This window comes from Camellia sinensis, unplaced genomic scaffold, assembly GCF_055761805.1.
Source record: "Camellia sinensis isolate YWXY unplaced genomic scaffold, ASM5576180v1 Unanchor1, whole genome shotgun sequence".
Lineage (NCBI taxonomy): Eukaryota > Viridiplantae > Streptophyta > Magnoliopsida > Ericales > Theaceae > Camellia > Camellia sinensis.
Genome location: NW_028128987.1, coordinates 12,707,213 through 12,851,391, shown reverse-complemented (window position 1 = coordinate 12,851,391; position 144,179 = coordinate 12,707,213). Strand labels below are relative to the sequence as shown.

At 37.7% G+C, this 144,179-nt stretch overlaps 1 protein-coding gene and 3 long non-coding RNA genes across 6 annotated transcripts in view; all 4 read right to left on the bottom strand.

The window, feature by feature from the left end:
* LOC114287161 (uncharacterized) overlaps positions 1 to 3,436 on the bottom strand; it is a 4,579-nt gene extending 1,143 nt beyond the window's left edge. The window contains exons 1-2 of the long non-coding RNA XR_014357644.1: positions 3,076 to 3,436; positions 2,185 to 2,253 (exon numbers count right to left, since the gene is read on the bottom strand). This is a non-coding gene — a long non-coding RNA (uncharacterized LOC114287161). The remainder of the gene's footprint in view (positions 1 to 2,184; positions 2,254 to 3,075) is intronic.
* Positions 3,437 to 60,794: 57,358 nt separating this feature from the next.
* On the bottom strand, positions 60,795 to 98,607 carry LOC114283398 (L-ascorbate oxidase). The gene is made up of 5 exons (XM_028226198.2): positions 98,168 to 98,607; positions 97,878 to 97,970; positions 91,686 to 91,898; positions 87,986 to 88,180; positions 60,795 to 61,980 (listed from the first exon to the last, which is right to left on the bottom strand). Exons 1-5 carry the CDS (start codon positions 98,489 to 98,491, stop codon positions 61,012 to 61,014), a joined length of 1,794 nt encoding a protein of 597 aa, XP_028081999.2. The 5' UTR covers positions 98,492 to 98,607; the 3' UTR covers positions 60,795 to 61,011.
* Positions 98,608 to 104,955: 6,348 nt separating this feature from the next.
* Positions 104,956 to 112,818, bottom strand: LOC145814263 (uncharacterized). Of its 2 annotated transcripts, XR_014357605.1 has the most exons (5): positions 111,586 to 112,818; positions 108,886 to 108,957; positions 107,208 to 107,382; positions 106,634 to 106,696; positions 104,956 to 105,302 (listed from the first exon to the last, which is right to left on the bottom strand). It is a non-coding gene; the product is annotated as an uncharacterized LOC145814263 (long non-coding RNA). The 2 variants fall into 2 exon arrangements; XR_014357604.1 differs by lacking the exons at positions 108,886 to 108,957; positions 111,586 to 112,818 and having other exon boundaries at positions 107,208 to 107,521.
* A 640-nt stretch (positions 112,819 to 113,458) lies between these two features.
* LOC145814246 (uncharacterized) lies at positions 113,459 to 114,858 on the bottom strand. 2 transcript variants are annotated; one of them, XR_014357593.1, is made up of 4 exons: positions 114,672 to 114,858; positions 114,420 to 114,575; positions 113,909 to 113,980; positions 113,459 to 113,696 (listed from the first exon to the last, which is right to left on the bottom strand). It is a non-coding gene; the product is annotated as an uncharacterized LOC145814246 (long non-coding RNA). The 2 variants fall into 2 exon arrangements; XR_014357592.1 differs by having other exon boundaries at positions 114,420 to 114,528.
* Between the last annotated feature and the right edge of the window lie 29,321 nt (positions 114,859 to 144,179).

The following is a 144,179-nucleotide window of genomic DNA, read 5'->3' as shown; positions in this document are numbered from 1 at the left end:
TAATGCCTAGAAAATCAAAGACCAAACATGGCATATGCAATCAAAGTCATGATCAAACAAACAGGTCAGAATATATATATCCTCATTCTCGATCGAGAAGTCACCATATTTTGAGATATCAAGCTGAAAACCACCCTCACAAATCCGTAGGTAATAGATTTCTTTATCAAGTACAATTTCAATATCAGCTAATAACTGAGCTGTATGCAACCATTCACATGAAACCATTACGCCCTCAATTAAGATAAAAACCTATAGGATATATATATATATATATATAAACATGTTCTAGAGATGCTCACACCACAACAACAGATATTAATACATCAGAGAAGATTAATAAAGCACACTGCTAAGTAAGTTCAATCTAATTAAGTAAACACCTAGTTTGTTATTAATAATAACATCAATAACTCCCAAGGTTAGTAGCTGACTCTAAAGCAGTACTTTGAAAGCCACCTGCAGCATTGATTCAAGGCATGTCCCAACCACCAACGAAAACCACAGTGCATGGGTGAAGGGAACTACATAGGGCTTGGTTTCTTTTTCTGTGTTTTTTTATTTTTATTTACTTTTAGTTTTTAACCTATGGAGAAAGGAAGGGAGAATCAAATTCCACACCGAGCTCATCATTGAGACTAGAACTTCACAAATCACAACTTTTACACGACTAAAGAACTGTGCCTTCTACCAGGTGTAGTATGAAAACAAAGAAATACCCTCTAGTACAAGATTTGGTAACTATGGTTCAAGGCAGTGGTTAAAAGGCCATCTTAAGGCTGATTGTAATAAGTTTATGTTGTTACGTTGGTTGGTGAAAATACATGAAGTTGTAGGATTTGCTTTGGTGTATAAACTAGGTAAAGCTTTACAGCTTAGTAGCACAAGGCCATGAGTTTGGGGTTGTTCTTCATCAACATAGCAGTCGTAGGACAAATGGAGAGATTGACTAGTCTTGTTCAATTTTTATTGTGGGAAATTAAGGACATTAAGAAGCTTAAAGAAGTGCAGAAAATAAAGAGCCAAGAGTTAAGGGCAGTTCATGAACACAGTAGTCATTGGACAACCGAAGAGAACAATTAGGCTTCTTCAATTGGGTTTGTTGGCTTAAAGAAATTCAGAAATTTAAGAAAATAAACATATATCAATATATAAAACTCACCCAGCAGCAAATTAACCAAAAAAGAGAGAATGAAATAATACTCTAGTAACACCTCAGCTGATATGTATCCCCATAATGTCACCCACATTTCTTCCTTTGAATACTCCAAAAAAGGCCAAAAGCAAAGTTGCATACAAGTATTAGTTATTATGTTCCCATTATTGATGTTGGAAAATACTTATTGAGGTACTTCAGGCAAATACATACAGAATAAACATGTGAAATGACCATTTGGCTAGAGACGACAAAAAATATTATTACTTCTATACAAAAGTACAATTTCTTCTCCATACACAAAAATATCTCTGCAAGTCCACGCAGTGAAGTTATCTCCAAAAAACAAAAAAAAAAAAATATTAGAATTGGACCCAAAAACACACAAAACCATCGGTGCTTATTAATGTATGTCAATGCCATTTCAGAGAGGATATTAGAACATGTGATAAAAATAATAACACACATGTGTACGTTCACAAAATTAGCAAGTTTAAAACATTCCGTCAGTTGTCACAAGTTCTATTTATAATGGGAAAGCTGCCCGTGAGAGTCAGACGGAGGTTCGGGGGATGTTTTGAAGTTTCGCCCCCGAAACGCCTTTTTCCGACTAAGTTTTGGGCGTATTCGACTCTAAATCCCAACCTATAGGTCCGAATAATATTCCGTCAGTTGTCACAAGTCATATTTGGCATGTGAAAACTGTCCGTGCAGGCCTTATGTTTCTTAAAATTTACTAAGGTTCATATGTTTCTTATCCTATTTGTCAAGGGAATTTTCTAAGGTTCATATGTTTCTTATCCTAGTAGTTCAAGAGATTTATTTCTAAAACTACAAGTAGTCCAAAACATACCTAAACGAGACTAGTGGCCGTAAAAGAAATGAAAGTTAGGTAGTTTTTTCTCCCTACACAGTTGTTGAGCCACTACAACAATTGAATATGATGCAATTAGTTTCCACGACAATATTACAAACATCTTAGCTAAGATCTGTTCTGCAGATAGCACAAGGAACAGTCCAGAATATACCCGACAATGGTGATCAAATCCATCCACACATTTATCACAACTTCTGCAGTGTTTGCTGAACTTGCGCACCTGCAGCATGAAATGCATCTAGTGTAAATTAAAAAGGCCAGGATAGACATATTCTTGAAACACAACTAATAAGGCTTTGAGGTGAAGCAGGTGAGAGGGTAAGGCAGTAAATGGATGCTGGCAATGCAGGTTATAGCCTTCAATGTCACAATTGAGTGGAGGCAAAGTTGGTATTGATTAGATGCCATTATTACATTGATCATAAAGCTTGGTAAGGCAGTCTAAGTGAAGAAGTTGGTATTGATTAGATGCCATTAGATGCCATTCTTGAAATACAACTTATTTTTTTAATTTGGAGTTCTCTGGCTGTTGAGTGAAGAAGTATCATTCCAAAGGAGACATCCTAGTGGCCTATGGTCCTCCTATCTCCTTTCCTGACGGACCCAAATTTGAATCCAATTAGTTTCATGTCCTTTACATGTCATCATGATTTTCATAGCTCCTCCTTCCACCCCCCAAAAAATAGTAATAATCATAATAATGAAGTTGTGTGAATATGATATGATAGCAGTAGTTGGCACTATTAACATAATAACACAAAAGAAAGCACAAGATGAATGAGAATTGAACCGTCAAACTATTTCAGGAAAAAGTATGTCATGATTAATTTCTCTTCATTCTTTCTTTTTTTCCCCCCTTAAAAAGGGAAGCATGCTAAAAGGAATTATAAAACTTGTATAAATAGGTCTTGCTTTTCTTGTATAAAATAGATGGAATTCATAAGAACTAATTCCCAGATCAACTATTCATTTTCCAAATGCTATTGAAAAAATAAATGCTAAAAGCGCAAGCTCATAATTCAAATCAAATAAATCCACTTACCACCAGCGAATAAGTGCCAAACAAGGCATACTCCCAGATTTGGCCTCCAAGGAAAGGGGCAAAGAAAGCATAGAATGCAACAACCAACAAGCAAAATACAATAATTGCAACAACCTACCAAAGAAAAAGAACAAATTTTAACAAATAATCATGTGCTAAAATGAAAACGCAAACACTTGTTCGAACTCAAAATCGATAAGATAGCCAACTCCATTAGAGTAAAAATATAACTCAAAATAGACACTTCAATAGATGTCGTTATCATGTCATTAGTGGGAGAGGGGGGAAAAACATGTTTATACATAAACCATGAACCTGAAATCAATGAAAAAGATAAACCGTAATCAAGTGATGTTAAAACCACCATGAGGTTATCTTTGTGACTATGGTAGTGCACAGAAAATAGTTTCTACAATATATCTTAATAAGTACTTAGGGAGATAAACAATTTCCGTTTATCAGTATAATAAGTTACTGCAGAAGCAACTTTTATATCTAATCTAAACATGAAATGAATGCCCAGAGATAAGAATAATTTCCATCTTCAACACAATAGAATTTCACAAAAGCCACGTCATAATTTCTTCATTCTGAGTTGAGTTTAGGCAATCATATTAAAACTCATAGAGAACCCCACATCACAATAACTTCGATTATAAAACAACTTGATCAAAAATAAATGTAAAGAAAAACACACACAAAACAAACAAACAAGCAAATAAAAATCTTATTAGAATCATGTAGTTAATATTAGAGGCAGCAATGGTGGGTTTTGGATCAGTGATGACAAGAGGGAAAAAAAAAAAAAAAAAGGTAAATCTGAATTTCACATGAAGTATTATGTTATCGTGTTTAGGGTTAGTTTAAGTTTTATTCTGTGGAGTCTTTGTTAGCTTTAGAATATTCTAATTGATCAAAATTCCTTAAGCTTATAGAAATATGGGAAGTCTATCACCTGTCAAAATTTTGTAACTAAAAAGGCAAAACAAAAACATCAAGCTCTAGACATCCACAATATTATTAAAAAATATATATTTAAAGGATCTGGGTTTGTTTACTTTAGTCATTAATAAATAAGTATTGTAAAACTAGGGTCACAATGTACTTCGTTCCTACAAATGAAAAGAATTCACCAAGCAGACGAAATTATCCATGTCAAGTATAACCTGTTAACATAAATTTCAGAACATAAACCTTACACTTTGGATCATTTACCATGTGTATTATCAAGAAATCAAGACAAAATGACATACCTGAATCCATTGATGAACGGTTAAACGGAAGCGTGGTTATCAATAAACTCTTTGTTATTGATTATGTTATTGCCTTCTAATCATTTCCCCTTTGGTGCCTTATGTTTCTCCTTGAGAAGATTTAGAAAGAAAAATGGCAGTGTTCTTATTTATCCACTTGGGAAGGAATAGGGACCATAACCTTTTAAAGGTTGTAATTGGTTTTCAAAACTGAAAGGTTGTGGAAGTTCAAAAGGAATGAAAACCAACTTTAACCATTATTGGTTTTAATTTCTATTTATTGGTTTTCAAAACTAAAAGGTTGTGGAAGTTCAAAAGGAATGAAAACCAACTTTAACCAATATGTTTTAATTTCTATTTCTGCCCCTCATAGAAATAGAAATTATACAACTAGTATCTACACATTAGGTCCATAACACATATACCCTTAAGCCTATTAACTAAATTGAATCACTTAAATTGTAGGCTTCTTATAAATGATAACACCACATTTAATTATGTGGTCCCATTGAGATATTATCTAACAATCTCCCACTGGACCACATATGTATCCTGAAAAATGTGCTTAAGTTTAGTGAGCTCAAAAATTTGTTATCATAACTTGAGGGTATCCAAACAATCTTGTCCATTAACTATATTAATATAGGATCAAAGCGGCCTTCGTTACATCAATCGTAACTCGACCCACCAATGGTCACGTATACTAATACAGCTAAATGACATAGATCATCATGGATGCGTAGCATGGAAATTACATGTGATGTGATCCATACATGCCTATTTCCAACTGGTCCTACTTAACTTTATTGAGATCAATACTTCACAATACGTAACAGAGCGTAATAAACTAAATATTTCATTTCTGCAGAAATTAATCTAATTACATAGATAAAACTCAAGGCTGACATAAAGCAGTAATATAAATACAAACTCCCACTAAACCAGAATGTTCTCAAATAGAACACCACCCATCTGAGCAGTGTGCTCATGAAAGACCTTGGGTGGTAGTCCCTTCGTAAGTGGATCCGCCATCATGGAGTTTGTATAGCGATCCCGGGTTTTACCCCTTGTTGTGCAGTGATCCGGACTTAGGTTCCATGGGGTTGATTATTGTATTTATGTCGTTTGCATCCTCTACTCTTTATTTATGAGTCTTGGGTTGTGTTGGGAAGGTTTGGAACAAGTTGGTCGAGCTTAGGAACCAAGTCTAGTTGTCCAGATTTTGGCTTGTCCGCTCGAGCGGGGAAATCACCCATCCAGTTTGTCGCCTGCAGTGTTGGACGCTCGAGCGGGGGATTGGCCGCTCGAGCGGGAGTTCGTGAGTGACGCTCGAGCGGGGAGTTGGACGCTCGAGCGGGGGGACCTGTTTGCCTAAGTTCTGGGAGTGTGCATCCGCCGCTCGAGCGGGGGATTGGCCGCTCGAGCGGGAGTCTGTGAGTGCCGCTCGAGCGGGGCGACTGGTATAAAGTTCCGAGATTCAGCTTTTTGGCTCACTTTTTCACACCCGTTTCTCTCTCTTACTTTTCCAAAAAGCCATTTGAGAGCTTCTCTCTCTAAAACCATAACTTCTCTCTAAGTATTGATCTAGCTAGGGTGTTTTCCTCACCTTTGGTCTTTACAAAAGTTGGGTTGATCGTCGAGGGCTTTACTTTGATCCGAAAATTTCGAGTTTTGGAGCACGTTGGGTTTCGTCATCTTCTTTCCTTGAGCTCCGAATTTGAGGTAGGGATATCCTACTCCTCCTTATGGATTTTGTCTTTAAATTTTAGCATTTTGATATATTGGGTGTTGTTGGGTAATTTTGAGAAAGTTTGGGGCCTTTGTGCAATTTTACAAAAGTTGGGGTTTTAATTATATAAACCTATATGCAAGTTAGGCATAGAGAAATGAGATTAATGTTGGAACAGTGATGGAAATGGAACCTTAGGGCTGTCTTGTGAATTATGGCTATTTGCCCTAAGTGGTTAAATTAATTAATGTATATAATTAATTAGAGAAAATAAGGAATTGAACTGAGAATGTTGAAATTGGGAATGTATGGGACTAAAGGGTGTAGTTGAGTCATTTATTGCTCACCTAGTTGAAATGTTGAAATATTATCCATTTGTGCATTTATTTCCTGTTTAGAATTAATGGCTTTGGACTACCGGTGGAGGGTAGTGTTGATTGTTGTAGACAATGCATGATGATTAGGCAAACTAGAACTAATCAATTGGATGTGTCATAGAGTATGACAGTTGATAGAATACATTAACTTTATGTATTGATTGTTTGGGTATATGATCAATGTGTTTATATGCATTATGTGTAGATGGTTGATAGAATACATTAACTTTATGTATTGATTGATTGCGTGTATGATTCTGTGTTTATATGCATTGCTTGTGTATGGGAGGAGATGGGGGATGTACTCCACGGTTTAGGGGAAGATGGGGGATGTACCTCTAAACCGGTTAATAGTTAAGGGAAGATGGGGGATGGACCCAGGGTTGCAGCTCATATGCTCTCCCATTGGAATGATGACACAGCTCATATGCTTGTCTACTGAAGTGTTGATATAGCTCATATGCTTATCTGTGGTAGTGTGATATAGCTCATATGCTTATCTGTTGAAGTATTGATATAGCTCATATGCTTATCTGTGGTAATGTTGATATAGCTCATATGCTTATCTGTGGTAGTAGTGATATAGCTCATGTGCTTGTCTATTGGGATGTTTGTTTAATTTGATATAGCATTAAAATGTATATCATCATCGTTTGTGAAGTATAGAAGTGGTTTATGTGTTTTTGATACAACACCAAAATGTGTATCCACCTTAAATTTTCGAAAGTGTTCTAGTGGTGAATTATAATCACATCAATGGTTTTGGCCAGAGTACTGAGCCTTGTTTTCAAACTCAATGTTGAATAAGAAATGGAAAGTGAATTGTAATTTAGACTTGATTGTCATGGTGTTGTAATAAGATGTAAATGGATGTGTAAGTGTTGACCATGTATCTGTTGCTAATCTTTTAGTCATTGCTCATAGTTGGTTTAGTGTATTTCTACTGGGCTGTGGCTCACCCTTTATGGGACATCATTTTCAGGTACAGGTAGCGTGCCACCTCCAAGGACATAGCTTGGGAGGATAGAGGCAGACAGATTTCACTTGTTGTTTAGCTTTCTTGATATATTGCCTGTAAATTCAAGCCAAGGGCTTAAGATGTATTGAGTTAGTACTTTTCTTTTTGCAACCAAGTATGTACTTGGAAAGCTGTAAGCCCGTAGGACATTTATTTATGTTGTTAGCATGTAATATTCTTGTAAGAACTACTCTAACGAATAGAAGTGTGGTTGATTTCTCTTATATCTTGCATGTCTAATTGATGGGTTTTATGTTTTTTTTTTAGGGCGTTACAGTTTGTCCCAATGTGCTCTTTGGAAATCTGTCCACTCTCCACTTATGAGAGTTGGAACTTTCCATGGCTTGACGAAAGTTGATTGGATCATCTTTCGACATTCCATTTTCTACCTCATGTTCCTGGAGATATACAATATAATCATCTGAAAATGCAAATCTCCTTTCTCTGGTGGATCGCCTTAATGGCACAGATTCTTGAGGTTGAGGTTGTAGAGTTTGTTCCTTAGGAACAATTACCTCATCTTGAATGGGGGTTTGAACTATATTATCTTGAACAACATTGTCTGGTTGAGGATCCGAAATTACTTCTCGAGCAATGACAGGTATAGGAACCTGTAGACGTCCCCGAACGCCCCGGGAGGATTAAGTCCCGTTCTGTTCATTTGGGGTCACTACAGCTCGGACTCTCAAATTGTCACGGTTCTTAATCTGAACCAAAGAGTCCAAATCCGGCAAATCGTTTTGAGAAACAGATTTTTGAAAGAAGTGCCAAACATGGACTGCTTTGCCAGATACAGAGTCGCCACCTAAATATTTTTTATGGGGGAATTTAGGAAACCCTAACTCGGTGCCAAAGGCCACGTGTCCGTCATCACCAAAGTTGCCTCGGCTCGGGAACTTGGGTACGATTGGGGAAGGTCACTTCGTGAGCACCCCCGCTCGCCCGATCAAAGATCGGCCTCTACTAACCATGATATCTATTTTTGAAAATATTGTGAGTTCTTATTCCGGTTATTAGCCTAGGTTACTAGGTGATGCGCACAGCATACAAGTATAGACTGGATCGCTTGAATTGGAACAAAACATTTCATGTTCGCTTTTCGAAAATGGTTTGCTACCCGCAGGTAGGCTTAAAACATTTGATGATTTATTCCAATTTAAGTAACCCAACCTTCACCCACAGGCATTCAGGCAGTTATATCACGTAAGCATATAGCCTCATGGTAAGCATGCTATTCATGGCAGTCACTCACACGCATGCAAAGATGCTAAAGCATAAAGCTTACCGAGTACTCCAAGCCAAAACAGAAACTCATTAGAAATCATGCATGAATCCTAAGTATACAGAAATGCCTAATGCAACACATGCAAAATGCAAACTATAGCAGGCTCGACTATTCTAAACATGGCATATGAGATGCTACAACTATCATGTATTCAATTTAGATTTGAAAAATACAATGCAGTTAGTATGATGCGCCGAGCCCGGTGCATGCAAAACAGATGAATGAATGCAAACATGCTGTCATACTGTATGCTAATTGAAACATGCCCTAATCTAACCATCGTAAGCTGGTAAATAAAAGGGAGAAAGACGTGGGGTTGGAAGACATACATCACACTCACGCACACTTATTACAACATTGCCCTCGCGCAGAGGGTCCGAATAAATATACAGTCCCAAATAAAAGAATATTACAGTCCAAATAATATACAAATTCCTAATTAATTAATGATTTAACTAAGAAAACTGTAAAACTGGCGTGCAAGCCAGGGACTGCCTTGCTTCTGATGGATGATGTACATTTGGGCTGCTTTGCGCGGAAATCCACCGGGATGCCCCAATTAGCCTCTGTTTAGCAGTTATCCTTGGAAAACGCGCCAAGTCCCGAAAAATTGCTGATTCTTCATTTTGCTGCAACAGAGAGCAGGAAAGGGGCATAGCAATGTATTTTCACAAATATATGCATGCCTCGATCCTCGTGCCACCAATCACGCATACCGAGGCATGATGGCCGAGGAGTCGAATTGCACAACTCAATATAGAATGAATGCACATGAAAGCACAACAAGACCTAACTCCATCATGGATGATCCGGAGTGTCGGTGACTGGGAATTGAGACACGTTCCGTCACTCGGAGTACGAAACGCACCTCGTTTCCCGCGTCCGGGCTAACTCCTATTCCGAACGCGATACAATATGCAACTAAGATACAATCCTAACATACACAATGCTATGGAATGACATGCCTCGAAATGCGTGCGCACGGGCACGCAAACTGAGGAAATGCATGAATGCGATCTAAGATACAACCTAGTATACACTATACTGTGAAAATGAGATGCCTCGAAATGCGTGCACACGGGCACGCAAATCGAGGCAATGACAGAATGCAATGCAAATGACATGAAAATATGATATGGGCTTATACCAACATGAGAGAGCCTCAGCCACACTCACATAGGATGCCGTTGGATGAAAATGAAGTGCCTCAAAATGCGTGCACACGGGCACGCAAACCGAGGCAATGGCATACGCAATGCAATGGCATGAAATGGCATATAGAATGCAACATGGACTTATACTAACATGAGAGAGCCTCAGCCACACTCACATAAGAGGCCGATGGATGAAAATGAAGTGCCTCGAAATGCGTGCATACGGGCACGCAAACCGAGGCAATGGTATACGCAATGCAATGGCATGGAAATGGCATATAGAATGCAACATGGACTTACACTAACATGAGAGAGCCTCAGCCACACTCACATAAGAGGCCGATGGATGAAAATGAAGTGCCTCGAAATGCGTGCACACGGGCACGCAAACCGAGGCAATGGTATACGCAATGCAATGGCATGAAAATGGCATATAGAATGCAACATGGACTTCCACTAACATGAGAGAGCCTCAGCCACACTCACATAAGAGGCCAATGGATGAAAATGAAGTGCCTCGAAATGCGTGCACACGGGCACGCAAACCGAGGCAATGGCATATGCAATGCAAATGACATGAAAATGGTATGCAAGCATGCTAATGGATTTTCAGCAATGAAAAATGGGGTAAAACAGCCCCGAAACAAGGCGAAAGTACACCCGATGCACGGAATAGTCCCGAAACACGAATTTTGGCACCCGAAATGGCCTATAGCTATACCAAACATGCAAAATTGGTACATGGAATGTAAAGACAGAAGAAAGGCAGCCCCAAAATAAGCATTTTACTAGTACAAAACATGGCCAAAAGCAAGCAAAGATAGGGCGAAATTAGCATGCGAAAATGGCCCTAACATGAAATTATGAAGCAACTCACAACTGCTAACTCCAAATGAGTTAGGACCCTTCAACAACATTGAAGAGGGGCCCAAAATATGATGTTTTCCAGAACTGTAAAAACCCCAAAAACAAACACAGGTATGGCTGCACTCCTATGCAAGAAAAAGGGGCAAAAGGTGGCCAAAGAGGCAAGTGGTATATGCAATGCCCAAACTGAAAAATTCCCTTCTACAATATTGAATAGGGACCAAAAATAAGCATATTTCCAGAACTGTAAAAACCCAAAAACAGTATACAAACATGCTAGAAATGCAATGCAAAATGTGGCTCAAAAGAGGCTATAACACAAAGTATACAAAATATTCCACAAACGGCCAAAGACCCTTAATGAAACATGAATAATGGACCAAAATAAGACTATTTTCAGAACTGTAAAATGGCCAAAAACAAAAGCATGATAGGCTAACAAAACATGCAAGAATAGGGACCAAAAGAGAGATAAAACATGAAGTGGCATATGGAGGTTCCAAACCATGAAAGACCCTAAATGAAACATGAAGAATGGACCAAAATAAGACTATTTTCAGGACTGTAAAATGGCCAAAAATGAAAGCATGATAGGCTGCAAAGCATGCAAAAATGGGACCAAAAAAGGAGTATAAAGGCAAGTATAGCATGGAGGTCCCAAACAGTGTTGAGCCCTTCTTCAATGTTGAAGAGGGGCTCAAAATAAGCCTATTATCAGTTTACAACATGCTCCAAAACAAATCACACACAAGCTAAAAATATCATGCAAGAAAATGACTTTTTAGAGGGATAATGAAGCAAGTGCAAGATGGAGGGCTCAAACAGGGTTGAGCCCTTAATGAGACATGAAAATGAGCTCCAAATAAGGCCACTTTCAGTTATGGCCGGAGCTCAAAGCAAAAAGCATAGATGGCTAAGAAATATTGCAAAGAAAAGCTCAAAAAAGGGGAAATGGCAACTCACCCTTGGAGACAAGTCTTTTGTTGCTTCTTGGACCAATTTTGATGACTCTAAGCTGCTGGAATTCTTCCCCTTGCTGCTGAAATGGAGTGGTGGTGGTAGAGCTTGGTGGTGATGAAGAAAACAAGGTGTAGGACTTAAGGATTTTTAGGAAAATGAGGAAGATGGAGGGAGATATGTGTATTGAGGCTTGAAGACAATTTTTTCCAACCCCAAAATATGATATTGCCTGCTGGTTATATGGACCAAAAAGGGGGTGTAAAGGTGGGGGAAAAGGAGGCCAACTTTCCCCCACAAAATATCCCCCGGATATAGATATTTTCTGGGGGATAAAGCTAGATAGCTGTAAAGTGAACAGTGTGAGGATCACGGCCGGCCAAGTATTTTTGCTGCAGGTGGCCGGCCGGCCACATCCCCTAGCCGGCCGGCTAGGGGTCAAAAGGGTCAAGCTGGTTTAGTGGCCGGCCACCACATGATGGTGTCCTCCCATGTGTGTACAATACAACCCTGTGGTTAAAAGTCCAAGAAAGTGGCTCAAGGGTGTTCAACATTAGCTCGGAATGAGGGGTTCAAAAGGGTCAGGTGGAATTACTGGCCGGCCACCAACTTTTAGGGTCCTCCCATGTGTGTACATCACAAATATGTGGTTCAAAGTTCAAGAAAATGGGCCCAAGGTGTTCAACATTAGCCCGGAAGGAGGGGTTCAAAAGGGTCAAGTGGAATTATTGGCCGGCCACCAACTTTTAGGGTCCTCCCATGTGTGTACATCACAAATATGTGGTTCAAAGTTCAAGAAAATGGGCCCAAGGTGTTCAACATTAGCCCAGAAGTGTGAAAAACGGGCGTCGGAGGGCGTCGGAGGATATATAACTGGTTGCTGCAACAATTACTGGCCTCCCACCCTTCTACGGCCTTCCCAGTGATAAAACAGAGGTACCTGCCAAAAATGAACGAAAACCGTTGCAAAACGAATGTTCGGGGGCCAAAACGCGCAGTTCGAGGTCCCAAAAATGGGCTGTTAAGCACCGAAAGTGGCATTCGGCCACGAAGTGGGTTTCTCAGACCCCAGTGTCCCTTGAAAGGGAGAAAAAAGGAAGTATGCCAAAATTTAGAGCAAACAGAGATGGTTAAGCGGTCCCGAACTGAGGCACACGGCCAACGGTCCCGAAAAAACCAGAAACCGGGCTCCGAAATGGGCAAAATGGCCTACGGCCACAAAATGTAGCCCACGGCCACTGAGAGATGGTCTACGGGACCTCTCCCTCCCCTCAGGAAAAGAAACAAAGAAAATCGAGCCTGGTTCGCAAACCGAGGCAAAGCACAAAAGAGGGTTCGGAAGTCCGGAGGCAGGGCTCACGGCCGCGACTCTAAAACTTCTGAACGAGCACATTATGCAACATCACCAAGCGCTCAACTGGTGACGTCTAAGTCTTAAGGTCGGTCAAAAATGGGGTGTCTACAGAACCTGTGATTGGTCAAAAGTAGTAGTAGGAAGTGGGATTACTCCTGCTTCCTCCTCAAAGACAATGTCTCTAACTGGATTTCTCCCCCCAAACTCAACATCCTCAAAAAATGTTGCAATTACCTCATGTTCACATTAAGTTACCAAACAGATAATCTCTAAATAAATTAATTTAATGACAACATCTCAAGATACCTAGCACAACATTAATACCAAGCCTTTGGGTAGTGATATTAACTGTAAGTGGTATTCTTGTTGTAATGATCAAACATTGACAATAAGTTATGTCAAATAAAAAATTTATCTTTTGATGGATTTATTATTCACATTAGGTTTTCTTGACAATTGGCACATGTTTATCACCACAAAATGTGTGTGTAATTCTGCCAAGTCTTAATCATGTCTTTGGACCGATAAATACCCGCATGAGATACACAGACATGAACTTCAAAACATTCCATATAAAACAATCTAGACAAGAGAGATCACTTTTGTGACATCTTGTTTGAATTGACTTATATTGAGAGTGTTAGAAAATTAAATTTCTGTAGACGTTGTATGAAATTACATTAAATTTAAAGATTTCTAAATTTGTGACCCCGTATATGTTATATAATCTGAAGCAATTCCAATTATATATATACATATATAAATAGAATTGACGGGTCCAAAAACAAATAGTTTTTTTTTTTTATGATCAAAATTAAACCGATCAAATCGCAAGATATATCTATATATATATATATATAAATACATGATGTTCATCCATTTGAGAAAAAAAAAAAAAAAAAAACTGCCCACCGAATCATTTTACAATTCCAGAAAACAGATTGCCATTTTCACAGAACAAAACAGGAAAAAACAGAATTTACATCCATAAGAAAATTCAGAATCTGATTCTAGGAAACTAAATAGAATGAATAAAACATATCAATTCTGATAAGACACATGATATGCATGCTCTGATACCAATTGTTAACAAAAATTTCAGAACATAAACCTTACACTTTGGATCATTTACCATGTGTATTATCAAGAAATCAAGACAAAATGACATACCTAAATCCATTGATGAACGGTTAAACGGAAGCGTGATTATCAATAAACTCTTTGTTATTGATTATGTTATTGCCTTCTAATCATTTCCCCTTTGGTGCCTTATGTTTCTCCTTGAGAGGATTTAGAAAGAAAAATGGCAGTGTTCTTATTTATCCACTTGGGAAGGAATAGGGACCATAACCTTTTAAAGGTTGTAATTGGTTTTCAAAACTGAAAGGTTGTGGAAGTTCAAAAGGAATGAAAACCAACTTTAACCATTATTGGTTTTAATTTCTATTTATTGGTTTTCAAAACTGAAAGGTTGTGGAAGTTTAAAAGGAATGAAAACCAACTTTAACCAATATGTTTTAATTTCTATTTCTGCCCCTCATAGAAATAGAAATTATACAACTAGTATCTACACATTAGGTCCATAACACATATACCCTTAAGCCTATTAACTAAATTGAATCACTTAAATTGTAGGCTTCTTATAAATGATAACACCACATTTAATTATGTGGTCCCATTGAGACATTATCTAACATAACCTTCCCTAAATCTAACTATACCAACAAAAAGAACCTCTCAAGCCTATAAAGGGGTTGTTCAACTCCTCGAAAGGTCTTCCTATTACGCTCTCTTCAAATGAGCCACATCAAATGTAATGGAGCTAATCACAAAAGGCCCTCCTCCTCTGCCTCCACACAAACTAAACAAAACAAGACACATGTTTATAAGATTTGTCAAACTGATCAATGAAAACAAAAAAGAAATCAAGATTTTTGGCTTTTCTTTAAGAAAAAAAATAAAGTAACCACACATATATGGAGTAGTTCACAGCATTACTTTCCACTCAAGCAGGATATGAAAGATGCAATAAAAGAATATACAATTCTACACCTTTAAAGAAAAAAAGAAAAAGAAAACCAGACAGTTCAAGTGAGTCTGCAGATAGCTTGATCCAGAAGAGAGATTGAGAATTATCCGGTTGGCTTAGTCTGCAAGTACAACATAGAAAACAATACGTCAACCATCAAAGAGTAATTTTAACTTGGACGAGAGAGGTCAGATTACAAGGGTTGGACCAACCAACCAAAGCTGAGTTGATGGACATTCTTTGAATGGGGTGATGGACAGATAGCTGGATGTGGACTCAGTATTTGTGGTGAGCACAGAAACAATAACGAGTGAATGAGGTGATGGACATTCTTTGAACTAGTCTCTAATTAATAGATTGCAGTATAATAAAGAGAACTAGGTGCTCCGGGCAAGTTGATTTTGTTCAATTTCTTTGGTTTCTATGAGACCGGAGGCAATTGGTTCAAAGTGATGTCTAATAGCAGCTCCTGTGTATTGAGAACAATATTCCTACACATTTTGTTCTCCTCCACAAACTTATAAGAGTATCATTCATACATTTTTCCACCAATAAAGCTCTGATATTATTTGCAGCAAAAAACATTAGCAATTTATTTGATTTCTTTTCTATTAACCATGATGTATTCAAACTAATACATGGAGTCTGTTAGTTAAATCTAAATGGATATATACAACTGTGACCAAAGGATTATTGACAACCATTAAACTACTCTATTCACAATTAATTTAAAGGAATGGAGAATTGAAGAATTGGAGAAGTACCTCAAATACCCATTGCAACTGAAGAACCAAAATGAATCTCAATGGGCCTATGTGGCCAAACACCACCCTTACAGAACAGCTCAAATCGCATCATAACTTCTGCACAAGTACATAATATTAATTTCATATTTTAACAAAATCAAGTTTTGCCCAATATTGACATGTTAGTATTCAACATAAAATGTTATTTGTCAAGGACCAATCTGGCCAAGTTGTCTTCTAGTATTCTAATCAAACCTCAATCTGCATATCTATACATCCATATGACAGACTCCAGACCTTAGGGTCTGGATGCAACAAGCAGATAAGGCAATGTGACCAACTCTTTAGTTAGTATATAGATAATTAGTGAGCCTAGCATGATATCTTAATTTTAGGATTATAATAAACTCAAACCAGTAAACCCTCCAGCAGAGCGAAGAATTTTTGGATTCTATAATTACTCAAGGATTCAACCCGTGTTCTTCCATGAAACACAAAAATACACGTACTTCATTCTAAATAATCCAGTGGCTTCAATATCAGTTAATATCTCTCACAAGAATACACGTATTTCATTCTTTTTATAATTTATGCCGTCACTGCGCCAAGACACAGCATTTGTCACAGCCATAGGTGGCCTCTGTGTCACTTCCATCCTATAAGCATCGGTCTTAATAAATTCACTTAGAATCTTTGCTTCAGTGTATTGAGGGTAGCCAAAGTCCATCATCTCATCAAGTAGTTCGTACTACCAAATGAAAAAGCATCAGTAAAGCTTCTTCCAAACAATTATTAGTATCACAATCAAAACAAAAGACCTTGATAGAAAAAAGAATTGATAAATTAACTTACCACTACAACAAAGTTATGTCTAAGTGGTTCCTCTTTTAACTCTTCAAAATAATGCTTAAAGACCTGCCAACCAAAACATGTATAATTAAATTTGCAAAACTGATTCATCAAAGAAGTTAATGATTTTTTGTCCTCTCAAAGCATCTACAGGCAGACAGCACCAAAACAGACTTGGTCAACATTTGTCCTCTCGCTTTTATCTAAAAAATGCTACTAAAAAATAATTAACAAACCAACCCCTTCATATCAACCCCAATCAATTGATACAAAAATATCCAAACCATTTAGCCAATTACCCACAGTGATGCATTGGCAGAGTTACCAGCATAAAAATTCCCATTAATCCAAAACAAATGAACACAGATGAGATAATCTTAAAAAAAAATTGAGCTTTCGAAGCAAATTCAGTAGCAAAGGAACATCAACTACAGTTTCTATCACTGGCATAGCAATTCAAATCAATCATAAACATTCATGCACACAGTTACATGTAAGTACAGAGAGAGAGAGAGAGCGAGAGAGAGAGAGAGAGAGAGAGAGAGAGAGAGAGAGAGAGAGGAGACCTTGGGGCAGCATTTGCCGCAGTTGGAGCAACAGATGAACTTGACATGGCCACGGGCGTGCTTGTTGCGGCCGCCATTCCTTCACTTGAAAGCCTGCACAAAAACAGAGATACATACATATATAGATTCAGAGTTTTGATTGATTGATTGATCGATGATAATTGGTAGTAAAATTGAGAAATCAGTATCTCTAATCAGCGATCTGTCTTACCATCTTGATCGGTAGCCTCTGGTTCACTGCCCAAACCCTTGCTTCAAGGTTCTGCCTCGACGGCTCTCTAGGGTTTTTTTTTGTTTTGTTTCTGAGGGTAGGGGAACATTGTGGGTAATGATCACTTGTGTGTGATACTGTTGCCTACAGATAAACGCGCGGGTCCGAATTAATGAAGTGGCGCGCGAGTTGAAATTTCAACCTTTACTGACTAATTTTCTACTTAGTCGGGAAAGGAATGAATTATCACTCAACAGCGACGAAAGTTTTGGTCGCTAAAAGTCATATTTCACGACTAAGTATATATTACAGGTTAATTTTTTTTTTTAGCCTAAATTGTATACTAACAGCGACTAAATTATTTTTAGTCAGGAAATGAATGCATGATCAGCCTTTACCGACTAAACTTTTTGTAGCCAAAAGTGTAATTTACCAAAAAGACCATTAGCGACTAGATGTCAATTAGTCGCCAATTAGTTTTATAAAATCTCTCCAAATTTTGAAATTAATCCCTCCAAATTTTTTAGTTTTGGTGACTAAAGAGACAAAGTGGTCGCTAAAAGTGCATTTTTTTGTAGTGGATCGATAAATCGAAAGGGAGCTCAATAAATAAAGAAGACAGATAATTCAAAACTCTTTTCAAAACTTAATTCAAATAAATTTTTTAAATATTTAAATATTTTAAAAATATTTTAATTTTGTGAGAGATAGATAAAGAAGAGAGATATAGAGAGAGAGAGAGAGAGAGAGAGAGAGACAGAGATAGAGTGATGAGCGAGAGAGAGAGATAGACAAAGTGGTTGCTAAAAGTGTATTTCTTATAGTGGATCGATAAATCGAGAAGGAGCTCGATAAATAGAGAAGATGGGAGTAAGAGAGTGAGCAAGACGAACATAGTAAGAGAGAAATAGACAAATAGACAAGTAGACAGAGAGAGATAGAGAAGAGCGATGAGTGAGAGAGAGACAGGGAGAGAGAGATAGACAGAAAAAGAGATAGAGAGAGAAAGAGAGAGAGAGAGATGAAGAGATAGAAAAAGAGAGAGAAACAAAAGATGAGCGAGAGATAGACAAAAAGAGAGAGAAATAGAGCGAAAAGAGATGAGCGAGAGAGAGACACAGAAAAAGAGAGAGACAGAAAGAGAAAAGAAATGAGCGAGAGATATAGAGAGAGATAGAAAGATAAAAGAGAGAGAGAGAAAAAAGAAATGAGAGAGATAGAGATAAGAGAGATGAGCGAGAGAGACAGAGAGAGAAAACAGATGAGAGAGATAGAGAGAAGAGAGATAGGCGAGAGACACAGAGAGAAAATGAGAGAGACAAACAGGCAGACATAGAAAGAAGAGTGATAAGTGAAAGAGATAAAGAGAAGAGAGAGAGATAGAGACAGAGAGACAGGAAGATTAAAAAAATGAATGAAAAGAGAAATGTTATATCAAAAGAGTAAGATGACATTGTTTTTTTTTAATTTCTTTTGCGACAGAAAAATACTGTTGAATTTATTCAAACCATTTTGTGACTGTATATATATGAAGCTATCTCAAAACCACAATCACTATGCTAGGTTAGAGTTTTCCAAAAACTCTTTTAAGAAAATTATACTTCTTGTTTTTTATGTTATATTGTTTTTACTGAATTTTTTTAATATTTTAAGTATTTTTTTAAAATTTTTAAACATACCTAACATAAATGCACCTAAAAATTTAAAAATTTGTAAAACAAATCTTTTAAAAATTCACTAAATACCAAAAATACAAAAAAAAATACAATAATTCAATACCGTCGCAAATGCTCTCATTTTTTGAGACGGCAAATAGTGCCGTCGCAAATGCTCTGCTTTTTTGAGACGGCAAATGGTTCCGTCGCAAATACTCTGCTTTTTTGAGACGGCAAGTGTGCCGTCGCAAATAGTTCCATCTCATATACCCACTTTTCTTGTAGTGAGGAATGAGAAGGAGTTGTGTGTGAGAGTGAGATGAGAAACGGAGAAGGGTTAGGGCAAAATTTTGGGGGAAATCCCCAATTTGAGAGGGAATTTCAAATTAAGATAAAATTTTGTGAAAATATTTGCTGCTAATTTTTTTCGAGATGTGAAAAATAGATCAGGCTTGTTAAATTAATATTTTTTAATTTTATTTATTTTTTATACTTTTTACTTTATTGGAGTTTTATGACTCAGTTTGTGAAAAAAAATTACAAAATTTAGAAATATTTAGAAAGTATAAATTTAAAAATAAGTCTTACAAATCAGATTTATTTACTCATAAGTCATAAGTGAATTTTTTTTACACACTTAGCCCTCGTTTTGATAATGAAATTTTTTTTAAACTTTTTAAATATATGTTTTGTGTCTGTAAAATGATTATTTCATTAATACTGGTAATAATACTGAAAAATTTATTAAAATGATAAATAATTGGGATATTTTGTCTTTTATTTGTGAATTTTTATTTATTCTTAATTTATTAGTGTTATTGAAATATGATGATGTAAAAAGTATAAATAGTTTAATTGTACTTTTTAAAAATAATAAATTTATTATTAAAAATTAAATTCATCAGACTGTCCTGTAACTATGCCTTTAAATTTTTGCAATGTAAAACTATCGACAAATAGCCAATAACAAGTTGTCCATTTTAGCATACCTTTCGCGTGAGGGCCCAATTATTAAAAGATGTGTTCAACCATCAAATGAAAGCCGACTACTTCTTCCATCTAAAAATAATAATCTATTTTCAAAATTTAATTTCTTTTTATAATACAATTATTACATTTTAAAAATATTAATTTTTCAAAATTACCTTTTGATAGTATATTTTTTTAGACATATCAATTGTCATAATTGTACTTTTTGTATTATTAATGTATTTAAAAAAGGACAAAATAAGAAATTCATATTATTTTAATAATTAATTTTTTTTAAAAAATTAATATTTTGAGATAATAAAAAAAAATAAGATATTAATATTTTTGGATGGTGGGTGTACAACCTCTTAATAAAAATAAAAATAAAAATAATTAATTTTCTTATTTTCATTCGGCTACCAAAAAATTTAGTAGCCGAAAGTAGGTATACAGCGACTAAAATAAATTTTTTCGCCGAAACTTGACATTTGGCGACCAAAAGTTTGGTCGGGAAAGATTAAAAATTAATTTTTTAATTTTCATTCAGCTACCAAACAATTTAGTAGCCGAAAGTAGGTATACAGCGACTAAAATAAATTTTGTCGCCGAAACTTGACATTTGGCGACCAAAAGTTTGGTCGGGAAAGATTAAAAATTAATTTTTTTATTTTCATTCGGCTACCAAACAATTTAGTAGCCGAAAGTAGGTATACAGTGACTAAAAGAAATTTTGTCGCCGAAACTTGACATTTGGCGACCAAACGTTTGGTCGGGAAAGATTAAAAATTAATTTTTTTATTGTCATTTGGCTACCAACTAATTTAGTAGCTAAAGGTACCTCTACGGCTACTAAATTTTTATTTAGTTGCCAATTGTCATATGTTTAGCTACTAAAAATTGTTTTAGTCGCCAATTGTAATATCTTTAGCTACTAAATTTTTTTTAGTAGCCAATAATCAACATTCCCCTACTAAAAAAAATTAGTAGCTAAAAAGTTGACTTTTGCCGACTAATATTATTTTTGGTAGCCAATTCCGTGACTTTTGGCGACTAAATTAGTTTTGGTAGCTAAAAATGGTCGGCAAAAATGCTTTTTCTTGTAGTGTATCCATCTCTCACTACTCTATTGTCATTTGCAACTTCAATCTGAACAATTTTTTGTTGTGTATGCTTAAACGTCCCTTCTTTGTTCAACTCATTTAAAACTTTGCCACTTAACCAATTTGGGGTTTTTTTTTTTTTTTTTTTTGGTTGGTGAAGACAATATCCAAGTATATGTAATTATTCGTTCTATAAAGACATTAAAGCCCGATATGTTTAACATGTGAGAGGCCACTCAACAAACCTGTCCATAAACCTACACATTGGCCTACCAAAATTTAAAATATATACATGCAATAATGGAATTTCTCACGTCATATGTTTCAATTTTTTAGAAATTGACTTTTTTTGTTTTTCATTTTTTTTTTAATTTTTAGTGAATAATTTTAAATTTTTGAGTAATTTTTTTTATATACTTTTTTAGATGCACCTTACTTAGATATATTTAAAAAGTAAAATATTTGTAAAAAAATCAACAAATATATAAAAATATAAAAATGTTTTTTGGGTATTTAGTGATTTTTTTAAAGATTTTTTCACAAACATTATACTTTTTAAGGGTATTTATGTTAGGTGTATCTAAAAATTTTAAAAATTACTAAAAATATCAAAAAAATTTAGTACAAGCAAAAAAAATATGAAAAACAAAAAATTTCAATTTTCTGAAAAGTGAATTTTGACAAATAAAACCAAACAAGCTATTTTGGGAAATTCTATATCATATGCATCCCCAGTTATGTCATTTTTTTTCTTTAGTTATAATCAATTTTCTTATTTGATTATGACATTATTTAATTAAGACTCATGAGTTATTTAGTTATGTCTTATGTTATGTTTAATTATGATAATTTTTGTTAATTACGATTCAAAAAATTGAAATTATGTTTTTTTTTTTTTCCAGTGTTTCCCTTTAATTATAAAATATATTATGTGCCAATAAATTTTATTCAATCTTATAGTATGCTTTTATCTAAAACCTCCAAATTTAGACCATCAGCCCATTGGCCTGGGCAGCTTGCTAGATAGGGCCTGTGCATACATTTTAGGCCCAAGGCCAGAGCAACAAAGTGGAGGGAAAAACAATAGACAAAAAAAAAAAAAAAATGACTCTATTGCGTAACTCGAATTTGAGGTTGGCCCGAATGGCTTGAATTGGCCGGTCGTCCGTCCGGCCAACCGGCCGGTCGTTCGCTCAGTGAAAAGGTTGACAGCCGTAATCGATAAGGTAACAACTGAGGTAAACAAGTGTTTCACCTAATCGTCCAAATAGTCGTCCGGCCGGTCGACCGTGAACAGTGATTCGAGCCATTTGGGGTAGCTCAATTCGAGCTACCAAACATTTTCTTAAAAAAAAATGACGAACTTCTGATGATATTTGTCCCCTTGGTCTTCTCTCCCCTAAAACAACTTGTCACATTCGTAGGGATTGCCCAACTACCTAAACCCATTGGAACTCTATTGGTGTTCCTTCAACCTTTGCTAACTCCTTTGATCTGAACCTGGCTGAGTGGATTAGAACCAACTGTTTTGTTAAAGAGAGCCATTCTTCCTTGGTGGGGTGGGCTATTCTTTTTTCTATTGTTTGTTGGCCCATTTGGAAAGCCTGGAACTCTGTCTGTTTCTCTCCCACTAATCCCTCCCCTTTCAAGACTAATCTTGTAATTGCTACTGCCCTTGAATGGCAGCATTTATCTTGTACAGTTAGAAGTGATAAAACCAGAATTACCTAGGATATCTGTTGGCTTCCTCCTTCACTTGTGAACTATAAATTGAATACAGATTGGGCAGCCAAAAATAACATAGGTCTGCTTCTGGTGGTGCATCATCAAAGATAGTGGAGGCCAATGGATTGCTGGTTTTTGTAGATATATTGATTGAACTGCTTCTAGTCTAGAAACTGAGTAATGGGCTCTATTTGATGGACTGAACTTAGCTCTCGATAGAGGACTCATGAGAGTAGAAGTGGAAACTGATGCCCTCCTTGTAAAACAACTGATATTGGGACTAAACAAACAATAAGCATTGCCTGTGTAATCTGGTCTATGATTGCAGGTTCCTGACGGCCCAACTGGAGGTGCAGTCGGTTAATCACATCTAGCGCGAGGCAAATAGATGTGCGGATTTATTAGCAAATCAAGTCTCTGGTCATATTCACCCAAAAAAAGTCTCTGGTCATGGTTTACGAATTCGGATCTTCGGTCGCACTCCCCTGTCGCACTCTCCTGTCGCTCTCCAAAACGACGTCGTTTTGGAGGGTTTTTTTTTTTTTTTTCTTTTCTTTTTCTTCTTTCTCTTCGGTCTGTGTCTGTGTTTGCTTTTTGAAGAAAACCAGAGGAGAGGAGAGGAGAGGAGAGGGAAGGGGAAGAAGAGAGAGAGGAAGGGAGAAGAAGAGGGGAGAAGAAGGAAGAGGACGGAACCCACCACCATCACCACCACAGAGGACGGAACCCACCACCATCACCACCGCAGAGGACGGACCCATCGAACTTCCACCGGCAACTCTCAACTTCCTCCTCCTCTCTCTCATCTTCTCTCTCTCCTCTCTGATCTTACCCCTTTTTTTTTTTTTACACAACTTGGATTTTGGGTTTGAAATTTGTTCTTGGGTTTGAAATTTTGGGAAGCTCCTCTCTGATCTTCCCCCTTTTTTTTTTTTACACAGCTTGGATTTTGGGTTTGAAATTTGTTTGTTGAAATCAGATTTTTGTTGAAATTTGAAATTTGGGTTTGAAATTTTTTTTACCAATTTCAAATTAGATTTTTTTTTTTTCTGGGTTTGTTGATGATGTTTGTTGAAATCTGATCCCCTTTTTTTTGTTTACACAGCTTGGATTTTGGGTTTGAAATTTGTTTGTTGAAATTAGATTTTTGTTGAAATTTGAAATTTGGGTTTGAAATTTTTTTTACCAATTTCAAATCAGATTTTTTTTCTGGGTTTGTTGATGATGATGTTTGTTGAAATCTGATTTTTTTTTACAGATTTGAAATCTGAAATCTGATTTGAAATTGGTTTAAGAAATTGATGAATTGGGTTTTTTTGAATTTGGATTTTGATGAATTGGTTTTTGTTCCAGATTGCTTTAACTCTTCATCTCCCTTCCTCTCTCTCTTCTTCCCCTCCCCTCCCCTCTCCTCTCCTCTGGTTTTCTTCAAAAACCAAACACAGACACAGACCGAAGAGAAAGAAGAAAAAGAAAGAAAGAAAAAAAAAAAATCCCTCCAAAACGATCGTTTTGGAGGGCGACAGGAGAGTGCGACAGAGGAGTGCGACCGAAGATCCGAATTCCATGGTTTACATATGTTTGCCAACTGTCCTCAATGTATTTTTGAGTGAAATAAATTAGTATAATTTTTGAGTTTTTATAAATAAAAAAATGTCATATAATAAAAAAGTAATGTGACCTAAAAAAAAAAAAAAAAAAAGTCTGTAATAAGAAACCTATACACAATCGCCCAATTGGAAAGTAATGATTGGCCCTATTGGAAAGTAATGAGGTGCCCAAATTATGTCATAATTGTTCATCATATTTATGGAAAGAGTATTATTCTTCAAATCTAAAAATTAGATTAATTTTTAAAATCTAATGAATTGTTACTCTATGAAAATATGTAAGCCAAATCTCTCTCTTATTTATTCTCTAATCATTAATTAACTATTTTTTTAACACATCATTGAGTTTAGAAACTGGATTTAAAAAATGGACTTATTTTATCAACTTTTTTAATGGAAAATGGTTGTTTTACATGCTCAATAAAATTTACAAAAAATTATAATTCAATGGTAATTTTACAAAATAAATATATATTTATGAAAAAATTTAAAATTTTAACTATTAACGTTAATGAAGTTTACCACTTATCTATTATTATTATTATTATTATTATTATTATTATTGTTATTATTATTATTTTATTTTTGTAAAACATACACTAAATTGATATTTTCTCATACAACTAAACTACCTTCCCATCAAAAAATAAAAAATAAAACTACCCTATTTTTTTAAACAATGAAAAGCTTAAAAAAGATATTTTGAAAGTCTTCTGAGTGCTTATCTTTCAAAATATTTTTGAACTAGTATTAAAAATAGAGTGCTTATCCTTATTATTTATTTATTTTTTCTCTTTCCTGTGCAGGACTTGGCACTCTAATAGTCTTATATTTTTACAATATTATAAATTCATGTTTGTTTAGGTAGACATGTATTTAATATTAGACTAACAGTCTAATAAAATTATTAATTTAATATTTGGTTAAAAAATTGAAACACGGACTAACAATTCTCATATAGGGAGTGTGATATAAATTGGGAGACTAAATTAAAGTCTGGACTAATTTATCAAATGACCCTAATAGAGGTATTATGGTCAATATATTAGATGTCTCATGTCCTATCCATTCCAATCTCTTTAAACAAATCTCGGATTGGATAATATTTTATTAATCCCCCTTTTATAATCCTAACTCAATCCAAACATAAGATATGATACATAATCCAAATGATTCATAATCCTAAGACTATTACTTATGGGAATACTAATCCAATCTAATCCAGTCCGTCAAAACAAACACAGTCTAAGAGTATTAAAGGTAGTCCACTCAACAAGGGTATTTTGCCTAATAATTGTGTAACATTTCTTATGGTGTGAAATTTTAAATTCAACTCTTATATAGAAGAGTTTGATATCCTATGTGATTGTAATTTATTTTTCATCATTATAAGGGCTATGTAGTTAGAGATCGTTGAATTTGAATTTAGTGAGCTTAGTGGGCTTGGTATTTGGTTTTATTAGGTTTTTGTTGACTTTTTAACTATTATGAAATAAAAATTTGTTTGATAATATAAATATATCTCATATTTATAATTATTTTGTTATCTATTAAAAAAATAATAAAATAAAAAAAGTTGGTCCACTCGCATTGATGTACATAAAGAGTTAGATTTGAGATTTTAAATAATCTATCAAATTTTCTATCAAACCTCTCATATGAGTGTGGGATCCATTTGTATGAGTCCTACACCTATATGAAAGGTTTGATAAATTATTTGAGATTCATAACATTTTCCTATACATAAATTAAAGTTGACGATTTTGAAAATATTATATGGTGTATTATTTGGATTTGTATCCTCTGTCCATATTTTCCGTCTAAGGGGGTGTTTGGGAAGCCAAGGTTTGATTTTTTTTTTTGGCTAAAATTTATATAAAAAAAATTTAAAATAGGTTAAAATAGTCAATAAAACAAAATATAACATCAAATCCATAATTGTTTTACTTTTCTCTCATAAACATCACATCTAACTAAAAAAATTCAAATCTCTAATAAATATTTAAAATAGTCAACTTCCCAAATGAGACCTAAATATCGTGCGGAGTTTTAATGGCAAGGTGACACGTGGTTAGGAATGAATTAAGGTTATTTTTGTTTGGACAGATTAAATAAGGGGGATTGTAATGTAACGGATTGATAGTTCTGGAATACATAGTCTTTGGAATATTTTGCTAGAAATGATGTATATCCTATATTTGTTTTCTCATAAAATTAGATGTATGAAAATGACTATTTTAGTAAATTTCATGTTCAATTTGAAAATTATGAAATATATTGTTTAAATTGTTTACAATGACAATACTTAAATTTGAAGTATAATTTATTTTATTTAATTTAAAGTATATTTGATTTGATTTAATTTTTATTTGAAATATATTTTATTTCATTTTACAAAAATATTTTTAATTTTTTTAAATACAACAATAGAAATACATTTGCATTTATGATTTTGCTATAAATAAATAAAAAAAAAAAGTAAGAGAAGGCTATTATATATCTTGAGATTAATTATATACGTTTAAAATAATTCAACAGATTTAAAAAAAATATTGAAAATATGAAATAAATAAATTTTATATATACTTGAGGATTAATTTCATCATTAACTAATTTAGAGATTGGTTCAGCCTGCTTATTTCTATTCTACACCCCCACGAGATTAAAAAGTATTTTAAAAAGATAATTAAAAACCATTTCTTAACTTTTTTTAACTTTTTTATGAGAGAGGGAAGTGGATTAAAAGTTGACTTTTAACCCACTTCCTAAAATAGCCCTAAGTTATTCCGCACATGGAGATTATTAATCCCATTAGACTAATAATTCAACCTTCATTTTTCTAACCAAATATTAAATTATTTTCTTTATTCAGCATAATCCAATCTCATACGCTAATTTCACTAAACAGACACCCGGCTTAGATGAAGCCAACCATTATTTTCACCAAACGGTGCCGTTTTTGCGATGCACAACAGCTCCTTTTCCTTTCTTTCGTGGTCTCCAATTCCAAGGTGGGTCTGACTCATCACGTGACGTGATGAATGAAAAGAATAAAAATAAAATAAAACAATAATTTAAAAAAATATATAACAGAATTTCTTACTTTTTTTATTAATATTATTAACATACATACATACACAAAAATAATTAAATTATATTTTATTTAAGTTTTATTTTTTGACTATGACAATAAACCGTATACATCTTATCACAAATGAAACAAAATCACAATATTTCATAGCAAATACCATAGTAACTGTTAATTTTTTTCATGGATTTAGATTACCGTCAGTCCAAATCTAAAAATATTATCTGAGCCCGTGAAGCATACTACAAATCTTATTTTAATAATTTTAATAATTTATTTTATAAGACCCTTCATGTACACCATTTATAATATATAAAAACAAAATTAGATGAAAAATTATGTAATATGGAATTCTCGAAAGGAAAATATTTGGTAGCCCGAATTTGCTTGCCCCGAATGGCCCGAATGCCCAAAACGACGTCGTTTTGGGCATTTCGTTTTTTTTTTCTTTTTTTCTTTTTTTCCACCATTGTCGACCTCTGCAATGCAGAGGAAGAGGGAGAGAAAGAGAGGGAGAGGGAGAGAAAGAGAGAGAGAGGTCGCGTCGCCTGCGCCGTGCGCCTCCGCCGATCGCGTCTGTCTCGCCTCAGTTCCTCCTCCTCCATTTTTTAGGCCCCCTCTAGTCCTTCCTCCCCCTCCCCCTCCCCCTCCCCCTCCTTCCCTTCTTCGTCTTCCTCCTGCTGAAAAGAAAAAAAAAAAAAAAAATTAGGGACATTCAGGGCGTCCCGTTTTCGGGCCCCCAATCACTACTGTTCTTGAAATAACTACAAAGACAATACCATACTCTTTTTTTTGAACGGACAATACCGTACTCTTTGAATACCCACTTTAAACAAAAATATAAAATGTAATTAATAATTTTAATCTCACACAATAAGAAAAATTAATTTATATACATAAATTAATATTAATAGATGACTTGTGCGATAATATTTTTAAAAATATTAATTGAATTATTTGTATTTATTTATTTATAATTATTTAAAAAATATTTGTAATGTAGGTAATGTAGAAAAGTATTTTAAAATATAGGGTTTATTACACTTTCTACTCCTAAACTTTTGTCAAATTGTTTATTTAGTTTATGAACTATCGATTGAATCTATTTAGTCCCTAAACTATACAAGGCAAAATCCATTTAGTCCCTAAACTATCGATTGTATCTATTAAGTCCCTAAAATAAATAAATCAAGTTTATTTAGTTCCTAAAAGGATTACAAAAATAAAATATATGTTCATACATATTATAAATTAGTAAAAGACCCTCCCCAATTAAGATTTTGTTACAGAAAATCTTTTAAATCTTTATTTTGTCTTTAAAAGTTATTTTATTTCGTTGTGTGTTTAAATTAATATTAGAGGTTGATTTTTCAATATTGCCAACAAATTATATGAATATTAGATATACTTGAAGAAATATAATTACATAATTTAAAAAATAACACTTTTCTACCAATAATAATAGAATAAAATAATATATTAATTAAGTAATAAAAAGAATTTAGCGAAAAATTTAAAAATAATCAATTAGAAATTTTAAACGAAATCTGACATATAATACTAGATAAAAGTAAGCACATATCTATTGTAGAAGATAAGTAATAAAATACTATAGATAATTAACTTTATCCATATAAAGAAAATTCAATATATGGATTGACGCTCACTTTTCAAAGACAAAATAAAAATTTAAATTTTTTTTAAAAATAAAATTTTAACTTGATAAAATCTTTTCCTAATTTATAAAATATTTTATTGGGGGTATTACCTGCCAGTGGGGACAAAAGATGTGAATCACAAATTATGGAGAAATCTTTAAAAATTACAAAGACATGAAAAATTAATAATCATTTATCATTTTACCCTTTACTCTCAAATCCCTCTCCTTCTCTCTCTCTCTCTCTCTCTCTCTCTCTCTCTCTTCAGAGAGCACATCACATCCCCATCTCACCTTTTAAAAAACAAAATAAATTTTATTTTATTCTATTTTAATAAAATACATAAAAAATTTAATATATAAATTTGATTTTTATAAAATTAATATTATTCAAAAAATATCAACCAAATATTTAAAATGAGACTAATATTTAACAAAGGGTGAATTGTGACACATTTAACCCTCAATTTTGAATCTTGTTCTAAATCAAGACAATTGAAGATATCATTAGATTTTTCAAGGGTAAAATCGTCAATTTGATAAAGTATAAACTAATTTGACAAAAATAATTGTCAAAAAATATTTTTGAAATTTTAAAAATTATTTCTACCCACTAAAAATAAAATTATGTAAAATTGATAAATCTTGTATACATTTATTTTTTTTACCAAATTGATTTTTATTATGTATTTGGATGATAATCATGTAAAATTAATTTTTAAAAATTAATCATGTAATTTTTATTAATTTTTATCAATTTTACATAATTTTATCATTGGTGGATGAAAATAATTTTTAAAAAATTAAAAATATTTTTTTGACATTTATTTTTGTCAAATTAGTTTATATTTTATTAAATTGACGATTTTGCCTTTGAAATTAAACAATGATATCTTCAATGGTCCTTATTTGGAACAAAATTCAAAATTCAGGATCAAATGTATCACAATTAAAAAGTTAGGAACTAAAGTGACACGAGTCACAAACTATAGGGACTGTTAGTGTAATTTGTCCTTTAACATATTTAATAAAAATTTAAATTATAATTCAAAAAATATATACAAAACTTACATAATTAAAATGATTTGTATTATTTGAAATTAATGTAAATAATAATTATTTAGAATTACTTTTTGAACAAAAAAATATTATTTTTATTTACTAAAAAACATAAAGACTAATAAAAATTAAAATATTAAGGCACCGTTTGGGAAGTAGGTTTCCAAGCTTTTTTGGCTATTTTAGTCACAAAAAACAAAATAGGCTATTTTAGTCACAACAAACAAAACATCACATCCAACTCATAATCATTACACTCTTCTCTCACAAAAAAAGTCAAAAAGTCAAAAAGCCCTTCCTAAACCAAACTTTTTAGTCCAGGCTAAAATAACTAAAAAAGTCAAAAAGCTAACGCACTTCCCAAACGGAGGCTAACTCAAACTGTACAAAATAATAATAATAATAATAATAATAATAATAATAATAATAATAATCAAACCATATAAATGTTAACTCAGATTGTACAAATAAAAAATAATAATAAACCATACAAATAATAATATTATTATTTTATTTTGGTAAATATTGTATAACTTTTAAACTATGAATATTTTTTATTAAAATAATACTATTAAAAATATATTGACAATATGTTTAAAATGAGATTAATATTAAATATATTTAGTAAATTTAACATAGTAATTTAAAATAATTTAAAAATTACATTGTTTTAAATTATGTAAATGATTAAAATGAAATGTCCGATTAAAAATGATACGACCAAAAATTGAGCCCGTTTTGGAATTTGAAAATTTTAGTTTACTTTTTAAATATTGAGGGAAAATGTGCAAAGAGAGAAATAATGTTAGAGACCCAAAGTTTGGATTATTAAATTTATCCACAATGATCTGACAAAAAATGTAAGCCCTACATAAGTAATTTTATGATAAATCAAAAATTAACATTGTAGATCAAATTGTGGGAGATTATTTGTGAGTCTTAAATATTTTTCTATAAACTATTTAAAGTACTTACATAAAAACAAATTTTCAATTTTTAAGACTTTAAACAGTAATGATCACTGCTTGGTTATGTTTTCAAAAAAATATTAATTTTTAAACTATAAATAAGTTTGATGATAAGAAAGATATTTTTAAATCTTAAAATTATATATTCTTTTAAATTTAAAAATATCTTTTTTAAATTTCAATTATCAAAAGTAATTTTTTTGTACTAACAATTAGACTTATTTATTTTGATAATTTATTTAATTATATTTTAATTTATTTGAAAGAGAAAAATAGAATTCAAAATTTATTTTGATGATTTATTTAATTATATTTTAACTTATTTGAAAAAGAATAATGGAATCCAAAATTTATTTTGATAATTTATTTAATTATATTGTAATAGAGTGCAAAATTTATTTTGATGATTTATTTAATTATGTTTTAATTTATTTGAAAGAGAAAAATAGAATCAAAATTTATTTTGTCTCATTATTTCTCACCTAAACTTTTATCATAAATATTGTTTGAATGTATTTAATATTTGCTTAAATCAGGAATTCATTTCAACTCAAAAATAATGCCCAAACCAGAGGTTCAAACAGTCCAAAACAAAGGTTCAAACAGTCTAGCACAGCAGAATACCAAAAGGTTCAAACAGCCCAGCACAACAGCAGGCCAAAAGGTTCAAATGAAAGATATTCAAATTAGTAATGATAAAATGGAAGACATTCAATATAAGGATATCTCACCCTTCTTCACATTCTCTTATCCTTCAGCTTATTAATATAGTTTTGTAATTTTTTATCATTACAAGGATGAAAAACATCACATGATCAAGTTTTCATAATAATTAACAGAAAATTAATTACCTCCCCCCATGCAAAGGTTCTCCAAGAACACTTGGGTATGTGATTGATGAATATCTCATGTTGGTCACCGCTTCACCTGATACATTAGTAGTGGCCTGAGATAAAAGCCTCTGATTTCCAAATGTAGGGCAGTGAAGATGTTGATCTAACATCTGCATGTGCATAGCCATCATATCTTGCCACCTATGGATCTCCAAAATAAGTGTAAACAATGCTTCATCATCTGGTATGTTTTCTATAAACTGCAAGCCACTTCGCAACAGTTCATAAAAAGGCACATGGCATTTATCATCCTCAACCAATAGCCAGATCACATCTAAACAAATGTGTAACCATTCAATTAGGGCTTTATCAGGTTTCCAGCATTTTGCACCATCAAATTCATTGCTCCCCCTGTTGTCTTTGGTCCCAATTAACCAGCCAAAGACTGAAAAGTAGAGGAATTAGGTATTATGTTTGAAGATGGCAATATCCCAGACTGTGATAAACTTGTAGAAGAGACAGCAGGCATGGAGTGGCTGTTGACTACAGTAACAGACAGACATGCAAGTTTAATTCTTAAAAAGACATGGGATGATCCATAATAATGATGATGATGACGACGACGACTACGAAGATGATAATAATGACGGAGAAGCAGAATCAAACGAATTAACTTACAAGACATATCCAATCCTTCCATCTGGCAAAAGCATCGGCATCATTGGCATGCCACCAGGAGGAGGTCCCCTTCCGTAGATCGGTGGCTGCAAAACAGTGGCATCAATATCAGCAAGCACAACTGAAGAAAAAAAGCTAGAACAAGCAGGTTTAAAAGGATTAGACTCATATGCTAAGCCTTTCTTTGTTGTTCTTATAAATATGCAGACATATATGTATTTGAGAGTAGGAGACAGCTGAGCATTTGTCTTCACACTGCCATACATAGCCACAGATATAGGCTTTGTTTGGTTCATCTGTCTATTAAGTGCTAGACTATTCTATTGCTGCACAAGAAAAGAAAAAAAATGTACACCTTGTTTGGTCCCCCATTGGAATTTTTTAAAAAAGAGTAAATTACACTGTTGTCCCTTGAGCTAAATTATTTTCTCATATATTTTGGCTTTTTTAGCACTACCTGATGACATATTTTTCTGGAGACAAATGGTTGAAAGAATAAAAAGAACCAGTTGAGGGGGTTATGAACTCACCTCAGTCTCATTGTGATAATCTGAATAGTTCATTTTGTAGAGTTTACCAAGTAGATTGTTCATTCAAAAAATTAAGTTGATATCGAATTATAGCCTCAGGCCTCGGAGTGTGAGACTTGGCGCATGCGGTAATTTCTTTACGTTGGATGGAAAGGACATTGATTGAGTTGATGATCAATGCTCTGGGTTATATTTGGTAAGCAGGAATTGGCTGAGTTAGGAATGATATACTACTTAGTCTATAGGTTGAGACTTGGGGAGCTTTCTAAGGATCAATAAATTCTTACCAAAGGTTGCTGGTAGTGGAATAAATTATGTCCGCTATTTTAAAGCTACTTGATACTGATTTGATTGCATCCTCTTTTTCTACATTCTAAACCATTTTTTATTTATTCTTTCCATTGTAATGTGTGTGGAATTGATTGGCTTGTAGGTTCCATGTGTTACATGTCTGGGTCCATACAAATGGAGAATGTTTACGTCCCTGAAAATGAAGCAGGTATGTGGCAATGGCCATTTGGCAAGAGTATGACTAGCATAGTTCTTCTCAATACCGGTTCAAGTGATAGATTTGTCGGAATTGTTGCTCCTTCATTAGCCAGAATTCTCCTGGTTTGTATCATGCCAAATTTTGGGTTATTATTTATTTTTTTTATTTTTTTTAGGTTCTAACTCTTGGTATTTGATCATGACAGTGAATTCATCTCAGATGTCACAAACTGGTTTCTTTTTATGTTATTTGATTTGAATTATCTTATTTTTACTTATCAAATAATTGAACTTTATTTTGTAGATTGATTTAGCAATGTTTGGTGGTGAACTATTGTGCCAAGTACAGTTAATTTATTGTCTATTTTTCTCTTGTTATGCTAAGAAATTATTTGAAATTCTTTTTTCCCCTGTGTTACTGTTGTCGCTTTGGATATTTTTATTTTCTGTCAATTCTTTAACTCAATTCTATTGAGATTTCTTCATGTATTTCCCTTAAATCTTAGTTGCAAATTTAAATTTTCATTTATGACTATTAATAATTATAAATAAAAAAAAATTCTTTCTTGAATGTAGGTTGTTGAAGATGGAGATTATGTTCTTGCTCAAGTGCTAATTGGAAATGAGAAGAGGCTTGTTCACATGCATTTGCATATTGTCAATGGTGATGCTATAGTTGCATTAAATACATCGTTTCAATTGTGATTGACTTGATTTTATTTATTTTGTACTTGGTTTAACTTTAGGTATTGTTAACTTAAATTTTGGATTGTAAGAACACATGGGCTATTGTTGTTATCATAATAAGAATTTATTTTTTATTTTTTATATATATTTGGATGTCAATGAAATAAAGTGTGGATATTATTTAATAATTTTTTATTGGAAAGTAATTTATTGTTTGTGATGGTAATTTTTGCTATCCCAAATATGAAATTATTATTATTATTTTTTTTTTATAAAACAATTAGATGTTTTGCCGACACAATCAAGTTGTCACCAAAAGTATCATTTTTACCAATGCAAATTTGAGTCGGCAAAGGTGACTCATAATCATCTTATTTGAACTACTTTCGCCGACGCAATGATAAATTGACGATGATAGTAAAAGGCTTTTGCCCACAAAGATGTTTGTCGCTAAAGACATACTTTTGGCGATGCAATGAATTTTTCGTCGGTAAAAACTTTTCCCGACACACTTTTGGCGACGGGTTACTAACGAAGCTCTATGGGTCGGCAAAACTCTTTGTCGACGATTTTTGCCTTTTGGCGACAAATTTTGTTGTGTTGCCAAAACTATTTTTTGTTGTAGTGTATGAGCACGTCCATTAAGCTAGACAATGATGAAAAAGGTAAGTCCATTGATCAAACAAAATATCGAGGTATGATCGGCTCACTTCTTTATTTAATTGCAAGTAGACCCGATATTATGTTTAGTGTTTGTATGTATGCTAGATATCAATCAAATTCTAAGGAATCACATCTCAATGCTGTTAAAAGAATTTTTAGACATCTTGTTGGCACTCAAAATTTTGGACTGTTTTATCCTAGAGGTGTTGCATTTGATTTAATTAGTTACTCAGATGCCGACTTTGCCGGATGCAAACTTGATAGAAAAAGCATCAGTGGCACTTGTCACTTTCTTGGTAACTCATTAGTATCTTGGTTTAGCAAAAAGTAAAATTCTATTACTTTATCAATGGCCGAAACTGAATATATAGCTTCTGGAAGTTGTTGTGTCCAAATACTTTGGATGAAATAACAATTACAGGACTTTGATTTGCATTATGATCATATCCCTATTAAATGTGATAATACTAGTGCTATCAATTTAAGCAAAAATCCGGTTCAACACTCACGAACAAAATATATTGAAATTCGATATCATTTTTTAAGAGATCATGTTCAAAAAGGAGATATTGTACTTGAATTTGTAAACACCGACAAGCAATTGGCAGATATTTTCACAAAATCCCTAAACGAGGATCGTTTTAATTTTATTCGTGGCGAGCTTGGAATGTCAATTTCTACTTAAAAAGTTTTGTTATGACTGTGAAACTTGAATTTTTGTTAAAATGATATATGTGTATTATTACATTGATATAGAAACATTTATATCAGTTGAATGCTCTCAAGTCCTTTATACATTTATTCTCCTAAATAGTTTGCTATTCTTAACTGTGTAATTTTTTTTGAGTTCTGCATCTTGAGGTAAAATTAACTTTGCATACATTGATTTTTTTTTAAACCCTCATGGTATTTTTTTTTTTTTTGCATTACCATTCCAGCCACACCAACGTCCCATTAAGTATAATTCCTGCTAGTATTATTTTATTTTAATTGGTATCAGGCTTAATATCTTATATATTTATTTATTTATTTATTGTTTTACTAATAGGCTTCATTTCCTTTATTATTATTTTTCTTCTTTTCTTTTCATTATTTTTTATTTTATTTTTTTTGTTGTTAATTTGGCTTGAGGCTTAATTTTGATTTATTTTTTTCTGCACTTTCCTTTCATCTTCAAATGATTACATTAAATATAAAAACAAACACAAATCAAAATATACATATTTTCATAAAATAAAAAAAATAAAATAAAAATCCCTTCATTTTTCTGGCCGTTGGTCGACCTCACTTACTCGCCTCTTCCACCGTTCTCTTTTTCTTTTTATCACCTTGGGCGACGTTTGAAGTACCTATCTATGTGCTTTCGTCGTGAGCGAGCACTCCCCGTCGACTATCAAAAGCCAAGAATGATGTTGCTCCAAATTGGGCCATGGAGGTGGTCTTCTGTTTAAGCTCTTTATTTTCGGTCTTCAGTGCGCCTATCTCTACTCGCGCATCCTTGTACATGCGATGGAGCAAAGAGAGTTGGGCGTTGACCTGATGGAGTTCACTCGTCCTGTTCTGCAGTCGGTGAGCTAATTTTGTGACTGCCGTCTCCATACAGGATGTCAGTGTGAAATGATTGGTTTCAATTTCTGATTGAGCTGTCATTATTTGCTCAATCGACATCATAGGAAGGTTGGAAAGCATAGGAGCCGGGGCACTCGGCCCAGCACCGCTTACAGGATCATTCAGGTCCAGAAAGAGAGTAATAAGGGGACGGGACGAGGCCATGTAGTAGGAGAGAGAGATGTAATCGAAAGGAGGGTCGTTTTTGGCAGCCTTTCTGCTCTGCTCAGTCTCTCTGTTCTATCTCTCTCACGCAGAAAATGAAAGGGATGGAAGTGAATGAGGAAGAAGAAGGCGAAGAGAGTGATTAAGAAAAAGGCGGAGGAGAAAACCACAAGAGGGAGAGAGTGTCGAGGCAGCTGATTGACCCGTCTCGCTTTTGTCGTTCGGCTGACGCAAAAGCGACGACATGTGTCCAACGCGATTTCCGACGGAAAAGAGAGAAGCGCGCGAATCGTATCTATATTTATATATTATGTATATATATGTTTTGAGTTGTATAGATGTCATTTATCACTATCATTTTTCTCATTCTCCTCCAGATTCTGACCCATAATTTCCTTTTGATAATGTCACAGGGGGAGAAATTATATGATGTTATGTATTATGGAATTATTTTGTTATGATGTTATGTATTAGGTATTATTTTCAAATTATGGTATTATTTGAAAACTAATCTGATGATTATGTATTTATAATTTGATATATTAGTCTCATATTATGTCTCTAATTAAAGCTTATTTATTACACATGTGCTAACCTATGTATTTGGAAATGAATTCAGAAATGAATTCAGCGAGCATGAATTGAGAGGAAGCTTTTTTTACTCCAAAATCAAATCAAAACATCATTGTGTGCCATCATCAAAAAGGAGGAGATTGTTAGACTTATTTATTTTGATGATTTATTTAATTATGTTTTAATTTATTTGAAAGAGAAAAATAAAATCCAAAATTTATTTTGATGATTTATTTAATTATGTTTTAATTTATTTCAAAGAGAAAAATAGAATCAAAATTCATTTTGTCCCATTATTTCTCACCTAAACTTTTATCATAAATACTGTTTGAATGTATTTAATATTTGCTTAAATTAGGAATTCATTTCAACCCAAAAATAATGCCCAAACCCGAGATTCAAACAGCCCAAAACAAAGGTTCAAACAGTCCAGCAAAACAGCAGGCCAAAAGGTTCAAACAGCCCAGCACAGCAGCAGACCAAAAGGTTCAAACAGCCCAGCACATCAGTAGGCCAAAAGGTTCAAGTGGAAGATATTCAAATGAGTAATGATGGAGTGGAAGATATTCAAATGAATACAACGGCTATAAACGGCTATAAATTCAAATGAATACAATGGCTATAAGTTTCATTATATATACCAAAGCCTCTAATGTAAATAAGTTACAAAAAAAAAAACCAGAAAATATTCTTTGATCTATAATCACTCACATTTATTCTCTGAAAAATTCCCTAAGAAGTGTTCTTCAATTTTTGTTTACATCCTCTTTCAGAAATTATACACTAAGACTTATAGCTTTAAACCCATCTTTCCTGTGTGACGTTTACAGAAAAATCAGAGCTTCATTTTTATATCTATCTTTGAGAGATAATTCTTATAACTTTCTGTAAAAGCAAAAACACATTCTTTTCAACCTTGTAAGAGTATAGTACACTCAGTGTTCTTGACTTAGAAAGTCTGTGTAAAATCTGTGGAGGAATGCTCCATTTGTAAAGAGGTTGCTAGCACCCCCGTGAAGTTAGAGCATAGTGAAAAATCTCAAGTAAAGTTTAAGGAGTGGACATAGGACGAGTTAAAACCGAACCACTATAAATTTGTTTGTCTTTCTCCCCTATATCTCTTTATTTTATTTAAATTGCTGTAGTTATATTTCACATTTTCGTTGTGCTAAAATCATTAACTAACATAGTTGTTAGAACACTTATTTTAATTATTTTTATTTCATTAACTATATTTATCTATTGTGCTGGTCATAATTTTTATTAGGGTATTATTAATTGCTAATTGTAAAAACCTAATTACTTGTTAGGCATACTTATGAATTAGCGCTAATCATGGGTCGGGATTGTTATAATTTTGTCCCAAAACGACATCATTTTGGGGCATAAGAACCACCGCAGGAAAGCCCTATAGAGGATTTGGACTCGAGTGATGTGTATTGTGGAGATAGAGAAAGGGTGGAGGCAAGTGACGTGGCAGGGGATTTGGCTGTGTGAGTGTGTGATGTGAGATGTGAAAGATTTAAAAGTTACCTCAAGTTTGTTTGGCAGATTAGGTTGGATGGAATTGTTAGTAAATAGATGATTGGTGAAAAAGTGTTTAATGTGAGAATTGTTAATGAGGAAATTAAATAAAATTGTATTTGTTTTGATGATAGTAGGAGAGATAATTAGTAATGAAATTGTTAAATTATTTTTATATAAAATAAAAATAAAATATTTCTATATTAAAAAGGTTGCACTTGGGTTAAAAAAAAAATAAAAAATGTGCAGCATGATCCTCTCACTATTTTTTCAATCTTAGCTCATCTAAGAGAAACCTAATCCGGTTAAGGTATGTGAATGATATTCTAGGTGGAGTAGCAATCCCCTCAACAAGGAAGATACCAAACAAGCTATAGTGAAACCCACCTCATTACTACTCCAAAACATGATCTAAGGTTAAAATGGTAAATGATTGTCAATTTTTCATGCCTTCCTAATTTTCAAAGATTTCCCACTAATTTATGGTTTACATCTTCTCCCCCACTAGTAGGTAAAGCCCCCTATTTTATTTTTATGATTATTTTAGAGACTAAATAAGTTTGAATTAAATACTTTAGAGATTCAATGGATTCAATCGATAATTTAGCGACTAAACAAATTTTGATTTATATATTTTCGGAATCTTAAAAATACAATTGATAGTTTAGGGAATGTACGGGGAGCAAATATTCGGTAATGCCCGTACTCCTTTCGTCCAAGCTCCTTGTCTGTCCGATCGACCTGCGAACACAACGGCAGTGAGCTACCCGGCGGTGTGTGGCCGGAAAACCCCTCCGACGATCAAGTTAGCTCACACTCAGGGATAGAGAGAGAGAGTTGAGTGTTTTTTATTTATCTTACCAAAAAATGTTTTTTTTTTAGCATGGGGGGCGCAAACACGCTTATATACTTTCTACGCCCAAATTTGCTCCCATTAGTCTCTTGACATGTAATGCTACTCTCTCATCTGTCAGCACAAATCCTGCAATCACCACCTAACCAAACCGTCAGGCTATATTAGCGGAGCCCAGCAGACCAGCAGAACCACCTCGGCTTTTCACAATCGCGCTGCGCAGCGTACCCGAGTGCTCCACTCGCCGAGCTCCAAAACGACCGAGCTCGGTTGCATTCTGGCAAAGCCAAGTTCAAGATAGGTTTAGCCGGTAAACCGAAAGCCTTCCTGCCGCGCTAAACGCGTGAACCATGGAATCCTGAATGGCAGGCAATCATCTCGGCCGAGCAACTTAAATAGCTCGGTTTCTACATAGACAAGCCCAAGCTACCACGGCCCGAACATGTTCGGCCCCTCATTTTGCCGGGCCTTTACTATGGCCCATTCCAGCTCATAAATCTCCCTCTCAATTGCCTCTTAATTCCGTCCGCACAAGCGTGACTGGGATTACATGGTCCAACCAGGGTAGACTCTCCCTCGGTCCCTAGTTTGCAAGATGTTAACCGTGCTAATCTCCATGCTTGGTTTATGGGCTTGCTCGGTCGACGCCTCAACCTGTCATCTTGTCTCTTCAGAACTGACGTCACCGCCATTATGAACACGCGTCGTGCATTTATTGGCCTCAGGTAGCCAACCCAGACGTCCCTTCATATTCAAATTTAGGCGCCCTTTCACTCCTATAAGTACGTCATTTCCCCTTCACTTTCTCTTCTTACTGCCTCTCTTCCATTCCTGACGTCTTAGAGCTATAGTGCTTGACCTCCATTCTTGTTCTTCTTCTTCATTCGTGCTTGAAGAAATAGCCTCTGCCTCTAAACTGGTAAGTTCTTCGAATCCGCTTTGTTGCTTTTTTTCATTTGGTATTTCACATTCTAGGGCATAAAATCCGTAGGTTTTAGGATATATCCCCCCAAAAACCCTCTCTTGCCCCTGTTCTTTTCGCTGTTCTTCAATTCCAGTAATGAACACACGAAGATCTAGAGGGGACCGGGCTCCAGGTCTTCTTTTGATCCCAAAAAACATCTAAACCGAGCAAATTGAAAGTTTGCAAAAACCCCTGTAGAAACCGAGGTAGGCAGAGGACTTGACCGTTCGACCGGGCTAACGTCTGGTCCGTTTGAGCGGCCGAGCTCCTAGGTTTACCTTCGTGACTGAAGTAGTCTGGCACTCTACTGTAATAACCCTCACCACTGCTTACCGATAAACATTGATTACCGTCAAATTGAACTGATTATGACCGATAATTGAACTGATTAAAGTACTGAACTGACTGACTGAAAATTGGAGCTGAACTGACTGAGTATGTATGTTAATTTGTATTCTATCTGTCTGATTGATTATTCATCTGTTCATGTTTTATGTTTAAACTGCTAATTGAAGGCCTTATCGGCGGCCGAACCGGGAATTGATTGATGTTTCTTGACCCTCATAATTAATGTGATTTTTGGTGTATTTATCTGAAATTTGATTTAGTATGACTAAATTAGATTAAATATTGATCAATTGCTTAAGTTGGCCTTAATTACCAAACTAACCCTTAGTGGTCCACTCAATATAACATATTTGAGCCTTACACTTGATCACATAACACATTTGCTCAGCCATTCTCCTTGCTATAGTCGATAGAGAGAGAGTGTGAGAGAACTGAGTAGTTCTTGAGAGTTTGCCTTTGAGAGATTGAAGAATTGAAGTGTAGATTGCTAAAGTGAACTCCTAGTCTTCTAATTCTAGACCTAAGGTAGAGTAATTACCCTCTTGTTTATGAATTGAGCTTGTTCTTACATGATTCATGTCAAATTTAGTGGTTTGAGTCATGAAATAACCTTATATGTTGATTTGAGTTAGAATTCATGCATGCATGTTAGTATTGTTGGATTTTGAGTTGAGTTCATGGCAAATTGTCACATGCATGTCCATGTTTTGAGTGTAGGCCATGTTTTCATCATGTTTGTGAATCAATTGGCTCATTAGAGCATGTTTTGAAGCTTGAAAGTTATTTGAAGATCATGCATGTCATGTTTGAGGATTGTTCTTGAAAAATGGTTTGAAATTGGGTTTGAATTAAACACCCTTGGGCTTTGATTTCTCAATTGAGCTTTGAATCATGTTATTCCGTGTGTTTACAAGTGTTTTTCCAGAAATTAGCCCAAAAGGATCGAAAATCATGCTTTTGAACTTGAGTTTGAGCTTGGAAGTGCAATCTGGGTTTTTTCCAGATTTTGCACTCCCGCTCGAGCGGGGGAAAGTGACGCTCGAGCGTGGAATCCGAGCATCCAGCATCTTGTACTGTTTTATAGTCCGCTCGAGCGGATGCATGTGTCTCAAGCTCGAGCGGGCGTCGAGCGTCCGTCGAGCGGAGATTTCACCCATCCAGTACTTTTGCAGTACGCTCGAGCGGGTACCTTTGTCTGCATGTCCGCTCGAGCGGAGTGACCTATGCTCGAGCGTGAGCCTTGTTTTCTGAAAAATCTGAAAATGCTTTTAAAAGTACATCTTTGCATCCTCATCCCATTCTAGGCATTCTTAGGCCTAGTTTAAGACATCTTATTGAGGATATAGATGTAGAACACACCGAGGCAAGTTAGGGGTTAAGTTATTATCTTTTCCAGCTGTGTAGCTTAGTGTGTTCAACCTGTTAACTGTGTAGGGTTGGCGACTGGGGAGGCACGCTCTAGCATACTGTAGCCCGAACTCCGTGAGTAACATCTGTGTAAAGATATGTTCAAAATGATTATCTTCTGAACAATTGAACTGTACTACTTTCTGAACTGATTACTGTTAACTGATTGAATGTATGTCCTATATTCTGAACTGTATTGTGGCATCCTTAGCACCCACTGTTTACTGTTACTGTAACAGAAATCTCTGTCGGTTCCCTTGTTGGAACCACTACTGTTTACTGACTGATGGCCATCATTATTGTTCGGTCTTTTAAGACCTACTGTTTACTGTACCGTTATGCTAATGGGTGTACCACATATGACTGTACTGACTGAACGACTGAAATACTGTTTAAATGAACTGTTTTCATACTGTAAGGACATTCATTCTTAACCTCTTTACGCATTATGTTATTCACTGGGCTTTAGCTCACTGTTCATATATATATGTAGGTGTACAGGCACCAGACCGCGGCTAAGAGCGTCAGGGTTACTCCAGTTTTGTCAAGCCAACTACCGTGCCTCACTGCGAGGTTCCAAGCCTATCATGCTAAGGCTTAGGGGTGTTTTAGGACTCCCCCTTCTGTACTGTCATGCTGTTTTGTAATAACCGAATGGATTGTATAGACTGAATGTTTACTGTACTGTTCCATAGGGATTGGGTCCCTATTCTGAATGATTGTATATTTTGTGTATACCTTTCCACTGAATGTATATATGTATGAAAAGTCTTTTTGCATACAGACTGTCACAGCTCATTGGGCATTGTTTATTTACTGTTTTGGCTTCTGCCAGGCCCTGTACTCTGCTTTACTGTACTACTGTAAAGCAGGCCTTCGGTAATCTCGGATTACTGGCCGGTTACGGTGCTAAACCCATAGGGCCGGGTTTGGGTTGTGACATCTACCTAATCGAGCTAAAGTCAAGCTCGTTTTGCGCGACCGCGCTCCCGCTTACACTTACCCTCCTTTTCTTGCAGAGTCCAAGGGGACTACACACCAATACCGAGGCTCTCAAAGACCGAGCAACTATCAAACAAGAGACCGTACCAAACCACCTCAGTCGCGCTAAGACCAGCCGGCTACACATGGGGCGCTACTGCTTCCTGGTCGATACGCCAGTTGCTTTAGCCGCGTTCCGAGAAGAGTACGGTATCCCAGATGATGTACATCTAGAGCTCGGTGCTGAGAAAACAACCCCTTAGGGCAGACTAGACCAGTGCCCCTTCACCGTGCTCTCCATCATAGAAGGTGGTCTCCGCTTCCCGGTTAACCCCTTAATGTGCGAGTTCTTGTGACGCACCAGGCTTGCACCAACCCAAGTCTCAACCAACACTTATCGCATAATAAACGGAGTTACCAAGCTAAACAATCGGCTAGGAACCAAATTAGGCCTGGCCGAGATACTCCGCCAGTATACCCTCGGGCATAAAGGCGATGGCCTTGCCTATTATTTAAAGATCAGACCAGGTAAAGAGAAGATAGTGACTGGCACCCCGGACAAGGACTTACATGACGACGACTTCTTCTGGGTGTTCGGTAACTACGAAACAGCCGGCGTGCCGGACTTGTTTATCAGTAAGAATTTTGACGAAACATGTAAGTCGCGCTAACTGCTCGGTTAGATTACTTAACTATTTTGTACTAATGCGCTTTGTCCCTTTCCTCTTTGCAGTGATCGAAGCTTTGCAAGCCAACTACCATTACCCCAATGAAGCAGCAATCAGAATCGTGCTTCACTACCGCAACCGGGATTGCCACGATCTCCTCGGTTACGTACCAACCTACAGATACTCTGCTCCACGTCGGAGTAAGGTCACAAACTTTCTCCGTGCTCCATCTCCACCTCCCGATCCCACTTTACCGGACGTGCCTCTTATCCGGTTGACTGAGGCAGAAAAGATGGCAAAAAGAAACCGTATCAAAAACCTCATCACTACTACCTCCACCGAGCTACCGAGCATGCCAACCCGAACAGCCGTTGTTGGTCAATCAAGCGGGACCGTGGTCGCACTGGCGTCTCCTGCCGCCGGGCAGGCAAGCAAAGAAAGCAGCCGAGCTGGGAAAAGGCCACATATTGATCCCTCTGCTGAGCCAGTTGCGGAGTTGAACACCGAGCAACCAGCGGTGACAATTGACCCAACACCGCCATGGAAGCCACAGCTCAAGCACCGGGATAAGGAGATCCCGGCGACTGCCTCGATCAAAGGTGACAAGGAGCATCTACTCGCCTTTAACCTAACCAAAGCCTTGCTGCTACTGAGCGACGTGGTCAGCAGCGACCATGTACCAAACACTCGGCTGGTGAAGTCCTCGGTCAAGTCCATGACCCGGGTGAGAACTTTGCATACTCTGTTTAAATTTTTCCAAGTGTTTGCTCGGTTTCCACTCTCTGATAAAGTTTTCTTCTTGCAGGCCATCCAGAAACAACACTTGGTGATAGAAAGGATCCACTGACTCCGGCAGAAGGCAACCGACACTTCCAGCCAAGTTGAACACCTTCAAGCCGAGCTTGGACGATCCAAGGCTTCGCTGGAGATAGCAAATTCTGACAACTTCAGGTTGCTCGGGCAGCTTGGTGTCGTCGAGCAAGAAAGGGACGCTCTCCGGACCGAGCTGGAGGCGTTGAAGCAGTCAAGGAAGGAGGAACTGGAGGACGCCAACAATGCCGGTTTCAAGGAGGCCGAGGAGAGCTACACAAAGCAAGTCCATGCCACCCAAGACATCTTCTTCAAGGCGGGCTAGAAGGCTGCTTGTGAACAGCTCGGCCAAGGATCTGGGACCGACGTGTTTGACTCTCCCCCAACTGTCTTCCTGCCGACGTACCTTGTGCTATATGCCAACGACGTCTTCAGCGGGTTGCAGGCTGAGGTCAAGGAAGAAGAAGCGGAGGACGACGAGGAAAATGCTGAGGTTGACAACCGCCCAAAGCAGGCCAGCCAGGAGTAGACTGGTGTCCAGGAGACCACAACCACGGTCGACCTGGAGGCAACCGCGACAGGGGATGAATTCACAGACCTTTCCCCCTTAGTTTAGTTTTCTTTGTCTTCTTTCTTTTTCGCTTGAAAATGTAACCGGGCTACTGTCCCACTTTTTGTAATGTTATTCCTTATCAATGAAAAGTTGTATTTTCGTTAAGTGTTTGCATTGTGTTTAACCTAAGCAACTTTAGTTGGGAAAATCACCTCGGCTAAGCAAATCGTTAACTCGCCCTAGAACAAATTATCAACTTATTCAACCGGAGTAAAACATCTCGGTTGAAATCACATAGCTGACTAAATCATCAACATGGTTAACCGGAAAAAGACATCTCGGTTTTGATCACAGAGTTGAGTAAATTATCTACTCATTCAACCGGAATAAACCATCTCGGTTGAACTCTCAAAGTTAAGTAAATTATCAACTTGTATAACCGGAACAAGACATATCGGTTTAAATCACAGAGTAGAGTAAATCATCAACACATTCAACCGGAGTAAAACATCTCGGTTGAAATCACAAAGTTGAGTAAATCATCAACTCATTCAACCGGAGTAAAACATCTCGGTTGAAATCTCAAAGTTAAGTAAATCATCAACTTGTTTAACCGGAATAAGACATCTCGGTTTAAGTCACAAAGTTGAGAAAATCATCAACTCATTTAACCGGAATAAAACATCTCGGTTGAAATCTCAAAATAAGTAACGGAAACAATCGGATGCCAAGGCAAAGATAAGACACTTCTATTATATTGACAAAAAGAATATTACATTCTGAAGTATGAGGCAAACAATTCCTTTGCACAAAAAGAACACAAACTATGAAAACAAAAAATAGTACAATTTGAGGTTGGCCGCATTCCATAGCCGGGGTATTCCTCTTCCCTCCAAATCTTCCAAGTGGTATGCCCTCTTGCCCGCCAGACCGGTTATCTTGGAAGGCCCTTCCCAGATTGCCCCTAGTTTGCCTTCACCTGGCACCAGGGTGTTGCCCATGACCATTCTTAAAACCCAATCCACAACTTTGAATGGTCTGGGGTGCACCGTTTTGTTGTATTTTCTTGAAAGCTCTTGTTGGTACGCGGCTACATGGATGAGAGCCTTTTTTCGGCGCTCTTCCGCTAGGTTCAATTCTAAGGCGATGGCTTCAGAGTTCAGCTCGGGTTCGAAACTTTCACTGCGGATGGTGGGCATGCCGATTTCCAATGAGATGAACGCCTCCATGCCGTACGCCAGGGCAAATGGAGTTTCCCCGGTTGATCACCTCGAGGTTGTTCGGTATGCCCAAAGGACACTGGGAAGTTCCTCGGGCCATTTTCCCTTGGCCTTCACGAGTCTTTTCTTCAACCCATCAAGAATGGTCTTGTTGGATGCTTCGGCTTGGCCGTTGGACTGCGGGTAGGCCGGGGTAGAGTTGTAGAATTCAATCTTCAAGTCCTCACAAAATCCTCTAAATAAGCGGCCGTGAAATTGGGTGTCGTTATTAGAAATCAAAATCTTGGGGACCCCAAACCGCGTTACCACACTCTGCTAGACAAACCGTTTGACGTCTTTTTCTTTGATGGTTGCCAAGGGCTCAGCTTCAACCCACTTGGTGAAGTAATCCGTAGCCGCGATAAAGAACTTTCGGTTGCCTGGTGCCGTTGGGAATGGTCCCACTATATCCAGCCCCCACATCGTAAAAGGCCAGGGGCTTGTAAGGGGAAGAAGTTCTCTGGCCGGCTGGTGAATTTGGTGGGCTAACTTTTGGCATTTCTCACATTTGCGAACATATTTCTGAGCGTCTGCCTGCATGCACGACCACCAATACCCTTGCGAGATAGCGAGATAGGCTAAAGATCTGCCCCCGATGTGACTCCCACATATGCCTTCGTGAATTTCGCACAAGAAAGCTTCTACGCTGTTTGGGTGTACACACTTGAGATAGGGACCGGTGAAAGACTTCTTGTATAAAGCGCCAAATGGAGAAAGCCAAAACCGCTCTGACTTCACCGGGACTTTATGCGCTTTCTTTTTATCAGCCGAAAGGGTCCGCTCTTATAGGAAGAGGATAATCGGGTCCATCCAAGAAGGGCCAAGCTCGGTGCAAAGTACTTCTGTCTGCTCGGGTTCCTCTATACTTGGTCGTGGAAGATACTCAATCAGGAGAGGACTAGGAGATGTTCGGTCGACCATGGAAGCAAGACCAGCTAACTTATCTGCACGGCCGTTGTCTTCCCAGCCAATTTGTTGGACCCTGTTTGCCTGGAATCGCTTGATGTGTTCCCTTACTAGAGCTTGGTACTTTGCCATTCTATCATCTTTAGCTTCGTAAACCCCAGACACCTGGTTGACAACGAGTTGGGAATCGCTGTAAACCATTAGCTCGGATGCGTGCACCTAAAGGGCGCTCTTGAGCCCGGCCAACAGCGCCTCATATTCAGCCTCGTTGTTTGATGCAGGGAACCCGAGGGTGATGGAGTGTTCGATGGTCAGACCATCTGGTGAAATCAGAACTATGCCCAGCCCGGCACCGTCACGGTTCGAGGCTCCATCTACAAAGAGTTTCCATATTTCGCCCACAAAGAGCTTCCAACACTCTGAGGGGTCCTAGGAGGCTTGAAGGTTGATGAGATCGTGGTCGCTTGGCTGCTCAAATTCTAGTTCGCTACCGTTTGGCTCTATTTTATCTCCCTTTTGCGATGCAGCTCCAGACCCAACAGGTTAAACTGCCATACTCAAGTCCGAAGTCGCATCGCCGGGCTGAAGTACTATGCCAACTGGAGGTTCAATGGCAGGGCGCGCAAGTTTCGCGTCGCCAACATCGCCCTGCTGTGCAATTTCTGGCGAGCCTACATTCACCTCCTCGGCTGCCGCAGCAAGATCCACCGGGCATACTAGATGAATTCCTGGTGAGAATTCAGCAACAAAATCAGCCAATGTCTGTGCTTTTATGGCAGTTCGGGGTTGGAACTTGATGTCGAATTGTCCCAACTCGACCGCCCACTTGAGGATTCGACCAGAGAAATCCGCCCGCTCAAACAAGGCTTTAGTGGGAACTCAGTAAAAACAATAATTGTGTGAGCATGAAAATAGTGTGGGAATTTCCTGAAGGCCATCATCAGTGCCAAGGAAAGTTTTTCCAGTGGCAAGTATCTCGACTCTGCCGGTAGCAAGGTTTTGCTTATGTAGAAGATGGGGAGATGCTTGATTCCTTCCGATCTGTCACGACCCCAAACCGCCCCTAGTAGTTTGGTGCCGTGATGGCCAGTAATCCGAGATTACCGAAGGCCAACTTTCAAAATTCACACACAATCAGAGTATAAATATAGGGGGCTAACATGTGCGGAAGCAATAATTTAAAATACAAGTGGTCCATAAGAGCAGTGCATAAGTCAAATGGAATGAAATACATATTTACATAGTTTTAAAACTCGAATACAAATAAAATGAAGTACAAAAATACATATTACATCTTGGTAAACGGCTTCTCAAGCTGACATGAACAAGGTACATGAAATACAAGTCAAAAAACAAAATCTTCAAGATTGCCGACATAACATGCATCCAAAACATCTTGCAAAACACACATCACGGCGTAGCCGACTTCTTGCTTGTTACCTACATATATACATAGGGAGGGTGAGCTTGGATACTCAGTGAATGGTACCAGTAATAAAGGGGTTAAATGAATGATACCCGAGATCTTTTCAAATCAATACATAGTATATCCTTGTCAAAACCATACATAACATAGCTTAGCTTGGCTTGAAATAAAACATCATTCGAATCTTGGTCTTTCAAAACTTACTTATTTGCTTAACATACGTCAACTTAAAACATGGGGTGATGACATCCCGGCAAAACAAGAGCATAACCTCGGCATCGAGCACACCCGTTCATAGTCCGTCGGTGGCCGATATCTTAAAAAGGGTGCTACTTAGGCTTAACGTCCCCTAGCACGAAAGGATGGTGCTACCTAGGCTTAAAGTCCCCTAGCACGGAAGAACTATGCTACTTAGGCTTAAAGTCCCCTAGCACGGAAGGACTATGTTACATAGGCTTAACGTCCCCTAACACGAAAGGACGGTGTTACTTAAGCTTAACGTCCCCTAACACGAAAGGACGGTTCCAAGAATGTCATCCAAAACACAGCTTATACTTGATACATAAAATAGGGATATCATTCATGCTTAACAAATACTTTTATCAAAACAAGGCAAAGCTTTATCAAAACCTTATAACATAGCTTTATTAAAAATACCACTCACATAGTTCTTGGGACGTCGGGGTCAAGGCAAAGGTCCAAGTCCTACAAACACATGGCAAAATCTACTGAACATACATCTCGAAACAAGTCTTACATACATGCAAATGATCTCGGAAAACATGCTAGTAGTCAAAACACTGTTTTACATGTCAGGAAGACATGCTAGGTACCAACCAGGTCTTCGCCGAGGTCCCACACCTACTGGCCGAGGTGTGGCTACCTAGGCTTCGGCGTGCGGTTGCATACCGAGGTGCGCACAAGACAAACTAAGGTGTAAGCGGTCATACAAGGTAGGCCAAGGTAAGATACGATGCTTGGCCTAAGTGTGAGGTCTAGGTGAGAGTGATCTCGGCGACTACACTTAGGGAAGTGAGGTCTGGAGATCTGGGTTTCCACCCGTGAAGAACAGGAAGGACATGAACATGAAGATCATGAAGAACATGAATGCTAAAATCATAACTCCTTTGTTACAAAAAATCTGGGATTTCATGCTATGAGTTCGAAAACATGGACCTGGGCACCCATACTTGAAAACCATGTGAAAACAAACACAAAAACATGGATCTTGGCATGAACTTTCGGATCAAAACATGACTTTTCTTGAAGAACACATGAATGCTATTTTCTCTTTCTAAAACCGAACTTCAAAGCAATGCATGGCTTACAAATCATATTCGATCATGCAATGCAATAACATAAACATAAAGAACAACATGAGCAGATCAAGAATCTAACCTTAGAACACGGATCTAACGGTTCGATTTCTAGAGATCAAGCTTGGAAATCTACTCCTCTCTCAAGAACTCATCTTCCTCTCCTAGAGCTTCTCTCTCCTCTTCAAAACAAAGATATAGAAAATGATGGGTTTCTCCCTCTGCCGGCTGACTTAACACACAGCTCGGACACATGGCAACGACTGGTTAGCTCTCTTCAAAAAGGTGATAGATTGACAAGACAAGACTATGACAAAGTGTATCTAACAAGCCACTCGGTAAGGCACTCCGGCAAGTAATGACATCGGCTAACAACATGACTTCGGCTACTAAGGTGACGATGACCTTGGCTAGGAAGGACAACACTTGACTAAGCTGTGTCACACCTTGGCCTAGATGTGCCACACCTCGGTCTAGGTCATACCACTCCAGGACAAGGTCACTTGGGTGCAAAGGTAACATCTCGGCCTAGATAATACACATCTCGGCCTTGGTGATGAACACATCGGCCTAGATAATGACATCTCGGCCAATATGTCAAGGCGAAGGTTGAGGTCAAACAAAGTGGTTCCAAGATACTACTAGACTGAAGATGACCTCGGCTTGGAATGATCTAGGCCTAACATGACCTAGGCTTGGCATGACTTAGGCTTAACATAGCAGGGAAGGGACAAAGCATGCAAGCAACACTTAGACATAACACATAAACACAAAGCAAGACAAGATTCATGAATGCAAAGCTATGCAAATGAACATGAACATGACCATAACATGAGTATGGGTTGTTACAGCAACTTAACATGGCAAAACATATAAATGCATACAAGCATGATTAGGACATGAATGTGGGTTGTTACACGATCGGACAAGCACCACACTAACTGCATACTGAGAAACGGCCAGATAAAGGTAAAGTTCTTCGCCGGGCTTTGGTGTGACCAATAACGGTGCTAAAGACAGATACTTTTTGAGCTCGCCCAAAGCCTGGTCACATTCGTCGTCCCACACAAACTTAGATTTCAAAGCTCGAAAGAAATGGTGGCAGCGATCTGATGACCGGCTTATGAATCAGTTAAGTGCGGCGGCCATTCCGGCCAGATGCTGCACGTCCTTAGCCGAACTGGGCTGCTTTAATTCTTGTACGGCTCGGATTTGTGTGAAGTTGGCCTCGATGCCTTGGTTTGTGACTAGGAAATCAAAAAAATTTCCGGATCCCACGCCAAAAACACGCTTAGACCCATTCAGGCGTAGCTTATGCTGTTTGAGAATGGGGAATATCTCGGCCAAGTCAGACAGGTGGTCTGCTTGATGCCAGCTTTTGACCACCATGTCATCAATATAAGCTTCTATTGTCCAGCCCAGCAAGGAAGCGAACATTTTGGTCACCATCCTTTGGAAAGTTGCCCCGTGTAGACACTCCATTTTTGACCGACTTTAAGACTCAGACGTCACCGATTGAGCGCTTGGTGATGTTGCATATTGTGCTCGTTCGGAGGTTTCAGAGTCTCGACTGCGAGCCTTGCCTCCGAACTTCCGGACTCTTTCATGCTTTGTCTCGGTTTGCGAACCAGGCTCTGTTTTCTCTGTTTTCTCTTCCCAAAGGGAGGAAGAGGTCTCGTAGATCATCTCTCAATGGCCGTAGGCTACGTTTCGTGGTCGTAGGCCATTTTGCCCGTTTGGAGTCTGGTTTCTAATTTTTTAGAGCCGTTGGCCGTGTGCCTCGGTTCGGGACTGCTTAACCACCTCCGTTTACTCTGATTTTTGGCATGCATCTTATTTGCTCCCTTTTGAGGGACACTGTGGCTCGAAAAACCAACTTCGTGGTCGAACACCACTTTTGGTGCCTAACAGTCAGTTTTCGGGGCCTCGGGCTGTGCGTTTCAGCCCCCGAACCTCCATTTTGCATCGGTTTGGGTTCATTTTTGGCAGGGACCTCTGTTTCATTGTTGGGAAGGTCGTAGAAGGGTGGGAGGCCAGTAATTGTTCTGACAACCAGTTTTATTCCTCCATCGCCCTCCGTCGCCCGTTTTTCTCACTTGAAAGCCAATGTTGACCACCCTAAGGCCACTTTTTCTTGTCCCAAACCACATATTTGTGTTGTACACACCTGGGAGGCCACCAATATCACATGACCGGCCAGTAATTCTCTGTGAACTTTTTGAACCCCTCCTAAAAGTGGCATTTTCTCTCTCCTAGTTCACTTTCTCCAGTTTTTGACTACATGGTTGTGTTGTGCACACATGGGAGGCCACCAATCTAGGGTGGCCGGCCACTAATCTTGATTAACCCTTTTGACCCTTGGCCGGCCGGCCATGGGGAGAGCCGGCCGGCCACCTGCAACTTCAATAACCGGCCGGCCATGATCCCCTCTTCTGGTACATTACAGATATACATTCTGTTTCCCCCCAGATTTTGTATCCAAGGGGCTGCACTTTTGGGGGAAAACTTGAATTCTTTCCCCCCACATTTTCCCCCCATTTTCTCTCCCTCTTTTTCCTATATAACAGTAGCTCCAGCTCCCATCTGAGGGTTACAAAAATTTGCCCTAAGCCTCTTGCATTGATCCTCCCTCTCCTCCTCTTCCAAGCACCAAAACCTCTCAAGTCCTACACCATTTACCCTACACCCCTTAGCACAAGGCCTCCACCCTCCATTCCAGCAGCTTCAAGGTCATTTCCAGAGGTCAAGAGCCACCAAACTTGGTCCAAAAGGCTGTCAAAGATTAGTCTTCAAGGGTAAGTCTCTTTCTCCTCTTCTTGGCTCTATTTTTGCATACAATCTAAGTTATACTCTCTTGCATATTTGGGCTCCGACCCTAACTGAAAATAGCATTTTTTTGAGCTCATTTTCATGTTTGTTTAAGGGTCTTTCTCTGTTTGAGGCCTCCTTTTATCACTTGCTTCTTTAACTCTCTTTTAGGCCTTATTTTTGCATAGTATTTTTGGCATGTTTGTGAGTTGTTTCGGACTTTTCCATAAACTTTAAAATAGCTTGTTTTGAGCCCTTCTTCAACATTGTTGAAAGGCTCTCCTCTGTTTGAGGCCTCCTGCTATCACTTGCTTCTCTATCTCTCTTTTAGGCCAATTTTTGCATAGTACTTTAGGCCTATCCGTGAGCTGTTTTGAATCTTTCCATAAACTGTAAAACCTCTTATTTTGAGCCCCTATTCAATATTGTTAAAGGGCTCTCCTCTGTTTGAGAACAGCAGCTGCCACTTGTCTCTTTATCCCTATTTTAGGCATTTTCTTGCACAATGTTTTAGGCCTGTTTGTGTTTGTTTTTGTGTCTTGTTGTAAACTGTAAAGTACCATGTTTTGAGCCCCTCTTCAACTTTGTTGAAGGGATCTTGGCCATTTAGGGCCAGCTTCTGCTACTTGCTTCATTACCTCTCTTACGGGGCCATTTTTGCATGCTAGCTTAGTCCTATTTGTGTCCATTGTTTGGCCTTGCTTAAAACTGTAAATATGTTTGTTTTGGGACTGCCTTGAATCTGTATTCATGCTTCATGATCAAATAGTGCATGTTTTGTATAGCTATAGGTCATTGCGCATGCCTAGTTTTGAGTTTCAGGGTTCGCCTCTTGCATCGGGTGCCATATTGCCATGTTTCGGGGCTGTTTTGCATCACATTTCAGCACTGAAATTTGCATGTTTGCATACCATGTTTGATGCCTTGCCTTGTCTTGTTAGAGTGGCATTTGTGCCTAAGGATCGGTCCTCGGTTTGCGTGCATGCGTGCACGCATCTCAAGTGTCTCATTTTCATACCATGGCCTCCTATGTGAGCGTGGCTGAGGTCCACTCATGTTGGTGTAAGTCCATTGTGCATTGAGTATGTCATTTCATTTTATAGCATTGTGTATGCTAGGTTGTATGTTAGCGCATTGTGTATGCCATGTTACCTCGTGCATCGTGTATGCCATTTCATAGCATTGTGCATGCTAGGTTGTATATTAGTTGCATTCATGCATGTCATGCATATTGCATTGTGTTTAGGATAGCAGTTAGCCCGAGCATGGGAAACGATGTACGTTTCGTACTCCGAGTGACGGAACGTGCCTCAATTCCCAATCACCGACACTCCGGATTATCCATGATGGAGTTTAGGTTTTGTTGTGTTTATATGTGCATTCATTTCATATTGAGTAGTGCAATTCGACTCCTCGGCCATCATGCATCAATAAGCGTGATTGGTGGCACGAGGATCGAGGACTACACTCCCTGAAGGGTAGTCACGCATACATACGTGAAAATACTTTGCCATACCCCTTTCTTACTCTCTGTTACAGCAAATCAAGAGTCAACAACCTTTCGGAGTTTGGCACGCATCCCAAGAACCCAAGAACAATTACAAATAGAAGCAAACCGGGGCATCGCAAGGGATTCTCCGCACAAGGCAACCCGAGCATGCATCATTCATCATCCGAAGCAGCGTCGAGGCAGTCCCTAGCTTGCATGCTAGTTTACAGCTTACCTAGTTTAATTTGTTAATTAATTAGGATTTTGTAATTATTTGGACTGTAATTATTTGGGACTGTATATTATTTATTCGGACCCTCTGCGCGAGGGTAATGTTGTAATAAGTGTGCGTGTGTGTGATGTATATCTTCCAACCCCACGTCTTTCTCTCTTTTATTTACCCGCTTATGATGGTTAGATTAGGGCATGTTTCAATTAGCATAGAGTATGATAGCATGTTTGCATTCATTCATCTGTTTTGCATGCACCGGGCTCGGCTCATCATACTAACTGCATTGTGTTTTCAATTCCAAGTTGAATACATGTTAGCTGTAGCATTTCATATGCCATGTTTAGAATAGCCGAGCCTGCTATAGTTGCATTTTTGCATGTGTTGCATTAGGCATTTCTGTATAATTAGGATCATGCATGGATTTCTAATTAGCTTCTATTTTGGCTTGGAGTACTCGGTAAGTTTTATGATTTAGCATCCTTGCATGCGTATGAGTGACTGCCATGATAGCATGCTTACCATGAGGCTAATTGCTTATGTGATATATTTGCCTGAATGCCTATGGGTGAATGTTGGGTTATTTGAATTGGAACAATTCATCAAATGTGTGTTTCAAGCCCACTAGATAGTGACAAAATCATGTTTTTTCTAAGCCCACCCGAGGGTGGCAAATCCACGTCTTAGCCTACTTGCGAGTAGCACCATCAAAGCATTTTCAAACAAACAAACATGAAATGTTTTGTTCCAATTCAGGCGATCCAGTCTATACTTGTATGCTGTGCGCATCACATAGTAAATCTAGGCTAATAACCGGAATAAGAACACACAATGTTTTCAAAACTTGATATCATGGTTAGTAGAGGCCGATCTTTGATCGGGCGAGCGGGGGTGCTCACGAAGTGACCTTCCCCAATCGTACCCAAGTTCCCGAGCCGAGGCAACTTTGGTGATGACGGACACGTGGCCTTAGGCAACGAGTCTGGGTTTCCTAAATTTCCCAAAATAAAATATTTAGGTGACGACTCTGTATCTGGCAAAGCAGTCCATGTTTGGCACTTCTTTCAAAATCTGTTTTCTCAAAACGATTTGTCGGATTTGGACTCTTTGGTTCAGATTTAGAACCGTGACAATTTGAGAGTCCTGAGCTGTAGTGAATCCCAAATGAACAGAACGGGACTCATCCCTCCCGGGGTGTTCGGGGACGTCTACACCCCGACGTTCTTCAAACCAAAAGGCATGACTCGGTAGCAAAAAGTTCCCTTGGAGTAGTGAAAGAAGTGATCTCACGATAGGGGCCATGCATGGCAATATGATGATAACCGCGGTAGGCATCCAAGAAACTGAGCCTGTTATGTCCAGCCGTTAGATCCACCAATTGGTCTATTCTGGGCAGGAGAAAGCTGTCTTTAGGGCAAGCTCGGTTGACGGTCTTGTAATTGACGCAAACTCGCCACTTCTCATTCTTCTTGGGTACAACGACCGTGTTGGAAATCCACCGAGGGTAGTGCACTTCCTGAATAGCCCGTGCTTCAAGCAAGTTCTTCACCTCCTCTGCGACTACCTCGGCGTAATGCAGCGCCGATCTCCTTGCTCTCTGAATGACGGGCCTTGCACTGGGGAAAACATTTAGGTGATGACAAATAAAGCTCGGATCAATGCCGGGCATGTCGTAGGGCGACTATGCGAAGACCTCGATATTTGCCATCAAGAATTCTACCATCTCGATCATTTCTTGGGCGGTAAGGCTTGATCCGAGCAAAAAGTACTTGCTCGATCTTTCTGTGTCAATCCGCACTTCTACCAACTCCTTAATAGCTTTGTCCTCGACCTTGGCGCCCACGTCTTCAAGGACTCCCCGGTCTTCCGGTCCTTCAATCATTTGGACGAAGCCTTTGCCAGCTCGGCTCCCGTTCACTGCCACGAAGCATTGCTTCGACATGACTTGATTGCCCCAAACTTTTCCAATTTCCCCCATAGCCGAGGGGAATCTCATAACCTGATGGTAGGTCGACGCTACGGCCTGCTTCGCATGAAGCCATCCCCTACCGAGGATCAAGTTGTACGTAAACGCACTTGTAGTACCCAAAACTCCACCTGCTTGACCACAGATCCTGCTTTGACCGGCAAAATTATTTTCCCTAAAGGCCACTCCAGTTGCGAATTGAAACCAACTAGTGGCGAAGTTGCCGGAGCCAAGTTTGTATCTTGCAGTTTGAACGCGTCGTAGTATATGATCTCAACCGAGCTTCCCTGGTCAATCAAGATGCGCTTGACATCGAACTCTTTGACGCGGAGGGTAACCACTAAGGCGTCGTTGTGCGGCGTTTGAATGCGATCTAGGTCCCTTGTGGAGAAACTGATCACATCTTTCTCCTCGGTCTTCCCCCTCTTGATCGCGGCTGGACTGACAAAACTTCCTTCATCTGTTCCGCCTTCTTGATCATACTACGGAGCTCGCATACGCACGCCGGCTCCACTATGTCGTGGATCACATTAACAACTCCTTGAGGGGGCATCTCCAAGTTATCCGGTCCATGCAGATCAACCGAGCCAGGATGTGCGGCCTTAACACCCCCATCAATGTAAACGTCCAAGTGCCCGACTGCGACTAGCTCCTCCAAGTGTTGCTTCAAAGGTAAACAGTCCTCTGTCCGGTGTCCATGCTCCCGGTGAAATGTGCAGCGGTACCGCGGATTGCAGCCCTTTTGCGCATCGTCTAACTTAGCAGGAAACCGGACGTAATCCTCATTACGGATTTCACTAAGTATGCGATAGATTGGAATCTTAAAAACCGTAATGATGCCTGCCCGAGCTTTCAACCTTCTGTTTGCATCAGCTACATCACCGTGGGGGTATTCATCTCGGTCATTCCGACGACCCTTTCCCCGATTTCGACGATTTCCCCCTCGGTCAGATTCCTCGACGCGATCATTTGGACGGTTGGTCTCCTAGTCGACCGCGTGTACCTTACCAACCGACCTCTTGTCTGTTGCTACCAGAGTTGTCTTCGCGGTGGATGCTGCCGCATCATTTTCTACTCGGATGTGCTCGTTGATGCGCTACATTAATTGGCCCATGGATGTCGGCTGGATCATGGTGAGCGAGTCCCGCAACCTATGTCCGACCGGGAGACCGCCCTTATATTGAGTGATTGCCAGGTTGATCAGGCAATCCAAAATCTCATTGAAGGTTTCCCAGTATCTGGAGTTGTATGCCTTGAGTGTGTCGCTCGGCTCCATTTTAACACTGAGAAGGTGATCAACTTATTTCGGTGTTTTGGTATTGGTTTTGAAACGCACCACAAAGGCTTCCGCCAACTGCCGCCATCGTTCGATGCTTCCCTCAGGCAGCCTCTCGTACTATTTCAAGCCCAGTTCGCCCAAACTCGATGGGAAGATAAGGCACATAAGAGCATCATTCCGCCTATGTCCGGCCATGACCTGTCGAAAGTGGCTTACATGCATGTATGGATCGGTCTTTCCGTCGTACAGCGTAAACTTGGGCTGGTGAAACCCCGCGAGAAGCGGTGTTGTTTTTATCTCCAGGGAGAAGGGAGTCGTGCTCAGCCTCGCCAAATCTGTGTCTAGAAGGAGAGGCACAACTGGGCGGGGTGGTGGCATTATGACCTCTTCACTGGCATGACCCCCATAAGATAGCCGCTGGAACGCCGGCACACTTTGAGTCTCCTGCCGGCGAGCCCACTCCTTCAAGACTCCCCGCAAGTCCTCTGAGCGAGCGGAATAGGAATATCTCGACGTCGTCGCCAGACGTGAGGGTTGATAGGTACTATCTTGCGCGCTAGACTTCTCTACAGGCGCGTCGGATTCTCCAACCCTGTAGCTTCTGGTGATAGAAAGGAAGGGAGTGTGTCGCTGGCTCTGACTGCCTGAACGGCGTGGTTGGGTGCGCTCACTGTGGTCTCCTACTCCAGCAACACCCTTCCCACAGTTGGCGCCAATTGTACGGAGAGCAAATATTCGGTAATGTCCGTACTCCTTTCGTCCAAGCTCCTCGTCTGTCCGATTGACCTACGAACACAACGGTGGTGAGCTACCCGGCGGTGTGTGGCCGGAAAACCCCTCTGACGGTCAAGTTAGCACACACTCAGGGATAGAGAGAGAGAGTTGAGTGTTTTTTATTTATCTTACCAAAAAATGTTTTTTTTTTTAGCATGGGGGGCGCAGACACGTTTATATACTTTCTGCGCCCAAATCTGCTCCCATTAGTCTGTTGACACGTGGTGCTGCTCTCCCATCTGTCCGCACAAATCCTGCAATAACCACCTAACCAAACCGTCAGGCTATATTAGCGGAGCCCGGCAGACCGAAAGAACCACTTCGGCCTTTCACAATCGCGCTGCGCAGCGTACCTGAGTGCTCCACTCGCCGAGCTCCAAAACGACCGAGCTCGGTTGCATTCCGACAAAGCCGAGTTCAAGATAGGTCGAGTCGGTAAACCGAAGGCCTTCCTGCCGCGCTAAACGCGTGAACCGTGGAATCCAGAATGGCAGGCAATCATCTCGGCCGAGCAACTCATGTAGCTCGGTTTCTACATAGACAAGCCCAAGCTACCATGGCCCGAACATGTTCGGCCCCTCATTTTGCCCGGCCTTTACCATGGCCCATTCCAGCTCATAAATCTCCCTCTTAGGGAATAAATAGACAATTTAACTATAGTTTAGGGTATAAAGTGTAATAAAACCTAAAATTTATTGTGTTACAAAAGTATATAAGAAATTTATGATTTACAAAGTCGCCTTTTTAGTTGGTTTTTTCGAGTTGAGACTTTTTTAACTTGAGACTAAAAAGTTCGTTTGCAATTTTTTTTTTGAATTTTTTGACTTTTGTAAAAGAAAAAATAAAATAATTATAATTTAGATGTGACATTTTTTGTCTTATTGACTTATTTAGTCTATTTTATTTTTTGTGATTTTTTAGTCTCAACTGGGATAGAATAACCAAACGAAGCCAAACTTAAAAGGTACATTATAAAAAAAAAAATTATGATTTTTTTATTTATGAAATTTAAGAATATTTGTAGTATATGTAATGTCACATTGTGAGAAAATTGATGAATGATAAATTTATAATGTGTATTTCTAAAGTGAAAGTTATGAATTATTGTAAAATTATCTATTGATTCCATCATTGTCAATTCTTTTCTTTTTCCAAAAGTTAGACTAGTTGATATCAATTATCTCAGTTGATCGCCTCGCCTCATCATATGATCATTTTCAGTATCGATCGCGTTCATCATAGACAATTTTTCATATTTGGTAATAAGGTGAAATTTATTAAACAATAAAAAAAAATTCATATTTAGTAGCACGGTAAAATTTATTAAACAATAAAAATTGTTACAGATCACGAAAATATTTCATGAAAACCATCTTGAAGCTATGACCAAACAACCAACTAAACTACTGAAAAAGTTTAGAATCGACTGGCCAATTGATCAACAACTTCGAGATGATTTTCACAAATTTTTTTTTTTTATTTCTATACATTATTGTTAAACAAATAGAGTGCAGACACGTCTTGTGTCAACAATTCATCAGTTTATTAGTCAATTATCTTGTTTGTCAATAATTCAATTATAACATATCACATAATAAATAAAATAAGATAAAAATATAATTTATTAAAATGTTATTATCAAGTTTAACACTCCGCAAAGCCACATGGTCACATGCTTATCAAAAAGGTTTCAAAACAGAGACAAATAAATTTGACACGACAATAAGAAAAATTAAATAGAGAAAAACAAAGTAATGTTTGTCCCCATTTTATAATAGTAGACAGATAAATAGATAGATATAATTTCATAAACAAAAAACCCTTCATCGATCACTAAATTTTACTTTGTCCTCGTCTTCACCACATTGAACATCAACAAACAATACTTACTACTCTTAATAGTGCAATAACAAGTTACAACTTAGTCTCAATCATTCTTGTTGTTCAAGAACATCTTCCCTGTCAACCCACAAGTTAAGACCTCGTTTGGTATCTTCCCAAGCCGTCGGACACCTTCAGCAAACACAACCCCCATACCCATATGCAAATGAGGCTCTATATGACAATGAAAAGCCCACACTCCTGGATTATTCGCCACAAACCTCAGAGCGGTCCATCCGAATGGAAACACCACCGCGGTGTTCCTGTAAGGCGGGTTTTTCAAATTAAAGCTTTTTTCGTCATTCTCATTCGAAAACTTTCCCTCTCCGTATCCCAAAACCCAAAAATCATGGCCGTGTAAGTGCCACGGGTGGATTTCACTCGTGTTCACCGCCAATGCGTTGGCATTTTGAAGGATTATATCTACTGTGGTGTTGAAACTGAGCATGTAGACTCCACTCCCGTACGTTGAGTTTGGGTTTTGGGCTTGTTTCATGACATTATAGTTGCTTGGGAAGTTTGCCGGGGGGGTTTTATGATCGAAAGCGTTGTTTAGATTGTATTTTATCGAACCCAAGTAAGGCGTGGCAGGTAGGACTAAAGAGATGTTGTTGATGGCCCATTTGGTGTAACCATCGATGTAGTTTTGGGTGTTGAGGAGGATGATACGGCGGTGATGGGTGGTCGGAGGTGGATTAGGGTTTCCCATTAGGGCTAGGACTTTTTTGGTGAATAATTTGCTGTGGGTGTAGTTGTTCCATAGAGGAGCGACTGGTGGCGGTGATGGTGGAGGTTTTGAGGCAGACGTTGTGTTGTGATAGTTAAGTATTGTTAGTGCTTGAGTGGTGTTGGGTTTTCGACCTCTTACACTTACTGAAACCCAGTAGTTGTTGGAAGGGTTTTGATCGGTAGTGAATAGAACAGAGTAGCTCTCACCGGAGTAAATGTCCATATCATCCACCGCGAATGGTTGTAGGTAGTTTCCATCAGCTTCAACCAACACCATCTTGTGATTCTGCATAGAGACAAGAGAAAAGAAAAAATGTCAATCGCTCTTCATTTTCTATGGTGTTTCTCATGGATAACTTCACACATTCAGTTGAAAAGAAAGAGTAGTTTTGTTATTGTTGAATTGAAATTATCTACATGAATGTTATGGCATTACATTTAGCAAGTGATCTAGCTCAGGATCTTAATTTTGTGCACCAATAAAATTGAATTCTGTGATCTTCATATTATTTTTAAAAAATGGAAATATTAATTAATGACAGCTCACGTGGATGAAAATCACCAAGAATTTGTTTTTTTTCTAAGTTTTCTAAAGTGGTGTATTGTGTGGTTGAGATTTAATGCTGAAAAATTGATACGACTTGTCATTAAATCTCAACCACACAATGCACCACTCTAGGAAACTTTAAGAAAAAAAAACTCTAAAGGATCCTTGCTCGATGAAAACAGCTTCTTTGCCATGCACACTGTGCAGTTTGCCACTATGGCCCTACCTTGATAATTTGAATTATTCATTTTATAAAATTGATTGAATGGATTATTTATATTAAAAATCACATAAATCGAATGTAAAACTATTGATATTCAATTAATTTAATTTTTTATATGAATAATCTATTTGACGAGTTGTACAAAATAATTATTGAAATAAGCCTGAAATGGGCCTTAATGACCAAATTGCACACTAGGTTCCAAATTTCTAATTATTGTAAGTAATTATAATTAATCAAGTCAGTAAAAATAAGACTGAAACTCGTAGTTGGAATCCAACTTTTTTTATTTTTATTTTTTGTTAAATTGAAAGAAATCCACCCTTTGAAAAGGGATATAAAGTTATATTTTTTTTTGAACGATAAAAGAAATTTTTATTAATGAGAATATACAAAGTATAAGAAGAACATCAATAAAAAAAGGTTTAGAGTTAACACAAGTCACAAGCGTCAATTGGTGAGAAATGGATAGAAATGGATATAAAGTCATCCTTCAAACTCAATAGTGACTAGTTGGTTGACCAATTACTAATCAAAATAATAATAACACGGTGATCGCCAACCAACCCCTATTTAGAGAGTTGGAGGGGACCTTTTTATTTATTTTATTTTGAATCTGTAACTCACCTTTTTCTTTTTTTTTTACAAACTGCTTGAATTTGTAGCTTACGTTATATTTAGCTCAAGGCCAGCTATAAATATATATTAACGATTTGCACACATGAGGTGTGTGTAATTTAAAAAAAATAATAATAATATTATAAAAAAATAACCAAAAAAAATGCACATATAATATATGTTGTTCAAGTGATAAGAGACCATGAGTTTGAAACCGGTCCTCCTCTTTATATAATATTTACAAAAAAAACTCCAAATCTATGAATATTTTGAGAAAATCCAAAATATAAGACACACCCAATATATGAGATACATTTGTGTCAATAGCACCACCAGTTCTTCACTCTATAATAATATATATATATATATATAAATATGTATGGTAGATATAGACAAATATACATAAACAAAATTAAATTTATTTTAAAAAAAAATTATTCAATATTTTTAAGACATCACGAAACACGGGTAATATACCAACCACCATCTACTTTTTTATTTTTTATTTTTAAATTTTTTTTTTAATCTTAAAAAAATGATGCTCTGAGATATCATCACTGTATCCGTGAACCTAAACCCCGAGATAACCGGTTGTCAGCTTGATTTAACCAAATCCATAGGAAAGGACCCACCACCGAGGCACCAGAAAAGCTCAATCATACGCCACAGATGAACCTAGAATTTAATTGGAGTACAGAACGAGGTCTCCGCAGAGAGCCACTAGAATTACCCAATATTTCAGTCAAACTTGAGTCATACTTGTGGAGAAAGATACCTTCTTCACTAGGCCACCACCCTAGTGGTAACCACCATCTACTTTGCTCTCTTTTTTTTCATCTCAAATAATAAAATCATGAATGTCAACTAGGGATTTCAATTTGAACCCGGTCCGACGGGGACCCGCCCCCGACCCCGATTAGAATGGTTTTTTCCCGAAAAATACTCTCGACGGACCGGGAATGGTATTCAAAAATGAATCCCCGATAATTTTTGAGCCCGGGATGGTGATACATTCCCCAGCCCCGGCCCCGACCCCGGCTCATCCCCGTTTTTTCGAACTAAAATTGCTATTATACCCCTTTATATATATATATATATATAAACCAAATCCTCACACACAAACCTCACACTATCTCCTCTCTCTTTCTCTCCGTCACCGATTTTGACATCACTCACCGCCTCTTTCATCGCAACACTATCTCTATCCGTCCTCCGCTACAGGTCTGATGGATGATTTGGATTTCGCTTTGACCTAGACGACGTCATACGGCTTGAGCCGGCCAGTGTGCCAATTGACGTTCTTCAAATCTTCATATCACCATCAATGGTGTGCTTTACATCAAGATCATCAATCCGATCATCAATCTGATCCAACCTGGTGTAATCAAACACACTCTCTCTCTCTCTCTCTCTCTCTCTCTCTCTCTCTCTCTCTCTCTCTCTCTCTCTCTCTCTCTCTCTCTCTCAGATCTAATCTAATATGTGAGAACAACTTAGATCTATTTTTTTTTTTTTTTGTTAAGGTTTTCTTAGATCTAATATATATATATATATATATATATGTATGTATGTGTGTGTGTGTGATGAACAATTTCAGATGCCTGTTGTTAATAAACAATTTCAGATCTTTTTTTTTTTTTTTAAAGTTGTTGATGATTGTTGTTGCTGTTGTTGTTGTTGATGATGATGATGATGATGATGATAAAACATACTAAAAACAAATTAAGTTTTTTTATTATTCTTGTGTTGAACAAATTACAAAAAAAAAAATTTTAAAAAATAGATTGGTGATTTTTCGGGATCGAAGAAATCCAATCCCCCTTAGGAAGCGGGTGCGGGTGCGGGATGATGGCATCCCCACTGGGGATTGGGAGCGAAACGAAAATTTTTTTACCTTCAAGAAACGAAACAAGAAAGTGTAATCTCCGACGCCACTGTAATCCGTTGCCATTCCTAAGGTCAACCTTTTCATCAATCACATGCAAAGAAGCAGGCAGCACTGACAATGCCACGGGGTATCACAAATTCAACGAAGCAGGCAGCACTGACAACGCCACGGGGTCATGAAATAATTTCATCATATGACATGACTCAAGTCAAAACATGATCTATCACATGCTAGCAAAAGAAACAGAGTTGGTTATTTTGAGGGTTGTGGAGAATGATTGGTGGTACGTTTTTTATATAATTATTTAGATTTAATTTTTAGAGTCAAATTATAAGATTTTTTTTTTTTTTTTTTGTAATTTCCTAGTCTCGGCATGGGTGGAGGATTTGTCGAGATATGTATAAACAATTCGAACAACTCTTGTTGTTGGTGACTTTTCATGTTTATATTATTTCATTCAAGAAGTTAATTGGTATTTCATTCAAGAAGTTAATTGGTATTAAAATTGATAGGGAAAGTCAAATCTATAATTTTATACTAGATAATTAAAAAACATAAGCGAATATGATGTATTATAATTGATGAGTAACATCACCACGTAGTGTCTCATTAACACCAAATAATTTTTCTCACTTATTAGTGTGTGAGCTGTGTGTGCTAGTCAGTACCCTCTATGGGGCACCAATCCATGCACAACGGTGTACTGCCTTGGACGTGGTGGGGGTCGCTGTTGTGCGGTCTACTCGGCTTTTGTCTCATTTTTTTTTTGATAATTAATATTATTTATAATGTAAGATTCGTTAGAAAAAATTATTTATATTTTAATTAACCAAAAAAATCACATTATTGATGAGCACAAAAAAAAAATCTTGCATAACTAAGATACAACAACTCTAGTCAAGGCCATTGAATTTGAATGACTTTGTTTAGAGGGTGTTTGGTTTGCCCAGGTCTCATTTGATTTACGTTTGTGTTTTTTCATTTTTACTTCACTCTTAGCCATTGACTCCACATTTGATTAGTTTATTTTATGTTTCAACTTTGGTTGAGATATAACTTTCAAGTTATGATGTTTTTATATTGGCCTTTTGTGTCTTCTTAATATAATTTGTTTGTACATTTTGTATTGATATTTTACATCAATAAATTTTTATTCTGCAGATCAAAAAAAAAAAAAAAAAACTAATAATAAAAAATGAAAAGGCAAAAGAAGACCACTTTATTGATGAGAACCAAAGAAATCTTCCGTAACTAAGGCACAACATCAATAAAAAATGAAAAGGTAGGTGTGTGGATGATTTTCCGACCACACTATCAACTTAATATTCAGCGGGAAAACACTGACAGAATAGATGACACCTGGCTGACCTGCAACAGAAAGAGAAGATTTCGGCGGTGGTTCGTCCACCCGGGGGCACTCCAACGATCAAGTTAGTATATCTCTCAAATATAATCAATGGTGTTAATCTCACTATTTAGAATACAAATTGCGTACCTTAGACCCACAGGGGTGCCTCTCTTTTATAGCTAACTCAATCCTTGTCCCAACAGGAGCCTAGCTCAAATAGACTTAGGATTACTATTAATCTTGGACTCCCAGGAGGATTGGGATAAACTCCCTAAGAGTCTTATCCTTTCCCAACTGTAGTCTTCCCCCTTTCTAGGACTTTTATGCCTTATCCGCTTATCTCAGATTCCGATATCTTCGGAGGTAACCTCGACCTCGCCGAGATCACCTTGCCGTCATGACCAGGGCACGTGGCACCTCGGCTGACACGTCGGCGTCACCTTAGCCACGTGTTGGTACTCAGAAAATATATCCCCACAACTGCCCCCTAGGTTCTATTACCTCGGCATTTTGAAGTGATGGAACCTATATCATTCCTTCCTGCCAGTACATCAGCTTAGCCGAGATCATCATCATAGGCCGATATGTCTTTTAGAGATCAAGAATTCCAAGAGTTTCTTCACGCGTATGAGCTGTTATACATAACAACTCAACCGTTTTAGGCCACGTGCCTTCCCCTTACTGGATCGTACTTGTTACGCGTTCGTAAGTCGTCTCGTGCCTACATGCGTCGTCTAACGTATTAGCTGTTCCAGGTGCATTAATTGCCCTGCTTTTGCCACCGTTTCAATTTTTTGACAAAACTTGTTTCCCCCTTTCGTTTTTCTCACCTTACATTGTCTTTATTCAGAACTCTTTCTCTCTCTAGCTTCCTCTAATCCTCCATTTTTCCAAGCTCTGCAACTTGCTCCATCTATTTCTTCCGTCGAAGTTCTTGCCAATTTGTTCCGCTACCGCCGTTCTTCTGACTTCGGCGATCTCAAGCATCGGCTTCTTTTCTTTGCTAAGTCACCATTCCTCCTGGTTTTCAGTTCTTGTTGTGTTTTATGAAATTTTGCTTCATCATTAGTTGTCATTGTTGTTTTACTTGAATATTTGATTCACGGATCGTGTATCTGAGCATGTTTATTTCATATTTTTGCTCTTGGTCCTTGTCTTGAACACTCGCACTGTTCACGTACCTGTTGGTTTCTGCCACTGTACTTTGCCTGATACATTTGTGCAAACTTTTTGTCTTGATTTCTTGATGACTTCATCATCATTCTTGTTTCTGAAACGGATCCCTGTTTTTCTATTTTCCAGATTCGTCCCTTCAATCTTCATCTCCATAGTTTTAGGTTTGGGACATGTTTGTAAAACCCACAAATTGCTAGAAAAAACTGGAACGAACTCCTTCGAGATCCATACAAACCCTTACCATAGTACACTTTTAGGTTTTTAGCCGAGGTCATTTAAACCCTCAAAAATACTTCTTCCTGAAATCCGATACCTCTATTTAAGCCGACGTCATGGGTATGTGGGAACATAGGGTAAACACCCCGAAAAAATTAGAGTACTTTAGGCAGGAGTTCGAAATCCCGACTGATGTTCATCTGAGGTTGGCTGGAGAGGATGACTCTATCATCCTCGATGAAAACCTCATGTCTTTCCCAGTGGTTGCATTTATTGAGTGTGGACTTAGGTTTCCACTTGACCCATTTTTCCGTCAAATCTTTCATTTCTATAAGTTGAACCCAATGCAACTTGCCATCAACTCTTATCGAGTTATTAACGGTACCATAGCTTTAGCCAAACAAAAGAGTGCTAGGATTACTCTTGCCGATTTCTAGTACTGTTATACCATGTGTCGCCCGAAATCAAAAAAAGGCCACATCTATTACCTCAAACCGAGGTCCACTGAATACAAAATCATTGCCGACCTCCCTGACTCCCACAAGGGAGCAGGGGATGATTACTTCATCGTCTCGGGAAACTGGGAGTTTCAGCCAAACGATGACCTTCATCTTTATCCCCTTAGTCGAACAGTTTTCGGGGAAGGAGCTAGTAAGGGCCATCTTTCACAAATTTTCTTACTTTCTTGTATAAAGTTTTCAACATTCTGTTATAATGTTTATGTTGTTTTCTTCTTTGCAGTTCTTCCTCAGCCACTAAAGGGCTTCCATCAGTCTTTCTTTCCCAGCAAAGACTTAAAGAAACTACTGAATTTACTAGTTCACAAGCGAAAGACCCCTCTGCTTCTCAACTTTATCCCCACTTACAAGTCAGCTCTCCCCGACATCCCAAAAAAGAAGAAGAAAAGCCTTTCTCCACCTTCTACCACAACTTCACAAGTTGCGTCCACATCTCGGACAGACCAAGGATCAACCTCTGATCCAGCTGAGTAACCTTCAACCTCGGCTCCATACCTGATTCCGATATCCCAGCGCCGTCGCCGACGTCAAACAATTTTTCCCACCGAGATGGGCCACCAAAAGGCAGTTGCTAAGGATTTTTTGGCAATTATCCCTGATTCAGTTGATACCCAATCTACGCCAACTTAACCTCCAAAGCCAAAGCAAAAAAGGGTGAAGAAGGCTCAACCAAAGGCAAAGGTGACTCAGGTTAACACTGAGGATACATTGCCAATTTCAAAATTGGCTCCAAGTGAGAAAACCACCTCCATCCCCGAGAAGAGATCTGCTGAAACACATCCTGCCGAATCTGCCAGATCAAAGAGGCCGAGGTCATCTACTGCAACCACCTCGGAGTCCTCAAAGCACGAGGCCCCCTGGGCACCCCAAATCACTATGGAAGATAAGCCCGTTATGGCCAGCGATAACGCCGATGACATCAATGTCGGCGTTGCCCTCAGCACCGCTTTGCTTCTTCCCGGCGATCTCGATCGAAGCGTCGAGTTGAGTGAGTATGAGAACAATGCTCTGATGCTTCAGCGTTCTGTTCAAGTAAGTGCCTCTATTTGGTTCTTTTTCTTTCTTTTTAGTACTTAGAAAATTTCCTAATACCTTTTGTTTTGTTCACTTTCAGGCCATCCAGCATGCTCATTCCTTCTCAATTCAATCTTTCGAGAACCGTGAGAAGCTGGCCGAGAAGAAGAGGGAGGTCTCCACTCTTCAGAAGACTAATAAGAACTTGCAATCAAAGATGAAGACCCTTGAAGATCAAGCTAAGAATGCTATCAAGGCTCAGCAAGACGCCGAAGAAAAAGCAGGTGCTGCTGAGGCGATAAACAAAGTTCTTCAAGCCCAGCTGAAAGAGGCCGAGGACAAGATGGTCGAGGCCCAAAAGGAGCTTCAAGACGCTCTGGTCACCAAAGAGGCCGAAGTCAAGGCCGCCGATGAGAAGGGCTATAACGAAGGGGTGGCCGATGTCACGGCGGACTACGAGAAACAAGTGAAGCAGGCATGCAACAAGGGTTTCACCCTTGGTTAGATGTCTCTTCTAAAAAAGCTTGATGTCCCTGAGGACTCACCCCTCAGGAACGCCGATGCCATTCCTCTTCCATTCCCACCAACTCCAAACCAATCCGCCGACGACGACTTTGAGTCCGAGGATGAGGAGGTTTTGGTAAGGAAGTTCAAAGACGTTGCTGGGGTCAAGTCTCCTCCTCAAAATGAGCAAGTCCTGGACTTGACTCAAGATGAGAGGATGAGGAAGTTGCCAAGGATGCTGCTCCAGAGAAAGCGTCATCGGACATGCCCCCTGCCGATAAGAGCCTAGATGAAACCCTTCAGGAAATTGATGCTGAACTTGCGGCTGAGAAGGTTGCCGAGATGTCTTCTCAGTAGTCCTCCGAGGTCCAAACCCAGCCTGTTGTTGAAGACTCTTAATTTTGATGTTATTTTCTTACATCTTTTGTACTTTTGCTTTTCTTCTTTTGGGAACAATTGTAAGCTTTTGGCCAACGTGCCTTTTTTGAATATTAATACAACTTTCCTTCTCTGAATGCTTGTATCTTTGTCTTTTCTTTACTTCTTTTGCATGATTCTATACTTAGAATATTTTTTGTATCTTTAATATGTACTTCAATCTTTGTGTAACCTTCTTGGGGTGACACACCTCGGTCATACAAACTTGGTTTAATTTTAACTTGTAAACTTTTCTCAAGTTTCAACAAGTATCATCATCTCGGTTTAACTCTAACTTGTAAACTTTTCTCAAGTTTCAACAAGTATCATCATCTCGATTTAACTCTAACTAACAAGTATCATCATCTCGGTTTAACTCTAACTTGTAAACTTTTCTCAAGCTTCAACAAGTGTTAAACATCATATCGGTTTAACTTCAACTTGTAAACTTTTCTCAAGTTTCAACAAGTGTTAAACATCATATTGGTTTAACTTCAACTTGTAAACTTTTCTCAGGTTTCAACAAGTGTTAAACATCATATCGTCTCTCAGCCCCCCAATGTGAACCTCAGTTCCACTTGGGTTCTCATTATCCATGTATTCAAGAAATATCGGAAAGTATCTAAGAAATGTAGAAGAATTCTGTTGAAATTTTATTCATTATGTCGGCAAGAAACAAGGAAAATCTAATGATAAAAGAATTTTATATTACAAGTGTTCCAAGGCCTTGGCAATTCTTTGCCCTCATTATCTTCAAGCCGATATGCCCCATTGCCGAATACCGAAGTGATTCTGTAAGGTCCTTCCCAGTTTGGGCCAAGCTTGCTCTCCTTGGGATCCTTCTTGTTGCCGACGACTTTTCTCAAGACTAGGTCGCCAACTTGGAACTCCGTTGGGTTAACTTTTTTATTGTAAGCTCTAGTAAGTTGCTGCCGGTATGCTGCCAGCTGAATTGCAGCTCTTTCTCTTCTTTCTTCTAGTAGGTCCAGATCTCGGGCTAAGAGTACATCATTAGTCCCGTTCTCTACTCCCTGGGTTCTGATCCCAAGGATGTCGACCTCCAGCAGAATGACAGCTTCTGTGCCATAGGCCATGGCAAAGGGAGATTCCCCCGTTGATCTTCTCGGCATAGTTCGATATGCCCAGAGCACACTTGGTAGTTCATCCACCCACTTTTCCTTCGCTGCCTGCAGCCTCTTCTTTATCCCATCCAAGATAACTTTGTTGGATGCTTCTGCATGTCCATTGCTCTGAGGAAAACTTGGGGTTGAAAAGTAGTTCTTGATCTTGAACTTTCCGCGAAGCTCTTGATTAGCTTGCTGTCAAATTGTGTTCCATTGTCAGCAACTATTGCCCTCAGAATTCCAAATCTGGTGATAATGTTCCTCCGTAAGAAGTTCTTCACGTCTACATCTTGGATCTTGGCTAGGGGCTCAGCTTCTATCTATTTGGTGAAGTAATCTGTTACTACCAGTAGGTACTTCCTTTGTCCAGTTGCTTGGGGCAGTTGCCCAACGAGGTCCATGCCCTACTGGGCAAACAGCCAAGGACTGGATACTGGGTTTAGGTCTGCTGCTGGCTGGTGTATCAGTGGTGTAAACCTTTGGCACTTTTCACACTTCTTGACATAGGCTTCTGCGTCCTTTTGCATGTAGGGCCATCAATACCCCTGGGTAATGGCCCTATGGGCTAGTGATCTGCCCCCGGTATGACTTCCATAGATTCCTTCATGTATTTCATATAAAAAATCTTCAACTTGTAAAGGATGTACACATCTCAAAAGGGGTCCAGTGAAGGATCTTCTATAGAGATGTCCTTCCGCTGTCAAAATGAATCTTGCCGACTTCAATCTGATCTTGTGTGCCTCCTTGTGGTCGTCTGGCAGCTTTCCTTCTTTCAGGAATGTAATAATTGCATCCTTCCAGCTTGGTCCCCTGTCCACACACATCGCTTCGTGCTCTGTGGTCAGTGGTTCGATGCTCGGGCCCGACAAGTAATCAACCATTATGGTCCTTGCTTTTCCAAGTGGTACCGCACTAGCTAAGTTGGCCAACGCATCGGCGTGGCTGTTATTATCTCGGCTTACCTGAAGAAGTCGGCAGTTCTGAAACAAGGCTGACAACCTGATGACCTCCTTTATGTAGGCCGACATTCGTTCATCTCGGGCAGCAAACTCGCCCGTTGTCTGGTTAACTATTAGTTGTGAATCATAAAAAACTATTACCTCATCTACTTGTACTGCTGCTGCCAGCTTCAGCCCTATAATGAGTGCTTCGTATTCTACTTCATTGTTTGAGGCCTTGAACTCCAAACGAATCGATTGTTCTATTATCTGCCCATCTAGAGATATCAAAACTACTCCTACCCCCGCTCCCTGTCGGTTGGAACTCCCATCAACGAACAGTCGAAAGGAGTCACCGATGTAAATGCTGTAGGGTCTGAGTTTTTCTTCTTTCTTTTGTTCTTTCACCTTTACCTGGGCTTCTCCTTACTTGTTTGGACATCATTCATCTTGGCTCAACGGAGCCCGATGTACGATGGATTCTGGCGTAAACTCGACCATGAAGTCAGCCAGAACTTGGCCTTTGATTGCTGCTCTGGGTCTGTACTCCAGGTCATACTAGCCCAGGGCAACTGCCCATCTGGCTATTCTTCCTGTCAAGTCTCCTTGTTGTAGCAAGGACTTCAAGAGGTATTCAGTTAGCACCACAATTTTAAGGGCCTGGAAGTAATGGTTCAGCTTCTTTGAAGCCATTACCAAAGCCAATGCCAATTTCTTTAAGGGTAGATACCTTGTTTCTGCATCAGCCAAGGTTTTGCTTACATAGTAAACAGCCCTTTGCTCTCCTTTTTCTTCTCGGATTACCACTGCGCTCACTGCGTGTTCTGAAACAGCTAAGTACAGGAACAGTTTCTCCACAGGTTCTGGATTTGAAAGAACTGGAGCTGTGGTCAAGTACTTCTTCAGGTCGGCCAAAGCGGCTTCACACTCCTCGGTCCATAGGAAGTCCGTGACTTTCTTCACTAAGTTAAAGAAAGGTTTGCATTTGTCTAAACTTCTACTGATGAACCTATTCAGGGTTGCGGCCCTTCCAGTTAACATTTGCACCTGTTTTGCTGACGTCGGGCTCTTCAAATCCATGATGGCCTTGATCTGATCAGGGTTGGCCTCTTTGCCCCTTCTAGTCACCAGGTATCCCAAAAACTTACCAGATCCTACTCCAAATACACACTTTGCTGCATTGAGTTGGAGCCGATATGTCTTAAGGATGTCAAAGACTGCTTTTAGGTCAGCCAGATGACCTTCAGGTTCCTTGGTCTTTATGACCATGTCGTCAATGTACACTTCTACTGTTCCGTCAATCAGGTATTTGAACATCTTGGTTACCAATCTTTGGTAAGTTGTTCCTGTGTTTTTCAACCCGAAAGGCATCACTTTGTAGCAGTACAGTCCTTTGGGGGTGATAAACGCAGTCTTCTCTTTATATGGGGGGTACATGGCTATCTGATGGTACCCCATGTATGCATCCAGGAAGCTCATCCTCCCATGCCCCGAAGTGGCGTCTACCAGCTGGTCAATCTTGGGTAGAGGAAAGCTGTCTTTGGGACAGACTTTGTTTAAACTAGTAAAGTCTACACAGACCCTCCATTTACCATTCTTCTTCTTCACCACTACTGTGTTCGATAGCCATGTCAAGTAATTTACCTCTCGAATGGCCCTGGCCTCGAGAAATTTGGCTGCTTCTTCTTCCACTGCTTCGACGTGTACCAACGTCGGTCTTCTTACTCGTTGAATTACAGGTTTGGCCGACCTGTCAACGTTCAGCTTATGGCAAGTGACCTCGGGGTTAATGCCTGGCATTTCGTAAGGTGTCCACGCGAACACCTCAATGTTTGTTCTCAAAAAAGCTTCTAATTCTTTTTCCTCTTCTTCGGCTAAGCCCGAGCCGAGAAGAAAGAAGCGTTCTTCATCCCTTTCCTGGACGAGGATTTTCTTCAGTGCTTCTTCACTCCTCTCGGCTGGCTCCTTGCCAACATCTTCTAGGACCTCCACGTCCTCGTCTTCGATCTCTGCCTTTTCTGGTTCTTGAATGCTGCAGGTGGATTTCATTGCTACCATGGAGCAATTTTTTACCTGCAACTGATCTCCGTTGACCTCTTCAATCCCATGCTCTGTTGGGAACCGCAATAGTTGATGCAGTGTTGAGGGAACAGCCCCCATTGCATGCAACCATGGCCTTCCTAAGATGATGTTGTAAGGAGAGGGTGTGTCGATTACGGTGAACTCTGTTGTTATCTTCCTAGTGTCTGCCGCACCTCTAAGCTGGTTGTTCCCAGTGGCCATGTCGGCGTTCCATTGAACCCGATCTTTGGGCTATTGGATTGCTCCATATCGTCTGGGTGAAGGCCGAGCTCCTTGTAACATCGAACGTACATGATGTCGCAAGAGCTGCCTTGGTCAATCAGGATGCGTTTTACTTGGCACTCCCCAACCTGGAGGGATACTACCAAGGCGTCATTATGCGGATGCTGCACCATCTCAAGGTTGGCTTCTGAAAAGGACACTACTGGTCCTTAGCACTCCTCTGTCCGATGTCTCTTCTTCCCGACTTGGTAGACATGTTGCAGGTGCTTCACCTTCAGCGAGCCATTTCCTTTCTCTTGCTTTATCTCCTTAGTCCCCGACGTGTCCTCTTCGGCTCTGGCATCCTTCTCGATTCTCACCATGAGCTCTTCCATACTTTTTGACAATGTCTTTGCCAAAGACTTTCGTAGTGGACAGTTGTCTTTCAGGCTGTTCTTGAAAGATACGACCGCCACCTCTTGATTGTATTCGGGTATTCGGCTGAACACCTCATAGTATCTTTTTGCATAGGCCCTAAGGCCTTCATCCTTGTTGATCTTCAGAGCCATCAATGCATCCACCCTTAATGGCTGCAACTTGTTTGTCACGAACCTGGCCACAAACATCTCGGCCAGGCCTTCCCAAGTTTTCACACTTCCCTTTGGTAGTTTATGGAACCAATCTGATGCAATCTCCCCGAAGGATGAGGGGAACACTTTGCAGAGCAACGGCTCATTCCCACTTTACAATGCCATTAAGTTCAAATATAATCCAACGTGGAAGTTGGGGTCTGACTTACCATCGTATATTTGGAACCTCGGCATACTGAATCTCTTCGGCGCCTCAAACCTGTCCAATTCCACCGAGAATGTTGTCATCGGCTTATCTGGGGAGGTTACCTCGGCGTTGACGTTCTGTTGCTTCCTCTTGAGGTAATCTCTTAAGTCCTCCTTTGTCCGCCCAGGAGCTCGGCTATCTCCTGCTCTCAGTCTTTTTGGTGCACTACTTTCAGCTTCGTGGTGAGTCCTTTTCGACCCTTCTTCATGAGTTGTGTCGAAGCATAGTGCCTGCCCCTGAACATGCCGATGTCCTTTGGGATCTGCCTCCTTCGTGCAATGCGTCCTCCGTGATTCTTCTCTTCTTGACTCTCTTCGTCCGACTTCCCTAGAAGGTCGGTGAGAGTATCTTTCGCTCCCGTTGTGCTGAGGGGCTACGGGGATCGTTTTCTACCCTCCCTTCTGGGCATTGGCCGCTAGAATCGGCGTGTCATCCAGCGGGAACGGTGCCTGCATGACGTTATTTTGCATCATGAAATTAACGACCGACTGCAGGTCTGCCAATTTGTTTGCCATCTCTTTTACCTCTTCGTCCCTCCGCAGGCACCTATCCTTCCATACTTGGAAGTCGTCCTTGTTATAGTATCCACTTCGATCTGGTTTCTTTGGTGCGTCGCCAGTCTAGCCGACGTCTTTTACTCCGTGATTCTGGTCACGAGTTTCTGTGTTACATTCGTCTCCTGTGATATCAAGGTCGATAAGTCTCCCACTCCCAGCAGGAGTGTCGTCCCTAATCTTTTCCTTCTGTCCGTTACTGGCCATCTATTCTCATTTCTTTCCCACAAACGGCGCCAAATTATGTGGGTGATTTTCCGACCACACTGCCAACTTAGTATTCAGCGGGAGAACACTGGCAGAATAGATGACACCTGGCTGACTTGCAACAGAAAGAGAAGATTTCGGTGGTGGTTCGTCCACCCGAGGGCACTCCGACGATCAAGTCAGTATATCTCTCAAAGATAATCAATAGTGTTAATCTCACTATTCAGAATACAAATTGCGTACCTTAGACCCACAGGGGTGCCTTTCTTTTATAGCTAACTCAATCCTTGTCGCAACAGGAGCCTAGCTCTAATGGACTTAGGATTACTATTAATCTTGGACTCCCAGTAGGATTGGGATAAACTCCCTAAGAGTCTTATCATTTCCCAACTGAAGTCTTCCCCCTTTCTAGGACTCTTGTGCCTTATCCGCTTATCTCGGATTCCGATATCTTCGGAGGTAACATCGGCCTCGCCGAGATCACCTCGGCGTCATGACCAGGACACATGGCACATCGGCTGACACGTCGGCATCACCTTAACCACGTATTAGTACTCAAAAAATATGTCCCCACAGCAAATGTAAAACGCATCAAACTAACCTGTCTCATTCGAAGATGACACAAAAATGAAAACCCAATCATTTTTTTAAGAAAATCAAATTGATTGAACCCACATGATCGTATCCTAATTGTCTTTTAAAAAATAAATAATTTGTTATCAAAATCATATTATGATTTTAAATATTTAATTAACTTAATTTTTTTAATAAATTACTTATTCAAAAAAATTTACAATAAAAACAATTCAAATCATCAATCCCCGACACTAAACCCATCATCCACTGGGCCCTAATTCCTTCACAACACTTCACTAAAGCCACCATGTCCGTGTGACTTTTTTACCCATGCTCCAGCTTGTCAACTACTCATAATTATATATACGGGAAAAAAAAAATTAATAACACAAAAATCACTCATATAATTATATCTATATATATATACTTAAATTTTTGTAAGTTTCACCTCTGAATTAATGGCTAATCTCAAAATGAAATTTATTTTTACTTATTTATTTTATTATTTAATATGTCAATTTAATTATCAGATTGTATTGAGATACATAATATTAATGATGGAATCCATTATACTTATGTTGACAAGTTAAATGATTATTAGTCCATAGCCTTGGGACCTAGTAGCATAGAAACAACTGGTGTTAGCAAGAAAAATTTTAGGGGTTCAATTATAGTCAAGAGTTAATTTAATAACTAATAATTAATTTTCATTAATTAAAAAATAATAATAATAAGGTTTATTTTAAAATTCATTATATTTGTCAAAACGTTATCATAAAAAATGCTAATTTCTCTTTCTATTGTTTTATACATCTTTTTTATAAAAAAAATTAAAAAAAATTAATTTCCAAAACAACCGTATGATATAAAAATATGATATGAGTAAAAAAAAAGATTTTTGAATCGGTAGCGTGCCATCACAAATAGTATATTTGTCAACGGAAAAAGTTTTTGCGACGGCGCTGCGACAGCAACTCAAGGGACGAAAATGGTCAGGTCGCAAAAGGTTTTGAGTGGGCAAGATGCCGACACAAAAAGTTTCAATTTTTTGAGACGGTAAGTTTTGTTGGAAAAAATGGTTTTTTGGTGACTTTAATTAAATATTAAAGTGGGTCCCAACCATCTATTGTGTTGGGTCCAAGTGGGTCTAAATACTTTGCAATGAGATCTTTACACCACAAATAGTATAGCCAAAATCATTGAAAATTGAATGAAAAATTGCCCCATGAAGTTAGCTTTATAAAAGAGTTAATGGGATTTGTAACTTCTGTCTTTGTTGTAGAGTTTAATAGTGCATTAATAGGGTTTATAACTCCTGTCTTTATTGCAAAGGTTAATGATGCATTAGTAACCAGCCATAAAGGCTGGAGGTTTCTCCTCTCTCCCTTATACATGTATAAATTGAGACCCTCCTGTCAAGTCTCCAACACATAAATTGTTTCTTTCATTCTTTAGTCAGTTTGCCAGAAAGTTCCTATTGTGAGAGAGTGCTGCCACTGTTTTTGTTCGCTAAGCTAGACAGAGAGTGCTTCTGCCGTAGCTGGTTTTTGACCGTCGTATCCTGGGAGACAGACGCCGGAATTCCTTAAGCACTCGACCCGTGAGGCGACGAAATCTGTTTTAAGGAAACTGCTACCATGCAGGCTTCGATTTGGTTTCTTTATCATTTTATTGTTTGTGTATTTATGTTAAAATTTAGTTGCAATTATCAGCATATGTTCTTGGTATATAATTTTGATTTCTTCATAAATCTATTTAATTAATTTCGCAATTTGAACAACAAGCTTAAAATAGATTTCGATATATATATATTTTTTTTCTATGAAATTGATCGAATAGATTTATATAGACACTTGTATAATATTACTAAGAACTGTTGCGGAATTGCTCCCTATTTCAATGATTGTAAATTATGCAATGTGATTCTCTAATTACTTAGTTTAATTAAAATACTCTATCATAATTTGTATACTTAATTGTATTAATCGGATCTTATTTTATGAGTATGGTTCATCATTCCCCTTCTATGGTTTGCATGAATTTTAAGGTTATAAAATATAATTTATGGATTTTGCAATTTTGACATGCTAATTCTATTTTAGGTTTTAATTTGTTACATGCTTATTATTTTCTAGACTAGATTATGATTTAATCTTTAGAATTTTTTGCATGTTAATTGTTAAATGGTTATATACTTGAAGTGCTTGGTTATTAGTTTATTACATATAAACAATTCAAATTATTTACATAAACTGCATGCTACTTATTTGGTTTCATCCTATTTGACTAATGTTGCATATGTATATTTTGATTTTGCATGCTTCTAGCTTTACTATCTAATTTGCATGTGAAATTGCTTCTAGTTTTCTAGAGTTATGCACATAAGTTATCTCCATATTTATTATTTAATAATTCTTATATAATTTTTAAGATTTGTAATGTGTGGTTTTATTTCCATGAATAGTGTATGATTTAATTAGATGAATTAAAGCTTGAATTAAGTGTAGTTCTTTGGAGTTATAAAATTTGTGTAACTTGCCTATATTTATTTACATGGTTATTGTGAATTAAATTCTTATATAATTTATGGCAATTAATTTTTAATTTAATGTAGAAGTTATAAGGTTTTGTAACTTGTACAGTATCTTAATTCCTTAGTTATTTTGCTATTCTATGATTTGCTAGAAGGTTAAATAATATTTGATTGTATGTACAATTGCTTTAGATTAGTTGCTTTATATTATGTTGTCGTTTGCTACTAACTCTCTTTGTAGGCATACCTAAGCGTGGAAAGGCTTTTGGACTAAAGAGAATCCTTATGGATTGGCTATTTTATTTAAATGTTTAAAGCATGTTTACTTGAGATATAGTTAGTTTGTTTACCAATTTGTAGTAGCAAGTTTTATTTACTTATATCGTTATAGCAATTATTTTACATTGCTTGTAAAAGTTTTGGACCTTGGTTTGTTTTAACCTAGTTCATCCCTAAGAAAATTTAATTCTTAAAATTGTTTATCACGGACTAGGAGCCAACATGCTCTTAAAAGTTTTGTCAAAAGATTAACTGGGTTTTAAGTGGGACTGATGTGACCTATCCAGTATTCCTAGGAACTTTCTTGACCATGTTCGATTCTAGGTTTTTGTGGTGAGACTAATTTTGAATTAACTTTTCATCTAAGGCATTTTCTAAGGGTTAAGTTTAATTTCTGGAACACAGAAGTGATATTCTGGTGTAATTTTCAAAAATGACAACTATCACTGATGCTGCTGCTACTGCTAATGTTGGTGGCGATCTGAACCCCGGGGCAACTGGGTTGTCAACCCCTACTGTTGTGACCTCTGTGGTCAACCCTAGCGTTACTTCAGCTGTTCCGGGAGGACCGCTTAGTCACCATGAGCGCCCAGAAAAGTTTACTGGGGAAAACTTTAAGAGATGGCAGCAGAAGATACTGTTTTACTTGACCACGCTAAACCTTGCAAAGGTTCTGAGCGAGGATCCTCTAGCCGTGGCAGAGAATGAGCCTGATAGGCAGAAAGTCATGGCGCTTGACACATGGAAGCAGACAGACTATCTTTGCCGGAACTATGTGTTTCATAACTTGGCAGACTCACTCTATAGTGTGTTTTGTTCCAAGAGCTCAGCAAAAGAGTTATGGGAATCTCTGGACAAAAAGTACAAGACTAAGGATGCCGGGGCAAAGAAATTTGTGGTTGGCCGGTTCCTTGATTTTAAAATGATAGATTCAAAAACTGTGATGAGCCAAGTCCAAGAGTTTCAAGTGATCTTGCATGAAATTCATGCTGAGGGGATGCCTTTGAACAAGTCATTCCAAGTTGCTGTGATCATTGAGAAACTTCCCAATGGTTGGAAGGATTTCAAGAAGTACTTGAAGCACAGGCGCAAGGAAATGTCAGTTGAAGAGTTGGTTGTCCGACTCCGGATTGAGGAGGATAATAGAAAGAAATGAGGAAGTACCTCCTCAGTAAAAGCCAATGTCATTGAGCATGGAAAATCTTCTGAGATAAGAAAGAAGCCCCCTGTAAACAAGGGCTAAGTTGGGGCCTAGAGGTGGTGTTGCAAAGAAGCCGGCTTACAAGCCACCGAAACCAAGTTATCGGTTCTTTGGGAAGTGTTATAACTGTGGTAGCGAGGGGCATCAGGCTAGTGACTGCCGCAAAGACTAAACATCATGCTCATATGGCAGATTTATAAGAGCACTCTAATGAGGAGGATGATATGCACTTGTCTGCCGTTGTCTCTGAGGTAAATCTGGCGGGTTCAAACCCAAGAGAATGGTGAATTGATACTGGGGCTACACGCCACATCTGCTCCGAGAAGAAGCTATTTGCAACTTTCGAGCCGGTTACAAACGGTGAGAAGTTGTTTATGGGAAACTCTGCTACCTTGATTGTTGAGGGGAAAGGAAAGGTGGTCCTGAAGTTGACGTTAGGAAAGGAGCTAACCTTGAACGAAGTCCTGTATGTTCCGGACATTCGTAAGAATCTTGTCTCAGGGTCTCTTCTCAGCAAACATGGTTTTCGCATTGTTTTTGAGTCCGACAAGGTCGTTTTGACCAAGAACGAAGTGTATGTGGGTAAGGGTTATATGTTGGGGGGTATGTTCAAACTCAATGTAATAACTGTTATCCCAAAGATGAATAAAGATGCAACTTCTTCTGCTTACATGCTTGAGTCTTCCAATTTGTGGCATGGTAGACTAGGACATGTGAAATTTGAATCTTCACGTAGATTAATCAAGTTAGATCACATATCATGTTTTAAGATTAATCCAAAACACAAGTGTGAGACTTGTGTTGAAGCGAAGTTGACAAAATCTTCGTTTCATTCTGTTAAAAGAAGTTTAGAGCCATTGGACTTAGTGCATAGTGATGTGTGTGACTTAAAGTTTATACAATCACGTGGTGGCAATAAATACTTCATCACTTTGGTTGATGATTGCACTAAGTATTACTATGTCTATTTGCTCAAAAGCAAAGATGAGGCTATTGACAAGTTTATTCTTTATAAAAATGAAGTTGAAAATCAATTAGGCCGCAAGATTAAGGCTTTATGAAGTGATCGTGGTGGTGAGTATGAATCACCGTTTATTGAGATTTGTGCTCAATCTGGGATTATCTACCAAACCACGGCGCCTTATTCTCCTCAATCAAATGGGGTTGCTGAACGGAAGAATATGACGCTAAAGGAAATGATGAATGCAATGTTGATAAGTTCTGGATTGCCACAGAACATGTGGGGGGAAACAATTCTCTCTGCAAATTATATTCTGAATAAAGTACCCTAGAAGAAAGTGGACAAGACGCCATATGAGTTATGGAAAAATGTTAAGCCTTCGTATAAATTCTTACAAATATGGGGGTGTCTTGCAAAAGTGGCAATTCCTACACCCAAACGGGTTAGGATAGGCCCGAAATCTGTGGATTGTATATTCATTAGTTATGCACATAATAGTAGTGCATATCGGTTTCTTGTACATAAGTCTGAAATTCCAGACATACACAGGAATACCATCATGGAGTCAAGGAATGCATGTTTCTTTGAAGACATTTTTCCTTGCCAAACACATGAAGGGGTTCCAAGGTCTTTGGAGCAATTTGATGAGCTTGCTAGTGATGATGATCATGTTGATGATCAAGGTGATGATCAAATTGAGGTTTTAGATGAGCCTAGAAAGAGTAAAAGGGCTAGGATATCCAAATCTTTTGGTCTAGACTTCTTGACTTATATGGTTGAGAACGAACCTCAAACTTTTCACGAAGCTGTGACTTCTCCTGAGAGTCCTTTATGGAAAGAAGCAATCAAAAGTGAGATTGACTCCATCTTACAGAACCACACCTAGGAGTTGGTAGATTTACCTCCAGGTTGCGAGCCTTTAGGCTGCAAATGGATTTTTAAAAAAAAGATGAAGGCCGATGGGTCAATTGACAAGTATAAGGTGAGGCTCGTTATCAAAAGGTACAAGCAACGAGAAGGCCTGGATTACTTTGATACGTACTCACCTGTAACTAGGATAACATCCATTCGCATGGTGATTGCGATAGCAGCATTGCGTAATCTAGAAATACACCAGATGGATGTAAAGACAGCTTTCTTAAATGGGAATTTGAATAAAGAAATCTACATGGAGCAACCTGAAGGGTTTTCAGCTCCAGGAAAAAGCAAGAAAGTCTATAAACTTGTCAAATCTTTGTATGGTTTGAAGCAAGCGCCTAAACAATGGCATGAGAAGTTTGACAACGTAATGTTGTTAAATGGGTTTAGAATCAACGAATGTGACAAGTGTATTTATGTCAAAGACGCTGACAGAGGTTATGTCATTTTGTATCTATATGTTGATGATATGCTCATTATAAGTAGTAACGATGAAATGATCAAAACTGCCAAAAAGTTGTTAAACTCTAAGTTTAACATGAAGGATATGGGCATTGCAAATGTTATTCAGGGAATTAAGATTACCAGAATCTCTAGCGGAATTGTACTATCTCAGTCTCATTATGTTGATAAGATACTTGAGAAGTTTAGTGGATCAGATACGAGTGTGTCATCGACACCTGTAGACTTAAGTCTACATTTTACCAAGAATAATAAAGAAAGTGTCTCTCAGTTAGAATATTCTCGGGTAATTGAAAGTTTAATGTATCTGATGAGTTGTACTAGGCCAGATATAGCTTACTCAGTTAGCAGGCTTAGTAAATACACAAGTAATCCCGATGCTTCTCATTGGAAGGGCATTGTGCGGGTGTTAAGGTATTTACGCTACACTCGGGATTATGGGCTGCATTATACTCGATATCCAGCAGTGCTTGAAGGCTATAGTGATGCAAATTGGATATCAGATATAAAGGACTCAAAGTCCACTAGTGGATATGTGTTCACTCTTGGTGGGGTAACCGTGTCTTGGAAATCTTCCAAGCAAACGTGTACATCTAGATCAATGATAGAATCAGAGTTTATTGCTTTAGATAAGGCAACAGAAGAAGCTGAATGGCTACGCCATTTCTTTGAAGATATTTCACGTTGGTCTAAACCTGTGCTAGCTATTTGTATTCATTGTGATAGTCAATCTGCAATTGGTAGGACACAGAGTATTATGTATAATGAAAAGTCTAGACATATCCGTCGTAGACATAATTCCATACGACAACTACTCTCGAATGGAGTTGTCTCTATAGACTATGTAAAGTCTAAGGACAACATTACAGATCCGCTAACCAAAGGGTTAAATCGAGTGTTAGTCGAAACGTCGTCAAAAGGAATGGGGTTAAGGCCTTTAGAAGTTACCGGAATGGAAATCCAACCTAATTAATTGACTGGAGATCCCAAGATCTAGGTTCAATGGGACAACCTAATTACGTGTAACGGTGGTATGTCACTGAGGAGGTTAAACCTCCAGCCATTCCTTCTATCAATGATACCTGCAAGTGTAGAGGTTAAGCTGAGCTTTTAATGACTCTAGTGTGTTAAGCTGTTGAGCTGAGTATCGCAGGATACTCAAGTAGAGTCACCTATGTGAGTTTGAAGTGGGGCCGCTTCTAGAAGAATTGGGCAGGCCAAAATTCTTTGAAACCACTCGCTGAACCAGGCTAGTGCCTAGGGCCACACAGGGCACACCAGTGAGAACAGAATGGTGGTAGAAGTAATTCCCGTGTGAGATCTATTGTCTCAGTTTACATAAACGGCAGAGCAGTTCAAGATGTCTTATTCACTGATCAGCCAGTAAACTCGATAGGTTTTCAATGGGAGAGGTTCAAGGCCAAAAGCTACCTTCTCTGATGTCAGGGTTAGTTCATTGCACCCTCTCTTCGAGTCATTATTGTTGAACGATGTCCATTTGTTGAGTCTTTCGGTCAATTTTTATTCATGTGAGGAATTGTTGGAAAAAATAGTTTTTTTGTGACTTTAATTAAATATTAAAGTGGGTCCCAACCATCTATTGTGTTGGGTCCAAGTGGGTCTAAATACTTTGCAATGAGATCTTTACACCACAAATAGTATAGCCAAAACTATTGAAAATTGAATGAAAAATTGCCCCATGAAGTTAGCTTCATGAAAGAGTTAATGGAGTTTGTAACTTTTGCCTTTATTGCAGAGTTTAATAGTGCATTAATAGGGTTTGTAACTCCTGCCTTTATTGCAAAAGTTAATGATGCATTAGTAACCAGCCATAAAGGCTGGAGGCTTCTTCTCTCTCCCCTATACATGTATAAATTGAGACCCTCCTGTCAAGTCTCCAACACAGAAATTGTTTCTTCCATTCTTTAGTCAGTTTGCCAAAAAGTTCCTATTGTGAGAGAGTGCTGCCACTGTTTTTGTTCGCTAGGCTAGATAGAGAATGCTTCTGCCGCAGCTGGTTTTTGACCGTCGTATCCCGGGAGACAGACGCCGGGATTCCTCAAGCACTCAACCCGTGAGGCAGCGAAATCTGTTTTAAGGAAACTGCTACCATGCAGGCTTCGGTTTGGTTTCTTTATCATTTTATTGTTTGTGTATTTCTGTTGAAATTTAGTTGTAATTATCAGCATATGTTCTTGGTATATAATTTTAATTTCTTCATAAATCTATTTAATTAATTTCACAATTTGAACAACAAGTTTCTGACGTAGAAAGTGGTTAAATGTTTTAAAAAATCTAATCCATAATTTCCTCATTGAGGCTCCCAAGATTCAAACTGGTTTCATCTGGGTAACTTGAACCCAACATACCACACTTAGCCCACTGCACCACAATATTTCTTCTGATTCTAAATGAGATATATATTATTTATAGTCTATGCACTCAATATTAATATAAAAGTATATGTATGAACAAATATGTTTATTAAATATAATCAAGTGTATATATATATATATATATATCTTGAGTATAAAAAATATTTTTGTTGCCACGACATTAGTTGTCGATACAAAAAGGTCTAATTTTTTGCATCGGGACGGGTTTGTCGACTCAAAAGGTCTATCTTTTGCATCAATAAATTCAACCGACTCAAGTAATGCTACAAAATATTAATTTTTGTGTCAGTCAACGCTAAAGTTTCGTATGTGCATCAGTAACTCCGGGCCGTCACAAAAAAACTAACTTTTGCAACAACAAAATCGGCCAACTCAAAAAAATCGACTCAAAAGGCCCTTTAATTAGTAGTGGTAATTTTATTGCCCACCTAAAGTTTAGACGGTGACTACACTAATGCCAACTCAAAAAAATGGATTCAAAAGACCTTTTAATTAGTAGTGGTAAGATTATTGCCCACCTTAAGTTTGGACAGGGACTACACTAATCAATGGCTGAGATGTCATGTGCGAGGGATATATTCCATTAGTTAACTTTATGAAAACAAAACAGAATAATTGCAAAGTTTCTTACACCATAGTATCTTCTCCCTTCTTTTGTTTTTGCTCTTTATGAAATTATTAAGATGTCTTTGTGATGCTTTCTTTATGCTATGCAATTTCACAACTTCATTATCAATACTCATGTTAGCTTTTCCACACCCAACTTACATACAAATATATATGCACATATATAATACATAAAAATATCAAGTAACTCTCACTTAATCTCTAGAAGGCTATGATAGTAGTGTTGTTGTCCATTATTAGGACCCTTCTTTTTTTGTATTCTATGCTTTTGTTGTGAGGCAATTTGTCCAATATCAAAAAGTAGAGAATAGAAGCTTCGAGGCAATGAAGTGGAGCAGTGTGGCCCAATGACATTGAGATGGAGATTTTTTGGGAAAAATTATTAATCAGTACATATAGTTAAAAATGATTATAAACACATAAAAAGTATTTTTTTTTTAATAAAAAACATAAAACTTAGACCTCAAAAAAATTCTCACATTTTAATAAATATTTATCTCACTTTTTACTAAATAATATATATATATATATTGGGAAAAAATTACCACTAGTGATAATTTGAAAAAAAATATTAATATTTGTAAATTTTATTATTTATTTATAATTATTTTTTAAATTTCACACTAAAATGATTTTTTTTTCTTCTCATCCACCAGCCATTAGGGTCCTGGTGACTAGTCATAATGGCTAGTACTGGTGGGTCAGCATGTACTGTAACTATATTTTATATTTTTTTAGAAAAATATTTGGTAACTCAAATTTTTGTAGCTCAAATGGCTCAAATCTGTCAAAACGACGTCGTTTTACACTCAAAATCTGTCAAAACTACGTCGTTTTGACAGATTTGAGCCATTTGAACCACAAAAATTTGAGCTACCTAACATTGTCGATTTTTTTAATACAAAATGAAAACGGTCACAAACTCAAAATTCCATTTGGGTTTGGAATTATGTCCACTTGCAAAAGATTATTCTCACATATGAATAGATGCATCTGAATACAGTCTAACATCTCGTTTGGTAACTTTTAATTTTAATTAAAAAATTAAAAAGTTATTATATTATTTTTTTTTATTTTTTTACATATTTTTTTTATAAAAATTAAAAATTGTTAAAATAATCTATTCCTAAACAAGGTCGGAAAAAATGATTGTGAGAGCAGACAACTCATTCCAATGTGAGTGTGAAGTGTCCATGAAGGAAGAAAGAAATTTCTGATATTATTCATAAGTACTCTAATATTATTACCAAATTCTAATTTCAAAATATATTTAAAAAATTAATGTGAGATTCAAATTCATTTTAAATTATCACAAATCTAATTTATATATGTTTTTATATTTTTAAATTTTCATAAGAAATCGGTATACCTATTAGTTTTATTTGAAGCATCCAATAAGACTAATTTCAACACATATCTACATAATTATACACTTGTATAGAATAAGTCTAATAGTTGTGCAGCACCATTTTATGGTATAAGGTTGCAGATTACACTCTTATGAAGAGAAATTTCTTTGTCGATATTTTTCTTCCTCGTTATGAAAGTTGTACATAATTTGTTTCTTTTTAAATTCTGGCTAACGATAGTAGTTGAACTTTGTAAATGTTGGCTTTTTAAGTATATTGTTAGACTTTAATTGTCTAATCGGATGTAATGATTATCATATTTGTAATTACTTTTTATTAATTAATTAAAAAAATATATATGTATAGGATATGCAATTATTTCTTAAAATGTATGCATTATTGAATTGCTAACCATCAATTAATACCCGATTCTTTTATAAGCGAGTCAACTTATGTTGAATTTATTATTACTTGGATACCATGTTAAATTACTAGCTTGGAAATATAATTTTATCTATTATGTATAATGTGTGTGTAAATATAAGAGTGTATGTGCACAACATGGTAATTTTGTTACCGAAATTTGCAAGTTGAGAGATGCGAGTGAGGTGGAGCTGGTAACCCTGAGCCTGTAGATTTTGTTTGGACGCACTCGGAGGATCTGGGGTGCGCACTGTTCGTTACCCCTAAACATGTACTGACTGGATGAAGAATTGCTATAATGCGCAGCTAGAGAACAATTGTACTGTCCTCTACCATTCATCAGCAAAGTCTGAATCAAACGAGGAGAAAGTCACTTTACAGTAAAACAGTCACTCAACCAAAAATAAAATGTCACGTGACAGTACTTTCAAAGATAAAGTAAATTGTATTCACACTGCTTGGTTTTGGTTGGAAGAATTTTTTTTTAGAATTTTTTTTTTGTATTTTTTTTTAATATTTAGACATATTTAACATAAATATACTTAAAAAATATAAATTTTGTAAAAAAAATCTTTAAAAAATTTACTAAATATCAAAAATACAAAAAAAAAAATCAGTATATTTTTCATATTTTTGCATATTTATTAATTTTTTAAAATATTTTTCTCACAAATATTGTACTTTTTAGATACATCTAAGTAAGGTACATTTAAAAAAGTAAAAAAAAAATTAAAATTTAAAAAATATTTACTAAAAATAAAAAAAAATACGAAAAATAAAAGACTTAATTTTTAGAAAATTGAAACCAAATACATTAATTAATCTTCTTAAATTTTTTTAAAATATATAATAATTTTAACAAAATTATATTCACTTTTCTTTTAATAAAATTAAAGAGAGATAAATTAATATAAACTAGTGGCACAATAATTCAAATAAGTAAGAATATAAATAAATAATAAAAAAAATTGATATCATAATATTTATGTTGCCTAAGTGGTAAGAGTGTTTTAATGAAATCCAAAGCCTTGAATTCAAACTTTCTCTATCTCTATCGGTAACTTTTTATTTTAGGCTAAAAAAAACTGTCATATGGCATGACGTGAAGGTTTAGGCACCAAGTCTAATCGTCACTTCTCTATGTCTATCTATAACTTTTTATTTTAGATTAGAAAAAACTTACACGTGGCATGACGTGAAGGGTTGAACACCAAGTCTAATCTTCATTTAATAATAGTATAGATAGACGATAGATAGATATAAAGATAGATAGTTAGTGTAAAGACATGAGAGTATATATATATATATAAGATAAAATATATATTTTAATATAAAAAGAATAATAATAACAATATTTTTTCCGTCCATATGACTAAAGAATTACTAATGAAAAATTACTAAATTTTATGGGAATTAAAATTTTAAAATAAGTCTGATATAATGATGTAACCTTGTGGGACTTATGTATTTTTTTCAAATTTTAAGAGAAGGCAGTGTAATTTACCAATAAAAAGTAAAATAAACTATTCTTTAAAAATTTGTTAAAAAGTTAGATTATAGGTTAAAAATAAGTCAATAAAAATTTCATATTAAACAAAGTTAATCCAGTTGGTATATTCATGATGTTTAGACATTTTATTAATTTTTAAAGTGGTTAAGGATTTTATTTTTTTTATTTTTTTTGGAGAAATAAATGTGCAAAGTGATTTATTTTTTATTCATCAAAATGAGCTCTTTTTTTTTAGTCAATAAACTAATTTGTTACCCGTTCCCAATTGAAACTAGGATGTTGATTAATAATTAAATAATGTTAAAAATGATAAACTTTCATAAATATATGAATGATAATTGTCTGTTGTCAAAATATAAAACAGAAGATATATTTTGGAAAATTAGTTAAAAATTGATTTTTTGACTTTTTAAAAATATATATATATATATATAAATATAGAGACGTAATGTGATCCGAAATAGGTTAAAAATCAATTTTTAACTTTTAACCAAATTTCTAAGTTTACAAAATTGTCATTGCTCATCGAAGTGGTCAAAAAGATTATTAGAAAAAAAAAAACACGAAAAACAAATTCAAAAGGCTTCTAAGACAAGACAATAACAAAATGATAACCACTTCTTAAAAAAGATGGTTACCAATGTTGATATATTTGTAAAAAAATATATGTACTGTACTAAAATTTTAAATTCTTTTTTGACATTACAGGTTCTTAATCAACGTTAAGTGAGTGAATGACTGGTAGACAATATATTAAATTAGATTTAGATATTCTTTATTACATTTTAATATATAAAATTGTAACATATTATTAAAATTTAAAATCAATTATTCTTTAATTATTATGACAATTTAAATTTCAAAATCTCTTTGATTTTTTTTTTAAAAATTTAAAACTAAACTATGTCGGTGTAAATTTTTTCATAATTATTAATATGAAATGACATTTCATTTTATCGATGTAATAGAAAGGATGCATATCCATTGATTTGGTCGGCTAGAATTTGACTGTCCAATTAAAGTTTACTTTTTCTTTGTGATATATATTTGTGGTTTATTTATGTTGAATATCCAAAGATTATGCTTATGTGCTTTGATGTACATGATTGGATAATATTATAGTACACATTCTTAAAATATGTAATTTATAATATTTATAAATTTAATTATTTAAATGTCATAACTCAATTTTATAAGAATTGTAACTAAAAAAAAAATAATCATAACCAAACATCATATAAAGTATGACTAAGAAACTCTTATTTATAACTTAAATATTATTATAACTAATATGACAATCAATCATAACTAAAACAAGAATATATGTTGCACTCCACATAGAATTTCCCTACATGATTGGGCTTATCAGTTTTTATAATAATAAAATAGATAAATAAAAGTAATATATATATATATATATATATATATGTGTGTATAAGATTTTTGTTTTTGAAAAATTTTAAGAAATTAGTTTAGTATTTTCATATGATTCTCATTTTTTCGGATCAAAAAAATATGATTCTCATTTTTTGGCATGAAAATAAATTTTTTTAATGTTTGTTTTGGTCGAACTATAACTCTTGTAAGTTTTTGAAAAATATTTACAAATAAATTATGAAAATTCAACCAAACAAATTTTTTTTTGGCAGTGTGATCAAATCAAATTAGTTGAATATAATGCACGTTGAAAATGATATTTCAAAAAGAACATGGCTACAAATATTGGAATTTGGAAAGTATTGCTAAAAATATTGAAATAATTTAATTTTTTATAGGTGAAAAGTCAATCATAGAGAAGTAAAAAATAAAAATAAAAAATCTGAGGAGTTAATCCTTATAACAAAATAAATTTTAAATTTTTTATTTTATCAATTTAGATCTTAAATTTTTTATTTGTTTTCAATTTAAACTATTTGACTATTTTGGTTAGATAAAATCGATAAAAAAAAAATAGATATTAGTCATTAAGCTCAATGAAAATTATATTTTATATCTACATTAAGTTTAATAATCAAGTTACTTTTTTTCGTCGATTTTACTTAACAAAAATAGACAAATAATTTATATTAAAAATAAATTAAAATATTAGAATTTAAATTGATAAAATTAAAAAATTTAAACTTTATTTTATTAAAAAGCTCAAACTCTAAGATTGTTTTGTAATTATCCTAAAAATTAATCAATTAAATTATCAAAATAGAATTCACGAGGAACTCATGGCCTGAACTAAACAGTGTAGCCATCTTAGAGAATTGAAGATGAGACAAGCCAATGGTTGCATATAAGTTTTTAAAATTATTTAATTAATTAAAAATGCATTAACTAATAAATTAGTTAATGTTACCTGGGGTTCACCAATCCAACGAAATGGCTTGGAAGAGAGGCCGAGCTCTTGTTCATGAACGCTTTCGTGCCACCAATCACTCAATAGTATGTTAAACTCTCCATCGTAATGGAATGGCTCTTTCTCTCCCTTTGCCACGTCAACTATCAATGACCCATATAACCCTGCTGATCTTTGCATCCCATAGTGTCCATGGTAAAAATATGTTCCCGCCTACATACGAACACACATATTCTCCCCATTCAATTAAAATCTCCAAAATCATGTATGTTTTTTTAGTACTAATAATATTTATATATATATATATATATATAAACTCGGGTTGAAGTTTAATTTTAAAACTTTTGGACCGATAGTCTATAATCTCTAATATTCCTATATATTTGTTCATATGTCATTTATTTATTCATTTTCAATGTCAATCACCGACAACTTTTTCTAATTTTAAGAATAAAGAGAGAAGCTGCAAATAAAATATATATATACATATAAAGTTAAAATTGTTATAAATATCATTTTTGCCATAAGTACAAAAAAAAAAAAACCCTTCTCTTTTTGACCTCAAAAGAAAATTTGACATTGTTCTAATGTCCCATTAGCTTCCCTCTTTGAATTTATCACCCAAAAAAATTTTTATATAAAATTTCTATATCAACAAAACATTATTAAAATAATACTTAGGCCAAGTTTGGGGACTTTAAAAAAAGTCAAAAAGTCAGAAAGTTACTCAAAAAGTTAAAAAGTTAACACTATTCACCAAAAGTCAACAATTACGGCTGCACAACTCCCAATTCAAATTTCTTCCTACAAATCAATTTTTACAATTTTTTACTACACATTTTTCAATAAAAAGTCAAAAAGTTAACCCAAACATCCATATTTTCAACCTCAATTTTTTAGTCTAAAAAGACAAAAAATACACTTTTTTAGTCTTCCCAAACTTGGCCTTATTTAGGAATATGAGATTGTCACATTATTTATATATACATATGTATATATATTTTGTAAAATATATATATACTCACTAATACTTTTACTAATTTAGCATTACTTTTCTTTTTTAAGATAGAAGTCATCTCAATCACTCTTTTCTTGTGTGTTTGGTTACTAATTTAGCATTACTTTTCTTTTTTAAGATAGAAGTCATCTCAATCACTCTTTTCTTGTGTGTTTGGTTAAGATGTCAAAAAAGTTGATTTCTTGTTGACTTTCACGAAAGATAAAATCAAGAAAAATGGAAAAGATGAGAAATCATGCGCAATAAAACATCATATAAAGTTAAGGGGGTAACTTAACTTTAAAATTATACATTGAATCCTTACAATTATAAAAGTTACATCACCTTTTACCTCACCAGAAAAGGTAAATTTGTGAAGTTTATATATATATATATATATATATATAATTATAGTCCTAAATATATGATTTTAGATAGGGAGATAAAGAAATATTAAACAATGCAATTAAACCGATAAAAATTAATTTTAAAACTCATTTTCTCACAAAACATTGAAATTCACATTCATCAAAAATGGAAAAAACAATAAACGTGATATGCATAATCATTTGTATCTTGGAGTACATTATTTGTATTGAGGGACAGATCCATGATTCAGACATAGAGGGATAAACATATATATTAATAAGGACTACAATTAGTGGCGGAGCTAGAAAATTAAATTAAAGGGGGCATTTATTAATTACAATAATTTTTACAAAAATATTTCACCTAAGTTTTTACGATTGATTTCAAGAAACATCAAAAAAAAAAAAATTAGTGTGTTTGGTTTTAGTTTTCTAAATTCAGTTTTTTGAAAATTGAATTTTTTTATATTTCGTATTTTTTTGTTTTTAGTGAATATTTTTTTGAATTTTAAGTAATTTTTTTACTTTTTTATATACACCTTACTTAGATGTATCTAAATAGTAAAATATTTGTAAAAAAATATTTTAAATAATTAATAAATACACGAAAATACAAAAAATATACTAAATTTTTGTTTTTTTGTTTTTTTGTATTTTTTGGTATTTAATGTGTTTTTTAAATATTTTTTTCACAAATATTATACTTTTTAAGTGTATTTATATTATGTGTGTTTAAAAATTAAAAAAATTGCTTAAAATATTAAAAAAATTCATTCAAAACATTAAAATACAAAAAATAAAAAAGTAAATTTTCGGAAAAACTATTTTCTGAAAACTGGAAACAAACAAGCTGAATGTTATTTGTAACTAGTGTATCAAGGACAATACAAAAAAAATATGGATATAAGCCTTAAAATAAATTATATAATGATAAATTATTTTTTGATACAAAATTTGATTAAAAATTCAATATAATGGTAATACCACATCATCATTGGTATGTGATATCACCCACTAATGGTAAATAAACTCGTAAAGAGTGAACTTCACATGTCAAATGTAACTAACAATCTAATAAATTTCATATCTTTATAGTGAGATTACTTATATTTGCATATCTCTAATAATGGCATCGCCTTTACATTCAAAAATTTTATAGCTAATATGGTTTATTTATAATAGTCTCTTCATTTTCAATCAAAACAATCATTATTGTTTTCATAATTTTTAAAATGTCATTGACATTTCACTCTAATAATATTTTTGTAATTTTTTATTTAAAATATTTTCTTTATGTTTGTAAAAAAAAAATTTCCAAAATTCAAGGGGGGCACGTGACCCCCTTGGTCACATGCTCCCTTCGCCACTGACTACAATAATAATTTATACAAATATAAAAAGTGAAAAAATAACACAAAAATATATATGACTAAGTATGTTTTCTTGTATCCATGTTAAGTTATGAAAATAACAACCGTAAAATAATCTATTCACTAAACTGAGATATCTTGAGTTGTGCTCGACAATCTTTTTGTTATCATGACATCTATGATAAAATCAAATTAAAATCCCAAACTATGTCTTTCTCAACAAATTTTATCAAGTCAATTGGTATGAGAAAAAAAAATTTCCCTGTTAAATTGTCCAAAACTTTTAATTTCATATTTCAACACTCATGTTCCATAGATAGAGTGGAGTGGCCACTTAAATTTTTCCAAACTTTAGAGGGGTGACTACTTAAAAGTTTTTAAATAAAAAAAAATTAAAAAAAAAAACATAATAGGGCGAGTCCATACAATTTGGAGATAATTATTAACTAATACTATTATATAGTAAAGAAGATTTTTGATATCCTAAGGGGCCATTGCCCCCTCATGCCCCCTGGTCCATCCTCGTATGTATTAAAAAAAACATATATGTGTGTACGTAGCAAAAAGTAAAAATTGTATAGGACCTACTCTCTACTCATTAGGTTTCAAAAATAAGAAAAAAGAAAATTAGAGAAAGAAAAAAGCAAAAGTTAGCCATGACATTTCATTTTCTCCAAAATAAGTACTAGGGTGTATATATCTGTCCTACCTAGAAAATTTGTTAATGTGCTTAGCAATAATACAAAATTGTATGTAGTACCTAGTTATCAGGTTTCAAAAATAGGAAAAAGAAAAAAAAAAAAAAAAAAAGTTAACCATGACGCTTCATTTTCTCCAAAATCAGTAGTTGGGCCCAAAATGCAGCTTATAAAAAGCAGCTTTTATTTACTTTTATTTTATTTTATTTTATATTTTTTTATCGATTAATTTAGCTTGTCAGCCAAACGCTTCACTTCACCCCAAAAAAATCGAAAAGAAGATGCCCAAGGATGCTAAAGAAACTACAACCAAACGGCTAAGTTGGATGTTTTGGGGTTGCAGTTTTGCTTGGAGTAAGCACATATTCCATCCCACAAAGTGTCATATCGTGTTTGTGTCGTGTTACTGTTGGATACGATGTGCTATCTTTTTAAAAGTTTTTATACTTTTTACAGAGGTGTTAGAGACCTTGAGCACCACCAGCACGCCACACTTTTTGTGAGAGAGAGGGAGGAGAGAGAGAGGAAAAATATAAATAAATGGGTGATTACAAATCAATTAATTGTGAGTTGTGGGATCATAAATTGTGGAGATCTTAAGTATTATTCTACTTTTTATAACAATAATGTTTGAGACTATTAAAAGTGGTGTTTTAAAAACATCACTAATGATGTGATAATGAACGAGACTTACTGCTTGTGTTTTTTTTTTTTTTTTTTTTAAATGCTTACCAACTCATTATTGATGCTTTAGAACACTACTTTTAATAGGATGTATCATTACCCTTTTATAATGTATGTTGTGCAAGTTAAAACATACTAACCATTACAAAATATGTGTTTATATATACTAAAAGAGTATACACATTATCATAGAGAGTGCAATTAAAACGGAGTCACAGGTGAGTGTAGCGAAAGACCGTGTTCTGCGTAGTGGGCAACATTTTTTTGATTTACACAATACCTATCTAGTAAATGTAATATATGAAGAAAAAAAAAAATATTCAGTCTGTTTGGTTTGAGTTTTTTGGATTAAATTTTTTAAAAATTGAGTTTTTTGGTTTTCGTATTCTTTTGTTTTTAGTGAATATTTTTTAAATTTTAAATATTTTTTTTTTACTTTTTTAGATATATCTTAGTTAGATATATCTAAAAAATAAAAATTTTGTGAAAAAATATTTTAAAAATTTAATAAATACATAAAAATACAAAAAATGTACTAAATTCTTGTATTTTTTTATATTTTTGGTATTTAGTGAATTTTTAAAAGATTTTATTTACATTTTTTTTATTTTTTAGGTGTATTTGTGTTAGGTGTGTCTAAAAAGTAAAAAAATTACTTAAAATATTAAAAAAAATTCAGTAAAAAAAAACACGAAAAATAAAAAAATAGAATTTTTTGAAAAGCGTTTTCTGAAAAATGAAAACAAGCAATGATTTTTTTTAGAAATAAAAAATGCATGACAGTTTTAAATAAGTGAGTTTTTTTTTTCCTTTTTTTTTTAAACGGCTAAAATAAAATTTATTGATGAATAAAATAGTACAATCAATACAACAATAGTGTTACTCTAATTTAAAAGTTAGACTTATTTTTCAAACTCAATATATAATGTGGAAGTTTATTAAAATATTTAAAGCAACTCTATCTCTTATATCTTTTTTAACCATCAGTCAATCACCTTTTTTATATATCATTAAATCTAAAAATTGAACTTTTATATTTTTTTCAACAGTAAAACTCATCAATGAAAAAAAGACTTAGGCTTCGTTTGGGAAGTGGGTTGGCTTTTTGACTTTTTGATTTTTTTGACTATTTTAGTCTGGGCTAAAAAGCTTAGTTTGGAAATGACTTTTTGATTTTTTGATTTTTTTGATTTTTTTTTTTTGTGAGAGAAGAGTGTAATGATTATGGGTTAGATGTGATATTTTATTTGTTGTGACTAAAATAACATATTTTATCTTTTGTTATTAAAATAACCAAAAAAACTCTCAAACCATCTTCCGAAACGGTGCCTAAGGATAACCAACAAGGTTAGCACTAAGCAAAACCAAGCCCAAATAAAATCAAGTAGCCAAGGACGATGGCTCCAAAAAGGAGCAAATCACCAACCTCAAGCACGGACAACATCAACTACTAAAATAGGAGAAATATTAGGGATAAAAAAAACTTTTACTAAAATTTTTACTTAATACTAACATGAGTATGGAATTCATACCACCCACACTCATATAAATATTTAATAGAATTTTTAAAGTTTAATATTTTTGATGAAATAGATGATAAACGAAGAAAATTTTAAACTAGCCAAGAAATTTTTTAAACCAACTCCAATCATACGTAATTTTCTCTTATATGCATAATTTTTTTTTTACCACACGGAAAGATATTAGTAAGTACTATATATAGTTAGATTATCACAATAAGTTGACACTACTTTATTAATTCAAATTGGAAGTCACCCCTCACGTTATTAATTAAGTGTCCCTCGTGATCATTTAAAAGTTAAAGATGAGATCCTCACTTCAAAGATATATGTATTCATATGGGGAAATTATTTAATACTCTTGTAACATTACTAGGTGATATTTCAAAATACTAATTATTGGCCTGAACTATAAGACTCCTCACTTTTGTATTAAGAGTTATAAGAGATAATTGATGGTATCTAACATGTAAATGAAAAAGGGCAATACTCCAAAAATATTAAATAATTTCCCATTAATATGAGAGTGAGAGAGAGAAGAGAGAGTTTAGTTACCCTCTCAACTTTGAATCTATAGACAAAGGTTTCTCCTGGGTTAATAACACATTGTGAAATGGATGCAGTTCCATCAGCCCATGGTGTTCCTTGCTGCAAAAACACACACACAAACATTACCAATTAAGAAGAAAGAACAAACGACTCCATAACAATGTGAATGAAATCAAAATTACAACATACAAAAAGATAGATACAGAGAGTGTCTTAGTATCATTTGTACATCAATTTTCATCAATAAAATTTCTTTTTTACCGAAGAGAGAGAGAGAGAGAGAGAGAGAGAGCAACCTGTCTGATACCATGCCAGTGAATGACAACTCCTTCAGTAGTAAGCTTGTTTTTAAGTTCAACATTAACAATGTCTCCCGCTCGAGCGCGGATAGTTGGCCCCGGAAACTGCCCATTGATCCCCAACACCACACCCTCGACACAGTCGGGAGACCAGTACATGTACTCAACTTCCCATTTGAAATGCCTGGTTTTGGATCCCAGAGACGACTCGACCAAAACCGACAAACAACAACAAATCAGAAGGGCAACCCTACAAGCCCTTGAACATGGGTCAGCAGAAGAGGAAGGTACTAAGATTCTGTTAAAAAATGAACCACCCATTGTTTAGATTTTCAGAAGATGGTCTCTCTTCTCTCCTCCAATAAGAAGATGAAAGAAGCTATAGTGTGTGAAAAGACATGACTGGGTGGAATGTAAAGATGCCACTGTTTTGCATCACCACTAAATCCAGTTTATATAGAAAATCTAGCAGGCTCCCTGTTTTTCTTTTTCTTTTTTTTTTTCCCTTCTTTTTTTTTTTTGTTTTTTTGTTTTTTTGTTTTTTTTATATAAAGTAATGTTATTCATAATCTCATTTTTTTGTCTAATTTTTTCACTACTAACAGTAAGATCTATATTCATAAATGTATATGAAATTCACTGACTCATATCTTCTAATGAGAAAAATGAGATAAAAATGTGATTATATGTAACTTTTTTTTTAATCTTTTCTCTGTCCTTTTTTGTGTATATTCTGTGTTGTGGGTGGCGTAACTATTATGTATGGGAGAAAAGTTAGAGATCATGAAAAAAATTTCATGAAAATGATCATGAAAGAGTTATGATCCTTGGATTACCTTGATTAGTGTGTGGTACTTTATTTTAAGTGTAATTCAAGAGTCACAAAACTTTCATGATTATTTTCATGAAAGATTTTTCATGATACCTAACATTGCTGTTATGTATGGTGCCTAATGTATCTATTCGGTAAAAGAAATTGGATTTGGTTCCTCTCTATTCCGGCATGAGATTGGAGAATGTTATTCAATATAGTGGTGGGCCTTGATTCAAATCCATCTCGATCATTCAAATCATTCAATGGACATTTCATCTTATCCCATCAAAAAATCATTTCGATTTGATATCGATAGACATTTAATCATATCACATTAGTAAGTATAAGTTTTAAAATAAATTTATGACAGAAATGTGATCTGATCAAATGACTATCGATATCTGATCAATATGATTTTTTACAGGAATAATATACTCGACGGAGTTCTACATGTTGAACAATATGGATCGTCGAGATTGGCCTAGATCAGGGCCTACCACTACTGAATAGCACCTTACTAGAGTGGAGCCAAGAAAGTAGTGAGAGAGACCAAGTTGAAAGTATATGATGACCTATACACTAAACTAGATAGTAAGGAGGGAGAGAAGAGGGTATACAAACTTGCTAAGATACAGGAGAGGAAAATAAGAGATTTTAATCAAGTAAAGTGCATCAAGAGTGAGGATTCTAAGGTATTGGTGAAGGATGATGAGATTAAGGAAAGATGGAAGAATTATTTTGAGAAACTATTAAATGAGGAACATGAAGGTACGACAATAAGGGAATAAATAGCCAGTAATACGATAAACCAAGATTATAGGTTCTATCGCAGGATTAGGAACTTTGAAGTGGAAATTGCACTTAAGAAGATGAAATCAAATAAGGCTTTAGGACCCGATGATATCCCTATTGAAGCTTGGAAGTGTTTGGATAAAAAGGAGTTGGTTGGTTGACTAGGTTGTTTAGCAAAATTTTGTTAACTAGGAACATACCAAATGAGTGGAGGAAAAGTATTTTAGTTTCAATCTATAAGAATAAAGGTGATGTCCAGAATTGTAACAACTATAGAGGAATCAAGCTAATGTGTCATATAATGAAAGTGTGGGAGAGGGTGATGGAACGCCGATTGCGAGATATAACAGAGGTGTTAGAGAATCAATTTGAGTTTATGCCTAGTAGGTCAACAATGGAAGCGATCTATCTTTTGAGGAGAGTAATAGAAAAGTATAAAGAAAAGAAAAGAGACATTCATATGGTGTTTATCGACCTTGAGAAAGCATATGACAGAGTGCCCCGGGATATAATATGGTGGGTGTTAGAGAAGAAATGAGTGACCAAAGGTTACATTGACGTGATTAGGGACATGTATGAAGGGGTGGTGACCACTATTAGATCACCAGCTGGAAAGACAAATGAATTTCCTATCATTGTAGGGTTACACCAAGGATCTACCTTAAGTCCTTATCTTTTTGCTTTAGTTATGGACGAGTTGATGATAAATATTCAAGATGACGTGCCATGGTGCATGCTTTTTGCAGACGATATTGTGCTAATGGATGAGACTAGAGAAGGAGTTAACACAAAGTTAGAGATTTGGAGAAAGCTCTTGAATCTAGAGGATTCCGAATAAGCAGAACTAAGAAAGAATACATGGAGTGTAAATTTAGTAACAATAACAATGAAAGCAGAGGAGAAGTGAAGATTGAGAACCAAGAATTGTCTAAGAGTGAACATTTTCGTTATCTAGGGTCGATTATCATAACAGCGGGAGAGATTGATGCAGATGTGGCCCATAGGATTAGGGCGGGATGGTGTAAGTGGAGAAATGCGTCTGTGGTATTGTGTGATAAACGAATACCCACTGGACTAAAAGGTAAGTTTTATAGAACGGCTATTAGACCAGCTATGTTATATGGGACGGAGTGTTGGGCAACCAAGAAATAACATGTAGATAAGATGAGTGTGGCTGAGATGAGGACGCTAAGGTAGATGTGTAGTAAGACTAGACAAGACAGGATTAGGAATGAGTGTATTCGGGAATGGGTAGGAGTAGCACCGATAGAAGATAAGTTGAGAGAGAATCATTTGAGATGGTTTGGTCATGTTCAACGGAGACTAACAGAGGCAGTAGTGAAGAGATGCGATGCTGTAACGGTAGATGGAAGTGTTAGGGGACGGGGTAGGCCTAGATTAACGTTGACTAGCGTTTTAAATAGAGATATGAATCTACTTAATTTGACTAATGCAATGGCCTTTGATAGGGCCGCCTGGAGAAGAAGGATTCCTGTAGCCGACCCCATTTGATGGGACTTAAGGCTTGGCTTGGTTTGGTTTGGTTCATTCGTGAATTGGTACTGGAATACTTTAATTCTCTATAGTTCAAATATAACCAGAAAATCTCCCTATAGTTTTGGACTAAAAGTATCACAATTAGTTTTTCTATCTAAACTAATAGATAGTGTTTCATACACCATTTTTTAGAGTAGGTTTAGTTTTTTGAAAAAAAATAAGTGAAATTAATGCAATAAAAAGAAAATTTTATCCAAATTTTCTCCAATCCTAAAATTATAATTAAAATAGAATACAATAAAATAAAGGGTTAATCTAAAATGTAAAATATAATTAAGGGTTTATTTAAAATATAATTAAATAAAAATATAAAATAAATAATAATTAATAATTGATCTAAAATATAATTAAATTAAAATTAGATTAAAAAGTCAAGAATTACAATAAATAATTAAATATTTAGAATTAATTCTTATCTAAAATAATAAAAAGCTAATAATTATAATAAATAATTAAGAATTTATAATTAATTGTAATTTTATTAAATTAATGTTAGATATTATAAATTATGTATATGAGAGAGGAGAAAAAGAAAATAACAAAAAATATATAGGGTTTGAGGGTATTACAATCATTTCACATGTATAGTTAACGGTGTTAACGATTGCACTTTGATTCAAAATCATATGTGACTTGCTGGCCACATTTGAACCATAAACAGGAAAAGTATTCTGATCTCAAACAAGAGGTAAAATAAATTTTATCCAAAAAATTATTGAGAAACTATTCAACATGCACAAAGAGAATGAGACATAGAATATATAGACCTTTTGTCTCAATCAAAAAGTGAATAATTTTTGTCTCACATCCAAGGTCGGCTTAACCTCGATGAGGGGTAAAGTAAAATTTTATTAGAAGAATTTTTATATTTAAACTTAATGTAAAAAATATTTATTAGTTTTATAGTGCAAATTATTATGTAAAATTCATATGTTCCTTCGATTTTCATTATTAAAATTTGGGGGGTTATTTAAAATATTTAGCTATGAAAAAAAATTAAAAGTGTAAAAAGTTATCAAATAAATAGAACTTATAAATTCAAAAGCAAAAACCAAAAAATGTGAAGACTAAACATGTAGAACATATTGTAAATTGGTGGGAGCCGCTTTTAAAATCGTATTTTGTAAAATTACTGTTGGCTTTTTTGACTTTCGAAGGTTATTTTTGTAATTGTGAGCATGCCAGTAAGGATCAATCAGTCCTACAGAATATTAATTGCCAACCAATTATCAAACGATTGTGTTTTAGTTCTTTCAGCCTCAATGAAGAGGACTTCTACTGTGGCTTTGCTTAGGAGAATTAACTGACAATGATCAAATAAAGAACAATTGCAGCATTTCATTAAGTAAAAATAAAAGATTTACAATGATCCAATTCAGCCTCGTAGAGGTTTACAACAACAATCTACTTGAAACTACTCCTACGAACGAAGTGCAGTGCAAGAATTTGAAGTACAGAAATGTAAAGAACAAGAAATGTAAAACTGTAAAGAAAATATAGTAGAATAAAACTGGTTTTATGGATCTGAGTCAGGGACTTTTCTGGGCCTTCTCTGCTATTTATACTTCTCAAAGATAACCATCGAACTGCACTTCTAACCGTCGAACCGCTCCTCTATGATCGCTGATCATGTTGCCTTATAGTTAGGGCTGCAAACGAGCCGAGCCGAGCCGAGCTTTAGTATGTTTGGGCTTGTTTATTAAGATTTTAACGAGCTCGAGCTCGAGCTTGAGCTGAATAAAAAATTAATGAACCGAGCTCGAGCCGAGTTGGCTTAGGCTCGACTCAAGCTCGAACCTGTTCACGAGCCTTAATGAGCCAAAAAAAATTATAAATTCATACCTACATGTGAGACTAAAGTTACAATTAAAACTTTGATTATACAATTATATATACAATATATATAAACATACTAAAAAAAAGTCCATATTTTACTAAAATAATATCTACTATCACTATTATGTAAATGTACTATCTATAGTTAACTATTATTTACATTTATATTTTTTAAATATATAAATAGCATATTTCTCTTATTTTTTATACATATTTTTATATTATTTAATATATAAATAATAAATATTAAACAAGCCAGCTAACGAGCCGAGCTTACGAGCCGAGCTTTAGAATGTTTGGACTTGTTTATTAAAAATTTAACGAGCTCGAGCTCGAACGTAGAAAAAATTTAACGAACCGAGTTCGAACGAGCTCTTACCGAGCCGAGCTCAAGCCTGTTCATGAACGGCTCTGTTCATTTGCAGCCCTACTTATAGTTAGCTCCATTATGCCAATACCTGCAATTAGGCTTCCCTCCTGATTTTGAATTTAAATGTGAGTAACCGTTGAAGCCACATCACTTTGCATCTCTTTGTTGATCCAGTACTACGCAGATCTACAAAAACCAATAATAACTACCACATGTGTGATCATGATTGAAGACTTAAATTGCCTTCTCGTGTTGCCTTCATCTTGCCACGTGTCGAACTGTAATTGGCTTATACAAAATATGTAGCCAACATTACCCCCCGCACTAATATACCCAATACTTTTTGATATTAGTGGATTAAGGCATTTTACCTACGTCTTAAAACGTGCATGGGCTTTTGCATTTCTCATAAATGCAACTGTCATTCATCATTTGCATTAAATTCTCTTCTAACCCTTGAACACTCCCACTATCTCAGTATTCGAAAAGACTGATTCATCTTTTATCACTACAACAATTAACACTTTTAGCAACAAAAAAATTGGTCGCTAAAAGTCTATTTTTGGTCGGCAAAAGTTATTCGCGACCAATTTTTTTGGTCGCTAGTTTGGTCGCCAATTGAGGGTCGGCAAAAGTAATTCGCGACCAAAATTTTCGTTGGTCGGCAAAAGTTTGATTTGCCGACTAAATTTTTGGTCGCTAAATATTTAATTACCGCGACTAATTCATTTTGTCGCTAAAACATTTTGGTCGCGAAAAGTCATATTTTGCCGACCAAATTTCTTAGCCGCCAATTGACACATTTCGCGACCAAAAAGTTTGGTTGCCAATTGTGACATTTCGCGACCAAAAATTTTGGTCGCCAACTGTGACATTGTGCGACCAAAATTAGTTTGGTCGCCAATTGTTACTTTTCGCGACCAAAACTGTTAGTCAGCAAAAGTGAGTTTCCACGACCAACAAAATTTTTGGTCGGCAATAGATGTATTTTTTGCGACCAAAACTCTTGGTTGGCAATTGTCATTTTTTGCGAAAAAAAATAATTTATTTGTCGCGACTAATAAATTGGTCGCCAAAGCAGGAAAACAATACACCTGTAATATTTAGCGAATTCATAATCAAAATAGGACGAATTCATAATCAAAACAGGTCTTATTATAAAATTTCTATATCCAAGTTTCAACACATAACTCAGCAGCAGCAACATTGATTCCAAAAACAATGAACAATTCACAAAACCCTATTCTAAACCCCAAAAAATAAAAAACAATTCATTCCAACAAAAATTTAACATAATTAGCATCAATTTCAAAAAAAAAAGAACATCTAGTGTTAACAAGGTTGAGTATTGTTGAGTATTGTTGTTCTTTTTTAGGATTTATTTCATTTAATCCCTGACCTCAAAATGTGCAAGAATCATGAATATACTAATCAGAACAACAAACCCAATTGCAATTAGAGCAAAAGGAAGCTGCCATTACTGTGAATCCAAATTTGATTCAATTAGAAAATCCAATTCAACCCAAATACAACAGTTCCCAATTTTAAGGAGATTACACAATAATTAATTTTAAAGTCACTTACCAACAGATCCTGAGTTTGGTCAGTTGATATCAACGGTGGAACTTCCTCCTCCTTAGGCTTAGGCTCAGTCTCCTGTTGTGTATCTACCAATGTTTCTTTATCTTCAGCTTCTTCAACTTCTTGTTGTTCACTTTCTTCAAGGCAGCTTGCACAGGTTCTTCACTTGTCTCCTCATACTCCTATATTGTTGTTAACAACCGAATCAACACAAATATTCCACAAATAAACAATGTCAATACCCTGCTCATTCTGACATCAACATTCAACTTACGCAAAATTTACAAATCAACCATACAAACTAGGCCTCATTTTAACACAAATACTTTGGACTAGGAAGGACAAGCAAAAAAAATATTACAAATTGGTCAATAACATATTGTAAACAACTGTGCTTCATGATACCCACATCCATGGTAGCAAACAAAAAATTCCGAACACATGTGCCGGCACTTGAAATATTGGAACATTATATGTTGTGATGTAGTTTTATGTAAAAATAAAGTAAAACTAACAGAATTACATTACATAGTGCTTGAACTAACAATTTGCCAACAAATTCTACCAGTTGATGTCTGAACATTGAAATATCATAGGAAATCAAACCTAAATGCTCCAGTTTATTTTGCAAGTTTATTATTAATTTGGGTCACTCTAATCTAAGATCTTAACAAAACATGAAATAGTTCATATTCATCTAATGCAAGGTGGATATACAAGAGACCAACACATTTTAAAATAATGAAGACCTTGACAAAGCTAACATATAAAAGTCAAGTTGACTACTTTTTGGTCACATAAATCAATGAATTATATAAAAAAAATAAAAAATAAAAATAAAAATCAAACAAAATATTTTCAAGGATCATAGAAATCTAAGTTTGGCTTAGGCAGTTAGGAAACCAATCACATATCAATAAAGAATCACCATGAAGATTGATAAAAAATTATAACTCGGCAACTAACATTAGTAAGATAAAATAAAAAAATAAAAAAGCCCCATTTGCTAGAGCTAAAATGGTTCCAAATTTCAAGACAAATTGATTTCCTTTACTCTTATTTCTCAAAGAATCAATATATGAAAAGACCTAGAAGACACTAAACATTCAAAATAAACTTTCTATTTTCAGATTATGAAAATTGAAAACAAAACCAAGTTGAGTATCAAACCTTCCTTCATTTATGGAATTTTAAGATATACACCAAGTAATAATTTATTCCCATGGTATGTAGGGGGTTGCATTAACATGTTTAGACTTTAGATAGCGCCAGGAAAAGTTTGATGATCTATTCTGACATTTTCACATTGTCATTTAGTTATATATAACAACCCTTAAAAGAATAACAAAAAATAAAGTGAGAAATATAAAATGCACCTAAAAGAGAGGGCCAAAATGAAAGTGATGACTGGAACAAGATTGGTCATGGCAGTAGCAAAGGTTGTTAAGGTTAAAACCATACTACCCATGTCAGATTACCGTAATTGCTTTATTAGAGAATAAATGCAGCTTACCCAAGTAATCCACAAAGAAATGCTTGGCAAGCTGCTACCCATGTCAGCTTTGACATGCTTTCCCTGTAATAAAAAAATTCAAATAACTGTCAAAATGAAATTTTAAATCAATCCATTACCCACCCATATATATATATATATATGAATTGTAGATAATCTCAACACCTATATTTGTCCTCTTATTATATTTTTCTTCCCTAGACCACTGATATTTCCTATTCTTGAGATGAATTGTCAAGGAGCCCAGAGAAATAGGAATATGACTAAACTACTTTCTCACCCAAAAAATTAAACCAAACAAACAATTTTTCAAGAACACATGATATCAAAATTTTCCTGCTTCATCATCATTAAATAAGCCAATGTACAATAGAATTTATTACTCTAAATATTGTCTCGCATATACTGTAATTTAGTTGACAGTATGTAAAGACCAAAAGCTAAGCTCATGAGCTTCCTGATTTACAAAATCATTACTTCACTCAGGCATGCATAAGAAATAAAAGAAGGTTCTAGCCATATCTTTATATACAAGTTTGAAGCAATTAAAGAATGCAAAAGAAACACTATGCACCTGCAAGAATGGCTTTGAAAGTGTTGCAACAAGAAGTTTACTAAGAATCTGCAAGACTTGATTTCTGATATACTATGATTAGAAACCCATCAAAAGTAAAACCATATGCTTGAAAAATAATGATAGCATTTATTATTCTTCTGAACTTCTCGTCTCACATCCATATGACCTATTCCTGTACAGTTGGCATGGAGATATGAATTATATTTACTGATAGCATTTTTGCATAAACTTCAAAGTGATGCTCTTAATAATCCTCGTGCATGCTCTGCTTTTAATGGAATCTCTTCCCCATAAACTACCAAACATTACTAATACATCCCCCCCCCCCTCCCTCTTTAATATCTCTATATGGCAAAAGGTTGACCAATGATAATTTAAGATTGAAATTTTGGGTGATTAATTTAATTATTGTCATCATCATCATTGGTAGGTAAAATTGGCTCTCATTTTCTTGAGAACCTCTACCTACCTTATGTGCTCTATGCAAAGTAGTATCATGCAGTGTTTTTAAAGGCTCAAAGCGCACCAAGGCACTGAAGGTCTCTTGGGGCCTAGGCACAAGGCGCAATGTGAGGCGCGGGCTTTATTGAAGCAAGGCACATAGTCTTACTAAAAAATAGATAAACTAACATAGACTAATGATTTATACTAGTACTAAGACAATTTTTTAAAAAAAATAAAATAAAATAATAATAATAATAATAATAATAATAATAAACAAAGACATATAATTGCAAACAAAAGACATATAATTGCAAAAAATTAAAAAAATAAAAATAAAAAATATAGACAAGCATGGAACAAAAAAAAAAAAAAAAAACAGAGAAGGTGAAGAAAAAGAAGACTGCTGCTATTCTCATTTTTGCATTATTCCATGTAATAGAGAAGAAGAAGAAAAAGAAGAACAAAGAGCAAAGAAGAAGAAGCAGGGGGAAAAAAAGCCAGAGAGCAAAAACGAAGCAGAAGAAGAAGAAGAGAGAGAGAGAGACTCGAAGTTGAAGAAGCAAAAAAAAAAAAAAAAAAAAAAGAGCAACCAGCGAAGAAGAAAAAAAAATATATATATATATATAGCAACTCAAAGAAGCAACTTGAAGAAGGGGAAGGAGAAAAAAAAAATACCTAGCAACCAGCGAAGGAAGAAGAAGAAAACAAAAGGTCGAATCGAATACCCAGCAACCAGCGAAGAAGAAGAGGAGGAGGAGCAGAAGAAGAAGAACAAGAACTTACCTCAATCAAAGTCGATAGAGACAAGCCCAGAGGAAGAGACGACACAGATTTCTTCGATAGATTAGGGATTTGAGTCGACTAATTTGGGTTGAGTTGCTTTGTATGAGTTATAATCCTATGTGGTTGGAACCTTTCGAACACAGATCAAAGCCGTTAGATCAGAATCATAAACAACAACAAAAAAGCCCTCTTAGGCTCGCGCCTTGCGCCTTTCAACGCCTGGCCAAGGCGCGCAACTTATTAAAAGCGCCTCGCTTGGGTCCCTTCAGGCGCACTACTTGCGCCTTGCGCCTTTTACAACACCGTGCAATGTTATGAGTTTTTGTTTTTGCATCTGATTTCTTTAATCAAATCTCAAAGCATAGTGAAAATTCTCATAATTTTTTCAAAATTTCCCACATATGTAAGTATCATGAACATCCATTTGTATCTCTGCCTCAGACTTTACTTGCAAATCATAATACTCCAAAGCTTTACTCCAATTTCCCTCGTGTTCAAAGGTAACGATTTGCGAGGTTAACTGTAAATGTCATCAGAAATAAATAAATTAATTAATAACATGATAATTTAATTTATTTAGTTAAAATATTGTGTATCTATGCATACAGTATGTATTTATCTTTCAGATGGTCAAACCAAATTGCAACAATGCAGCAAAACACTGTAATATTGTATACGAATATCATACTCGGTGAGAGATGATCAAACAGGTTACTCAGCTAACTACTAACATGGTTGGAGGAGAATTCAAGTTAGTCAGTAGATGAACTGCGGAAACACATAGGGCATGTTTGAGTCCAAAAATTATTACACCGAAACTACAGTTCTTCTTTCCAAGCCAGTAGGAAAATAGCTGTCATTATGGGGCAGAGATTTTAGCTCTTCTGAAAGGCTTTGGAGGCCTTTTCTATGATTCCAGTTACGTTGTGGGTTAGGGTGCGCAAAAAACCCACCAAACTTCCCAAACCACTCCACCACCTGTGGTTTGAGAGTGTTGGTGGGTTGAGCTGGGTTGGGTGGGTTCCACACTAATTTTATGTGGGTTGGGTTGGGTTATGTGCAATTCAAAATCTTCAACCCACCAATACTTACATATAAATTAAATACCTCAACTCTAAATAGATATTCTCATTTTTTGACTCTCCACACTCCTCATTGCCCATGCTTCTCTCTGCCACTTCTTGAACACAAATATATTATCAACCAGTTCTTTTATTTTGATTTTGTAGCTCATAAATATAGTATAAGGTTCTATATTACTTTAGAATCTATTCACATAATATGTCAGAATTTACAACTTGCCAACCTGTTCAACACGCCAGTTTTAGGCCTGGTTTGGCATGACCTATATAATCCATCTTTTTATCTTTTTTCCATCACATCACCTCTCTACTTTTCTGCACATCTTTTCGTAAAAAGACAAAAAGTACACTTTTTTAGGACACCCCAAACCAACCCTTAGTCATGTGGCTTGGTGGTGGGTTATGAAATTGTCAACCCGCTGAGGGCAGTTTGGTTGTTGAGATTATTTCTCCCAAACCGCCCAAACTGATCTGCCCACACCCCTAGTGGGTTAGGTGAGATTTTGATCACATGCCTCTCAGAATGACACTCATTTTATGAAAGAAATATTGGACACGGTTTCCACTCTTGATGAGGCTGATACTAGGTTGGCATAGGGAGGTTGAAGTGGCTGCCAACAACTTGTCCAAAAAGGGTGATTCTGTTAAGAGTAAGGGGAACCTTACTATCCATGACGGGACTTGGGGCTATTCTTTCATAGTTTTACTCTTCATTTGATTTTATTCAGTTATTTCTTTGGGAGGGGGAACTATTATGTGCAATTATACAATTTCTTGTTAACAGATATATCATCCTTGTGCATGCTTACTTCCAAAACTTCAACCAAATTTTATTGTGTCTTATTAAAAAAAATAATAATAAATAAACAAATAGAGGGTGTGTTTGGTTTGCTTTTGAGAGAGTGATTTTCAAAAAAAAAAAAAAATTTGAGGAGAGAGTCTAGAAATTTTTTTGATTTGTTTGGTTGTATATTTTGAGAGTAGTTTTGGAATTTGGGAGTTCGGGATGATTTGATATTTTATTGTAATTGAGTAGATGTGTGAGAGAAACAGTGATTGAGAAGGAGAGAGGAAAGAGAAAAAGTGATTGATTGATGTGTAAGAGAGAGAAAAATGATTTTGGAAATTTTTTGAGAAAAATCACAACAAACCAAACAAAATTTTGAAAAAAAATTTCAACAATAACTCTCCCAAAAGCAAACCAAACAAGCCCAGAATCTCTGTACTTATTGGCCTACTCTAAATACTTGGGAGAGGGCTTTGTTGAGTGGTCATCTAAGCTCCTCATGTCAACCCAAACCTCAACTAATCAAAGGTACACATATTGATAAATCTATTCCAACATATTGATAAAAAAATAATTACCCTAACCAGGACAACAAATCTGTGTATTATCATGATGCAGGAAATTTGAATAAGGAAAATAGGAGGACACAGACTTCTGTATGGCCTAAACAAAGATTATGTACAAGCCTGAGTGCAGACCCTAATAAATAACCATCTTCCTCTCCCAAACAAAGTGTTCACCTACATCCAAGTGACAACAGGAGACCATATGCTTTCCTCAGTGTCTAAAGTAGAGAAATGTGAGTATAGAAGTGATCAGAGCATAAGAACCCAAGAAGTAACAGTGACGCAGGGGATTTTGAAATAGAATAAGACCTAGAGATCACAAGAGATGTAAACCAGATAAAATTATTCAAGTTATGAATAAAAAACAAAGAAGCAATGACAAGTGGACGAGTAATAGCCATTCACAAATTATTATAAGAAAGACTGCACGCAAATCTGTAGGAATTAAAATAAGAAAATAGAAAGATAAAAGCTTAGTTTCCATATCTTCTATTCATTACCAGTTAAACAACAAAGTTCATGTCCCTTATAGATTTTTTTGAAGTTGCAGGCCGAGGGATTTACAAACTAAATCAGGATTCAATCTGAATCACAGAATCTGATTACTGCTCCATGCACAAATCATCAACTTGATCAACAATATGAAGTACATTACTAAACTTTACAACATAAAGGGTCGTAACTTCTGTATATTATATAGTTTACTGACTAACCTTGTGTGACTGGATAATCCCATACAGGCTGTCCAGTTCATTGATTTGAGTGACTGCTGAGACTAATATTTCAATGTGGTGTGGAAGCTGGCAACAAAAGAAGGGAATGAGAATGTAATTCAGGTTCAGTTGTTTGTTGAATCAGTTAGCCTCAGTTTGTTCTAGTCTGGTCTGGTGTGATGATGCAAACTCAATTTCCAAATTAAACTACTAATCCAGTCTAGTTGTAGGGTATTGGTGGCTCCAACACTGCTTTGAACCCCCACCCCCACCACACCACACCACTTACAAAAAGCAATAGAGGAGGTTATTTGGTGGTCTCACCACATTGCTACTATGGTTCAAAAAACTAACAAAAATAAAAGTGATAGGGTTCAACTATTTATTTTAAAATAACAAAAATCCCAAGTTAGAGTGCCACATGCCAAATCAATTAATGAGGATTCATCCATTCTGTGCTAAAAAACACAATTTAGGACAGACAAATCAATTAGGTTGGATAACTTGTTATAGTTTCCATGGAGAGCAAAACTAGACGAGCAAGTGACAGAAAGGCAAAGTTGAAGGTACCAGCTCTTAGGTTTTGCTGGCATAGAGGCTGCATTCCTTCCACTACACTCCTAAATGTGAAGTCATACCTTTGTTTACCCAGAATAAGTGACATTCGGAACTTTGATCGCCAGTGTCATTAAGTCTAACCTTTTAAACCTTTGTTAACACTTAAGATGAGAACAAGTGTAGTTTTCATTTTTTTTCCAACTCTTTCTTGTTCTCCATGGATATATATATATATACACACTTCTCCAATTGTGCTCAAGTCAAAAAAAAATTTTACAAAATCAAAACCTCATCATACTTGACCATAGAATAGAGAAACAACAGATATCAAACACTACTCATGAATAGAAACACCAGGAAAAAAAAATTGTAAATGCAAGAATGTGAATTAGATCAAACAAAATCCTTTTCATGGACACATCCAAATGGGTCTGAAATAGTAACAGACAATACCATGCCAAAACAATAAAAATTACACCAATAAACTGTTTGAATCAATGAAAAGTTGAATAATTATCATATAGTCATAAATGAAATGCTTTGCAAAAAACATCACAAGTTGATCAAACCTGCATCAGGAACACATGTAGCTAAGGATGAGAATTTGGGTCAACTGTATCAGGAACCATTAGGTATGTTAACCTCAAAGTGTTTTCACGCAGCTTTTTTGGTCAAATCTATCATCCTAGCACGCAAGAAATTCAGAAAGGCAGCAAAGATGAGATGTTTTGAAGCAAATTCACACAGGATGATGTGAAAATTCTTAAATGAAGAAACCGTATAGACACATTTTAACCTCTTTGGGGTTAATGATCTATTTTCAATGAATTCATATTTAAGTTCTAAACCTGTTTGCTTCCAACAAGAAAGAAATTTGACTGAAAAATTTAAAATTCTGAAATACTGATGACAAATTGAGTAAAATGATATCAGTGAACTAGTTTTCAGAGGTTACTTCATATTAGGAAGATCAACGAGCAATTGTACGGCACCAGAATCCCCACAGGCCTTCCATGTTACAGCTCGAACTTCTCCATCAGATGGTTGCTTCTCTCCATCAGAACTAACAAGCTTCAAAGAAAAAACAAAAAAATTGATTAGGATTCAACAACAAAGAAATTAAATAACTAAAGTAAACGAATTATAAAAGTAACTAATATGAACCCCTTTATCAAAGAAATGTTCACATCCAACCAACTGAATACAAGAAATTACTGAGACACAACTGAATACAAAAAGCAAAAGGCAACATAAACATTCAACCATAGATGAGAATAGGTACTGCTTAAGAAGCCATACACACCTCTTGCAGCTATGATGAAACTTGATAAATTTCATCTTCCTGCTTGGCTATTGTCCTCAAGGTAGTTAAGAAATCTTCAGGGAAAACAAGCTTTTTTACGTGAGAAGGCATCTTGCGCTGCCCACACCAACTATAGTTGCAAAATTGATCAGTGGTGCATTTATCATTGCTTTCTTTTTGTGGTGAGGATGGTGGAAAAAAAACCATGATCCAGCAAGCTTCTAGGTAAAAGACACCTCAGTTCAGCCTTCTGCAAAAACAATCAAGTTTCTTAATGAAGCAAATATTCATATGTACAAACAGATATATACACATAATATGTTGATGCATTAACATACTCATATACAAAACTTGCTTCACTTTACTATAGGAATCAAAATAATCCTCAAAAAGGCATATATTATTGAAAAAATTACAAAATAAAAATACAGAGAATAAGTTAAGATTGTTTAAACAGCTGACCTGTGCTTCAAGAAGCTGCACTTTGGATTCAGAAAAGGGGACACTCTGAATAGCCTGTAAAGGATAATGAACCTGTAGTTCATTTATGTCAATAAGATTTAAATCAACTAATTATAAGTCAAAAATAAAGTAACAGTTTACACAAATAAATAAATAAATAATACATCTGAGATATAAATAAATAAATAAATAAGTCAAAAATCCTTCTGATCTCCGTAGCAAATTAGAACAAACCCATCAAACTTTTCAGTGTTTTAATCAGAAAAAAAGGGGTAGCAAATTAGAACAAACCCATCAAACTTTTCAATGTTTTAATCAGAAAAAAATCAAAAAAAAATGCAAAATTTACAGTACCTTTTGGGAAAAACACAACAGATTTGTTCTTTTGAAGAAGCTTTCTATCAAAACCACCTTCATATTTCTAGTATTATTTTCTATCATTCTTTCTTATGAACTAAACAGAAAATCATATACATATATAGAAGAGTAAGAGCATATATGTATATGTTACCAAGTGAAGTTCCATTAAAGCCATAGAGCTCATTCATTATCGTCGACTTCCCTACCCTAGGCAGTCCGATCACCCCAATCACCGTGAAATCAGTATTATCCGTCAGAAACTATAATCAATCTCAAATTTCTCAGATTTTTACAGAAATATAAAACCCTAGAATTGGAAAGAGAACTATTAGTCTCTGAAGTAACCTAGCTAGTCTCTATACATTCAGATGAGTTGAGAGAGAGAGAGAGAGAGAGAGATTACGGGAAGGATGCGATCGGTGTGGAAGTTCCAGGAATCAGAAATTAGGTTGAGAGAAGCGACAGAGGGGAGAGAGAAAGAGTCGGATGTGTTGGGTTCACTGTGTAGATCGTCGGATGGTAGGGTAAAGAGACAGAGAGAGAGAGAGAAAGAGTCTCTGCGTGTCTGTTGTTGGGTTTGTTTGTTGGGTCTGTCAAGAAATTAGGGCAAAATCTAAAGAAAAGGGGCCTGAGGTAGTGAGGCGTAAGGAAAAATTGAAAAATATATATATATATATATATATATATTTCCCCCCTTCATCTTTCAAATTTTTTCCCAAATTTTTGGCGACTAAACTCTTAAATTAGTCGCAAAAACAGGTTATTTCGCAGACAAATTATTTTAGTCGCCAAATCTCAATCAACGGCGACTAAAATATTAGTCGCTAAAAGTAGTAATTTGGCGACTACTTTTTTTTGGTTGCTGAAAATAAATTTTTCGCGACTAAATTTTTGGTCGCCAAAAAATATGTGACCTTCCGCGACCAAATTTGTAGTTGGTTGGCAAAAGTATACCACTTTCTGCGACCAACATATTTTTTGGTCGCCAAAATATAACCTTCTGCGACCAATAATATTTGGTCGCCAAAAATAATGATCATTCGCGACTAATTAATATTTGGTCGCCAAATGTCATTTTTTTGCGACCAAAATTCTTTTGGTCGGCAAAAGTGGTCGCAAAATGTGTAAATTCTTGTAGTGTATGGCCAAGCCAATCTTCTCTTACATTAATCATGCATACGAAGAGTTATTTGATGACATTGTTCGTCCTCGAAAGAACCTTTATGCATTGATTAGCCGTCTTTATCCACTTCCATTTATACAGGTTATGGAAGCTTTCGCAAATCACCGTTATTCGAACAAAGAACCTACTACTTATGATTCTCTAAAACACAAATTTGCAATCATGGATATCGGAAGCTCTTCTTCTGGAACGAAACTATCCGCGTGGGACGAAGTTGATACTGCTTCTTTTTCTTCTTCTACGGCTTCTGGCTGGGGAACTTGGTCCACTACTGCTCAACCTCAGACAAAGGAACGCATTCATCATCGGTTCCCTGAATTCGATAACCCTCTTGACATTTCTTCTTCCAAACGCAGTTCAGTAGTATATCCATGTGCTTCTATTAATCGTAGACGCAATCTTGAAGACATTCTGCTTACATCATGGTATACTTCTACCTTGCCATCTCGGATGGTTCGAAGTGTCCCACATCCCATTGAAACTCTAGGGATCAGCCCTGCGCTTTTAGCCAAAAAAACAAAACTTTACCCCTCTGATTGGCTAGAATGTGTGACCAGGCCTGAATTTCTGGACTCACCCAAAGAACCTCCGACTGCTCCTCCTCTCCCTTCTAACCCAGATTGGATTAATGAGTTGAAGATCACTCTCTCTGAAGGCCAATCATTTCCCCCTTACAGGGTCCCAGTGCCTCCAACTCCATATCAGCAATTCAGGGCTTAGATATTGCTTGTTGCATTCTCTCATTTATCCTTCGAGGTTCTTCGAAATGATATTCCCCACCAAAACTTTCTATGGGCTTGTGACATTATGTCTCGAAGCCATCTCCTTAACCCTGTGGCCCAAATGGAGCTCTGTACCTTTTTAGACCAACTTCCTCTTCATTTCTATGCTTCCATTGCTAGTGAAGTTCTGGATGAAGCCATTTCTGCTCGAACTCAGGTTCAGTATGAGGCAAAAAACCTCCTTCATGACTATGAGGTCCTCAAGAGCCCGAATTCCGAGTATGGGGAGGATGTTGTGATGAGCGAAGTGCATGGAGAGGAATAAATGGACGTCATAGACAAAACCCTCAAACAGACAGAATTTGAAGTGAAAGCCCAACAACTCACTTCTCAGTTAAGGGCTTACCAATTAGATAAGCCAAACCTAGACAAAATAAAGGATAAAATAGGAAAAGAGTTTTCTTTTATTGAATTTTGTTGGACTAAATTTCATAACCTTGTAACTCTGTCCATTCCGTATTTCTACGAAATCGAGAATGTAATCAAATGAACTTTAGTATCAACAGCATTTATCAATAAAACTGAGCTTTCTGAATTTCATTTTTAGCACTCAAATTATGAACTACATGGTTGATGTGCTTTAACTCCACTTTGACTCAAACTTTTCTAAAGTGTGAAGTCTTTTCTTTTGAAAAAGTAATTTTTGCCTTTCATACCGACCCTAAGGCTGACATAATTCTTCACCCAACGGCTTCGAATTAACCAACCTTACCCTTTGAAACGTTATTCGAGCACATTCAATTTCCCAACATATGGTTAATACAATCAAATGATTTCGAATCAATTAATTTTCTTTCGAACAAACAGTCTATATTTTCCAAAATATGGAAACCTCTGCTAAATATTGCACTGTTTTATTTGGAAAGAGTAATTTCTTCTGTATACTATCAAACCAGCTATTGGTTTCAAAATTTGGAAAAAACAATTTCCAACCATGAGGTATTTCAAACTTTTGCTTCGAAGGATCCTACTCTCATTAAGACACCTAAAACAGGTCTTTAATCTCTTTGAAGTAAACAAATACTTGAGCATTCTTTCATCCTTAGGTGTGGAATGTGCTTCAAAGTCGGCTTCCCAATTTTGAAGCCGTTGTTATTTGACTTTGGCGCCAAAATCTGGTTTCGAAGCCAAATATTTTATTTCGAAGTTGACATCAGCATCTGAGATGTGTTTCCCTCTGAAAGTATCAATATTGAAGAAAACTCTTTGTATCTGTACTTTTAGTACTTCTTTACGAATTACACGATATATTTTCCAAACACAAAGGTTTTAGAACACTTTTATTTCGTGCTCTGAATTCACTCGTTTGCTCAACACACAAACCCTTCCCCTCTATTAACCCTCTTTTCCTTGTTGCTTGCCACCAATGGATTCTTCTTCTCTGAAAGTACCAACTGGTGATCGTATAAGCCCAACAATGGCTTTGAAGAGATGTATTGAGAAAGAGATCACCAAATTTAAAGCTGATGGGTCAAGTGACATAGACGGACGCCTCTTTGTTCCTTGCCATAGCGATAAACAAGAATATGTTTTAGGTCCCATCTGCCGAGAAGCTCCCGCTCAACTTCCAGCTTTATACCCTCGTTTGGGGGACCACTTTCTTCTCTATAAAGGGGGGCTCGACTAGGGAAATTGGAGAATGAACCGACCTCACCGTTGCTAGGCGACATTGAGGGCTGAGTGGGAGGAATGGTATGACAGAGTTGTGCCTGCAAGAGAATGTGACCTGCAAAAGCTCTGTATTCTCGACACCCTTCGTCTTTCCAGGTTTATCATTCCTGAAGATCCTCTTTTTGATTCCTGCTACTCTTTGTTTTTGGAACATGGCTTTTAATTTTTTCAATTTCGGTGAGGCATGATGGCCCCCACCGTTCTTGATATCTGTCATCCCTTAGGGCTTTCACCACTTGGTACTCCTTTTACACCCAGCTACCCACACATTTCTATTAAGTTTTCTCTTCCACCCTTAAATTCCTCATTCAGTGATTTTGTAAAGGCTGAAAATAAAAGGGAAGGCCCCATGAAAGATCGAGAACTTTTTTCTTTTATTTTATACTGGTTGTATAAATTTCTCTTTTGTACATCATCTCAGCGTATCATGCCTGAGTTCACCCCACTTGCGACGGCCCTTGTTTTGAAGAAACGAATACCCTTGGCCCCTTACCTTTTAGGCCATGTCTATAAAGCATGCTCCCAATTTTGTGAAAGACCTCTCGACATCAATCAGGGAGGCCCTCTCTAGGTGCTTCAACTCTGGCTATTTGCATACTTTACTGACCTGCATCCTAAGTGCTTGAAGTTTTTAGTTCAAGACCCTAGTACTTACGGAGAAAAGTATGCTAGAGTTGCTCTTTATCCTACTTCCTTTGCCTACTACCTCACATTTTTTCATCAACTTTCTATTTCCCCAACAGCCAGCTTCTTTTGCCCCTTTGATGCCAACAAAGGACCAACTTGGCTGCAAACAATCTTGGCTGATAAGGAGTGTTCCATCCCATCACACAAAGATATGTGGGCTTCCATTTTGTTGCCGAAGGAACTGTTCATTGGTACTTTAAACCCTAGAGCCTACAAGTGCATGTCTGAGGTATATTGCCCTTCTCAGCTTGCCAGACAATTTGGGTTTACTAAAGGAATTCCCATTCTACTCTGCAGTCTCTCGAATGTCCATCTCACAGCTAGAGATCTAAGAGTACCCAAATCCAAACTAGAGGAGGCAATATTTAAGCTGTTGAAAGACTTGAGTGAGTTCAAATTTACACCCTTCGTCCCCTCTGGTTTAGCTTTAAAGAGATTTCAAAATTGGTGGACAGCAAATATGGAAGTGCATCTAGCTATACATCCTCATGATTTACTGATAGGACTAAGTGTGCCTTCTAAGGCTAAACCAACAGCAGCCGAGAACATTCCCTCTCTTTCCACAGCTGCCAAGACTGTTCTTGCAGTCTCACCCCCTCCTGCTAAAGTTACCAGAGCTGCTTCGAAAAGAGGTATGTATTTTCAAGTTTCTTTTCTTTTAGACTTTTCTGTCCGCTTTCTTTACATTCATACCTCTTGGTGTAGGGTCTTATAGCGATCCCGGTTGTCCCTCTACTGTTCTGTTGTATTCCGGACTCGGTTCCGTGGAGTTGGTAGTTGTATCTATCTTGTTGTCATCCTTTAATTCCATTTGTTTGAATTTTAAGATGTGTTGGGCATGTTTCAAACAGGTGGGTTGAACCTCGGTCTAAAATCTTGTTGCCAGGTTTTTGGTCGTTCCGCTCCAGCGGGCCCTATTGCGCTCGAGCGAATATTGCACACTCCCAGCTTTTTTTGTGTCCCTGCAAAACTTCTGCAGGTGTGATTTTTACGCTCGAGCGGGTTTCTTCACGCTCGAGCGGTAGCGCTCGAGCGGGTAGAACTTTTTTGTGTAAGTTCTGGGAGGGGGAAATCTACGCTCGAGCGGACTGGTTTTCGCGCTCGAGCGGATGTACTTTATTCTTGTGCCTTGGCGCTCGAGCGGGCCTTCTTGCGCTCGAGCGTACCTAGTTTTTTGTTCTTGACGCTCGAGCGTTGTGTTCTCCGCTCGAGCGGGAATGTCGTATATCAGTTGGCAGCTGGGCATTTTAAAATCACTTTTTACATTCTCTCTCTCTCTCTTACTTTCTAAAAAGACATTTTGAGAGCTCTTCTCTCTAGAAACTCCCTTCTCTCTAGGGTTTGATCTAGTTAGAGTGTCTCACTATCCTCCGGCCTTTGTAAAAAGTGTATGGATCGTCGAGGGCCCCATTTTGATCCGTGGATCTTTGAGTTTGGAGCACTTTGATTTTCTTCAACTTCCCCGTTTGAGCTCTAACTTCGAGGTAGGGATATCCTACTCCTTCTCATGAGTTTTGTCTTTGAATTTTAGTATTTTGATGAGTTGGGGGTTATTGGGTAATTTTGAGAAAGTTTGGGCCTTTGTGTAATTTTACAAAAGTTGGGATTTTGTTTATATAAACGTATATGCATGTTTGGCATAGAGAAATGAGATCAATATTGGTCTATTGGTAAAATGGAACCTTGGGGTTGTGATGTTAATTATGAGAAATGCTCTAATTACATTGGTGAATTAATTGGTATAATTAATTTGAAGAAAAGAGAAATTAAGTTGAGAATGTTGGAATTGGAGGTGTATGGGATTAAAGGGTGTAGTTAGATTCGTTCATCACTCACCTAGTTGAAATGTTGATTATATATCCATTTGGTGCATTTATTTTCAGTATAGAAATAACTGCTTTGGGCTATCGGTGGAGGATAGTCTTGATTGTTGTAGACACTGCATGATGATTAGGCAAACTAAAACTAATCGATTGAGTACGCTATTGAATATAGCAAGTGGAATAATACATAAATACTATGTATTGATTGATTGTATATGATCTATGTTTATATACATGTGTTGTGTGGGAGGAGATGGGGGATGTACTCCACGGTTTAGGGGAAGATAGGGGATGGACCTCTAAATCGAATTTTGTGTGACAGTGATACAGCACTACAATGTGTATCAGGCTGCGAATTAGAAGTGTTTTTGTTTTATTAATACAGCACTACAATGTGTATTATTTGAGACTTATGGAAGTGTTTGAATTGATTTGATATAGCACTAAAATGTATATCGTTATCAATTGTAAAGTATAGAAGTGATTCTATGTTATGTTGATACAGTACCGAAATGTGTATCTTTCGCAAAGTGTGGGAATGGTTTATGTGTTATTAATACAGCATTAAAATGTGTATCCCTCATGAATTTTGAAAGTGTTTTAAAGATGAGTCTAAACCTCATTAAGTTATTTGGCTAGGCGTTGAGCCTTGTTTTCAAAAATCAAAATTTGAAAGGACATGGGAAATGAAATGTAACATGGACTTAATGTCATGAAATCGAATGTGATATAAGTGGATGTATCTGTGTTGACCATCTATCAACTGCTAATCTTTTAGTCATTGTTCATGGCTGGTTTAGTGTATTTCTACTGGGCTGTGGCTCACCCTTTATGGGACATCATTTTCAGGTACAGGTAGCATGCCACCTCCAAGGACATAGCTTGGGAGGCTAGAGACAGATAGATTGTTTTGTTTACTTTCTTTTGATGTATTACATGTAAATTCAAGCCAAGGGCTTAATATGTATTAAGTTAGCACTCTTCTTTTTGTAACCAAGTGTTAACTTGAAAAGCTGTAAACCCGTAGGGCATTTGCTTTTGTTGTTAACATGTAATACTTTTGTGAGGAACTACTCTGATGAATAGAAGAATATTTATCTTTTATACCAATGCATGTCTAAGTTGATGGGTTTTGATGTTCTTATTTTGAGGGCGTTACAGGTCTCCACAAGAAGAATCTCCTAAGATAGCTGAAGCTCTAGCTACTCTCAAAGACAAACATCAGTAGAAAAAGAAAAGGAAACTAATACTCACTCCTGAAGAATCTGAATCTCAGATTGAAGAGAGAGAGATTTAGAAAGAGCAGGAGATACCATTATAGAGAAAGAAGATGACTGTCTCTCCTTCTGATTTGGTCGAAGACCCCACTCATGAGGCAGTTGCCAAAGCAATAGAAGAGGAACTCACTCCTGAAGAATCTGAATCCCAGATTAAAGAGAGAGAGATTGAGAAAGAGCAAGAAATACCATTACAGAGAAAAAAGAGAAAGAAGATAACTGTCTCTCCTTCCGATTTGGTCAAAGACCCCACTCATGAGGCAGCTGCCAAAGCAGTAGAGGAGGAGCATTCCAAAGAAATAATTGTTTTTCAAAGAGCTGAGAAAAGGCGACAGCAACAATTACTAAGGGATGAAGCAGCTACCACTGATGCAACCCAAAGAGAAATAATGAGAAGGCAACACACTGCCGAGCATTATTCCCTCTGTAATTCTCCCGTCATTGCCATCACCTCTGAAACCAGTAATTTTCTTTCATGTCTCCACTTTCTTTTCCCAAATTGTTGATATTGAGACTTAACATTGTTTTGCACCTTTTCCTTTGTAGTAACAACTACTGAGCTTATTCTCCCAATAAGGACTCCCTCTATTTCGGTTGAAGTTGATCAATCGCAAATGTGAAGTTTATTCAGATAATACTCCCACTTTTTAGGCCTATATTCTTCATACCCTCCTTGCGGCCAAGTATCTTTGCTCCTCTTTCTTTTGATTTAACTCCATACCTCCCTCATTTGTCATTCGATTTTACTCAATTTGATTCTCTTTCGAGTTTTACTTCTCCTCCCCCTCCTAAGGAAATTTCAACTGCTACTTCATCTTTGATGGTAGCTGATTCCTATAGAGAAGGTACTAGTAGCTCTCCAATCCATCATCCATTATCATTGCCTAGCTTCAGTCCTTCTTCTCTTGACCAATTGGTAGCTAAAACTATAGAGATTGCTAAGGATACTCCACATTCTTCTTCTATTTCTATGCAGTCATTTCTTCCTTCTACTAGGGATCTTTCTGCACATTCCATGTCAATGGATGAGGTGGATATCCTTGAGGCTAGACTTGCTAGTCTTTTTGACATACCTTCCACCTCTCTAATGACTAGCAATGAGATTGAGCCCTTAGTTCTAGCTGATTCTCTGCTAGATATTTTTGAGAGGTCTTTCTCCAGCGGTAAGACTTCCTTGCCTTCGATAGACTTGGACAGCTGTCTAGAACTGCTGACATCTTTTTCGAGGATTCCTTTCGAAGCCTTACAGAGGCCTATAATAAAAAATGGCTTCCTCTAATGTTGCAAGATTGCTGAGCAATCCAGCATAGCTGTCTCTAGTTATTTGTTTCAAACAGCAGCCACCATTGATTTCTACATCAACATTTGTCATGCTGCCAAGGTTGCAGAGGAGAAATTGGTGAGGGATCAGAGCTTTGTTTCCAAAGTACAAACTGAGGTGTCAAAATTGAGGGAATAACATTCTTCTGTCTCCCAATTTCGAGCTCAACTATTGGAGAAGAAAACTCAACTTGAAGATGAGCTATCAGCAGTCAACTAAGCCTTAGATCGAACTGCCACCAAATTGCAGATTACCAATCAATGACTGGCTGATCGAAAGCAGGAGATGGCTACAGCCATCCAGTTGTTCCCATCACTTCAGAATAGAGCATCTATTGTAAAAGAACAACTGAGAAATTGTACTGACTTCTAGGCCAATCTATGGCTACATGTACTCAACTCTTTATGAAATAATTTTTTTTTTTTTATCATTTGAGTGTTCTCATGTTCTTTTATTTAGTACTTATTCTATTCCTTGTGTTTCCCATATGGTTGGATAATAAGGCTTCAAATATCTGCCATTAATTTTCTTGGGATGTACATATCCATTTAAATTTTTTAAATGATATGCTCCCATAGGCAAGACTCTATGAACTTGATACGGTCCTTCCCAGTTAGGTAACCATTTGCCAAACTTGTGGCTTTTAATCCCTATTGGGAGTATTGTCTTCCATACCAAGTCACCTTCATCAAAACTAATGTGCTTGACTTTCTTATTATAGTTTTTGGCTGCTTTCTTCTTTTGGAACAGAATGTTATTTAATGCCAGAATCCTAGCTTCATCTATATTTTCTAATTTCAAGCACATACTCTGATGGCATTGCTCAAGATCTAACTGGTCTTGGCATCTCACCCTCAAGGACTTAACATTAATTTCCACAAGTAGCACTGCATCATGCCCATATACTAAGGCATAAGGAGTGATTCCTGTGCTTGACCTTGGGAAAGTCCTATAAGCCCACAATACATCCAATAATAAGTTATGTCAATCCCTAGGATTGCCTTCCACAACTTTCTGTATTCCTTTTTTTAAAGACTTATTGGATGATTTAGCTTGACCATTGGCTTGTGCATAATAGAGGGTGGAATTAACAAGGCTAATTCCAAACTCTGACACAAAAGATTTTACCATTTTCCCATCAAATACAGTCCCATTATCAATAGTTATAGTCTGTGGGATACCAAATCTATGGATTAATTCCTTAATGAATCCAATGACTTCAGTCTGGTCTACAGCCTTGTATGGCTTAGCTTCAACCCACTTAGTGAAGTAATCAGTGACCACTAAGATGAAACAATGATGCTTCGAAGAGGGTGGGTGTATTTTCCCCATCATATCCATGGTCTATCCTCTAAATGGCCAAGGCTCACAACTGCATGCAGGTCAGTTATGGGCACGTGCCTTATTGTTCCATACTTTTGGCATGCTTGGCAACCTCTTGCATATTCTATGCAGTCTTTAAGGATAGTTGGCCAATAGTAGGAATGCCTTCGAAGCAGCCATCTCATCTTCACACCGGGCTGATGAGCACCACAGATGCCTTCATGAACCTCAGCCATAGCTGTTAATGCTTCCTTTGGGCCTAAACATTCTAATAATAACCCATCTCCCCCCCCCCTTTGTAGAGAGCATTACCACACATTATGTATTACATAGGCTACAATTTAATTTTTCTGTTGGCTTTCGAAGATGGGCCAGCCAGATACTACATTGTTGGATGCCTCCAATCTTGTTCTTGTAAGTCATTATGATTGACTTCCAGGACCACATTCCTTTTATTTAAGGATGGTATTAATTTCTGATATGTTGTTTGACTTATGTCCCTTTGAGTATTATCCCTTCTCTTGAAATTTAAACTTTCTGAACCACATCATTAACTTTATTATCCAAGAATCTTGGGACATGAGTTACATTTGCTATATGAAATTGAGAAAGCAGATGTAATGCAACAACATAGTATGGCAACATGCTTATACTTTGACATTTGAAAATCCCTTTCACTTGGTTAACTACCAATTGAGAATCTCCAAATATGTCAACTGCATGAGCTTGTAATCCAATAAGTATTTCCAGTCCCATTATTAAGGCTTCATATTCAGCTTGATTATTGGAACAAGTAATTTCATCCACTCTGAAATCATGCATGGTTTCTACTCCTTGTAGTGACTTAATTACTACACCAATTCCAATTAGACCATTGGCTTTTGATCCATCGAACCATATTTGCCATGGTTCAACACCAGCCATACTAAGGTCCATTATCTCTTGGCTTTCTGTTTGATATGGATGATCTGCCAAAAAATTAGCTAAAACTTGTCCTTTTACTGCGTTTTGGGGGACATATTCTAGATGAAATTCTGATAAAGCTAGTATCCATTTGCCAATTCTTCCCCTCAACATGGGTCTAGATAACATATATTTAACCAAATCTTTGGTTGCAATTACCAAGATAGTTGTAGGCAAAAGATAGTATCTTAATTTCATTGCAGCAAAATACAATGCAAGGCACGGCTTTTCTACAACTGAGTATTTACATTCACAAGAATTTAGAAACCTACTAAGGTAATTATAGACGCGCCCACGTGGGGGCCTTCGCTACTACAGTTCGGACTCGATTGTGTCACGGTTCTGAGTTTGAACCAAAGAGTCCAAATCTGGCAAATCATTTTGAGAAACAGATTTTTTGAAAAGAAGTCCCAAACATGGACTACTTTGCCAGATACAGAGTCGCCACCTAAATATTTTAAAATGGGAAAATTTAGGAAACCCTGACTCGGTGCCGAAGGCCAAATGTCCGTCATCACCGGAGTTGTCTCGGCTCGGGAGCTAGGGTACGATTGGGGAAGGTCAGCTATGAGCACCCCCTCTCGCCCGGTCCAAAGACCGGCCTCTACTAATCATGATATCCGTTTTTGAAAACTTTATGTGTTCTTATTCCGATTATTAGCCTAGAATTACTATGTTATGCGCACAGCAAACAAGTATAGACTAGATCGCCTAATTTGGAAATAAGCATTGCATATCCGTTTGTTTTGAAAAGCGTTTTGGAATTTGCTACTCGCAAGTAGGCTAAAACACGGATTTTAATGAGTTTTTCCAATTCAAACAATCTACCCTTCACCCACAGGCATTCAAACAATTTATCACGTAAGCACTTATTCGCATGGCAAGCATACTGTCATGGCAACACTCACACGCATGCGGGATGCTAAAGCATAACTACTTACATCGTACTCCGTGCCAAAATAGTAAACTAGTTAGCAAATATGCATGTCCTAGTTCATGTTAAGAATGGATAATGCATCGCATGCAAAAATGCAATCTAGACAGGCTCGGCTAACCTAAACATGGCATGTGAAATGCGATCAACTACCACATATTCAATTTGTGAATTAAAGTACAAATGCAGTTAGCGTGATGTACCGAGCCTGATGCATGCAATACAAATGCGTGAATGCACGCATGCATAGCATAAGGTATGCTAATTTAAAAAAATGCCCTAGTCTACCATCATAAGCAGGTAAATAAAAGGGAAGAAAGACGTGAGGTTGGAAGACATACACACACTCACGCACACTTATTACATCATTGCCCTCACTCGGAGGGGCCAAATAAATATTACAATCCAAATGATAAGCAAATAAATTATTACAGAATTTCTAATTAATTAATAGAAAGAATGCAAAAGAAAGAAGGGGATGGCCGCGGCCTCTGCCTTGGGATGCGCGAATGATGCGTGCTCGAAACCCGGCTCGCCTGAAAAACCCGTACCCTACCATTGCTGCCTCTGTTTATACTGCCCTGTCTCTCTGAAAATTGCCAAAGCCCTAGGACAGGTTCCTTGCATGCCACAGAGTACCACCGGTTGGGGGAAATCCCCACCGGCAGTCCAGGATTTTCATCGGCTGTCTTTGGATTTATCGGCTGTTCAAAGATTGCCGGTCGGCACTTAATTCTGCCGGTCGGTAGAAGCTTCCTGCAGAAGACAGTTTTGACAACAACAGAGAACAGACAGTATACGGTATGGGATTTTCTGGCACATGTGAGCATGATCATGCTTCCCCTCATGCTTTGAACTCAGGAAAGCATGGCCCTCGATCCCCGAGCCATCAATGGTGCATGATAGCCTAAAGGATCAAGTTTACCACTTGATGTAAAGATGCATGCAATCACACAAATGAAGACCAAAGCCTTATCATGTCGAAATCAAAAGCCCCGGTGACCGAGAATCAAGGGACATTACATCACTTGAAGTATGAATGTTCCTTGACCCTCACACTTGGTTTGACACCCCAAACCAAGTAATGCAATGCATGTTATGCAAACATGGTTCAAAATGCAACAATAACATGGAAATGCAAGGCATGCCGAATGTTATGCAACTCGTATGGCAAGTATGCAATGCTAGGTATGCAAGACATAAACATAATGCAAACATGGACCGTTCGAGCAATGGGATCAACACATTATAAGGCTTAATGAAGCAATCAAGCAATGAACATGAGACAAGCATGCAAGAAGGCTTTGAACCATAAAGGGGCAGACCTTGATCCACCCCAAAACAGTGGCCAAAAAGTGTCCAAAAGGTGGACCAATGCTCATGCCAACAAGCAAACCAAAGGCCTAAGGCTAAAGCACAAAATGGGCCACTTCACTTCCAACAACAAGACCAATCATAGCATGATTTAGACAAGTAAGAAACAGAATTTTTACAGGCAAAATAGGACTCCAAATCCTCCTAATATGGCAGCTAAGGTGGCTCCAAAGGGGTGTATGCACCAAGGCTCATGTGTAGGCATAAAAAGGCGCACCTTTAAGGCATGAAAGAGGTCATGTATGCACACATACAAACATGATTCTTGGACTGAAATGTGGTCCTAAATGATGCCCAATCATGAGGATGGTCAAAACTATGCATGCTAGAGGTCAACATACTCAAAGCTTACAAGCCAAAATGCATAGCAACCATAACGAATATGTCAAACATGACCAAATTGATAACCAACAGACTTTAAGCATGGAAAAACAATGCTAAAAACTTCTTAGTGCCGAACCAAAATCATGCTCAAATGATGTGTTACAACATGGCACTCTTTAAGCCAAATGATGGGGTTTCAAAGCAAGTATGTTATTCATGCAAAAGGCCAATAAACCCAACATAGGACAGAGGTATAACATGATCCAAAGCATCCAAAAAAACCTCTGAATAGCAGTCATAAACAACTGAGCATACATGCTACCATATTAAGCCAAAAATGAGGACAAAAGAGGGACCAAGGGAGAGGGGTGTCCCTCCCCTATGCAAGACTTCAAAGTCCCTTCTTCACCACTGAAAATCCACTGGATTTCAATAGTGAGAAGGCCAAGACACAAGAGTGACCAAAGCTTAACAAAGATGGTACAAAAAGAGGCCAAACAAGGCTTAATAAGATGAGTTTGCACTCAAACCACAAAACAACCTTAATGAAAGTTCTAAAGCATGAAAATGTAAGCCTTTTTTATGTTATACACAAAAGCTAAATCAGCAAGAAAGATAGGTAAAAAACTATTGCAAGTTTGGGGAATCTAAAGTAAAGTGCTCACCCTTGAAGATCCTTTGAAGAACAAATGGTCCAGCCCTCTTCTTTTGATCAAAATCAGTCCCAAAAACACAAGAATCAACCCCCCAAGTCCCTCAAACTCAGAGCAAGGTGTAATAGTGTGTGTAATGGTGCAAAAGTAAGGTAAAATCACACTTTTGGGCCAAGTAACACACACAAAGGAGGAGAGAGAGGGAGATATAGAGATAGGATGTATCTATATGTAGAACCTCTGGTTTTTGCTTCCAAGTCTCTAACCTAGAGCCAAGAGGAGAGCCTTCCTCTTATAGAACTCCCTCTTACAAAGCTTATACAACAAGCTTGCTTAGAGGGAGATCCCTCCATACACGTGTATGGAGGGAGGCAGAGTTGGTGCCAGCTATCATAGCTGGTACAAAATATCTACATAAAGTAGATGAACAGTGGTCGGCTGCCCAAAAATGTCATTTTGACAAAATTTAGTGCTGACCGGCAACAAAATGTGCCGACCGGCAACAAAATGTGCCGACCGGCATAAAAGATTGCCGATGGAAGCAAAAACCAGCCGGTGGCATCTAGCCACTGCCGGTGGTGTGTGGGGATGTCTCACAAGGCATTCCCTCCCCTTCCAAGGCAAAACACAAGTGTTTGGTGCGAAACCAGACACTAAACAGTCAAGTTCGGAGATCCTGAGGCAAGGCGCGCAACCGAGACCTCCGGGAACTCCAAACGAACACAAACATGGATAATCACCGAGTGTTCAAACGGTGACGTCCAAGTCTTGAGGACGGTCAAAAATGGGGTGTCTACAGTTGCCCCTCTTTGACAGAACTTGAAAGTCATAATAATGACAGGAGTGAATGTCAAAGCCCAGAGACGACCCATTTTTGACAAGGCCGAAGACTCAGACAAACATACAAGACAAACAAGGTATGCGCCCGAAGGCAGGGGCAAAATGCAAGACAATGCACGAAGCCGAGTATAACTTAAGATCACGCAAAGAAAGCTGTAACGAAGCACACATGCGACAATTTTAAGCTAACAAACACCAAACTACACTACAATGCGGAAAGGATGTAAGAGAATTATGTAATTCTCGATACGTCTCACTCGGAGGATACAATACCTGTCCGGCTCGTCTGGTTGCACCAGCCTCAAATGAACCGTACATACAATATCGTGCCTGCAAAGAAAACAAACTTAACAGGTACAATATTGTTAACAAGATGCATAGTAGTGTACTCGAAATGCGTGACAACGCAAAGCAAGTGGGGAGCATAACAATGCTGTGAAGGTACAGATGTGTAAGTGGAACATGCGGTCTACGTCGGCAATGAAATTGATTATGAGCGTGCGGTCTACGCAGGTAGTGAAATTGACAAGTATGCGGTCTACGCAAGCAAAACATGCGGTCTACGCAGGTAATGAATTTAACAATTATGCGGTCTACGCAAGCAATACATGCGGTCTACGCAGGTAATGAAATTGAACAATAATGCGGTCTACGCAATCAAAACATGCGGTCTACGTAGGTAATGAAATTAATATGCGGTCTACGCAATCAAAACATGCGGTCTACGCAGGTAATGAAATTAATATGCTTGAACATATGTGAGTGAGGACATATCATTCATAATGCATAGATGTAAAACACTATAACTCAGCGCAATCGAAGCGATTTGTGGGAATCCTCAAGACATGAAAAGGATACGGGAAGGAACGTTCTTCGTACGTATCGAGCATCATTGGCAGAGGTCGTGGCCTGAGGTCAACTCGAAGGTCCACGTTTCAAAAGTGCGCTTCCCCGCATGGTCTCAAGTAACGAAGGTGCAAAACCATGTCGTCGACCCGAATCAAAGGCATGGAGGGCGCGTTGTCCGCAAAGGGAGTTTTGCTAGTATCTATTCCGACACTCGGCTACCCTGTCATTCTATGTTTTACTTTCCTTTTTACTAGTAATTTAAGCACATTGCACTGCCTCAGGCAAGTTTTATTCTTTTTCAAAGTTACACATTTTGCAAAGCATGTGACGGAAATGAAACAACCATTTTATTCGAAAGATGTTGTATTTGTAAACTTTCTATGCATCGCATCGCGAGGTATCACACCACAATGTGAACGAAATCGAACTCATTTTGAACACCGAGTATTCGCATCGTAATAATCAGGCAGTGAACCGACTTACAACTCGATAAGCAAATGTACAAAGGCATAATAGGACCAAACAAGCGTGAGTACAACTCGATAAACAAATCAAAAGCTCAAAGAGAGTGAAAATACAACTCGATAAGCAAATGTTCACTAACTTGCTAAGCAGACAGACGTGACTTCGCAAGAATCGATCACCGGGGGAGGGATCGAAGGTGATGGAGTTCCCCAATCCCTAGCATAAACAGCTCAGGGAACCAGGAGGAAGCCCATCGGCCAGGGTCAAAGGCCACCGGCCACAAGGAATGGCCATCGGCCAAAAATTTGTTCGGTCAGCAAAATGTGATGGCCGGTCGGCAGAGTTTTTAGCCGGCCGGCTATGAATGAGGGAATCACTAGAATGTTGACATCTGTCCTCCACCCAACCTTATCTCCTCCAAAAGACCCCAACTTCGTAGTTTTTCACAATTCCACACTGATTTGCTCTGATGGAAGAGTTTCTTGCTCAAAATCTCACAACTTGGATTGCTAGCTTGGATGGCTCGGAAAAGTTGAATTTCCGGGGTTTCGGCATAAATGCACTGTTCACTTTGGGTCGTACCCCGTTGCACCTCCCGTTTCTTCAAGCTGCGGCAAGGTTTTGGAATCCAGTGACACATGTCTTTAGCTTCGCTGGGCAAGAGATATGTCCTACCTTTGAAGATTTCCGAGCCTTAATGGAGTCCGAGCGCGACGAGGAGCTCCTGTCCCACCTTAATTTTGGCCATGCCCAATCCTTAGGGCGAATGTGTGGACTCAGCATGCGTGACGCTCGGTCTTTGATTTGTGACGGGATGCTGGACATTTCGAGTTTGACCGATCGGTTTTCTGATGCTAGTGATCACAATAACCATCACTGGCAAGGCTTCCGGCGACACGCCTTCTGTTTGTGCATGCTATCCCATTTTCTATTTGTCTCAGGCTCTGGAGGGTCTAGTGTCCGGCTGATTGAGGTTGCCCAAGGCTTGAAGGAGGGCAAGAGCTGCATTGCCATGACTCTGGCCGAGACGTTAATGGGCTTAGACGCCTTTTATCGTCATGAGACGACCAGATTAGTAGGGAGTCCACTACTACTACAGGTAATGTTTCCCACCCAATCTCGCATTTATGTATTGCTTACATCACTCGGCTCTCAAGCTCGGTCTTTTCTCAAAAAAAAACCCTATTCTCGCTTTTCTCTCTTCGTACATCTCTGTATTCTTTATTCTCTCATTTTTCATCCCTCCCCAGGTATGGTTGATGGACAAACTGCAGGTTGTGGACTCTTGCCCGACATATTCAGCTCGCGGCTACTTCTTCCGACACCGTCTAGTCAATGCCTTAGATGAGGGATGGTGGTTCGCTTGGATGTGCTGCTTGTCCGCAGACCGTATTGCTTGGCGGTGCCCTTGGCTGAACCTTCCAGCAATGAGTTACAATATGCCCCGGAAGACTGGGATTCAATTGGTTGGTCTCACTCACTGTGTATTCTACTTCCCATTTCGGATTCGACGCCAATTTGGCCATGATCAGACCTGCCCGCCAGAAGGGATAGAGTATCCTGCTGCATTCCCAGCCCGAGGCGCACAGCTTGCTTGGCAGGCCACCGCGTGGAGGATGAGAGAACTCCTGGCCCCCGCTCTTACTTTCAGTTGCACTTTGTCTGACGAGTGCGTGGATTGGCTCAACGAAGAAGCACAGATTGGGCCCAGTTTGGCATCAGAGGCTTCGACCAGCTCTGGGAGGGGGCGCAGGAACACCTGACTTGACTATGCCCCAGATTTATTGCTTTATTAGTACTTTCAAGTTTTCTTTATGAATGTAATAAAAAGCAACTTCGATTGTATGCAAGAGCAGGAGAACTCTGTTTTGAAATCAATGAAATTGAAGGTTGTGGTACTGAAAATTTTCCGCTTTTGGTCCAAAAATGGTCAAAGTTGTAAAAAGATTATTTGAACGAAATCGGCTTTATTAAAACTTCTCAAAAATATTTTCGATATGGATCCTAACTGGACACACCTGAGATCTATCACTGAGATGCACAACCCCAGATCTCTGCAACTGGAAAGTTGCCCCTAGTCTGAAGAGCACCGCAGTGCACAGCAACGGAAAGTTGCCCCTAGTCTGAAAAGCACTGCGTTGGAGATTCCGATGGATACTGATAGACAAAGATGACTGAGATGATCAAATGGACAACGTTGATCGGGGAAGTGTTATGGCTGAACTTCGAGATGAAGCTGCCTACGTATCCCTAAGATGGGAATCAAGCCTTACGTAGTTCAGGCTTAGGTTCACTCGAGTATTTTCACTCTCCTTTTGCGCTCTAACTTTTGCCAAGGCCACCCTTTGCGGGTTTTCAGCCTTGCGAGCTCAGTTTTTATATTTTCTAATTTTTTGTGCTCTGACTTTTGCCTAGGTCGCCCTTTCGGGTTTTCGGCCTAGCGAGCCTCTCAAGGGTAATATTTCTTCAACTTGTCCATGTTGATCGGTTGGGAGAATTCCAAGCCATCTAAGTCCATCAGAACCACAGCTCCACCTAACCAGATAGCTTTGATGATGTAGGGACCGGTCCAATTGGGTCTGAACTTGCCCCTTGGGTCGTGGATGGGAGCTCAGTTGTCCTTGAGCACCAAATCCCCTTCTTTTAGATTTCTGGACTTAACCTTCTTGTTGAAAGCCCAGGCAATTCTCCGTTGATAACTTTGGACGTGGTACAGTGCTTTCAGCCTTCTCTCGTCAAAGAGCATGAGTTCCTCAAACCTGCTCTGCTGCCAATCTGCCTCAGCTATCTGACACTCAGCCAATATCCGTAAAGACGGAACTTCAATTTCGATAGGTAGAACGGCCTCCATTCCATAAACTAATGAATACGGAGTCGCTTCGGTAGAAGTTCTAATTGAAGTCCTATAGCCCCACAGAGCAAACGGCAACTTATCTGGCCAATCTCGGTAGGTTTCCACCATCTTCCGCAGTATGTGCTTGATGTTCTTGTTCACAGCCTCAACTACTCCGTTGGTTTGCGGCCGGTACGTAGATGACTTATGAAAAGCCACGTTATATTTCTCCAACAAGTCAATCACTTCTTTCTTAAAGTGGGATCCATTATCCGAAATAATCTCGTTTGGCACCCCGTAGCGACAGATGATGTTGTTTCTGATGAACTTTGCGACGTGCGACGCTTTCAACACCGCGTATGATTGGGCCTCGACCCACTTTGTGAAATAATCTATCGCTACCAGGATATACTCATGTCCATTCGACCCCTTCGGGGTAACAGCTCCGATCACATCAATTCCCCAAACGGAAAATGGCCACGGGGACGTCATGTTGTACAGCTTGGACGGTGGGATGTTCATACGGTTTACATGGATCTGGTATTTGTGGCATCGCCGAACAAAGCCGATACAATCCTCCTCCATGGTTGACCAGTAGTAACCCTGTCTGAGGATCTTTCTGGCCAGCATTACTCCATTCATGTGCGCACCGCACTCCCCTCCATGGATGGCCTCCATCAGGCGCTTCAACTCTTCAGCTTCTACACAGAGCTTATGCATTCCCAGATGACCCCTTTTGTACAGCTTACCCCCGCAGATGATGAACTGAACAGCCATTCTTCTGATTGCCCTCTTATCCTTGGCATTTGCCCCTAGTGGATACGCCTCCTTTTCCAAGAAGTTCCAAATGTCGTAATACTAGGGGTTGTCGTCTTGAGCCTCATCTATGACGGAAATTGATTCGTATGCTGGCGCAAACTTCTGATCAATAATGACCGGACGCATCCGGACTCCGGACGGGATGTCTATCATGGAAGATAGAGTTGCTAGTGAATCTGCGAACCTGTTGTTTTCTCTTACTAGGTGGGTGAAATTTAGCTTCTCAAATCGAGGAATTAGCAAATCCAAGGTTTGATGGTAAATTATCATCCTTTCCTCTTTAACTTTCCAGTCTCCTTTTGCTTGAGATACAACAAGGTTCGAGTCCCCAATGACGTCCAACCGTCTTGCCCCTAGTTCTAGGGCTGCTTCTAGGCCAGCAATACATGCCTCATACTCTGCTTCATTGTTCGAGACTTTGAACCGGAGCTTGAATGCTAAAGGGATACGGGAATCGTCAGGCGCTATCAGCAACACCCCTATCCCATACCCATACTGGTTTGACGCTCCGTCAAAGTACATCGTCCAAGTTTCATCTTCGATGTGCAGAATGGCTTCATCTGGGAATAGGTACTCAACCGCTTCATCCCCCTCAACCGGGAGGTCGGCAAGGAACTCTGCTACTGCTCTTCCTTTTACTGACTTGCGTGTTACATACTTCAAATCAAATTCAGAGAGCAACAGCAACCAACGAGCTAGCCTACCCGTAAGTGCTGGTTTTTCGAAACGATATTTGATGGGATCCAAGCGTGAAACCAACATTACAGAGTGAGCTAACAGGTAGTGCCGCAGCTTCCTGGTAGCCCATACCAAGGCCAAACAAGCCTTTTCCAGTGGGGTGTAGCGGGTCTTGTAATCCAGCATCTTCTTGCTCAGATAGTAGATGGCCCTTTCCACTTTGTCTTCTGACTCTTGTGCGAGCATGCAGCCCATGGTAGTCTCAGTTCCTGAAAGATACAATATCAACGGTCTCCCCGGCTCTGGCGGTGACAACACGGGCGGGTTCTGTAGATACTCTTTGATCTGTTCAAAAGCTGCTTGACATCGGCCGTCCCATTGGAACTTCTTTCCTTTCTTCAGGAGACTAAAAAGTGGTTCACAAGTCAAGGTTAATTTAGAGATAAACCGTCTTATGAATTGCACTTTACCTAGAAAGTCTCGCACCTCCTTTTCAGTCCTTGGTGGTGGCATTTCTAAGATGGCCTTGATTTTGGAAGGGTCGACCTCGATGCCCCTTTGTGTAATCAGAAACCCTAGCATCTTCCCCGCTGTAACACCAAAAGTACACTTCTGGGGATTCAACCGCAGCCGAAACTCTCTGATCCTTTGAAAGAATTTTTGTAAAGCGGTGTAGTGGCCTTCTCTTTCTTTGGACTTGACAATCATGTCGTCCACATACACCTCGACCTCTTTATGGATCATATCATGCAATGTTGTAGTTGCTGCCCGTTGATAAGTAGCTCCAGCGTTTTTCAACCCAAATGGCATCACTCTATAACAATATGTACCCCACGGGGTAGTGAATGCAGTCTTCTCCGGGTCTTCGGGTGCCATTACTATCTGATTATAGCTTGAAAAGCCATCTATAAACGAAAGCAAGGCGTGTCCTGCCGTGAAATCTACCAATTCATCAATGTGCGGCAAGAGAAAGTCGTCATTCGGACTGATCCTGTTCAAATCTCTGAAGTCTACACAGACCCGAATTCTGCCATCCTTCTTCAGCACCGGAACAATGTTGGCCAACCAAGTCGGGTATTCGGATACTAGCAGGAAGCCTGCATCGATTTGCTTGGTGACCTCTTCCTTGATCTTAATGGCCCAATCCGGGCGGATCCTTCTGAGTTTCTGCTTGACAGGTCGGGCCTCGGGATCAAGAGGGATCCGGTGCTGTACAATCTCAGGATCGATTCCAGGCATATCTTCGTAGGACCACACGAAAACATCTTTGAAATCTTTTAATAAAGCAACTAAGCGCTCGCGTTCCTCAGAAGACAACGTGGACCCGATCTGGACCAGCCACGGGTCCTTCTCAGTACCAACATTCACAGTAGTGATTTCATCCATTAAGGGTTTAACAAGTCTTTCCTGCTCTTGATCAATTAACCGTTGCAAAACCGGAGGAATTTCTTCCTCGTCGTTTTCATCAAAATTTTGAAAATCCTGATTTAAGCAATAAATCAAAGGCACAGAAAAATACTCAGAAACCATATCCACGTCGTTCTCATTAGACACTTCCAAGCCATCTGATTCTTCTGTTACAACAGACTCAAAAGAGAAATAAAATGACGACCTAGACAGGACTGTGGCATCTAGGTTATCACCCCCAGGAATACTGGACTTAGACTCAGTTGAGCTGGAACCTGATTCCGACTCACAAGATTCGGTGGAATCAGATTCCGACTCACTACCTGACCCGGTGCTGCTAGACAAGAATCCTTCTTCATATTGCCAGACGAGAGAGGGTGCGATGGATGCATCCAAAATAGTTGTTGGTAGGCTCGCAGCCGTTTCGTTCCCGATCACACATACTGAGGAGCTATCCCCCAAGAATTTCTGTTCGATCGGAGGATCTGAAAGCAGACATGCCAGCGCTGCCCCCATTTCATTTTCAGCATCCTCAGACTGCACTTCCTCACTTTGCTCAGCCTCAGCCAATGAGTATGTCTGCCCTTCGGCGATGTCATTCTCAGGTAATTGCAGGTCAAAGAAAATCTCGAACCCCGGTATGCGCTTCCGTTCCGCGTTCAGCCACGGCTCTGGGAAGCCACAGAACGGAAAGTCCTCTCCCTCCCGGACGAAGCGTCCGTTTAGGGTACCCTGAATGGGCCGGTGCATTAAGTCAAAGGGCTTCCCCATCTGTTTCGCTCTGGCCCTTCCGGTCATCTCTTTTCCTTTCCTTATCCAGTCCTCTTTGGTGGGTAGATAATCCAATCCAAAGGTATGAGGGTTGTGCGGCACTTCGGCCAATACTGCGACGCCTTTCCGGCCGCTCTTGCCCAATCCCATCCCGGGGATATGTTGGAGCTTGTTCATGAGATAGACTGCCTGAGCACTGACATATACCCCTTCACTAGCAGCCATAATGTCCTGAACAACCCGAGCCTCAACCAAGGTAAAACCCGATATGAACACATCTTCCATACCGTGTTCAATTTCTAGAACAGGCGTGGATACTTCTGGCGGCAGATGAATCGATGAATTTCCGAAGACAATGGCTACTCCCTTCCCATAGGGGTATTTCACCACTTGATGTAGGGTGGAGGAGACTGCCTTTGACTGATACAGCCACGGCCGCCCTAGAAGCAGGTTGAAAGTTGCAGGAACCTCCAAGACATGGAAATCTATCCCATGCTGTCCCGGCCCAACCTTTGTTTGAATCTTAACCGTTCCCATTACTTCCCGGCTTGTGTTGTCATACGCCCGAATCACTTGGGCCGTTGGCACAAAATTTGCGACTTTCAAACCAATCGCATAAGCTGTCCTTGCCGGGCAGACGTTGATGGCGGACCCCGTGTCAACAAGCACCACGGGTATCCATTTATCTCTGCACTCCACAGAGATGTAGAGTGGCTTGTTATGGTTCGCACCCTCGGGTGGCAGTTCTTTGTCAGAAAAACTCAATGCCGGGGAACTTCCTCCCGAAAAGACTAAGCCCACCAGCTGTTCGGGTGTGGTGTCTATGGAAAGCTTGGCTTTGTCCATGGCTGAGAGGACAGCCTGTCTATGTACTCGAGAAGCCATAAGCAGTCCCCAGATGGAGATGTCTGCTTGTATCTTCTTTAATTGTCTCAATACGGCCTCATCTTCGAGTTGCTTTTCCTTTTGCTTCTCTGCTTCCTTATCTTTTCCAGACGCTTCCGGTTGATCTAGGTGTGGAGGCTTGAAGTACCGTCCACTCCTAGTCATGTGATCGACTTCGCCGATATACCAGGTATCATCTGGTTGGTTACCTTCCCAATCCTCGTCCGTGTGGGCAAGACATAGATCGTCGTCTTCCCACCACATACCATCTGCAGCCGACAGGCATCTGTCTGGTTCTGGCATAACTGTCCTGATACTTGCAGTACCTTTTATTCCTATGCTCGCAGCATTCTCCATTTCCGTGCTTGTGGCAATCTCAACCCCCACGTGGGCTTTTGCCTTTCTGATCCTCTCAGAATCTTCGAATCTTTCCTGTTCTGACTGTGTCAATGCAGTAGATTGTTCAATGATCCCTGTACTCAAAATGCTCCATTCCCGAGCGAAACTCTCGACACCGGCGCTCTCCGGCGATGTATTCTGTTCTTCGACCTTCCCGGCTGTTATTGACGCTTCTGCCCCTGCCGGGCCTTGTTCTGACTGAAACCCTCCTACCACATCTGGCTGATCGTCCAACCATCCCGTGGCCTTTGCTGATTCCTCATAATCGAACCAGTTGACGGCTGAGTTTTCTAGATCTTGGATATCGTAAAACTAGAACTCAGCAAGATCCTCTTCCACAGCTGTCAAATCATCCGTTCCTCGTCCTGGACTATCCCCTTGGATTACACACAGCTCTCCTTCTGCTGGAAATTCCACATCCGGTCTATTCTGGCCCATTGGTGAAATGTAGTCACTCGGACTGTAAGAGTTCCCAACATCACTCCCAGATTCCGCAGACTCTGGTTTGACAACCCCCTTTTCCTTTGGAGTCTTCTCTCTCCTGCTCTCGATGGTCACCACCACAGGCTTGGGTTGGGTTATGGAGATGTCCATCATGCCCAAATTGGTGCAATCAGGAAGGAAAACCTCCAGCTTAGGCAGGTAGGAGGGCGTGATGTAGATACTAGGATCGTAGGATGCGACCCCAATGTGGATGAAATTGATTCTTTTGGGTGGTGGAGCTTGGTTATGTGTGGGGAGAGGATTTGTAGTAACATTGGGTTTCTCAGGAGGTAAAATCACCCCATTATCAATGAGATCTTGGATATCATGATGCAATCGAAAGCACAGGTCGGTGTCGTGACCGTGCTGCTGGTGGAACGCACAATACTTGGCTGGATTGTAGGCAGCGGGAAGTCTTTCCGGTAAGGGCCGCGGCTCTAGGGGCTTCAGATGCCCTTTTCTAATCAAAACCCCCAAAGCTTTGGACAGGGGCATATAAAGCGGAGCGAAGGTTCTGGTATTTCTGGGAGGGTATTTGGCTGTTTGTAGGTTGCTTCCGGACGCACCGGAGAATGGTGTGGCTGCCGTAGTTCTTGGGGAAGGGTTGGTGGTGACCATACTCACTTCGGAGGTCCTAGTAGTTGTAGCGCCACTCGGGCCTGTAGTAGTATTTCGATTGAAAGTTCTGCGGGGTTGCTCCCGGTTGTTATCAATCAGGCCTTGTTTTAAGGCATCCTCGATCTGCACCCCCATTTCATGTAGATCAGCAAAGGTAGGGAAGGGGATTACAATCATCTTCTGCATTAGCTTCGGCTGAAGATTGCGCACAATCATCCGAATCTAGTCTTTGTCCGTGGGTCTTAAGGTCATCATCGAAGCCTTAGCCCGCCATCTGGTTACAAATTCTGAGAAACTCTCCTTGGTTTCTTGTCTCGTTGTCTCGAGATCCCGGGTCGTGATCTCGATTTGTGTGTTATACGAGTACTGCAAGATGAAAGCCTCAGCCATCTCGTCCCAACTTCTCTCGACGTCATCTTCCAATTTTGCATACCATGCGGCCGCTACACCCGATAGGGTCCGGCCAAATAAAGGCAGCTTCTGCAATCTAGTGAGGCCCATTGGCCTTAGGACGTCTGAAAATAGTCGCAAGTGTACCATGGGATCCTCAGATCCGTCAAAACGATCGATTTGTGGCATCTTAAATCGATCTGGCAGCGTCACGGCTGCGTCAGTGTATCCGTCTCCAATGTCCGGAATGGACTTCACACCTTGAGATTTCTTGAACAGCTTTTCAAGCTTACGCATTTTTAATGTCACGGGATCTACCTCGGACTCGAAGAGAGAATCCGATTGATTGATAGGAGTGGGTGTCTTGGATTGTTGAGGCAGAATCGGGGGTGGCACCGGCCCCGTTGGGATGTCCGTATCTTCCTGGACATTCCGAGCATTTAGCGTCTCTTCGGGTATCGGAACCCTTAGTGGAGGAGGGACTTGCTGTGAAGCTGATGCCCCAGTTTGCTGCTGCAATCTCCCGATTAACTCCGCTTGTTCATTCATAACTATGGCTTGTTGTTTGGCAAATTCTGCCTGTCGGACAGCATCCTGTTGCATCATTTCCATGCTTTCCTGAAGTTGGCGCACCATCTCCTCTAAGCTAGCCATACTATTCTGCTCTGGTTGAATTACTGGTATGCGTTCCCTCTCTGTGGGTGAAACAGGATCCTGATCCCTACTGAACTCAGGTGGGATAGATAAGGCCCTCTATACTGACAGTTGAACCGATGCCCTCTGCCTAGTTGCCTTCCGTTTAGTAACCGGGGGTAGAGAGTGGTACACCGGTTGTCCTGCTATCAGATCCTCAGATCGATGGAGCCGACGACCTCTGATCCAGAGTGCTTGGGGAATGTCTACCGGGTTGGAAGCAATGATGCTAAACTACCTAGCAAAAAGATAAATAAAGCAGTAAATAAACCAACAACCGGACAGCACAACGGCATAAAATAAACATATAATACACAGTTGGGTATCCATAATACATAGTCAGTAAGCCGAACACACTGTTCCTCAATACTGATCACTGTTCTCCAAAATCTCTGTTCCCAAAACTGAACCTGATACCCACAGATAACTGATTCTCATAAACTGATACTGATGCCCTCTGGCCTACTACTCAATTCTGCAAACCGATATGCACATTCCTGTAGAGCAACACTCTAAAAGCACATAGCAAGTAAAGAGAGCCAAAACACCCCTATGTTGGGGTAGGGTTTCCCTGTCCTATTTTGTTAGGAGCTAGGGTTTCACTATGCACGCAGCAGTTCTCAAACAACCTAACATCGGGTAAGCAGCCTGTCCTAACTTGGAATGGTCACTATGGATCCGAATATGCACTAGGTCGAATGGTCGAAAAGGGTACCCCGGTAAACCGGGGTTTGTGTTCCCATGCTGTCAGAGCCCATAACCGGTCAGCCTAATGGTCATGCCTTGATAAGACAAGCCTCCAGCAAACCGTTCAGGAATGGCAGATGGCAAACACTGTGTTCCTTGGCGCACCAATGCAAATGCAATTCAAAGAGACACATAGATGAAGTCAAAATGGGATATCACGAGTTCGAGACAAGCTCTCTAATTGTCCCCAGCAGAGTCGCCAGAAACTGTAGACACGCCCGCGTGGGGGCCTTCGCTACTACAGTTCGGACTCGATTTGTGTCACGGTTCTGAGTCTGAACCAAAGAGTCCAAATCTGGCAAATCGTTTTGAGAAACAGATTTTTTGAAAAGAAGTGCCAAACATGGACTACTTTTCCAGATACAGAGTCGCCACCTAAATATTTTAAAATGGGGAAATTTAGGAAACCCTGACTCGGTGCCGAAGGCCACATGTCCGTCATCACCGGAGTTGTCTCGGCTCGAGAGCTAGGGTACGATTAGGGAAGGTCAGCTATGAGCACCCCCTCTCGCCCGGTCTGAAGACCGGCCTCTACTAATCATGATATCCGTTTTTGAAAACTTTATGTGTTCTTATTCCGGTTATTAGCCTAGAATTACTATGTTATGCGCACAGCAAACAAGTATAGACTAGATCGCCTAATTTGGAAATAAGCATTGCATATCCGTTTGTTTTGAAAAGCGTTTTGGAATTTGCTACTCGCAAGTAGGCTAAAACACGGATTTTAATGAGTTTTTCCAATTCAAACAATCTACCCTTCACCCACAGGCATTCAAACAATTTATCACGTAAGCACTTATTCGCATGGCAAGCATACTGTCATGGCAACGCTCACACGCATGCGGGATGCTAAAGCATAACTACTTACATCGTACTCCGTGCCAAAACAGTAAACTAGTTAGCAAATATGCATGTCCTAGTTCATGTTAAGAATGGATAATGCATCGCATGCAAAAATGCAATCTAGATAGGCTCGGCTAACCTAAACATGGCATGTGAAATGCGATCAACTACCACATATTCAATTTGTGAATTAAAGTACAAATGCAGTTAGCGTGATGTACCGAGCCTGATGCATGCAATACAAATGCATGAATGCACGCATGCATAGCATAAGGTATGCTAATTTAAAAAAATGCCCTAGTCTACCATCATAAGCAGGTAAATAAAAGGGAAGAAAGACGTGAGGTTGGAAGACATACACACACTCACGCACACTTATTACATCATTGCCCTCACTCGGAGGGGCCAAATAAATATTACAATCCAAATGATAAGCAAATAAATTATTACAGAATTTCTAATTAATTAATAGAAAGAATGCAAAAGAAAGAAGGGGATGGCCGCGGCCTCTGCCTCGGGATGCGCGAATGATGCGTGTTCGAAACCCGGCTCGCCTGAAAAACCCGTACCCTACCATTGCTGCCTCTGTTTATACTGCCCTGTCTCTCTGAAAATTGCCAAAGCCCTAGGACAGGTTCCTTGCATGCCACAGAGTACCACCGGCTGGGGGAAATCCCCACCGGCAGTCCAGGATTTCCATCGGCTGTCTTTGGATTTATCGGCTGTTCAAAGATTGCCGGTCGGCACTTAATTCTGCCGGTCGGTAGAAGCTTCCTGCAGAAGACAGTTTTGACAGCAACAGAGAACATACAGTATACGGTATGGGATTTTCAGGCACATGTGAGCATGATCATGCTTCCCCTCATGCTTTGAACTCAGGGAAGCATGGCCCTCGATCCCCGAGCCATCAATGGTGCATGATAGCCCAAAGGATCAAGTTTGCCACTTGATGTAAAGATGCATGCAATCACACAAATGAAGACCAAAGCCTTATCATGTCGAAATCAAAAGCCCCGGTGACCAAGAATCAAGGGACATTACATCACTTGAAGTATGAATGTTCCTTGACCCTCACACTTGGTTTGACACCCCAAACCAAGTAATGCAATGCATGTTATGCAAACATGGTTCAAAATGCAACAATGACATGGAAATGCAAGGCATGCCGAATGTTATGCAACTCGTATGGCAAGTATGCAATGCTAGGTATGCAAGACATAAACATAATGCAAACATGGACCGTTCGAGCAATGGGATCAACACATTACAAGGCTTAATGAAGCAATCAAGCAATGGACATGAGACAAGCATGCAAGAAGGCTTTGAACCATAAAGGGGCAGACCTTGATCCACCCCAAAACAGTGGCCAAAAAGTGTCCAAAAGGTGGACCAATGCTCATGCCAACAAGCAAACCAAAGGCCTAAGGCTAAGGCACAAAATGGGCCACTTCACTTCCAACAACAAGACCAATCATAGCATGATTTAGACAAGTAAGAAACAGAATTTTTACAAGCAAAATAGGACTCCAAATCCTCCTAATATGGCAGCTAAGGTGGCTCCAAAGGGGTGTATGCACCAAGGCTCATGTGTAAGCATAAAAAGGCGCACCTTTAAGGCATGAAAGAGGTCATGTATGCACACATACAAACATGATTCTTGGACTGAAATGTGGTCCTAAATGATGCCAAATCATGAGGATGGTCAAAACTATGCATGCTAGAGGTCAACATACTCAAAGCTTATAAGCCAAAATGCATAGCAACCATAACGAATATGTCAAACATGACCAAATTGATAACCAACAGACTTTAAGCATGGAAAAACAATGCTAAAAACTTCTTAGTGCCGAACCAAAATCATGCTCAAATGATGTGT

Coding starts and splice junctions, on each gene's coding strand:
- LOC114283398 (XM_028226198.2), bottom strand. CDS start 98,491: ATGGGTGGTTCATTTTTTAACAGAATCTTAGTACCTTCCTCTTCTGCT. Junction 97,971..98,167: donor ACTGGCATGGTATCAGACAG/GTTGCTCTCTCT, acceptor GTGTTTTTGCAG/CAAGGAACACCATGGGCTGA. Junction 91,899..97,877: donor ATAGATTCAAAGTTGAGAGG/GTAACTAAACTC, acceptor GTTCGTATGTAG/GCGGGAACATATTTTTACCA.